The sequence below is a fragment of the Rutilus rutilus genome (assembly GCF_951802725.1).
Source record: "Rutilus rutilus genome assembly, chromosome: 10".
Classification (NCBI taxonomy): domain Eukaryota; kingdom Metazoa; phylum Chordata; class Actinopteri; order Cypriniformes; family Leuciscidae; genus Rutilus; species Rutilus rutilus.
The window spans coordinates 29,843,690-29,980,982 of NC_140215.1; the positions used below are offsets into that span (position 1 = coordinate 29,843,690).

The following is a 137,293-nucleotide window of genomic DNA, read 5'->3' on the forward strand; positions in this document are numbered from 1 at the left end:
TTCCCAGTATAATGCTCTGTTTAGTTCCTGTCTCTTTAAAGCTCCTCTTTCCGAAACCGTTTCCAGCATGTTTCGGAAATGCCATGCCCCTTACCATAACCACAAGTTTCAACACACTATAACGCAACTCAGCCAGGCCTTGTCCCCTTTATTTTGAATATGCCGTGGGCTGGAAATATTTAAGTGAGGAATATTGTGACATTTACGTTCCCGGAAGAAAACTCAAGGCGTTTCAGTGAGTTCAGAAACAGTGCTTGCTGATAGAGAATAACTTCCTCTGGAGTTGACTTTGTACTTTGTTACTTTGCAGTTGCTTTTTCATGCTCAAACAGCAACATTACACACTAAAATGTAAAAAAGCATTATAATGTCTCAATTAGCATCAGTCTGGTATGGAAGTATGTTCCAGCTCACCTGATTCTTCCTGCTCGCTGCTCATAAACATCCGACTCATTTTCTCTCTCACACAGTCATTCACACCCTCCCTCCCTCCCTCCCTCCTGCTCAGTTATGGGAAAAGTTACAAAGCAAAAATTTGATGGTTAAGTGTGAATCACTGAGTGAGTGTCTTGTCAACATACATGTCATTGAAAGCAAAACAAATTTGATGCAATTCAATGCTGCTCAAGTTGCTGCAATTCCATGACCTCCAGTAGAATAAACAAGGTTGTCATCCATGTTTTACGGAAACAGTAAGTCATAAAAGTCATTTTTTTTAAATGAATGGCAATTATTTTATACGCAGTGGTGTTCTTTAGTAAATGTAACCAAATGTTTTACTCTCAAATGCTACACCATAACCACATCTACCATTAGGGAAACTAAATAAAGACGCAAAGGTTGAAGTGAAATAGGATACAAAAAGACTGTAGGTGCCAGTTAAGTGAATGTTGTTTTTTCTGTTCACAAAGTATATGATGAATGATTTTTTGATGAATGGTTATCAACTGCTGACATTATTAATACTAATGGTCAAGTAGAGATAGATATAGTACACCCCAGATAGCAAATGACATTTGGCCCAGTTGTGGCCCACATCTCCCACATTCTTCTGGCCCATTTACCGCATGGAATGACGGCGATGACTCGACCTGATGTGTGGCTGGCAATAGCATACATATCCGGGCCTCATCTGGGCCAACTATGGCACATATGGCTCAGTTCTGGCAGCGGCAAAGGTCATATGGGCCGTATCTGGCCCACACACAGCAAGCCACAACTCACACTAAAACCGTCTTGATGTGTGTGACCTTTGCCGCTGCCAGAACTGAGTCATATGTGCCATAGTTGCCATAGTTGGCCCAGATGAGGCCCGGATATGTATGATATCTGGGACATCGCATGCTGGCATTATACATTAATGCAAACATGCAAATGATAGCTAAATTGTTACTGCCAACACACAGAATGTAAGACACATCTGTCAGTGACAGCAAATAAAGAGTTTTGAAAGGACTCAGAGAATCCAGCAGACTCTCACACCGCACCATGGTGATAATGAGTTTTGTTGGGTGGTGCGAGGAGCCATTTTCAGCTGACACTTGAAGGTATTTTTCCCCTGTGTCTCCTCCACCCCTACACAACAGGCAAGAGTGTGGGGTCACCTGCAGAAGCTCTGCACATGCTCCCAAAGCTATAATTTCGGAAGGTATGAATGAAGCCCGATTGCGCAAAATGACAGCTTAATTAATGACTTGACATGCACGAGTGGCAGAAGAGTTTGGCTTGGGAATGCAAGCGTTGTGTTTGCCATGGTGAGATGAGAAAGGTACTTGTTAATTATAATAATATGGGATTTTCGCTCGATAAACTGTCCCACAGGTGGGAGAGACAATAGCAGATGATCCAGCTGCAGGCCATGATGGGGAAATGATGGCAGCAGTGAAAAAAGGGAAGACAAGCAACTCATCACAGTAAAACACCCAACTGGAAGGTAATTGCACATCAAAGATAAGAACATGGTTTCGCTAGTGTGCTGAGGGAGATGCGTTTTCAGACAGCTGCACGATAGTCAACAGCATTTTCAGCTCTGATCAGACGAGGCGATTTTCGCTTTTTCAAAGTAACCTCAGTGCTGTCATGTTGAATTATTGTTTATTTTGTTTGAATAACAAAATTGTGACTTTCTTACAGATTCCATCCCTCATAGGGTTGGGGAAAAAATATGATTTATTTTTGATTTGGCTCCCTTTTAATTCATGAGTAAGAATTTGAATCGCATTGGCCTCATTTCCTGAACAGCAATTCAGAGAAACAGTCAGACAACAGAGGAATTTCATTAGTCAAACATAGATTTTGCAGCACAACATAATTAGATGATTCAATTTGACTAATTACTGATTAGACATATTCTTCTAAAATAAGTTAAGAATAATTAACAAATCAAAACAGATTTTAATTTTGATATAAAGCAACACAAAAAATACCCACCCCAAAGTTTTCAGATAACTTTAAAAACATTGATATAAAAATCTGTTTTTATCTCAATATAATATATTGGGATAATAGTATTCAACAATATTATTGATCTGACGCTGTTGTATGAGAACTGAGCTGAGAACTGCTTCATAGATTAAATGAACTAATTTAATAATTGATGATCTTACAACGGAACTGAATAAACACTGAACTGACTTCAACAACAGCCGAAATGCATAATTTTCCTGTTATCACTGTGCTATATAAATAAAGGCGACTATATACTTTTGTACTGGCAATAAAAAATGCATTAAATCTCTAATATCAGCTCCAGAATTATTGTCATCTTTCACCATAAAAGGAACATAAACAACACATACACTTTTAGTATTTTTTTATCCCCCACGGTTATTATTTGATTAAGAAATATAATCATAATATTCTTCTGAAGTCTTCTGGTAGCTTTGTGGCAGAAACTGATCAAAATGTCAGCCATTATTCACTGATCATTTTGAACTTGATCAGTGAGTTTAACTTGAAAACCATTTCATTCTGATTAGTGAACTGGATCAACCAATTAATTGAAAATATCAGACTAAACGGAACGATTCGTTTCTGAATCGGACATTGCTCTTTCTCTCATGAAAATTTTCAGTGAATAATGACTTTCAATCTGTTCCTCACATAAAGCTATAGAATGACTTTGGAAGACTTGAAATAAAGTGCACAAGTCACATGGGCTACTTTTATTAATTTTGGAGCTTGTCAGTCCCAGTCTGCATTTAGATCTCTAAAAAGGAAAATGATGCGTTATAGATTTTAGACCTCATAATGAATTGAAAGCTTCATTGATGAATAAGTCAGTACGTCTCCACGTTGCTCACTAGATGGCTTGCAGTTCACCCGTAGTACAGCAAGGGCCAAATTGGGACCAGAAATCCTTTCAACCCCAGTCTGTTTACTGAAATATACCTCCACAGCTTCAGCCCGAGCAAGATCAGAGCAGTGCTTTGATGTGTGCCATGAGCTGTGTACAGTCCCTCATCACAGGCAATCTGATAAGTGAATTATCCTCCCTCAGATCCAGACTCTGATAACTGTGCACATCCACTCCAGGATATCATTTAACATAGCTGAACCACAGCACGCACATGGACAGGCAACATTAACAATCTGACCCAGCCATCTCTTCTGCTAACCTCTAATAAGAGTGTTTCAACAGAACAAAACAGATCACTCAATGAGTGATTATATGGCAGATTGGCCGTTTAAAGGAAGCCACACTCTTTTGGTGGAAGTCAATGTGGCAAAGCCCGGGAGCCGGAGAGAAACACCGGTCTCAGAAGGCCACCGTGTAAAGGAATGATCATGCAGAGATGAAAGTCAACTGGGTTTCTGTGAAGACTCGCAAGGTTTAAGAACACCCTGCTAAAAGCAGACCTGCCTTCCAGAAGAAACCAGCCTGTAACAGCTGGAAACCACATGACTCAACCTCACCTAAAGCTAAAGACAGGGGTCAACACTGGCTTTGTACCATAAAGCCTTGCTGACACTCAGATAATATAAAATTAATTAAATAAAAGGATACTTAAGCGTGCTAAGAGACATAAACACGTATTTTGTTTTAGAACACTTAAGTACACTTTTAAAAAGTACAATTTGTAATAATGTCAAATTGAAAGTACTTTTTAAATAATTGTGTTTCAATAATCTTTGGTCGAGTTTAAAATAAAATACACTTATTTTAATGTCTTGACTAACATACTAAAGTTCATGTAATGCACTTGATTATAAGTTTAACTGTAGTGTGTTATTCCATATCACATTTTAAACAAAAATATTCAAACGTGTAATTACAACAAGTGTGGGTAACGCTTTAGATTACAGCCCGGAAAGTACTGCGTAATTAAAATGAAAGTACAGTGTAACTTTCGGTAATTACAGTGTACCTATAAAGTACTTACGTGTAAGTATAGGGGAACAATATGTAAAGTCTTGGGAATAAAGGGGTAACAACCAGGAAAATACTGCGTTATTAAAACGAAATTACAGTGTAACTTTCGGTAATTACAGTGTACCTATAAAGTACTTACGTGTAAGTATAGGGGAACAATATGTAAAGTTTTGTGAATAAAGGGGTAACAACCAGGAAAATAACAAATTATTTAGGCAAATTATTTAGACTAAGTATTTTAGAATCTTACTTTTGGGAGCAATTTAGCGAGTACATACACTGCACCTTTTTGTAATAATAGTGTACAAAAATACATAAAGGCTTTTTTTAAATCACGGGGTACATATCAGTGCATTTATAAAGTAGGCTAATTTGTTATTATTGCAAAGGTGCACTGATTAAGTTTCAAGGCAAGTAAAACTATTGCAACTTTTTTTTTTTTTTAAATGCTGGGAAAATATACTCTTGTTCCATGTAGTTACAGGGTAAGTATGACATTGCGGGCTGTAAATTAAAGTGGTGTTTCTTACCCTCTTGTTTCATGTAGTTACGGGGTAAGTATGACATTGCGGGCTGTAAATTAAAGTGGTGTTTCTTACCCTCTTGTTCCGTGTAGTTACAGGGTAAGTATGACATTGCGGGCTGTAAATTAAAGTGGTGTTTCTTACCCTCTTGTTCCGTGTAGTTACAGGGTAAGTATGACATTGCGGGCTGTAAATTAAAGTGGTGTTTCTTACCCTCTTGTTCCGTGTAGTTACAGGGTAAGTATGACATTGCGGGCTGTAAATTAAAGTGGTGTTTCTTACCCTCTTGTTTCATGTAGTTACAGGGTAAGTATGACATTGCGGGCTGTAAATTAAAGTGGGGCTTCTTACCCTCTTGTTTCATGTAGTTACAGGGTAAGTACAATAAAAACACATGTACACACACAATCTGATATCACTCGGAAAACTTTATTTGAAAAACAACTTATTTCAAAACGGATTTACAGCACTTTGTTTCTCTTGCTTGGTTTCCTCCTCCTCTTGTTCCTCTTCTTCTGAAGTGAAACGATAAGCGTTTGTAAGAAAAATACCAAATATTTTACATTTTTAAACTGTTGACTATCGCTTCCGACCAACTGTCACCTGCGCGTTCATGAGAGGGTTGAGAGAAAGTATAAATACAAGTTGTCCGCGTCCGAGCTGCGCAGCTGTCGTGTACTGTACGTGTCCAAACTGGAGTATAACAGAGGCTTAAAGCGTGACGTAAGCGCACCGAAAAACCAATGTTGAATTATTATTTTTTTAAATGTTTTTATTATGGCTCACAACAAAATACAAACAATAACAGATAATAATAATGAAAAACAAACCATGCAGAAGAACAGAGACACCAGTTCTCGTGCACGTTTCACATCAAACTCCCGCGAGAATGCAATGAACGCTGAAAGCTTCACCAAACGCGAAGCCATTCAAGCCGCCCCTATGAAGCCGACTCTCATGCACTCGCTGGTGAAAGTTGGTCGGTAGCGAAAAGATGAGTAAATTATGAGAACATTTCTGGGTGTACTGTATTTTCTTTTAATACATAATACACAATAGAAAAAGACTCCTTAAGATTAGGCTAATAATCAGTGGAACGATAGAAAAAGAGGAGGACCAAGAGGAGGAGGAAGCCATGCAAGAGAAACAAAAAAGGACAAAACATGCTACTTTCTGTCAGGACTTTAGAATTTGAAATGAAAAGTTGATTTAAAAAAATGATAATAAATTAAATAAATTAAATAAATAAGAAGTGTAATATGTTGTAAATCTGTTTTGAAATAAGTTGTTTTTCAAATAAAGGTTTTCCAAGTGATGTCAGATTGTGTGTGTACATGTGTTTTTTATTGTACTTACCCTGTAACTACATGAAACAAGAGGGTAAGAAGCACCACTTTAATTTACAGCCCGCAATGTCATACTTACCCTGTAACTACATGAAACAAGAGGGTAAGAAACACCACTTTAATTTACAGCCCGCAATGTCAAACTTACCCTGTAACTACATGAAACAAGAGGGTAAGAAACACCACTTTAATTTACAGCCCGCAATGTCATACTTACCCTGTAACTACACGGAACAAGAAGGTAAGAAGCACCACTTTAATTTACAGCCCGCAATGTCATACCCTGTTACTACATGGAATACTTACAGTCTAAATAATTTGCCTAAATAATTTGTTATTTTCCTGGTTGTTACCCCTTTATTCCCAAAACTTTACATATTATTCCCCTATACTTACACGTACGCACTTTATAGGTACACTGTAATTACCGAAAGTTACACTGTAATTTTGTTTTAATAACGCAGTATTTTCCTGGTTGTTACACCTTTATTCCCAAGACTTTACATATTGTTCCCCTATACTTACACGTAAGTACTTTATAGGTACACTGTAATTACCGAAAGTTACACTGTACTTTCATTTTAATTACGCAGTACTTTCCGGGCTGTAATCTAAAGCGTTACCCAAGTGTGTAATTACAAAATTAGTGCTTTAATAGAAATTACGGTCCTACTTAATATTAAGTGGCTTTAAGTACTATTTACTTACATTGACATTAATAATTTGATACAATGGACTTATTGTGTAGCATATATGTTTTTACATTGTACTTATATTTTGAAAATACCAGCATGTAATTACAGCTGTAATGAATTTATGTAATTACATTTGTAATTACACTGTTGACCCTTCCTTACACCCTTAAACCTCCTCAATAGCAGCAAAAGTGTTTTACAATACATGAACAAAGTATATTGAACTTATTTTTCGATGTAAGTAATACTTAAAGCCACTTAATATAAAGTGGGACCAAAATTACAGTATATTAGTTTACAAATACTTGTCAATACATTCGGCTGTACACTTTATCCATATTTTGAAGACAATAGAAGTAATTATGAAATTACATATAAAGATGTTTTAAGTGAGTTTTAAAAAACATTGTAAAGTTCAGCTATATGAATTTAATCTATAATACATTTTCATTTAATTGCAATTAACATGCAATTAACTGTCTATTACATGCAATTAACTGAAAGTATTATATTCAGTTTGCAATTAAATATAATCTTATAAAGAATAATTTCTGTAATAAGTACTCTTTTATTTATTTATTTATTTATTATTATTTATTTTTTATTATTTAATTTTTTTTTTTCATTGAGCTTTGAACTTTCCTTGATCTCTGAACATGACATGCAGGCTGGCTGCTATGAACATGAACAAATGAATACTGACATACCTGAGACATTATGGGTGGGGACAAAAAACAACACATGGGAATAAACAGAGCAGAGAGTAAAACAGCATGCACACAAGACCACACAATAACAAACAATTTCATCATCAATTTACAGAAGAATCCACCCAAGCACACTGCACATTATGCCATATGAACACTACTGATAATAATAATTGTGAGGAGCCTATATACCTCAAAAATAAAAATGAACAGTTAATGCAAATGCACAATCATTTTTAGTATAAAAACCTGAACATGGTGGTTTACGAGAATAATTAGCCTGAGCTATTCTGATATATGATTAAAAAAATAGTGAACCCAACTGTTACAGATATAACAGTATAACCATCTGTTCAACTGAAGAGATATAAATCTGAACAAATTGAGCATGTGAACAGGCATAATACACCAAAATGTTTGTTACCATTTATGCAACCATTTTTGTAATTCCAAATCACCCTATGGAGACAAAAGGGTATTTTTAGCACAATGCCCAAGCCTGTATTGGATTTAGAATTATTTATATAGTATTGTAATATTTACTAATATTTTAAATTAGATTTTAGTTTTATATTTTCAGTTTTCATTTTAATTTATTTAACATTTTAGTAATTTCATCTGGGTTTTTTTTATAGATAATAATAAAGTTTTGTTATTAGTTTTTAAAATATATATATATTTTTATTTTAAATTTATATTTTATTTCAGTTGTATTAATTTTAGCACTTAAACAACAATTAGAAATAAAATAAGTTAAAGTTATTTTAAGAGCAAGCTTTTCATCTATAGTCTATGGTCTGTAAAGCACTTTGGTCAACTTGTGTTAATTGTTTTTAAACGTGCTTTAAAAATAAAATGATTGATTGATTGATTGATGGATTGATGGATTGATGGATGGATGGATGGATGGATGGATGGATGGATGGATGGATGGATGGATGGATGGATGGATGGATGGATGGATGGATGGATGGATGGATGGATCGATCGATCGATTGATATAATATTTATATTCTGTACACTTAATATTTTATTTCAGATTCATTTCAATTATGTAAAATATATTATTTTTAATATAGTTTTAGGTTTAGATAAAATAATAATAATTAAAAATTAAATTAAAAAAACAACACTGGTCCAAGCTGATTTCTAGTGAAATCCTGTGTCTGTCAGGCTTCAAAAGTCATAATATCAGTCCAAACCGAGCGGCAACCTTCCAGTCTCTCTCGTGAAACTGTCACGGAAGTGACTTAAACTGCAATTCATCGACTGGCCACTAGAGACAGGCTGCAAAAGGGAGCCAATTCCACATATCCCCCATGTTAAAATACCCAACTTTACAGCAGAAAAAAAAATATGTTTACAAGCCTGGTACAAAAATGTCATGACCTTCATGACAACTTCCCTTCATGACAAATGTGATGGGGGTGAATTTTTGTATAACTCATCCATTTAAATTATATTAAGCTAACAATAACTAACAAAAGTCTAAATGATTTCTTGAAAATTACAGGCAGGTGTGTTTGATTCAGGATGGAGCTAAACTCTGCAGAACAGTGGCCCTCTAGGACAGGAGTTGTCCATGCTCTTAACAGTAATTATACTGTGAAATTTTATAAACAAGCAAATAAAAAAATTCTTGTGAGCTTGTGAACAAAAAAAATGTGCAAATCTTAGAGCATGTGACCAAATGCCTATATGGTTTATCCGACCCTGCTTGTAACAATGCATTTTGGGATTGACTTCTCTGCAAAAGACACACTTTGTAGGCAACTCAATAGGTTTCGACAGAGTCTGAGACTTCACCAAGTACCAGGTTACATCCATCTTGATCACTATTGGGGGGGGGGGGGGGAATCAAACAGATATCATGTGAGAATATGGCATGAATAATTATATCTACATAGATGAGCACCTCAACTGAGACCTTGTGGAAAATTATCTTTTTATTTATTCCAGCCAGTTCTTTTTTATAGAACGAAGGCGGAAAAAGCGTGTGAAGGGAGCGTACACCCGGAGGGTGAACTTGAAAGAGATTAGACTAATTTCAAGCAAACAGAGGGATGAGGGAGTGCGGGTGTTATCTGGCTCTGAAGAGAGAACTTAAAACAGTCTGCAATACAGGGCAGAATTAAAGCATTATTAATTGCATAGGCGTATTAAACAGACCCCAGCAAGTGACCTCTCCTAATATGAGGGAAGCATGAGAACAAAATATGTCTTAATCTGCTCAGCAGTGCTTAGATAAATGTCAAGAGTATCTATCACCTCAATTAACCAAGCAGAGGAAGTTGTCAGAGTCTAATTCTCCTTGTGACAAGAGCCTGGCGTTAAGAGGCTCCCACTTCACTGAGCTTCAGCGTTCCTGCTGTAGATTAATGCCCCGTCAGACAGCACAGCCAATAGCGTTTAGCCTTTCTGCCCGAGTGTACAGCTAGCTCCCAAACACACATTCCACATCGACTGTCCAATACCTGTCTCTCTCCTGCGCTCTCTTTCTCTTCATTTACCATTTTTCACTGAAAGAAGGCAATATGCTTGTAATGATTGCTGGTTTTAACCAATATCTATGGCACTCGGAGAAAGCTGTCTGTTATTGTTACATTTCATCAATGGCAGTTGCTCAGATGGTGCATTTGGCCCTAGAAGCATCCGATCTATAAAAAGTTCTTCATGGGTGCAAGGGTAAATTACTGAGTTGAGTTATGATTTGGGTTGAACTGTTTTGCATATTGTTTTGTATTTTTGACTTTATAAGAAATATTTCTTCTTAGTCATCTTGAAATATCATGTTAATCAAATTAGACTAGCATTACAAGTTTTAAAAATAAAAAAGGAGGCATTCCTGTATCAGTCTGTAACACTTTGCTAAGCGTGGTGTGTGATAGAGCACAGTGAAGAAGATTGACGTAAAAAGACAACTACATAACCAAACTCAGTGTTAGCATTAACAAGAACCAACCGCTATGCAGAAACATAACCAGACAATGAGAGTTAGAAACACAGCAACTAAATAGCAAGGCAAACGAGGGTAATTAATGACACACAGCTGAACAGAAAACAAATAATCTGTTACCATGACAACTAAAGAGTGGCAGGAAACTGATAAAAGGAAGACTGATGAAAACAAACTAAAAGTCCATGATAATAAAACTAATCAATGATTGTCTGTGACAGTCAACATACTGCCCCATTAAAAAAAATAAAATAAAAAAAATAAATAAATAATAATTGTCAAATTTGTTTTTGTACTTTTAAAAACTTGTTTGTGAATGAAGAATTTGAAGAATAAATCTGAAGAAATGTATATTTTTATTCAGCAGGCAGTGTTGGGGAAAGTTATTTTTAAAAGTAATGCTTTCCAATATTGCATTTCTCCATAAAAAAAGTAACCAATTGCATTACTTATTTACTTTTTATGGAAAGTAATGTGTTTTGCATACCTTTTTCTCACCTTTAACACTTTATTTTGATGGTCCCTTTTGAACATTCTGTTGACTATAAGTAACTTTTCAACTACATGTCAACAACTCTCAATAGAGGATTAGTAGACTGTCTGCTTAATATCTGCTAACTCTTTATTTTGATGGTCCTCCAACAGACATTCTACTGACTATAAGTAAGTTTGCAACTACAGGTCAACTTATTCTAACCCTAACCCTACCAGTCTACTAATACTCTACTAACACTCTAATGAGAGCTAGTAGACATGTAGGTGCAACGTTACTTATAGTCTACAGAATGTTCAAAAGGGACCATCAAAATAAAGTGAAACCGGAAATGAAAATTCCTTTTTGAAGCCCATGCAGTCGCCAGAAGTAAAAAAGTAGGCTATTAATGAATAACACCAAATGATTTCAACGTCACCATCACTAAGCCTCTGACAACTCTTTCATTTTTTTATCTAAAAACATTTTCCCAGAACGTTTGACTTAGTATAGTTTATAAGAGCACAATTATAAGCATAACAAAGCTGCAAAAGTGGACTGAGCCTACTCCAAGTAGCTTCAGCAAGTAGTGAAGACTCACTTCAGCATAATGACGTATAATCTCCTCGACAGCCTCTGTAGTCCCATTTAGCCACTTATTAGCCACTTATTAGCAACCGCCATTTTCAAAACACATAACTGCTTCAGAAAATCACAAATGTGGGGTAATATTGATGTATTTTATGTAGAACAATAAGATGAGAAATTTGTCTTGAGCTTGTCTTCACCACAGACCTTATCTCAGCCATTTAACCAAAACCCCATTCAAAAAACTCCATTGACTTCGGAATGATGGAACGTTTTGGCCTACAAAGTGATATCATGCCTGCACCACCCTATAGGATGCAGGAGAAGAAAGTGCAGCACTCTTATTGCAGCAATAAAAACAAAACAAAAAATTTAACACAAATGCGATGTTTATATAAATTCATTTTTGCTTATTGGTATGGTTGAATCGGATCATCGAAGGTCAGCAGCAAAGGCATTAGTTAATAACGTGAGATTAAAGTATTATTTAACATTTAATTATTGCAGGTTTGTGTAGTATTCTGAGTTTGCAGTTCACTGTTTTTATTCATTTTGAGGAATACGGAATACAGAATACGGAACTGTTTTTGTGCAAGTGAGATAAGTAAATGCATGTTTACATTTAGTCTAGAACTACAATAAACATCATGTTCTCAAAAAAACAAAAAAAAAACATCAAAAGTAACTCAGATATTTTATTGTAAATTTAAAAGTAATGCATTAATTTACTAGTTACTTGAAAAAGTAATCTGATTATTTAACTCTCAGTACTTTTAATGCGTTACCCCCAACAGTTTCAGCAAGGATATATTAAATTGATTAAAAATGACAGTAAAGACATTTTTAATGTTAAAAAAAGATTTATATTTCAATTCTATTCATCAAAGAATCTTGAAAAACTGTCTCATGATTTCCATCAAAATTAAGCAGCACAACTGTTTTCAACATTGTTGATAAGAAGAAAGTTCTGTCTTGACCATCAAATCAGCATATTAGAATGATTTCAGAAGAATCATGTCACAGTGAAGACTGGAGTAATGATGCTGAAAATTCAGCTTTGATCACAGGAATAAATTATTTTAAACTGTAATAATATTTCACAACATTACTCTTTTAACTGCATTTTTAAACCAAATAAATGCAGCCTTGGTTGAGCATAGGAGGTTTTTTTATATATATATAAAACATTTACTGTAAAAATGTTACCAACCCTACATTTTTGAACAGTAGTGCATTTAATTGGAAAGATGTATTATATTCATGTACATTTATTAAGTCTTCACACATCTTAAAGTATACGTATCTTGTTTTAACAATGTTTAGATATTTTACTAGAAAACAAGATAACTATTGATTAAACAACATATTAACTGAGATATTTACTTTTATGTCATTGTGATTTTATTATATGCAAATGGACATGGATCTGAGCCCCATTTTCTGCTCTATTTTTCATGTAATGTCTTATCCACTGTGTGCAAAATTGCAAAGGAATTCCTTCACCCATGAAGGATTTCTCTCGGCTCTCTGTGGCCAGCATGTGTGCCATATGCATTTCTATTCGCCCATTTAAATACACACAAACAGATGGCAACCTTCTCTTACTGGATCCAGCATCACCATGTGTGGTCGAAAGTCTAGACCGAGTAGAGTTTGATAATGCCACTTGCACGGTTTCTCTCAGCCAGACAAAATGGTGGAGTCAGGTCCAGATTTACTGCACATTCAAACACAACTGCCAATCTCTTGCCAGAGGAGCTGGACACTGTCACCAAACCACCATATTCCAGAATAGTACAGCAAAACCCAAAAGAAGGTCAAAGAAAAAGTCTCACTGCTTGGGAATAGCGGGAGAGGGGGGAGGGGGAAAAGTACTAATTCATTTCCCTGTCAAAAATTGCAATTAAAACATAAATTTGGTCACTTTGTAATGAGTGCAACAGTGGGGGGAAGAAACAGGAAGTCGAGTTAATACAATTTAGCTACGCATAAAGAGGCCATACAAGTGGCCTACTTTTTAAGAGAGAGGATGGATTAATAAATCATGCTTTGTAATGGATTTGACTCCCACAACATTGTCATGACAACACTGTTTTGCATCCGAGAAGCTGCCCTATAAGGAACGCCTGTGTCCTCGACCACTGACCCGACTACATGCAGTTTGTGCCTCGGCTGACCGCAGCAAACTGAAGTGGCTGCAACACGACACTGCAAACATCAAGGCCATCTTGTAACAATACCAGATACAACCTGCCCGATGGCATATGAAGATTTAGAACCAGGGGAGACGAACGTAGAGGAAAAGTGCTGGAAAAAAACAAAGTCAATATGATTCTTTGGGGGATGAATAATGATTTGTACACTGATCTGACTGCAATGGATCAGTGTCTGGATATCATTCACCACCTTCAAGGAAGCATCACCTGAGGCGCGCTTTAAACTGCTCACCTCATTTGTATTCAGATTACGAGCTCTCTACGAGTGGAAACAGAGCGAGGTGCTTACAGAAAATCTCTTGTATCACTTACGTTCTTTAAAAGCACTTATAGGAGACGTCAGGCAGACGCACTTCTTTGGTTTGTTGTCAAATTAAAACGTCTTTTTGCAGTGGCTTCATAAAAGAGTATCTCGTGCCCTGAAGGCTTGATTCAAGAATAAAGCCAATATTGTTTTTACTCTCACTTTATTAATGTCTCTAGATTTATAGTCCTACTAACAGTTGACTTTATATCATGATGATTTAAAGCAGCTATAAATAACTTTGTCAAGCAGGTAGTAAATTTAAGCGCCACATCCGTAAATTTGAAAGGTAGGCTATGTGTTTTAGTGGCATGGTCTGGATGAGTCCCAGATTCATTCGGTGTCCACCTTGAAACTCCTTGAAAGATCGGACCAATGTTTGACAGTTCCCTCTTCGAGTTTGTTAGTATTTCCTGAAATAAAATCAATGTTATTTTTGAACCTCTTCCTAAATGGAGCTGATAGAATTCTGTCTGGAATTGACTAATGGCGTCCAAACAGCCACAGACCTCATACGTGGACGTATGATTGATAGAAAAATTTTCAGACAGTTTTCTAGAACAGTTCACAAAGTTAAACGCTCCAAGCTATTTGAAATGGAATTACAGCAAAGAGAGGGAAATAAAGAGAAGATAAATTACCGTCATCTGAGGAAAACAGTTCCATAACAAAAAAGATTATTTAAATGACAGGTATGATTATAGTGTAATCCACCTTGATGTACAACCCTCACAGATAAATGCAGTGCCTTCAGCTTTCAGATTCACTCATATACAGTAGCTTACATCCAAAGTCAGCGTTCACTGCTATCATCTGATTTGCTGTAAAACATTTTGCTTGTAAATTATCATTCAATTCTAATCATGCAGTCTGGCATTAAAAGAGAGAGGAGCCATAACCATGAAAATCGTTCTTGGGCAAGTCACTGTGTAAACCTTGGAAACATTTTCTTAATTATGATAAAGTAATATCTAATTTCCTTAATCGCTTCGCTCTTTAATCAGTGTGTATTTTTGCGAAGCTTAAATTTACTCATTTCTCCATTAAAAGTGCATTGCCACACATTAAGTCTGGCAACATGTGTTTCTTCATCTGGGTTCCCTCTTAAGCAGTGTAATTCAGGAGTAGAGTAGCTAAGTTGCAATTTCCTGTAATTTAAGAGAAATGGCCTTTTCATTTTATCAGATCATTATTGAACAGGCGGGCCTTTTCTCTTAAACGAAGCAAGACGTTTGGTGGCAGGGGGAGAAAAGAGAGCTAAACTGAAAACAGTTTTAGTATTATTTATATATTATATTAGAATTGATTTAATTTAATTAATACATTATTAGTTAACTGTGATTTGTATATGTACATGTCTGAAATGCATAACTTGGACACAGTCACCACTGATGACAGATCACTCTAGTCATGTAGAAACATGCATTTTCTGTAAAGCTGCTTTGAAACAATATGTATTGTGAAAAGCACTATACAAATAAATGCAAAATGAATTGATTGATATTTTGAATTAGCTTTCATTTTTTCTTTTAATTTTAGTCAATTATATGCTTTGGTCATTTTTATGTTTTAGTTTTTAATATTTCTATTTAGTTTTAACTTATTTTAATTTCAGGTTTAGTTTTAGCAATTTTAGCATTTAAACTTCAAACCCTTGTTTTATTTTATTTAGTTGCCAGTACAATTACATTCTTTTGTTAGGATAAGTTTTTTTTTTTTTTTTTTGTTAAAAGTTTTCATGAAATATTCTCTTTGCATTCCACTTCACTTCACTTCATTTCACTTCACTTCATTTCATTTTTTTATTTCATTTCATTAAATTATTCCATTTCATTTTTATTTTATTTCATACATTTCAGTTCATTTCATTGTGTTGTTTAATTTAATTTAATTTAATTTCAGTTTATTTCGTCATTTTATTTTTTAAAAACAAAAACAGTTTTAGTTTTAATTTTAGTTTACAATAACAATGCTGATTCTGATATCAGACTGCTTCGTTCACTTGACGTCTTGGGGAAAAGCTGTTAAAATGAAGCAATATCACACTCTTAAGACCCTATGGTTTGTGTTTTGTTATATCTCTGTTGTTTTGTGAGTGTATGTGTCTGTATAGGAACGTCATCTGATTGGTTCCTGCATACTGCTGACTGTCCTGATAGGTGCACAAAGTAGGCCTACTTTTAAAAGTACATCTTCACTTCCTCTACAGAGAGAAAGATCTTGCGTTTTGAGCAGAGAGAGTTTGTTTGTGGGTTAGGAAAGTTTGAATGTGTTAAGGTTATTAGAGACTGTGAGTATTGCTTGCTTGTGTGAATCCCTAGATGGGATATAACAACACACACACACACACACACACACACACACACACACACACACACACACACACACACACACATTGTTTTTATACAACAGTTTGATGAACAAAAAGTTCATTTTGAGTAAATTACGTTCAGACGACAACCTGGAGTAGATTATGGAAGATATTTTCAGGAATTTTCACTCATATAGGCTACTACTTTGTTAAAATTTGTATGCAGGTTTGCAACCCTCTTTCTTTTGAAACAATTTCCTGTTGGTCGAGACAATCTATTCAAAATGTTTATGGAAATGCTTGAATAAAAACTGTAATGGCATTGCTTTTATCATGTTGTTGCTTATTGTGCCTTGTTGCTTTGTTTTATACAAGTGGAACAGACTGTTTAATATGTTACCTGTGTTTTGAAATATTATAAAAATATATTGTTTTGATATTATTTTAAATAATTTGGGTTTTAAACTTAAGTTCTAACACAGTTGGTGGCTTTTTCATTTTTGTTCTGCACAAAATAATAATGCTTTTGCAGTTATGTCTGAGGAATGAGTCTTTTGAGGTAGTACACAACTGCTGTGTCAACAAAAACAACAACAGATTACTCAATACCACAAAATAACTATGTGATCTGGGAAAAAATAAAAAAGATTTACCCATGAGTTATTTTCTGTGTGTTTGGTACATGGCATAACAGTATTGAGGGCTGCTGAACCCTAGACTGAATCAGCTAAAAAAAAAAAAAAAAAAAACCTGCTGACACACACTTGCTGATCTCTGCTGTGTGTGCTGCCAACTGGCTCTCATGATGATGTATTGACAGATACAGTTCTCTCCAGTGCTTCTCTGGGCCTGAGAATTTGGTTTACAGCAGCACCATGGGAAATAAAAAGGGGGATGCCCAGGGGCCTGGCTAGATGAGGATGAATGGAGACATTCCTGAATGTCAGCAACGAAACCGGACCAAGCTGAGACACGCACCTTACAGCTGGACCTAAACAAACTGAGCTCGGCGTCCATAACTTTCCATGCATTCCTTTCAAATGATCAAAGGCAGCGGAAAATGTTTTACTAACTCAGGAATGAGAACAATATTAATCTTTTCAGGGAGATTTTATCAAATTACTTCCATCAAAAACACAAAGCAACCTGAAATGCTGCCATTCAGTTCTAAATGAAGTGGAACAAAACAAGCTAAATGGCAGCTTGACTTCAACAAAAGTGACCAGAGTGTCAGTTTCTATGAAGACTTGTTGGGTAAATCAAAGGGCTCAACATTTTGCTAGTTAGCAGTGAGGCAGTTTGCAGATAGGCTATTTTATATTATAGTATTATTTTTTACTTTTTTGTCAATACTTATTTTATGGGACAGGGCTCTTACATTTATATTATTATTATTAGGGTCCAAGCACTGAAGGTGCGTAGGCACCTATTGTATTTGTTGATAACTTTTGAACCGTAAGGTCTAGGAACAAACATATTCCTTGGCTCAATACGATTCGATTGCACCCTATGATGTAATTTTCCATCGTGAAAAGTCAGTGGTCAGGAGATATATAAAAAAATTACATTTTAACTTAAAACTGGTGTCTTTAGATTCGATGCAGCATGTCAAGTCGAACGATGCCCAATTTTTCCAATATCGGCATTTTTAATTTTGTCGCAAAATTCTATATTTTACGAACACATTGGCATATCATTACGAAACTTGGTTTGTGTCTTCGGCACCATGCCCTGACGGTACTCAAAATGTTTGTGGTCAAAAGTTATAATGAAATTTCCAAAAATGATAATAACTTTTGATGAAATTAGCCGATTGTAATGAAAGGCCTAGAACATAGATACCAATTCTGCCAATTTCGAATCATATTATCTTCAGACCATACTGGCAAAAATGCATGGATTTCGTGTCAATAGACAAAACCGTTTTCATATAGCGCAGCAACAAGTTGAGGCATGATGCCAAAATGACTCTTGGGGCTGTATCTCTGCAATGCTTTGGCATATTGACACCAAATTTTGCATGTGTTGTTGTACCCTTCGTCTGACCACACCACATCAATTTGGTCACAGCGCCACCTATTGGTCAAAAGTGATAGACAATTAAATCATTACTAGTGACTGTATTTATGATTTTTCAGCCATTTTGCCTAAAATCATCTTAACCCTTGTGTTATGTTGCGGGTCAATTTGACCCGTTTAGATTTTATAGTTGCTGGAAATACTGGTTAACCTATGTTTTTTTTCTTGATATTTTGTGACTTTTTCTCATTTATCATCATGAACATGCATGCAAAGTTTCAACATGCTGGTGTTTTTTGACATATACAAACAAAATTACTGTTACTTTCGTGATGTTCGCGGGTCAATTTGACCCGCATATTTTGACGCTCTAAGGCAACTGTACGGACCCAAAATAATAACATTTCTTGGTTATACTTTGTTATTTTATTTTTTTACTACCTTATGAAGCTAAAAAATTAGGTTTTCCACACTTATTTCAATACAGAAAAATATTTTGTCAGCCACAGATGGTAAAAATTACCTGTCTGATATGTTAACCTGATGGTATGTTTTCAAGCTACCTGAAATAATATTAAATCTTTTTTATATATATATATATATATATATATATATTGTGACTTTTTCGCATTTATCATCATGAACATGCATGCAAAGTTTCAACATGCTGGTGTGTTGTTGTTTTTTTTTGACATAAACAAAATTACTATTACGTTTGTGATGTTCGCAGGTCAATTTGACCATCATAGGCAGCTATTCAAAAGCAACTGTACAGACACAAAATAAAAACATTTATTTTATGTATGTCAGGGCATCAACTCCAGTTCTAAAGTGTAAGTGTATCTAAAAGTGCTCTAACCCAAACCAAACACACTTGAAAAAGCTAAATCATGGTGTTCAGAATTAATTGCAAATTACAAATGAAAACTTTGACAGACACAGATAGTAAAATAAGCTCTCATTTATATATTCAAGATATCTGAAATATCTTGAGACTTCGACATAGACAGCAGGAAAAATTAGCTCAGATTAATTGATTAATTGTTCCGTTATGATGTTCTAAGCAAAAAAAAAAAAAAAGTTTAAAAAAGTAAAAAAAAATGTATATTCAAATATATATATAAATATAATGTATATTCAAATTTTGTCAAAACAAAACAGTTTTAAAAAATGGTTAAAAAACATTTTCATTAAATCATTTCTTCAGATATATATTTTTTGGAATATTTGTACAGTTTGTACCTGAATCTTTGTTGTTTTTCATAGTGTGATTTTTGAGGAATTGTATTGAATCCAATTAGGGTCAATTTGACCCGAACCATAAGGGGAGTGCACAGAATTCCAACATAACACAAGAGTTAATATGTCTTTAATTGCTCATTGCTGCAGTTGGTCTGATGCTTCCAGCCATTTTTGCATGACTTATCGTGTTCTTTGTGCTTGGTCCCTTAATTGCTGCTTGCAGCTATATTTATTATTACATTTAAATTATAATCTTTACACTATCATTCAAAGGTTAAAAAAAAAAAAAAGAAAGAAAAAAAAGTTTGGGTTCAAAAATACCTTTTTTTTAAAGAAATTAATACTTTTATTCAACAAGGATGAATTAAATTGATCGAAATTGACAGTAGAGACATCCATACAACAAACGCTACAACAAATAAAGGCTGTTGTTTTAAACTTTCTAATCATAAAAAAAAAAATCTCAGTTTCATCGAAATTAGCATGACTGTTTTCAACATGGATAACGATAAGAACTTTCTTGAGCACCAAATCAGCTAATTAAAATTATTTCTGAAGGATCATGTGACACTGAAGACTGGAGTAATAATGCTGAAAATTCAGCTTTGATCACAGAAATAAACTACATTTGAAAGTATATTCAAACAGAAAATAGTTATTTTAAATTGTACTAATATCTCACAATGTGCTGTATTTTGATCAAATAAATGAACATCGGTGAGCATATGAGACTTCTTTAAAAAATATATATATTTTAAAAAATCATACTGTCCCTAAACTTTTGAATAGTGTATACACTTTTTCCATCTCTGCTTGCTGTTTTGGGTCTGTGTACATTGTTGTGGTGCCATCAGCCAATCACCGTTGTCATGATGTCATTTCCTGTGGCTCCAGATTAGTTACATGACATTTATTGTTAAGGAAATTGTCTGAAAAAAAACTCCTGAAATTTGTGAGTAAAGACGCAATAAGCAGGTTGTTTAATTCTGACAGGTCACATGCCAGCTGAGAAACTGCAATGGAGATGAATGGAAATGCTATTGGATAATTCCTCCACCTAGGAATTATACAGACCTCCACGGGTAAATAAACTACTAAAGGATATCATAGCAAAACTTCCTTTTTCTGCGAAAAAAGTGGCACTGCAGTAAAACGGACCTCAGATGGCAAATTAACTTTTGCCATTTTCATTCCACCGTGAAAATACTGTTCTCTAATTGGATTAGGCCCTTGATCGGAAGTGGAGTTTCAGCGGGTGAGAGCGTTTTTCTCTGCCGAGAGCCACAAAAAAAAATCACTGACCCCTGAAGTGTCACCCTCACGAGGCCGGTAACAGTACTGCTGTAAAATGAATCATTCCTTCACACTCACTTTCCCAGAATGGCCATGGACTGACGTGACAAACACAGAGTAGGAGAACTGCACAGCTGGGCTGCTAGAAAAACAACGAGCAAGACATAAAACATGGACTTAAACAATATTTTATGAGCTTTGACTTAATGATGACCACCTCAGAGAGCGTTATATAGCCTGACCTGTACAGCCACACGTATGCAGGATTAAACCACTAAAATCACCACAATTATCACTGGGTGAATATGAGTTCATCCCTAGAGGTGAATATGAGTCAAAATACACTACAGTCAAAAGTTTGGAATAATTCACATTTTTTATGTTTCTGAAAGAAATCTCATGCTCACCAAGGCTGAATTTATTTAATCAGAAATATAGTAAAAACAGCAATTTTGTGAAATATTAATATAATTTAAAATAACTGTTTTTTTTTTTTTTTTTTTTTTTATCTTAATCAATTTTAATATGTATTTTATTCATGTGATGGCAAAGGTGAATTTTCAGCAGCTACAGCAATGTTTCAATTCAGCACCAAATCAGCATAGAAAATGCTGATTTGCCATCACAAGAATAAAATGTATTAAAATAGAAAACAGGTGATTTAAATTGTAATAATATTTCACACCATTACTGCTTTATTGTATTTTGATCAAATAAATGCAGCCTTTGAGCATTAGAGACTTTAAAGAAATCCAAATGTTAGACCTGTAGTGTGTCGGGTTGAAATATATAACACTCTCAGCCCCATTCGTTAACATAATGCATAAGCTAACATTAACTGACAATAAGCAATATTTATTTTTACAACATTTAATAATCTGCTAACACTTTACAATAAGGTTCATTAGTTAACATTAGTATTAACTAACATGAACTAACAATGATCAATACATTTGTTACAGTATTTATTAATCTTTGTTAATGTTAGTTAACAACTGTTCATTGATTATTCATGTTAGTTCACAGTGCATTAACTAATGTTAACATATACAACCTTTGACTTTAATAACGTATTACTAAATGTTGAAATTAATATGGACTAAGATTAATAAATGCTGAAGAAGTATTGTTCATTCTTTGTTTGTGTTAACTAATGAACTTTATTGTAAAGTGTTACCATTAATCTTTGTTAATCTAAGTTATAATATATATATATAATATAATATAAATATAATTTCGATTTAAAAAAAATATATACAAGTACATTTTGAAATTATATTAACAAACGTTGTAGAAGTAATGTTCATTCATGTTTACTACAGTAGCTAACTAATATTAACATATGAAACCTTAAAGAAGTATTGTTCATTCTTAGTTTATGTTAACTAACCAATGTTAACTAATGAACCTTATTGTAAAGTGTTACCATTAATCTTTGTTAATGTTAGTTAATATAAATATAATTTTGATTTAAAAAAATGTAAATTTTGAAAATAGATTAACAAATGTTGAAGTATTGTTCATTCATGTTTACTAACTAATGTTAACATATGAAACCTTAAAGTGTTACCACTAAATCTTTTTTTTTTATATATATATATATAATTAAAACAGGAATTCTACAGACACGTACTGGAAACAACACAGTGAGTGGACGCTGACGATATTAACAGCAGCCTGACTGCATCGGAATGTTTGTGTGCTGATGTCATGGGGAGAGAGAGAGAGAGGGAGGGAGAGAGAGGAGGAGGGAGGGTGGGGAGGGGTCATGGGGAATTGAAATTAATGACAGTAATCAGTGGCAAACAGCGAAGGAGGCAAGGGCAATTAATATACACAGGCTAGCAGCAGGCCTGAGATCAGTGTTTAGATGCAGATGCAGCAGATGTCCTGAAGAGCCAGAGGACAGCAGCCAAAGCCAACCTGACAGTCTGCTGGCACTCCAGATAACATGATCATTTCCCCATCAGCAGACTCGCTCAAGCCTCTTTAACACCCGCTGCTCGCTCCTCGTACACATATTACAGAGTTGGTCCAAATACTTCAAAAAGGACATTCTGACAGACCACCTTCAGCTCTGAGAGGATTGATTTGTTGTTCTGTAAACATTAAAGTGAGATGTAAAGGTCATTAAACATCACTTGAATTATTTTCATTTATTTAGTTTGTCAACAGTTTTACTGGGTTCGGTGAACTGCATTGTGCTTATTCATTGTTAATCGTTTACACCAGAGGAACCCAAATTCTGCATCGCTCTGTGAAAGAGCTCCACAATGAAATAAAGTGTTACTCTACAGCACGCTCTACAAAGATTAGTGCTTTCAAAAAATAAAGCACAAATTCCGTTGTCTTTTTTATTTTAAGTGAGTGATTATGTTAGAAAAACTATTACTGGTATGTAAAATTAAAACACGTTGGTTAATAATATACCAAGAAGTAAAAAATTGTTTCAAACATCAACTTTATAACCTTCTTCCCAACAGTTAATTAAAATATCCTACAAATAAAATTATACAATAACATGACATTGTAGTCTGTATTTGAAGTATATTGTAGTAAAACTTTCTTTTGATTATTATTAACTTTGTTTAGCTTTGTATGCAACATGCTATTGTATAATTTTCATCCGTTACAGAAACAATATTGGAAGCCTTTCTATAGCATGGTGAGAAAATAACTAAATAAATCTAAATCTTTTTTTCTTCTTGTTATAAATATATTTTTACACATGTAGTTTATTTCACAAGCTCAACCATTTAATCCTGTTTTTTTTTTTTTTTTTTAAGATTAGAACAAATGTTCTCTTAAATGTATAGTTTATCAGTAACTACAAAAAAAAAAAAAAAAAAAAAAAACATCTATTTTGGTAACAGATCAATTTCAAATAAATATAATATAACAAAATAAAATAATATAATGCTGACATTTAACGTCTCAGATTTGCTCTTTACTCTTTTTGGGGAAAAAAGTGTTTTAAATGGTCAGTGATGGCAGAAGCAAAATAAACTCATTCTCATTGAAATAAATCAGCCTGCACTTCATACAAGGGAGTTTGTTTTGATCCCTGCTGCTGTACAAGGCAACATTCCACAGACTAATGTACAAGTGAACAGAGGTCAGATGATAAATGTTGATCACGTCTTCAGGTTCTGTCCTTCCCACATGTATAAACACGCCACAGTACACTGATGCACTATAAATGCCGTCTGTTTGCTTTGCAGCTCTAATTCTTATGGATGAGGGTCTCTCGGACTTCAAACAGTAACTCATTGAATTAACCAATTGATTTGTCTGGCCTGTCAAAGGTTTAATAGATGGATTACTTGCTTCAAGGAGTTTTTGTATTTCTTCCCCCACCCCTCTTTTACTAAGGACATTGTCAAATACATCAATAAATAATGTTCACTTTTAATATACTTCATCCGGTTGTTTCCAAAAGTATTAATTTAGGTATTTGCTATACACTTAGGATGAGATTGATTTACAAGCAAGCAATCAACAATAAAGTTCAAAATGTACACTTTGGTACATGAACAGCACTATAAAACATTGGAGTTGCATAAAACAAATTGATTTCCTAAAATAATTGCTTTGCCTCTTGAATTTGACACAAATAATGGGGCAATTGTGCCCCCATGTGGGCATTTCATTGATTTTGTGACAAATAGGCTATAGCAGACCAGCAAAGTCCAAGTACTGAAACAAGTTGATATACTAGAGTTGTATAATTCTGGATCAATTAAAAAACTTTTTTTTTTTTTTTTTTTTTTATAGAAATCACGATTCTCTCAAGATTCTGAATAGACAACAATGAAACAAATGTTAATTGCTGCAGTCTATATATATATATATATATATATATATATAATTTATTATTATTTTGATTATAACATTAAAATATGAATGTCATTAAAAATCATATTAAATAAATTATTCAAAATACACTCTAAAAAAAGATGGTTCTTGAAAGGTTATTTTAACGTAGTAACAGTTCTATTTAGAACCGTATCGTCCTGAAGAACCCTTTATATGCTAAAATTGTTCTTTGTGTTATGAGTTTAGGGGTCTTTATTCCCGCCTTTTGTTTTTCAAAACTGTAACTGTCAAAGCCTTCTCATTACTGATTTTCTGGAGCTCAGCTATACCAGAGGGACTGTCCCTGTAAAAAAAAGATACAAATTTCAGCTAAATGAATACAACGAAACAATATTTGGTAAAACTTTATTTTACAGTGTCCTTGTCACACTTTACATGTATATTTCATTAGTTTCATTAGCCTACTGGATGAATCAGCATTTTTGATTGAATCTCTTGAACTAATGACTCGATGGCAAATACATTTTTAACAGTCACTTGTTGCCACCTACTGGAATAATTGATACAATGATTTGAAGCGTCAAGCTACATTGAAACAGTGATTAACTCTACCTGCATCTGAAATCTGAATTCACAGTACTCATAAAAGAGATTCTGGGATTCTGAAGTGTGCATATAATGGACACTTTACTATCCCATGAGGCCACGGGAGAGAATTTGTGAATGTTAGTGAAGTGTTGCTGGTAGGTCACATGATAAGAACAACATGGCAGATGTAGTACGTTCCAGATTACATTCACACTAAACACATTTACACTATATAGAATGTACTTTTTTAGCAGTCGTGAAGTAATTACTTATTCTAAATAAGATCCGAATGTTCTCAGATCTGAATGTTCGCTGTGAACGTACTGGTCAACGGTTTAATTGACATAGCTTGTCATTCACGAATAAGATTGTAGGTGTTGTGTTGAGTTAATCTTGCAGGGGTTAAACGATTTATTGTGCCGCTCTTTGATAAACTATATTGCGTAAATTGTCCCAGTAATTAAAAAAGCTTAGTTTAAGTTTAAATAGTTGGTTTCTATACAGCATGGCAAAATAGCTTAGCCCAAACTTCTACATTTTCTTTAGTTCCACTATGAAACAGATTCATAAGTGAATGAATGTCTAGAGAAACGTTTTAATCATAGCACAGCCATTCAGTTTGAATACGCCTATAAAGGCTATAAACAAGTGAACACATTAAAGAGCTTATGTGCTATTTTCTAACCTTTCAAGCAATAATTTAAACGTAACAACCAAAAAAATAGACTCGCCAATTAAAAAAAGTTCATTGTTCACCACTCCAAAACATATCTGAGAGATTTACCATCAAGACGTTAACATGGGCTTTATGAGAAACACACTTCTCCATTAAAGACAATCTGAAGTCGCAATGATCCGCAGACGCCAGTGAACTGTATTTTTGAACCTGCACGTCATAACTGTGAGTTCAGCCAAACCACTTATTAAAAAGAAAGAGGCCACAGCTATAAAGACAAAAACGAGGAGCTTGTTATTTTTCTTTCGGGGAGGTGAACAGGAAAAAGATCAATGGTTGTGGTGCCGTCTTTTGCCACAGCTATGGCACTCTGTGGCATTAAAAAACAGCTCAAGAAATGATATTATCGAAGCGTCAGTCTTTGAAGCGAACGCCAACAATAATTTCCCACATATAACATTCCCCACTGAAACCACACATTGCTGTGGTGAACACCCCTCCCAGCCCGGCTCATATTCACTTCTATATTCCTCCAGAGAGAAATGCAGCTTCATCTACTGCCCAATTAGAGACTGATGAGTCGCTTCTAGCCTCTCAAGCCCCACAAAAGGTACTTTATTCCAGTAAGGAGCGAAAAGTGTTATTGCTCCTTCCGCAATAAAGCAACAGAGCTGATGATCATGAGGCCTTTATATGGGAATGAGTGAATGTAACGCCACTGCTGTAAAAAATTATTAATATTATGTGGAAATGATTTGGAGGACCATACAGTAAGAAAAAAGAAAAAAGAAGTTCTTCCCAAGATCCATAAAGATGTCCGTGTGTTTGAGCCACAACTTGATAAATAAAATAAAATAAAATAAAAGCCATGAGGCACAGAGATGTTCTTAACAAATATTTTACTGGGAAGTGATCCAAGTATTGATAAAAGTACTTAAAAATACAGTAATGTTTTTTTTTTTTAAGGTATTTTAAATGGAATCTTAAGACGATTCTAATATTCCAGACAGTTTGAATTCTAGTCAACCATAATTCACAAATGAATAATAATAATAATAATAAAGATAAAATGAAATTAAAATAAATGACATGAAACAATTAAAATTGAAATATTTGATTTTGGCCCTAATTCAACAAAGAAATTCTGAATGTGAATTTAAAAATAAATCAAGATATAAAGTAAGACTGCCATCTTAAAGTGGTATTTTTGCTTATTTCACATTTGATCTAAAATTACTAAAAAGTCAAATTTATTGATTCTTTTATACACATTTTGTTTATAAATTAAAAATTGTGAAAGGCCAATTTCAATCATTTTCATAAAATTACTGAAAGATTACATTTTACAGAAATCTTAGTATAAATAAAGTTGAGGTTTGCTAGGGTTCAAACTGACTGGAAACTGTCCTTCAAGTCAACAAAAAATACAAACTAAGATCCTTTTATAAATGAATATCTATCCCACAATAAAGTGGTTTACAGATGTTTAAAGATGTTTCACAGAACATTACATCCTCCATGTTTAACCCAGTTTATCTCTTCACTGTCGAAAAAAAAAAAAGTCCTCACAAGGATCCCTGACTCTCAATTACAAAACCTCAGCAACTCTTTTGAATCATATGTAACAAGTGGTAATGGTCTCTCTGTGATGGCACTTTGTGCTTCTACTTTTATATATACATACTTTATTTTCCAGCGATTGTTGTCCATTGGTGAGCGAATGAGCCCAAATACTTGCTCAAAAATCCCAAGGCAGGCATTGTCACGGTGGATGGTCCCTGCTACGGCAACTACCACCAGTCCATGAGCTGAAGATATACACTTTAACCCATAACCCTCCAAGTTTGGGCAGAACAACAGACGTTCCTCTCCTGCAAGAGCATGTAGCCGCTGGCTGACCATCTGTGCCCCATTGAACTCATCTAAACGCTGCTCTCCTGTACATAAGAGAAGTCGAAGTCTCACGTCCTCCCAGAAATGCTGAGGACCCCAGTCCTGCACCGGAGGCCCTTGACTGGGGTTCTGAGAGTTCAGAAGGCTGTAGAACCACTGGCAAAACTGTTTTCCCAAAGCTGCAAGGTCTGACAGACCATCTCCAACCTCATCTGTAATGACTGTGTTCCTCTCACGCCTTGAGATCTGTTTGAAATATGGACCAGGTCAAAATACAACCTATAAAACCTTAACTTGACAAGTGATATTCAATGCAGCGTTCATTCAGATTTGAAAGAAGAAATTCAAGCACTTCTCAAGCAGTGGCAGCCGGTGCTTGTCAAGAAATGGGGAGCTTCTTTTCTTTTTTTTAAGTGAAATTACTTAATTACACAAATGTTTGGGGTCAGTAAGATTTTTTCTTTTTTTTTGGAAACTTTTTAATACTTTTATGCGGCAAGGACAAAAAAGATTTATTATAAAAGATTTACTGTCTGGAATATTAAATCATAATGGAGCACATTTTTAGAAGGATCATGTGACACTGAAAACTGGAGTAATGGCTGCTGGAAAGTCAGCTTTGTCATCACAGGAATAAATACATATTACAATATATTAAAATGAAAAGTTATTTTTAATCGTAAGAATATTTCACAATATTACATTTTACTGCTTTTTTGATCATAAAAATGCAGCCTTGGTGAGCACAAGAGACTTCTTTCAAAAACTTACCGACCTCAAACCTTTGAACACAAGTTCACTTCTAAACACTTTAGACTTCTAAACACACAGAGAGAAAGAGATGTTACAACACTCCATGTACAGCAATATTTTTTTAAATGACAAGTGCTGTCAATCATGTATGTCACAGGTTTAATTGTATTGGCCGCTCAAGGCAAAGTTCTGCCTTTTTAAGACCTCATCCAATTAATAGATAAGCTGGGCTTCCAGGCGGGACAAAACACAGTGCTTGAAAGCTTAATGTTTAATGTTTAATCAGATGCCAGCCATATGCACATATCACTCTGACACACAATCACAGCAAAAATGACGTGTTTAAAGCCACATGTTCAATAAACATCGATCTTAGCCCTATTGAAAGCTATGGTTTAGCTTTTGCTCATAAACTTCGATTGAATCCCAGCTTTATTGGTGTTCTATGGGCTGTGTTATTTAACTTTCATTCAAAAAATACTGAGATACACAAAGAATGATTTTTTTAATTATCCTTATTCTTGTAACATAACAGGTGTCAAGCATTTTCAAGGATGATATTCCGAATTCAAGCACAATTCAACTCTTAAAGGATTAGGTCACTTCAGAATTAAAATTTCCTGATAATTGAAAAAATTTGCCTGAAAATTTCCTCCAACTTCAAAATCGTCTGACCGTTTTACCTTTTTTTTTTTTTTTTTTAAATGGCATTTGACTTAGACTTGCACATTCGCTTTGAAAACAATAGGTCTGTACCTCCAGCCTACATGCGTGACCTTTCAACGTGATTACGTAATCACAGTGGAGCATCACAGAGCTAGTGCAAGACGAGCATTTGTGGTTAAAAGAAAATGACCAATCGTTTCGCTAGATAAGACCCTTATTCCTCGGGCTGGGATTGTGTAGAGCCTTTGAAGCTGCATTGAAACTGCAATTTGGACCTTCAAACCATTGGACCCCATTGAAGTCCACTATATGAAGAAAAATCCTGGAATGTTTTCCTCAAAAACCTTTTTTTTTTTTTTTTCACTGAAGAAAGAAAGACATGAACATCTTGGATGACGTGGGGGTGAGTAAATTATCAGGAAATTTTAATTCTGAAGTGAACTAATCCTTTAAGTTGAAAGCATAAACGATAAAAATCAAGCATTTCCAAACTTTGTACAAGCCATGTCAATGGCATTTCCAGTAGGGGGAATCTCAAAAAAACATGTCCAAGTCATATTACACACTAAAATCAATCAATCAATCAATCAATCAAATATTGCATAAATGGCAATGATATCGGTTTAAGGAACATTAGAATTTCTTGCATAACTCTAATTTCATGATGATAAACCCCTTCTGTACTATAGAGCTAATTTTATCTGAGGGTAGTTGACTCAAAATGCATCCATTATTCAACCTTATGATTTAAGGCTAAAAATCATAACCTAAATATATATATATAAAATAAATCTAACTAGTATGTATTTCAATGTTTTATAACTTCTTTGCTTCATCACATATGTGATTTTTTTTTTTTTTTTTATCACCTTCACCTTCTTGCATTCACTGGTTCATTTAAATGGCCCCACAGAGAAACAAATACACTTTCAAAGGTACAAATATTTCACATAGTTTCTTCATCTAAATGCAAAATATTACTAATACTACTACTATTAAAAATAACAGAATTATAAAATGCTGATTACAGTACTTTAAAATAAAGCATATAATGTTAGGATGTCAACCTCCAAAAATTATTTAATGTCAACTACCCATTATAACAAGCAAGCAAATAAATTAATTAATTAATTATTACAACATATTATCATAATTTATTGCACTGTAATTCAATTATACTTTTTTTTTTATTTTAAACTCTATCATGATGTATAAATACTTTTAACTATATTGTAAAGTAAAACCACTTTTTAAATAGTAATTTAAATTAGATTATCAATGATAATTGGGGCAAAATGTACTTAAGCTTCATAAAAAATAATATGAACACAATAGGCTATAACAACCCTCAATGGTCCTAAAAAATAGACTTTTTTCAAGGGGGAACAAATCTGTTGATTGCGATGCATATCACCCAAACATGTTTTTGACAAACTGTGTTTAGAGATTGACCCAGTGTAAAAAAATCTGTCTCGATGCCTACCTCACCAGACGACCAAAACTCAATGGTTCTCCTGACCAGCTGATGTTTCTCACTATTAGGGGGCATGGCAACTCCTTCATTGGCAAGATACTTAAAAATGACATCCCGGTGTACCTTTTTTCTCTTGAGGAGCTCCTCAGCATCTTTTGAGTAAGTTATGGTGGCTTCAATGGCCTCTGTTGATCAGGAAATAGACTGTGACAGACTGACAGATACACAGCTCACAATAAACAAGTCACAATTGCTCAAAATCTAGTGTGCCGCCTACCTAAACACTTTTCTAGCCACCAGACATCGCCGATATTTACAGAACCGTTTGGAAAAAGGTTAGCTTCACAGTAGTCTTACCTTCTGTGCTCTCTACAGCAATCAGTCGATTCGTTACTGTATCTTTAAGGGCGAGCAAGTCGTCCAGGGGTAATAATTTTAACAGTTTTCGACAGCCACTTTGCTCTTTCATTGACAAATGTGACATACTTACACCAGTTATGTCAAACTACTCATATCACGTACTTCTACTAGGATCTGTGCTATGTGAAAGTAGAACAAGCAGTTGTTTCCGTTATTGTGGCGCACTACAGCGCCTTCACAGTCCAGATAAAGGTGGTGCACCAATCATCCCGTCAAAATAAAAGTTCAAGATACCTAAAAGAGACTGAACATACCAACAGCCCATTGGAATATTGGGAAAACTGTTTATATCTGATGGCATTACAGTTTTTGTGTACGCCAGCCTTATCTGTAGGCCTACCCTGTGAGACAGTGGAGGAAGAGGAAGTATTGTTCATGAGGAGGTTTCCCACATTTACACTAGTACATTTAATAACCACATGACCCCTGGGACCTGTACCATGATGGTAGTTGAACAAACTCAGGGTTGCAGGATTAGTTTCGAGTTGACAAAACCACCAAACCAATCCAACCAGGCTTTGTTGGTACTATGATGCTGATCATCATCTTTCTCTGTCAACTCAGGCTTTGATCCTGAGTTTAGGAGTTTAGGTGTGACATTAGTAGCGAACAGCCAATCACATGCTGAGAAAGAGTGAAACTCATTCAAAACTCACTGAAACTCATTTCTCGTGAGAGAAGCAGCACAATTCACTTATTAAATAAAAGTATTAAAATATTAAGAATTTACACATTTACACAGCAAGAGAATAGCTGTCTATGAAAGAGGACAACTAAAAGAAAAAGTCTCGCTACTGTATATCAGTGCAAGCAAAAGTTGTGAAGTTAGTTTATACAGTTGATAAAGGTATATAGAGAATCGAACATTTAAGCTCACATGTAGTCATTTTATAGCTTCATCTATTGATTCTTAACCGTATTTATATTACCTATATATATTTATTCATTTAAACTCTGCGTAATAATATGAACTTGAACTAAAATTGTACATGTGTGATCGATTAAGGGTAAAATAATTACATAAATAATATCTAAATCATACAAATTTATTCTTCTAAATAAGCATTACTAAAAGCCAGACGATTTTGTCTTTAAAAATCGTTTGCTATGTAGTGACCTTTAATTTGGAGTAGAAACAGGTGGAGTGACTTTATCGCATCAGACATGTGTTACTTTGCTCACAGCTGATTGGTCCAAGTTCGTTTTGCAACCTCTTACCTGGAACATAACCTGCCCCGGACCAGGTTAGCCGTGGAGCGTAAGTTGCAATGGCGATGAACACTGCTAAAAGCCAAACCACTTTCATGGTGCCTAAAACCCAGGGTTGGCACAAACTAAACTGAAACATACCTGGCTAGCCACCTAAACCGGCATCATGGTATAGGCCCCAGATCTCACCAAATGTTATCTTCTTATTTTTCTTCCACCTTTGTGAAAAAAGCAAATGGGTGTTTTTTTCCCCCGCAACTTCTTTGACGTTACATTATGCCATACCGGTATACTGCTATTCAAGCTGAATAAATAACATGTTATTACTATACAAATAACTGGATGTCAAATACATGCCATATACAACTCTTTCAGTTATAAAAAGCTATCAATTGCTAACTTACTGGGCCCCCACAACAGAGTTAAGCAGTGCAATTATATTACACTAACTAATATTGACTTTTATTTGCATGAATTAATATTATACATAAAAGATATTATCAGAGGGTAAATGGTTGTTGGAATAAAATTACATCAATGATGAGGTGAAAGCTTCATCCCAAGTACCGGCTCTTGTACATTTTATTAACCACTAGATGGCCCTGTAATCGATACTCCGAGACTTTCTTTTCACAAGCAGGGGAAAGCCTCAGAGATTCACAAGGCTCTATCTCTACAATGAGGACGCTGTCATGCCACCGGAAATAGGGCCATCAGTGTCCCAATGTTTATTGAGTCAAGGTCCTTACTGTCCTTACCAGTGCCCGAATTTGTGTACACCATGGCTAGACGGTATACTGGTTCACTACCAAGGAAGCTAGGGAGTTGATTGCACCCTGTGTCTAACCCGCCTCCACTACTAACCCTACCCTTAAAGAGGCTACCCAGATAGCATACATATCCGGGCCTCATCTGGGCCGACTATGTCACATATGGCTCAGTTCTGGCAGCGGCAAAGGTCACATGGGCCGTATCTGGCCCATACACAGCAAACTATTTATTATGTAATTTGCTATATGGGTATAATCTCCACCCTAACTTCCGGTCTGAGAGAGCTGGCCCTAGCGCGGCTGTCCTGAAACTGCCTCTGGCTCTTCGGCTCTGCAGATGGATACTATTGTCCCAATCAGCAACAGCAACAAGTGTCATCAGCTAGTATGCATTTACTCAGTCAGAACACAGAAACCACATAGCAACGCCTTGGCAACCACCCAGCAATCATATAGCAACGTGCTAAAAAAAAAAAAAAGCAACTTAGCAACTGCATAACAACACCCTGGCAAACATTTAGAACAAAGTAACTGTATGGCAATGATAAACCTCTAAGGAAAATTTAGCAACCGCATAGCAAACCCCTTGCATCCATTCAAAACACCCTAACAACCATATAGCAATGTGCTAAAAACCATCCAGAACACCTTAGTAACCGCATAGCCTTGGTGATTCGTTTTAGTGACTCAAAATCCAGGGTATCCATTGACTTTGACCAGTGTGTGATACCTGCACCTATATGACTCCAATAAGCCTACCCTTTTTGGTGATTAAAAACTTTTATGAATTATTCGGTTACTGAACTGACTCACTTTACTTAAAGTTAACTTTCCAACTCAAATCTCAACTCAATATTATTTGTGCATACAAAATTTATTTACTAAATGCATGTATTTATTTTTATGGTTGAAAATCATCAGCAACAAGTGTCCAGCTAGCATACATTTTGTTTGTTTGTTTTCATTTTATTTTACATTACAGTCACTAGTTAGCAGCATAATTCCATTTGTTCTTCCATTATGTTCTTTTTTATAGATTTAATGGCTTATTATTTACTGTTAAATTAAAATGGAGAAAATATTAGCCTAATAAACAATGAGTTGGTGTTCCCAAACTTTTAACTGACTATTTTAACTGGTAGTGTGTGTTGAATGTGTTAAAAGTTTCTGGTTCAATGTGAGTGGTGCAATTTCATCAAGACGACGCATGATGGCAGTGTTGCAGTTAGTTTTTTTGCTTACCGAAAGTTGTGGCTGTTCATTCAAAGGGGATGGAGGAGATGGGCGTTTTTCTGGGATAAGGTGATTATCACAGTGGGACTCCAGTCACCACTCCCCGTGCTCATGGAGCAGCAGTAGCCTAGTCTCAATCAGTTTCACTGCACGAGAGAGGGACGCGTCCCACACACAGACAAAAGCGCCGGGAAGGCAACACGCGAATCATCTTTCCCAATTTATTTAGAGCGGGATATCGCTTTGCCTTCAAAGGTGGATTAAAAGGGACATTTTAATCAAGAGCTGAGGCAAGTTATGTTTTCATTCATTTAAAAGTTGCTTTTTCATTCTGGATGAATCTTTTGGGTTGCTAATTGAACTTATATTCGCAGCACATTTACTTATTCATTAATTGAGTCAAATTTATAAGAAACAGACGCAAGCGGTGATCATTTTTATTTTTATTTGAACGGTTTCACGGTGAACTTACTTTAGTTATTGTTGCAAAATGCGTGGTCATAAGTTAAACAGAAAACCGCGTGTCCCGAACTCTCAGAGCATCGACGCTCAAGAAAACAGGATTGAAGTTTTATTCAGAGTGTAAACCGGATAAATGAGCTGAAGACTTAAAAAATATCTGAAGGGGTTAAGGGAGGAAGGAACAAGAGCCTCGATTAATAATAATAATAAAAAAAAAAAAGTTTCATGTTTGGGTCAATTGCCAAGCAACTGCGCGTTAACCTGAGACTTTAAATGATAAAGCATAAAGAGCGCAACAGTATTTGCATGGATGGTCGATATGGCAGCACACACACTCACAGACACACACTGTCAATGGTCTTAAAGTTAAGTGCCAGAGACAAAGAAGCCTGAAGCCTGCTGAGTTTGAGCTGGATCTATCAAAACCCAGTGTACTTAGACCACTTTTTTGTCCAATGTCCCCCACTTGTTAGTGGTGTGTGGCAGGACAAACATCACTATTACTATTATTCGTACAATGTTGGATTAAAGGTTTGTTCAACCCCCTAAAAACGTATTAAACTTAAGCGCGTAACTCGTTCCTCTCAGGACTTGCTACGGGCTTGAGTGATACAGGATAGGCTACCTCAAGTAATTACTGGGAAGAGATGTTGTTACTTTTCTATCAGATTTTTTCCCCCACCAAACTATAAAATCCCATAGACCTGCATCAATTTGACCAGAATATCGTAGAGACTTGTTTGGCGGATCACTAAGCAAACACCCAGAACACCTTAGAAAATGTTTATCAACATAACAATTTCTCAGGACACAGAAACCACATAGCAACTCCTTGGCAACCACCAAGAACACCCATAGCAATCATAACAACATGCTAAAAGCACTCAGAACCACATAGCAATGCCCTAGAAACCATCTAGACTAGTAACCAGCAATACTCTAAAATTCAAATCACCTAACAACCACTCAGAACACCCTATCAACTGTATAGCAACATGCTAAAAACACTCAGAACACCATAGCAACCGTATAGCAACACCCTGGCAATCACACTGAACATTTTAACCATATGGTAATGGTCTAAAACCCAATCAGAACACCCAAGCAACAACTACTCAGAGCACTTTAACAACCATATACCAACATGCTAAGGTGTTCTGCATAGCAATATATTGGCATCCATCTAGAGCAAAGTAACCATATAGCAACACAGAACATCTTAGCAACTGCATAGCAACATCCTGGAAACCACGGAACATCTTAGCGTTGTGGCAGTGAGCAACAGGCACTTGACTTTTCTTCAGAAAATGTTTACCCTGTTTTCTTATTTTTTTCTTTCTATTACTTCTATGTTTCTGAGATATTAAAGCCATTAGACTTACATAATTGTGATTTATTTTCCCTTTGATCTAACTTGATTTGCACTTTGACACTAAAAGCTACTTTGATTTTATTGGTTTGATTCATTAATATGTAGCCTAGTACTGCGGAAACTTCCTTATTGGAGTAATTGTTAGTGCTATTTTAAGGATTAATGGGATAGATGATCAAATGGAGAAAGAGACGTTTTTTTTGGGGGGTTTTTTATGTGAAGCACACAAAAAGTAAAAACATATTTGTTATTGTAAAATGAAATGGTCTCCTGTCATGTTAGATCCCCATATTGCTGCCTGCATAACGTACACTCTCGGGGAATTGAGTTTATGGTCTATGGAAACCACTCATGGCCAACAGTTAGTGCCAAGAAACTGCTCATATTGGGTTTGGTGTAATGTATTTAATCAGTGTAACTGGAAACCTTTGGCTTTATGTTCTGGCTGACTGTAGTTTTTTTTATAACTTTCTGTGTAATTCCCTCAATGTTGACTTGTGAATAGTGAAAATGCAGCAGGTATTTCTCTAAATCAGATTTATGTCATAAAACAAGTTTGTAGAAATGACAAGTACTGCATGTAATGCAATTTCTTTGCACCTTACTCTCACCTCACTTGGAGCTTATGCATTATTCCACCCACTGTACGCCTACAAATGCATCGCTCTTCTCTGGAAAGGTGCTTTGCAAACCACAATCAACAGATGTGAGAGACTGAAGAGAGTGTTGACTTTTCAAGAGGGTTAGGTCTCTCAAGCTTCATACAGTAGAGTCACTTTCTCTAATGGAATGGCCCTTTTTATCGAGGTCTCTACATTTAGTTTTTACAGTAAGGGATAGTAAATGTTTGGTTGAGAACTCTTGACAGATGAGTAAACTCAAAATCATTGCCCACTACAACTTAATGTAATTAAAATAACGACATTGCAGAATTCTCGAATCTAATTTTTATTCCGAGTCAGTCTCACTGCTCTCTCAAAATTTTGTAGAATTGATATGCTATTCTTTAATTAAGGACTTTTTATAATAGATTTATAGGATACCATTGTTTCAATGGCATCATTTGCAATGCTTCATGGCATAAGCAGTTATTTCCCTTGTAACTTGAGTACATCGGTTTGGTCCTTTTGTCATTTTTGTCAGTACTTTTTGCTTTGAATGTTGTGTTGTGACTCATGTTGGAGTTGGTTGCTAGCTTAGAACTCTCTGTTGAAGAGTTTTGCCTTTGGAGAAAAAAGATTCTGAAAAAAACTGAGAATCAGTGACAGTACTTTTCACCTAATATTTTATGAATATGAATTCGGACATTTTCACCTACTCGTAGGTAAGTAGGCATGTACAGAGTACAGACATAGGACTTGATTAGCTTTTCCATTAATTGCGGTTGGTGCTAACCTCTTTATGAATATTCCTACTTCCGTACTATATAGCCGAAAAACAGTATGTGAAAAGAGTATTTCCTAAACAGTTGGCGAAAAGTAAATGACCTACTACTTCTGCTGAGATTCTGAAGTGCGCATTAGATGGACTCTTTTCTATCCCGTGAGGCCACAGAAGAGAAGTTTTGAATGGCAGTGGAGTGACTGTTACATGATAAAGCCAGCATGACAAATTAGTTAGTCTCAATTTCATTCATACTATATAGAATGCACTTTTTTTTAATGTTCATGAAGTTCATTCCTAATCAAATGTACTACCTACTCCGATAGCATGCAATTTCGGACACATCCAAACTCTGCAGGATCTCTCCTCAGGGGCCAGATTTGAAGAACCCTGCTTTTCACCGTCTCCTATGACACCTTGGCTTTAACCCAGGTGGGGTTTATTGATTTTTATCAAGGATATTTTAAGGATATTGGTATGAAATTTCACCGTAGCATAGCTCTTCTCCTCTCTGAACAGTTGAAGAACTGTGTGCACAAAATATAAAGTTATTCCATGTGGAGCATACTTCAGTGAAGTTAGGTCTGTTTTTATTTTCTCCATTGGTTGGTGCCACTGGCACTCTGAAAGAGAAATTCAACCAGAACACAATTATATTGCTAAGTGTTCAGCAGCTTCTCATGAATCAGCAGTGAGGATAAGAGCAACAGACTTGAGGTGGCTCTACTGTCTCAGACATGCCTCATGGAAAGTGTTGCCAGGGTCACGGTTTTCCCGCACAGTTGGGCTATTTTGAAAATGCAGTCAGATGTTAGTGAATTTGGAGTATTCTAAATGAGCGGCCTCGTGCACGAAGTTAGTCATTTGCATAAAACACGCCCAAACCATCTTCATATAAGGGCTTTCTGCACACGCTTTCCTTACAGCCTTTCGTCACTCTCATCAAAGTCAAACTTGCCGCTGTTTGCAGACGCGCTCTTGGCCGATCATCGAGCAATGTCAAGTGTGCCATTCTCACCAGTTTTCACAATAAACACCTTTTATACAGACCCACATTTCTAACCTTTTATTATCCAGCTGTAAACTTTGCAGTTGAACATATAACGCAGATTTTCTTACTCTTTAACTGCATGATGGTAGCCTATGTATTTAAGATTAAATTAAATTGTATTTTTAAAAATAAATTTACTATATAATTTTATACATGGATTATAATTGATGCAACATACTTCAATATAATTATAGTCGTGTTCAGATGAAATAGTATAACTTAACACGATTAGCTATAGCCTATAAGGCCGTACAGATTAAGTGCTTTTTGCGTGCGTGTGGTTTGTTGTTCCTATAATTTTGCTTCTATTTAGAATACATTTTATTACGACATTTTTGGTGAATCGTGATTTGTTCTTAAAATTGTTTGCACATTTCACACTCAAATTTGTGCGTACGCATGTTTGGTGAATGAGACCCAATGACCTCTGTCACTTCACTATCTCAGTCTCATGGCTAACAGCACTGGTTTTACTCTGTAGAGAGATTAATTGTCACTGGGAGAAAGTAACTTAGACCTAAGGTTATTTTCCTCACGTGAAAACAGGACAAAGTCATCCCTCTTTGGGCGCAGTCAGTGGAGGATACACGGATGAAAAGCATAATAGTATCAGCAGTTAAAATTATTTGTCGCGAAGATTGATAATGTCATGGTTTCATGTGATGCTCAATTGAAACTACTGTAAAAGTAGCCTTTAAAGCACTCATATTGTACGCATATTTATAGGGTACTGATGCTTTTAAATATAAGCCTATTTATGATACTTTATGATTGAGACTTTCAAACGCATTTCTATCTTCATAGGCTTATTTTGGACTTGAGTGAGCTTTTATGGTGTCTTAGCAGAAATTCATAATATTTTATTTGCTGAAGCAAGACTTGGAGTTATGAGCCAGCAATAAGCTTGTCACACAAAATGTTAGTTTTATTACTACTATTATTATTATTTTAAATGGTAAATGTCCCAAAGATGCAATTCAGAGATTCATTCTAGACTGCCAAGCCTGGCTCCCGTGGGATTGTGGAAAGTCAATCCGAGGGTTTACCCTGGAAACGGTGCAGACTTGCATAGCAGTGTTTCAGGTCACTGAGCATGCTTGCATATACTCACAAATAGCCACAATGGCTTTGCCCCATCGCTTCATTTGGATCCCAGCTGAAGTTGCCATCACCAGCAATGTGTCTGGCCCTTTATTCAGCGGTCTGTACTCGATTAAACCCTATTATGTTGTTAACTTGTTCCACTGGCATCACTAAGTGTCAGGTTAACGTTTTGGTTCTGCATTTCCAGATTTTTTTACCTTTTAGAAAGGGCATGGATTGATTTGAAACTGAGCTGAAATTGCTGAATCCTATTTAGCTATTTAACTTGAATCCTATCCTATTTTACTTAAATGTGTTCTAAAATGTAAATGAAGGGTCTGTTTGATCTCAATGCAGGTCTGGTTGTTTTAGGTGAAAGCTTAAAAAAGAGGGACTTTCTGCTCTGCCTTGTCCATGTACGGAAAATCACACGTGGCTCACTTCCAGGAATTTTAAATTATACATTATTGGTGTTGCACTTAGAAATGTAGGGCAGCTGCAGAGTTTTGGGTGTGGGCCAGTTTAGAAAGGTGACAGCCGGTCAATCCAGTGAAATACTAATGCTGATGCTGCACATGGTGGCTTCATTTTTAGGGCAGTCATGTAACTAAAAATACTATGCGGCTTAATCTGATGGATTTATAAAGAGTTGTGGGAAGCTCTATGCGATGATTCTGAAATCTGGCTTCAACAATGATGCCTTTTTTTGCTAATGCACATCAACTGCATCCAATTATGTGCAGAAAAACATGTCTGACCTGATGCACTGCATGAAAACTGCATGGCCCATTTGTTTAAAGCAGCAGTTCCTTTGCAATAGTGAAAATGGGAAGTAGTTTGTATCAGGGTGGGGCAACATAGCAGAAAATATATATTTTTCACAATATCGTCTTGATATTCAATATATCTTAGGAGAACCAACATTCAACCAAATAGCCATTGTTGCCTAGAATCAATCATTCGTTCATTCAGCCATTCGGTCGTTCATTCAGCCGTTCGTTCGTTCGTTCGTTCGTTCGTTCGTTCGTTCGTTCGTTCATTCATTCAGTCGTTCATTCAGCCATTCGTTCGTTCATTCAGCCATCCGTTCATTACTTTGGCTCAAATGATTAAAATTGTGTTTTTATAAAAAAAATGTAAATAGGTTTTCAAAATCTTTGCAGATTAAATAAAATAAATACCACATGATGTGCTGTCCTTGTCAGAAAAAAATAAAAAAACGTAATCCTGCCTCTCTTGATCTGTAGATTGATTCTGAAGGATTTATTATATGGTCCATGCACTCCAGTGCTGTTTATGTCATTGAGGGGAATCTGGGCTACTAGGCTAACAGCACTAATTCACATGCTTGCTGAGGATCGGACCACACTTTTGGAAATTTTAGTAGAACAACCGTTTCCAAGTTTCCCCTTTTGATGGGACATTCATTCTGATGTTTCTCCCTACTGTAATCTTTCCTTCTAGAAAAGGTGTTATTGAAATAAATGTTATGATCAGAGACATACCCATGCACCCCATCACTGGCAGATTTAATACCACATATTTGGTGGTGCCTGTTTATGTTTATTACCTGGTTTCCTCCTGGCTTGTTTTTCTGCTCTTCCTGTATAAAGTCCACAGGATAAATTGTCCATTTGTGCCATGTGGCATACGGGCAACATAAAATAAACCAAAAGATATTAAAATAAATGCCATTCTTAAACAAGTTTTCTTATAAAGTCTGTCTATGTGAAACCAAATATTTACCATTAAGTATTTGAAGCACTTTCTGGATGGATTAAAGAAATAAAAACACTGGTTTTCTGAGGAGAATGTTTATTGGCCAATAATTTGCCCTTCTAGAGCAGCTGGTATTCAGTTAGACTTGTAGATTTTGCCAGGAGTTGCTATGCAGTGGGGAGAGCGAGCCCTGGAATTATTCTCTTTACTCTGGAACCGCTGGATACATCCAGGGTTTCTCCATGTCTTGTATGACCTTTAGTCTGTGGTCCTTTCCACAGGTAGCTGATTATATCCCCGGCTGCTTGGTTACAGCTGTTGCCAAGACACAAATTGAGCAAGACATAGAGATTAGGTGGTTTCCCCCACTATTATTCGACAGCAAAGATAATGCAAAACAGAAAACAATTCTAAAAAGCTTCATTGTTCTATCCTAAGTAGTTGGCTGAGATAACTGTGATTTTATTAGCAGTCAGGGTCATACAGTATATGTATCATAGGCAAAAAAATATTGAATGATTTTAGCACTTTGATAATCTATGTCAGTGTTTAGAGTGCAGAAATTAACCATATGGGCAAAAATGGCATACATGTGGTAGAAAAGTATGATCTGTAGTATACTCTTGTTATCTAACAAGATATCTCTTGTATTTAGATCTATATATCTCTTATTTAACATGTTGACGATATTAGTAGGGTTGTGCGATATCACGGTTTTAGATTGGAAATGATTAAAATGTCTCCATGATCTGCTTTTGAAGAAATATCGTAGTATCGTGCTATAGTGCACATTATATCAGTTGCAGTTCTGGTGCCTGCGTCCCAACATACTGTTCAAACTGACATACATTCACATCATGAATTCACATAGCAACGCAGCGGTAGGGTTACACGCATGTGACATTGCAGTTCTTCGCAATCACTAAACTTTATTATTTGCATGTGTTTTAAAGCCAGTTAGGCTTTTTATGTGCACGCTATTCTGATATAAGCTTTTCTGAGCACCCGAAGTGCATTAAAAACCTGTCAAACAGCGCATGACTACTAAACTGTTATCGGATGCGTGTCTGTGTATTAGATCTGTGCATTTGGACAGCAGCCTAATAAACCTTGTGTCTTTAATGGTAATAAAACAAGATATAAAGAGAAAATCACTTCCTGATCTTAACTGAATAACTTCAGTAGCTTTAATAAAAATCAATGTGTATTTAATTCATAACATGAACTCAATGTAGCATTTTATTTTTTAAGATATGTCAGATATGTCTTTTTTTACAGTCTCCAAAGCGAGTTTTGTTAATTGTTTAGCTAATGTTTAGGCTAGTGTTATTTAAGGGGGAAAAATAATATATATCTTGTGCTTTAGCCTATGCAGCTGTGCAGTTACTTTTGTATTTAATTGTTTTAGTTAGTTAATAATTTAGAATTTGAAAAATTATACCAACTTTTTTTTTATTATTAATGTGCTCCACACTATTTTATATTGAAAAAAAAAGACCTTAAAGGTTATTGTCCCTTTAAAAAAAAAAAAAAAAAAAAGCTGAAGACCCGATGAAATGATGAGCACCGTTTTCATTTCTGTATAGATGTTCAAACAGGAAGTATAGGTGGCAGTGGCACATATGTGCTCATGACTTACTTTTATGTGTTGTTTATTTCAGCTGTGATCCACGATTTGCTACTATATGTAGTTTCTGGCAAACCGTATTAGGGGAGGGACATTTTCCTTCTAGAGAGATTATTTGATTGGGCAAAACTTTGTATGATGTGCAAGATGAGCAATATTTTTTTCTATTGTACATTATCTGCTAAATGTAATGCCAACGTTTATGAGTGCACTAGTGGATAAAAAGCCAAAGTCTGATTTCAGTTTAATGGGCTCTTTTTAATTTCTGACACCAGGGCAGCAAAGTCTGAAAGTTGATGAATAATTCCACCCTAAATACTGGCAAGCTTAACAGTCCAAGATCTGCTGTTGGCTTTCACCTCTTAATCCTTAATTTACATTAAACTTCAGTCATGCTTATCAGTGCACTCAAATGACACTTGTTTATGTTATCAACAAACCACAATGCATTACACTGTCTGCCCTTTATTTGGGACTTGTTTCATTGCTGATGTTTGACTAGGACTGGCGATGCGGGGTGCTTTGTTGTTTTTTTTCGCTGGGAGTGAAAACGTAGGCTCTTATTGGAGGAGCTTTATGCTGAGCACTACAGTTTGCCATTGCCCATTTGTTTGAACAGTGCATGGGGGTTTAGGGGCTCGGTAAAGCCTGGTATCAAAACCCTGAATGCGATTGGCACCTGGATTAGTGACCAGAGAAGGGAAAAATTAGCGCACCTAGCAGTTTAGCTGTTTAACTGTGAAGTCACAATTTAATGTTGCAAGATGGGTTTGCTTAAAGTAAACATTTAAATAAATTGTTTGTTTTTTGGGGGGGGTTGCCGTTCACTTTGTTTAGTGAGAAAGTGGTCAAATTTGTATGACTCGACCCCTCAAACATCTTGGGAATATCTATGGGTCATCAGCTGGGACAAGGGTTTTTTGTTACATAATTCCCGGTGGAATATCTTGTGTCCATAGTGTCCTGAACAGAACATGCCAGTCCAGTCAAGTGCTGCTTTGCAAATCCAGAATTTCTTAGCATTATTTTAGTTAAGAAGTGCAAGAAGCTGATGGTGACGTTTTATCAATATGAACAGACACCAGCATTAATGCACCGTGGAAGGACCGCGCGTAGAATGCTGGGTTAGATGGGTCAGTGAAAAATAAGTGTCCAAAAAGTGGATAAAATCTTAAACTCAATTGAAAATGCATGTCAGATTTTTTGGAAATGTTGTCTTGGTATTCATGGTGTTTTCACATGGTTTTATCCTTTGCACCATTTAGTGGTGTAACCAAGTAATTTTATACCAGACAGATTTTTTTTTTATTTTTTATGTTTGCTTTTATAAGCTTTTAGTGTGTGTGTGTTTTAGTTCTTTAAACAGAAATTAGATTTATTTTATTTTGTATGTACATTGTTTATTTCATTATAAATGAAATGAATGGTTTTGGTTTGTTAACAACAATACCCACAAAAATATAAAAAAAAAAAATTATCAAAAATGTATAACGTTTATCATTAAAGAGTTGTATTCAAGCCATTTGTCAGTATAAATTGTATTTTTAATGTATTTTGAAATAATCTATATACAGACATGTATCTAGGTCAATGGAGGTAACGTATAAGTCAAGGCCTACATTTTTCTGATATATAATTGTCTAAATTTCTCTCTAGGGGGTGCTGTCCAAAATGGAGGTGAAGACATCACTTCTCGACAATATGATAGGGGTGGGCGATATGGTCCTCCTTGAGCCCCTGTCAGAAGACACCTTCATTGAGAATCTAAAGAAGCGGTTCGATCACAACGAGATCTATGTAAGTAATGAATCTGTGTATCATTCGTTCAGTCGTTTTTTGATTTAATATCGAAAGTAGAAAAGATTTGAAACTAATATATCTTTGCTTCCCATTTATTACTTTAAGTACTTTGATGCCACAGCAAAAATTCCTAACTAATAAAGTTCAAATATTATTAAAGACAAATGAACAGACAGTAAACATAAGAATACATAAATTAAAACATAGATAAATACTATAAAAACAGCTATAAATAGTTATGTCTAAGAGTAGTATTCAGGTAGGGAAATGTAATAATTAATATAAATAAGTAAATAGTTGTCTAATGAATCAGACTTTTGTTTTTTTACATAATTGTGTCCTCAGTGTGTGTACGCAACCACCATATTATGGCAAAAAATCCATCCAATCCATTTGTTATTTTCTCCATAAATCAGAAACAGTGTCTTAAAATGAGTTATTTAGGAATGCACTCCATTGTGCGTGAGTTTGCCGTATTAGCTTAGCTCCTCCCCTGAGTGAGCTGTACTCATTTATCTCCTCTCTTGTTGTTTGTCACATTAACAGCATAGACAGCAACAGGTACTGTACATTAAACTGCTGTCACTTTAATCACCGATCTAATATACACTTGCGATTTCTTTCCCAGCTGTTTACTTTCACAGACATAACTGACTGTGTTTGAGAGTTTTTGACAGTTTAAGTTCAAAAAGATGAAAAAGAGTGCTCAGAAAAACTTATATCAGACGTTTAATCTGATATGACTTTAAAACACTTGAAAATAAAATGCTTTCATGATGACTTAGAACTGCAATGTAACGTGAGCATCACCCCGATTGAGATGATAATGAAAACCAAACAGGTGTCCATGCCCAACGTATCCAAGGTAACATGTCCTTGGAAGATTTTGTTAGATTTATCTTTATGTGGGGCAATGAAATCAATGAAAAATGTTCCAAATGAATTGCTGCATTAGTCACCACACCTCATAAAAAATTGCTTTCAGTACTAGGAAATATCAAGATTAAATGATCCAGCTGAATGTCCTGTTTGCATTTTGTGTGGCACCATTAAAATTGACCCTTATGAAGGGTGAGTAATGAATGACAGAATTTTCTTTTTTGGGCGAACTAACCCTTTAAGCTTATATTGTACGGTTCATAAAGTTTCTAGGAGTGTCTCCACTCTCAGTATCATCTATGTATGCCAAGAAGCTTACATCACTGTCCTTCATATCACTTACATTTCACCAATACAATACTAACTTAACAAAGAGTTATCTCCTTATCTAATCAATGCCCTGTAAAAAGAGACTATGATGGGTCCAGTTTTAGATACAGCAGTCAATAAGAGAGGAATTATGGAACAAAGGTCCTTGTATTTATTGATATCATTAAACTTTGCTCTGTATAATTAACTGCAAGAAATAACAAATGTATTAATGGGAATGTGTATATTTGCACATTTGCACATGCATCTGTTCATTCATTCTTGTCAAAGTTACCCGCCGAATTGACAACACACTGATGTCAGACGCACGTCCGTTTACAAACCAATCAATGTCAAGATGCAGCCCACATAGATGATGAAAACAGGACGCAAGTACGTCATGTAAAAATTTTAGTGCGCTCGCATAATTGCTATGTGAAACCCAAACCAAAACTTACCAAATGTATAAAATGTATCAAAACATGAACTTTGATTCGGACCTTGTTGCGGACGTTCAGGTGTGAAAACGCCCTTAGACTAGCCTACTCCTGTTCTATGCACTGATAGTAGTCTCATCTCTAGTGTCCCCGATGTCACCATTGTTGACAGTGTTTAAATACATCTGGGAATGGGAGGATGTTATCAAATTCCTCATAGAAATGAGAGATGTCAGTCCTCTTTTGTTTGTGTGAAAGAAGAATCGCTCTGAAGTTAATAATACTGAAGAATGTTTGGGGTTTTTTTGTACTAAGTTCCATGTCATCAAACTATGAAATAACATAAATAAATGTATGGGAATTTAGTTATTTCCTCAAAGTTTCCAACTTCTGTCTAGATTCCCTCTCTCGTGGTTGATTTTTTTTTTTTTTTTTATTATTATTATTTTTTTTTTTTTGTAATAATAATAATAATTAGTAAATGACAGTATTGAATGAGTTAAATGTAGGCAGACCATTTGTTAACTGATTTTCCTTCTATGTAGTTAATCTAATTTTTATTTGTTTTAGTTACTTATTAATGTACTTTTTATTTTTTATATTTCAATGTAAACTATTCATTTTGCTTTGCAAAAAAAAAATATATAGGCACAAATTATGTCTACAAATGTCATTTTAGGAATTTAGTTCAAAAAGCTTTTAAAGGAACACACCGACTTTTTGGGACTTCAGCTTATTCACCGTATCCCCCAGAGTTAGATAAGTCCATACCTTTTTCATCTCCGTGCGTGCTGTAACTCTGTCTGACGCACCCACTGCTAGCCTAGCTTAGCACAAAGACTGGAGGTAAACGGCTCCAGCTACTGCTCCCAATAAGTGACAAAATAACTCCAACATTTTCCTATTTACATGTTGTGATTTGTATAGTCACAGCGTGTACCAATAACAAGATTACATGAGACACAACCATCTTCTAACCGTATACATACTGGGAACTATATTCTCAGAAGGCAAAGCACTGCTACTTCTGCGGAGTGATTTACTCCAACTCTGAGTGAACTCTCTGCTCCTCACCACGGGGCTTCTCAGGTGCCCCGCGAGCAAATCACTCCGCCCAAGTAGCAGTGCTTCGCCTTCTGAGAATATAGTTCCCAGTATGTATAGCCTACGGTTAGAAGATGTCTGTGTCTCATGTGACCATGTTATTTGTACACGCTCGACAGCGCCCCCTGGAATGGGGTCCGAAATCTTGGTCCATATATCAAACACGCTTGCATGTAATAATATGAAACTCAGTACACATATAGATCTCATCGGGCCGAACAACTTTCGTGCTCTAAGTTATTAGCTCCGCCCAACAGGAAGTCGGTTATTATACGTTGTTTGGAAAACGCATACAATGGAATGCTTTGAAATCACTTTCTTATTTTTACTCGATTTGCTTAAAACTTTGTGTACAATGTAGACACATGGCAGATGTAGACCTGTGAAAGGATTATTGATATCTTAGATACTGTTGCCGTGGCAACGCATCAAACTTTAATATTCTTTTCAGATGCTTTTGAGACTCTTCACATGCTTGAAAATGCATGAAACTCGACAGACACATCACATTTATTATACAGTAGACATGTGCAAAGTTTCAGAAACGGGCGTGGTGGAATGGCTCAGTAGCGCCACCTTTAGTCAAAAATGGGGGCTTAGTTTTTCCTAGAATCACAAAACTTGGTAGGTGTATTGTTCTCATCAAGCAGGACACCTTTCTAATTTACAGTCATAACCTCATAACCTTTGTCTATTCCATTTAATCTTTGTTTTTCAAGGTTTCAGGGGCTTTTGGGGCCCTTAACGTGCTCAAAAACTCTTGAAACTTTCCACACAGGTCAGAACCCACGGTCATCAGAGCCGGGCTGAAGCTGGTACCTGGAAGTGGCAGGGGGGCTCAACAGCGCCCCCTTGGACACGGTCTGAAAACTTGGTCCATATATCAAACACGCTTGCATGAATTAATATGAAACTCGGTACACATATAGATCTCATCGGGCCGAACAACTTCCGCACTCTAAGTTATTAGCTCTGCCCAACAGGAAGTCGGCTATTATGGGTTGTTTGAAAAACGCATGCTGTGGAATTTAATGTACTCATCCTAGAGAATTCATCCAATCGCCTCCAAACTCGGTCAGCATGAAGTCAAGACATTGAGGATGATAAATTCCGGACGGATTTTTGATATCTCAAACGGTTTGGCCGTGGCGAGGAAACAATGGCGAGAAAAGAGAAACACGAAGTAATATAACTTCTGCATACGTTAACTGATCTTGATGAAACTTCAGCAGTGTGTTTGTGGTAAGAGGCCGATCAGATGGGTGTAACTATTGTAAGTCGAAGTTATAGCGCCACCAACTGGCATATATATATATATATATATATATATATATATATATATATAAAATAAATAAATAAATAAACAAATAAATAAACAAATAAACAAACAAACACTAAAGGCACCAGGGTGGCGGTGCCACCGGCTTGGGCCCGCAATCGCTGCTCGCAGCTATATTATTTTTATTATTATTTAACGTTAGCCAGTTGGGCTGAAAAATTGCAGACGTTTTCGGGCTGGGGCCGGATTAAGGCTTGAACACCACGGGCCAGGTCTCGGTTAGGGCTGGATGTTTTGCCCCGTGCAGGGCTCTAGGCAGTATGCTAGCTGGAGCCGTTTACCTCCAGTCTTTGTGCTAAGCTAGGCTAGCGGTGGGTGCGTCAGACAGAGTTACAGCACGCACGGAGATGAAAATGGTATGTATGGACTTATCTAACTCTGGGGGATACGGTGAATAAGCTAAAGTCCCAAAAAGTCTGCGTGTTCCTTTTAAGATAAATTCAGTTGTTGGAATTGTCCCAATGGCTCCAAACTTTTTTGATGGTTAGTGTATGCCTTGAGGGATGTCTGCTTTTGTTGATTTATTTATTTTTTCTCTTCAACTTTCACTTCATCTGTCCATTTACAATTGTTTTTTTTTATATCTTAAGCATTCATTATGCCTCTTGTGAACACCTTGACAATAGGCTGTGTTGCCATGGGAGAGGTCTGATCCTCCAGCTGCAAGCCTTATGCAACACTCACTGTAATGAAAGGTTGAAGCCGGCATCAAGAAATAGACATTGTTCTGAGGTCCCTCAGACATTTGAGATTTGCTTTTAACGTGATACGTTGAAAATTAGTTGTAGTGTATATGGAAAAAAATACTTAAAGAAAGAGAAGCTGGAATAAATTATTCAATGTTTGTATAAATCTTCTGAAATAGACTACTTCAGACACAGTTGTCCACTTTTGACCACCCTGTGATGTTGATGCTTCCTGGGATTCCGAACATTTTTGTTTGTGTTCTCTTGTTCAGTTGCTTGCGGGCCCCCCGCCTGTCTGAACAATACCCAGGAATTCCCATCTGGATCGTGCAGACGGAGGCATATTGTAGCGTTACTCCCCTACACTGCTGCCGCCACTGTTCCTACAACAGAATGAACCAGCAAATGTGCATGCTGATGTCTGTGTCTCACAGCAGGAGATGAACTAGATTTGACAATGACAAGTATAAATACAGTGAGCTTTTAGGGTTGTCACAATAACAGTACAAATTCACAATTACCATCATTTTCATAATAGGCACCGTTTTTTTTCATTACAACTGGCTTGACCGGTGCATAAACAGTGTGCAGTGACAACACTTGGGTACCAAAATTAGTCTATATACTGTATATTGAATATATGACTGGTTATGTTGTCTCTACTCATATCAGGTATTTTCACAAATTCTTATGCTTGATTCTTCTTGTTTGTTGATCAGTGGTTCACTGCTTCTTTCACTTTCCTCCACAGACATACATTGGCAGTGTGGTGATCTCAATGAACCCCTACAAGTCCCTGCCCATCTACACAGCAGAAAAGGTGGAGGAGTATCGCAACAGGAACTTCTATGAGCTCAGTCCACACATGTGAGTTTAGAATCCCTCTCATCCATTGACCTCTGTGTCGCAAGATTTCACACAATTGGGGTTAGACAGTATGTCAGCACCATTTAGGTTATTTGACTGATGTTTGCAAATTTATCTGATTTAATTTTATTGTTTATATTTCATATTATTTTTCCATCCATTTTCCAAACAGCTTGTCCTATGTAGGGTAGCCTATACCAGCATCTCGGGCCGTAGGCAGGGAATTCAATTGTTTCTTCCTATTTTAACATTTAGTTTTTAGCACTAAAGGTAGGAACAGTTAGCAATAAGTTACAGCAAAGATTCTAATCTTTTGGGAGCACTGTCCAACAGAGTCACTGGGTCCTATTTAAACGATATAAGCGCATGGTCTAAAACGCACGGCGCAAGTGCACTTAGGGCGTGTCTGAATCCACTTTTGCTAGTTTGACGACAGGAGAAATGGTCGGCGCGCATGGTCTAAAAGGGTCGCCCCTATTCTCTTAATGAGTAATGGGTGAGTTTTGGACATAATGTGCAATAAACCAATCAGAGTCTCATCTCACATTCCCTTTAACCCTCTGGGGTCTGAGCTGTTTTCTGGGCCCTGGAGGTGTTCTGACATTTGTGCTTATTTCTGTTACTTGTGACATTTTCATGGCTAAAGTCTAATTACACTGTATTCAGCACAAACTCTGCTACAATAATATATCAGCAGCATGTGTGTAAAAGTTTGTTGTTTTGAGATAATGACATTTATGCGTGGTTTGTGAAAATACAAAAAAAAAATTCTCACTGAAATAAGGTCATGAAACCCATACTGATTATTTCTTCACAAGACTTTTGAAAATTGTATGACGTAGCCTAGAATATTTGCTCTAAAACTATGTGAAAATCACCCTGAGTGCTCATTCAGATAAGACAATATATTGATTTAAAAAATTTACGACGTGTTTTGTGTGAAAAAGCTTCATTAATATGTAAGCTTTTCACACCTGAGAAAGACAAAGACCCTCCCCTAACGGCCCTATTAGGAGCTATCAGGCCCTATCATTCTGAGCAACCTTGCCCAAAGAATGAGGAGATTTAAAAAAGAATGGCTTTTAGATTTTTTGGATTTACAACACAACATAATCCAAAGATACACAACAAATGACAAAAAAGCACTCGTTGAAAACAATGATCCAAAGACAGAGACCTTTGTGCCATTCTTAAAAACATTGTACATACCTTTCATTTCCAAGGTGTTTGATTTTCACTTTACCATGTTCATATACAGAGACTCATGTGAATGTTGAAGTTAGCAGGACTCAGTGGCATCTGGGCCCTGAAAAAAAAAAAAAAAAGTGAACATACTGATATCAAAAGAAAGGCCTGCACGATTTTGGGAATACATTTTTGATTTTTCTGGTTAAAATTGCTTTTTAAAATTCACAGAATACACACACACACACACACACACACACACACACACACACACATAAATGTTTCCAACAATATATAATATAATGAACACCAGGTTTGTTGTGCCTTGTAGGCATAGGCTATGCGCAGTGCTGCATAAAATAATAATAACAATAACCTATAGCAGCCTATAAATCTTCCAAAATATTTCAGTAACAACTAAGTTAGAGAAAAATATATTGATTATCATGTTACTTCAAATGTTTCCATTTGTTATGATGATATGAAATGAGATAATGAAGCCGTTTGGTGCTTTCCAAACGCGATTGCGATCCAAAATATGATACATTCAAACACGATCGCGCTCAAATATAAAACATTATGGTTACCATATACATATCTACATTTGAGCAGATATCCACAAACACAGTAACAGTAAACACGGGTCTAAATATTATAATATTCACCATATATCTAGCAACAGTTCAACTGCAATGTGAAATTTATGCAACAATAACAAACTAATATGTAATAATTTCTTACCTTACATCTTTCTTGTCTTCAAATCGCGTTCTTCTTCTTCTGAGGTAGCCTAAATCCAATGTAAGCTCATCGCGCGTCTTTCAAACTCGACGAAAAGCAGAGACTTGTGAAGTTTTTTGGTGCTTTGTTTTTGAGGTAATGAGCGCGTTCGCGTTCCATGACGGAGTAATTTAAGTTTATAGTGCTACAATGTGAAGAAAATCCAGCAAAACGCGCCTGCGCTCAAAATAGCAACGTGCCAACAATGCGCCTGAACACACCTAGTTTTCAGACCAGCACGCTCATGGGTGCACAAATGGTATTACATGTATTATACATTTGCTATTTAAACAACGTGGTGCAGGACTTGAAAATGATAACTGCGTCAGGCTGAAACTAGCAAAAAACACTGAGCCTGGCGCCGCATTTTGCCGGATGTATGATAGGGCCCACTTTCTCGTTTCTTCTAGGCTTTCTGGTCAGCAGAGCGCAAACTTGAGAAAATCGGTTTAGACATGAATACACAGGGTTGGAAATGCCATGCAGATTTTATAAAGCACTTTTATCAATAATAAGTGAAAGTCCCCCAGCGGTGTCATGTTTGCAAGAAGTGCTTTTGCAGAGTAGTTGTGCATAAACAGAGTGTACTCCATTCAATCGACCCCTGAGACATGTTGTCCAGCCCTGCTGCCGGGGGAGGGGCTACTCCAGCTCACTGTCCTGTCCTGCTCCAGCTAATGACCATCTGTCTCTCTAGTGGGCTGCTAGCCGCCTGACCAGACTGCCAAATCAAAACAAAGCAGTCTGCTTTGTTTGATCGGCAGATGCACACTTGCCCTCTGAAAAACATCATAGTCCAATCTAACTCTCAAAACAAGAGTCATTGAGAATGGAATGGCTGTTCCAATACAAAGCGTTCCTACTCATTCTATACACTCTCCCCTGGAAAAGAAAGTTCAAATAAACAGCTGTGTACAGCTGTATTTTCTTTCCCAATATTATTTTTTTCCTTTATGATCTTTTGATACTTTCGACTATATGTTCATAGTTTGCTCTCCTCGTGTTTCTAAATTGATCTCTCTTCTGTTTCTGGGATCATCATGTTCATCTGATCTGCTTTAAGTAAATATTTTCTGTGGTATGCAAGTTCTCCTTCAGTCTTAATTCCTTCCATATTCATGTTTTAGTCTTAGCACTGTTACAGTGATGTCAGGGTCGATGCTCCTCTGATCTGAAGCCAGACTCTGAGCTCATTCCAGGGCAGCTGCTTTTCCTGTCATGCCTGAGAAGCGGACCTTTTAGATGGCTCTGGGTTTATAGGCCTCCCGGGCTCGTACATTCAGGCGTCCTGGGACAATGGGCCGTAACCGGTTCTGTTAACAGCACAAGTTAGGCTGTATTTATGATCATCACCTCATCACCTCTGTAAACAGAGCAGTCAGACAGTGGAAGTAGCGAAATGGCCCAGAGCCCCTCCGCTCAAACTACTGTCATGTTTTTGGGTGAGTTTTTGTCAAGTCTGTGCTTGTTTTATAATTTTCTGAAATATTATGAAGAGCCTAGGGTTATATAGCCAGACTTTTAACTTGTGGAATAAAGGTGTATAATACTTAAACAAAGTGATGTGCTATCATTCCCATTGATTTCATTGGCAGTTGCTCAGCTGGTGCAGGACCCCCTGCAAGTGGACTATTTGAAATCAGCCCTCTGTGCTCATGGGCACTTTTGCAGTCAATGACCTTGAAAACTGAAGATAGTTTAACAACACGATGAATGCAATGCATGCTGCTTAGTTGCATCATGAACATCATGCAGACATAAACACATTATTACATGTGCAGGGGTGTCCAATCCTGCTCCTGGAGGACCACTGTCCTGCAGAGTTTAGCTTCAATCCTAATTATACACACCTGAACAAACAAATTAAGTGGTGTGTTCCAATTTGTGTTCTTGTGCGCTATTCTATGCCGTTTTGTAGTATAAATAGTAAGTAGTGTGTTCACACTGAAAATTCCCCCCCCGAAAAGTGCACTTTAAATACCCAAATGATGCGCTTAATTAACTGAAAAAATGAAGTGTGGAATGTTGGACACTTCTTGCACTCAACTGTTGCATAGCGGAGTGGGGGGGCCATTCAGACTCTGATGTTGAATGACAAACTAACCTTATAAAGTTTGTATAAAGTGTTGAGTACATAGTGCATATTAAGTACATAGTGTATAAGTGCATAGTAGGGCTGCATCTAACGATTATTTTTGTTGTCGATTAATCTATCGATTATTTCTTTGATTAGTCGACTAATCTAACGATTATTTTTCCGGTTAATCTAATGATTATTTTTGGGATTAGTTGATTTATCCATTGGCAAACTTTCCAATAAATAATAAGTACAACAATATATCAGCTGTATTTTGAAGAGGGTAGTGCATCTTAACATGAAATCTATGAATGATGACAAAAAAAAAAATGTATTTCAGAAAGGGTATTTGTCATTTTATTATGAAATATGCGAACAGGAAGCATTTCAAACTTTATTTTTAACTAATGATACTATTTCACAAAATGTAAGATAGTCACTCATAGCCCTTAACATCTCAGTTCATCGCGATTTCACAAATCTCTGCTATTATAAATGAAACTGGGTGCACAATGAATCTTTCATAATATATACACTTTGTTTGCTATAATCAGATGATTTGCCAGTATGCAGAATTCAGCACTGAACAAAAAGTCCATTTTGAGCGGTGAGGGGATTCTATATTAAATGCATCTGATTGGCGTTCAAGAAACCAACACATTTGTCTGTGATTGGCTACATTGTTCAACGCTGCAAACATGTTATAAATAGATAGAGACTCTGGCCTGTAAATCGTTTCTATTTTGTTTTAGTTGTTCTTGTTGCTTTTGTGCAACAGATGAATGACAATTTATTCGTTTTTAGATGTTCAGTTTATAGATAATTCTATTTTGCGGGAGTCCCGCGAATCGTTTTATTCTCCCGCAACCAGCACACACACGAGTGCATTACCGCCCGCGCCCGCACTCAGCCATCAGATCTATTTCCGTGCCGCACTCGTTGGGTCCCGCGGGAGTAGAGGTCTCACACCTTTCTGTTCGGCCGTAGTTTATAGTATTCCCATACTTTGGATGATCGTGGTCTGTCATTTTCACCATGAGCGGGAGCAGAAGACGCCATTACTCGATATTTAAACGTAAATAATGAATGTGACGCGTCGACGTTTTTTATGTGTGTCGACGTATTTTCATAGTCGACGTAATCGATGACGTCGACGCGTCGTTGCGGCCCTAGTGCATAGTGCATAAGCACATAGTGTACATAGTGTATAGATTGTAATTTGGGACACAACTATATTGGTATCCGAAACCGTGGTGGATATTATCGAATGCTCTCATTCAATCCCATAATGCATCTAAATATCAAGTGTACAACCAATGTACACTTAATGGCTAGCCGCTAAAATACCCATGCACTAGCACTTTCTTCTGGTACACTCAATGTCCGAATTGGCTCACTGGTTTTCATTCGCTAATTCAGTGGACCGTATTAGTGGAACTTCCAGGTAAGTGTGCTGGAGCAAAAATGAAGCTAAACTCTTTAGGACATTGTCCTTCCAGAAGAAAGACTGGAAACACACCCTTATTTAGTGGAGTAGACACCCACTTTAGACACCCTTATTTAGTGGAGTATATAGTCGAGTAGTATATGGAATAGGGTATAGGGAGCGCTTTTATATACAATCTTTGAAACTTCCAGGCAAGTTGGAGCCATGGTCATAGTGTTTAGTATGTTTTAGACCTAAGAATAATTCTTATCCTGGATGAGAGGCTTGGATTAAGGTCTCTTTTAATTAGGTCCTACTCAAAGATTGTGAGGTTTTTCAGGACTTTGTAAAAGACTCCATAATTTGATTTTAATCTCCAAGTCAGGCCATCTGCTTGGGGTTATTGTGGTAGATCTTTTGTAAAATGAGACTATGACAGGGTTTGGAAGTTGTCCTTCCCTAATTATCTTTTCCTATCCATTAAGAGGTCACTCAACTCTTATCGATTTTAACAGCTGTTCATGACCATTGGGGTTTATATTGTCCGTCTTTAGTGTATTTGCTGTATAGTGATACTGTGTGTGATGATTGCTCTTCATCCACTTTTAGGGGTGTAATGATACACTCTTGTCATAATTCGATACGATTCCCGGGACTGTTCTCACGATACGATTCCCGATACAGTGCTCACGATACGATACTATCGCGATACTTTAAGCCAAAATAAAGAAGAGGGTTTTATTATCATTACTTCTAAGACATATTGTAATAAGTTAACACATTTACTGTTGATTAAAACACACAAAAAAAATATGGACATGGGGGGTGAACTTGAATGGGCTTGGACTTGTTCCTGGTCCCCAATGCAGTTGGTAATGGTGACACCAGAAAGAAAAAATACATGATTCTGAAGCTGAAAATACAGAATTATATTTGACGCATATAACCTACTTGCAATCTGTCACGACTACATAAAATAATGTATTCCTTTTTTTACTGGTTAAATCAAGACATTTGGCATTATAATGACCCACAAATATTCCCTCTTTGCTTCATTATATATTATATTCAACATTAAATATAGTGTATATAATACAGAGAAACTCTGTAAACTTTCATTTTGGTTTTTTAATTTAAATGCGGCTTTAAATGCAGTAATTCACTGGATCTCTTTTACACAAGTCGAGCACGCACAGACTCTCCCTGTGCTCACTGTGTCCTGCCTCTGTTTGGATGACTCCGCTGTTTTAAGACCACATTATTATTGCTGATTTTGAATCATGTAAAACTACAGTGTGTTTTTGAAAGAGGACAGAGTGTGCAGATGGGAGGCATTGAGAACTCATATGCCCACCTGTTTTTAACAGGACGTGTCCAGTTGCAATAAATCTATTGTTAACCAATCAATTGCAAAGGTTTTATCTCTAAGGGTTTTCTTAGCATTAGGGGTTTGTTGGAACAGGTAGCTGAGCTTCAGGGGTGATCAGAGCCATGGAGACAATAAAGTGTCTGAGACCACCATGCTCACTAATCACCACAGATGGTAGCGTGTTTAAAGACACTCACTGGAGGTGGCAAACATCTGCTGGTTGCCACTATATCTTAACAAGAGCTATGTGCCTTCACAAGAGGTCTAAATAACAGGCCAATCTGACAGCCCAGAGAGAAGACTGGTGCAGGACTTAGAATGCTAAGAAATTAGTTTGTGAAATCCAACTCTGTAATTTCATGGTGTATTTATAATTTTATATTTGTTCTAGCATTGTAACGGTTCATGGTAAAAAAGCGACCCGTATCGTTCTCCACCCATGGTTCGACACGCACTTGCACCGTGGTTAATCTCAAATGGTTTGTTGGAAATAAATGTGCCTCAGACAGCATGTGAAAACTAAATTTAGTTCTTCTCGTTGTGTTTTGCTTGAACAGACACATTCACACAAAATTATGTTCAAAGCTTACCTGTCTTGGCGAGTATCCTAGCAAACATATAGTCGGTTATATGTGAACGTTAAGACAACACTTGTAGAGGTATCACTTTTGGATTCATACATTGTATGAAGTGACAGCAGCCTAATGTGCCTGCTGTTGTCTTTGTTTTTAATGTTAATCAAACAACAAAAGACAAAGAAATCACTCTCTGCTCTTGACTGAATAACTTTTTGTAACTTTAAGGATTGATCTTTTATTTAATTTATACAGTGAAGATTAAATGCAGTGTTATTTTCATTTGTATCTATAAATTGTATGTATTTTCTTATAGTTTGATTTTGTTCTTATTTTCTTTATTTTCATTTGACTAGTCTGTAGTCAGTAGTTTTTTCTGAACAGTTTAAGGTTTAAGGTTCTAGGGTCAAGATTCAGTATGTGCTGAGTAATTAGAACCTTTACACCCGTAATTTGTTCTATATTTTGTATAAAACTAAATAATAACAAATAAAAAAATAAAATAAAAATTCTGTATTTTTCCTGTGCTAATTGTTTTCTGTAAACATGGCATTGTAAACTAATAATATTTTTGACTCTGTGACCAGAGCTCGTCTATTGTAAGTCGTTTTGGATAAGAGGGCTAAATGCATAAATGTAAAAAAAATATTATTATTATTATTATTATTATTATTATTATAGTTGTTATTATTATTATTTTTTATTATTATTATTATTATTATTATTATTACTATTACAATAAACACTGTTTGGTAGAAGTGATAGTTACCCTCATAAAAACATCTGCTTTGGAAAAAAAAATGCATGCATTTGTAGATAAATAGTGTATGTTATCAGAAGGCAAAAATTGTATTCGATAGTATGTTTGGAAATGCTATGCATTGGATCTTATCTGACCGCTGGAATGTGAGCTTGAACTTTGGTGTTGAGATGGTTTTAGTTAATGACCCAGCGTGAATGTGAAACGCTTCATTCTGGCAACCACACGTGGTTCAAGAGCCCCGGTGTCACCTCTCCCTCCCAAACACTTTTCTGCTGTCTTTGGCTTAGTGGCCATCTGAGTGTGGTAAGAGCAATTCAGTCGAATCAGACTGTGAATGAGGTTGTCTGCATTCAGAATTCCCATCTTTTTGGGGGGTGAACTGTCCCTTCAATGGTCTTTATGACATCTCTGTCTGAGGTTCATGCAGAATGTTGTCCCATGTGTTCAGCACATTTTGCTCTATTGCTTTACTAAACAGAGCTTTTTAGCGCAATTTTCCACCGTACAAAATTGCGATTGTTAACTTCGGGTTTTCGGCATTATGTTAAGGAAGGTCTAATCTCGGGAACGCACAAAAAAAAATCCAGGAAAAGATTTTGGATTTCCTGGAAATTCCAGAAAAAATTCAGTTTTTTGCAAATTTCTCGGCAGCCATAATAGCTATCGAGTTGAAACAAATTGCAATCGATAGCTTCTAAAATTTACAATACTATTAGAAAAAAAGATTTGATCAAAAATCTTTCCTTTATGCTTCAAAAATTGAATTTTGAGTGTTGTGATCCCATGACGTGAGAGATCCCACACTCACTGAGTTATTATTACTTGTTTATAATTCAGGACTGAAAGTGTTCTCAGGAACATCTCAATCACCCACATAATCTTATTCTTAAATGACAATGATTTGATGTCTATTTTCCTGTAGCTCAAACAGTAGAGCGTTGGTGCTTGCAACGCTAAGTTCATGGGTTCGATTCCCAGGGAAAGCAAGAACTGATAAGAATGTAAATTTGTACCTTGAAATGCAATGTAAGTCGCTTTGGATAAAAATGCCTGCCACATGCATAAATGTAAATGAAAAATGTATGAAACCTTTGACAATGATCACAGCGGAACATTGAGATCTGCATTTGACCGCTGCCGTTTACCTGAGCAGTTGTCGTGTAGGTATGGGACAGTCTTCTCAACCATACAGTATCATTATTTCTGTTACAATAATTCACATTATCATAGAAGTACTGGTTCACAGAAGTTTAAAGTTTGGATATATAGTTTGGATATAAATACTGATGTCTACGGCAGAGATCAAAATAGAGTAAATAACATTTTGAAAGTAACTTGACACTTCAAATAAAGATTTTATAAATTACATTGCTACGCCAATAGTTGGCTACAAGTGACGTGAGAAAATTTTTTGTTTATTGAGTCACTGAATCATTCATTCCAACAGATTTATTAACCTCTGGGTTCGGCAAACGTGTTTTGCTCGATTATGTTTTTTATTTATTTTTTCACATAGCAGCAAAATAGACTTAAAATATTCCATCATTTAGACTCCATCATTCAGACATACAGACTGAAAACATATGAAATATGAAAAAATAAACTGTAACTTGTCTACTTTTTTATGTGTCCACTTACAATCAAAACAAAACATTGTGCTTTTGTAAAATAAAGAAAATAAACAGGGTGTGCTTTCTGCCTCTCCATCTCCGTGAACTTTTTTTCTGGAGCACGTCTCTAAACTTAAACAAAACTCGACAAATACTATTCACCCAGGCATGAGCAATATCTTTATGCACATTTAAGTGTCTACTATTAAATTATCTAATTCAAAATGAAAACAAATATTCTCTGTTTATATAATCTGTATTACAAGAGAGAGATGTCAGTCGTTCTCATTTCAGCTCATTATCTGCTAATAGGAACACGCCAACAGAGAGCACGCTATTCAAATGCAAATGATCTGAGGCAATCCATGCAAACCTGTCAACACCCACATCAGCTCGATAAAACACATCAAGGCTACTTTTACACGTGGATGGCTATTTTCATAAACGGACATTTCACCCCTCTTCGTTTTCAAAAATAACATCGTGCATACGAACCCGTGTATATGCTGTCACGAGTATGCCAAACTTGTAGGTGGCAGTGTAACGAGAAGCTCAAGCCCACGTTAGCCAATCAGAATCCCGAAAATAGTCACATTCTGTGACGTCGCTTCCTAAAACTCAGTTTTTCTCAGGGGAGTAATCGAGCTCTCGAATAGCGTACCACCCCCGAGGGCCGCCATTGGCTAACAAGCCATCACCTGCTGTTAGCATTCCATTGACTCCCATTCATTTTGGCGTCACTTTGACGCCATATTCACTTTGACGCCACTTTGACGGGGATATTCTGGGGATATTTAATTTGATTTTATCAATCAATAAATTGCACTAGAAACAAACCTTGTTGTATTATTTTAATTTAATACTGTGAAGCTGCTTTGATACAATCTGTATTGTGAAAAGCGCTATACAAATATACTTGACTTGACTTGACTTTGACAGTGAATAACTTTACATCTGAGGCGTTTAAAGACTCCATATGTCCAATGTTTATTTCTAAAGAAACACGACAATGTATAAAAGGCTCCATTACCTTGTATCTTACGTTATGGCCCCGTAGAAGCAGTTTTTGTAAAAACAGGCTAACGATTGCGTCATAACCACGCGACTCTCTGGAAATTACTGTATAGACAGGAGGAGAAGCTCGCAGTCAATCGAGGGGACGTGGAGGCATAAAGTCCGCTAAAGTCAAGGGAGAAGCCCATAGAGAATCATAAAGTTGCTCCTGCTCCTAGCTCATGGACAGCTCCTACTCGCGCTCTCCGTCTCTGCAAGATTCGGAAGGGAATGATTCAGATTTCTCTTGGCACAGCTACTAGAAGACTTACAACTGTCAGACAGGTTGCTCACGTGACATCTACGTCGTCAAGCTCAGTTTGAGTCTGCGCAGTACGCTCAGCCATCAGGAAGTGAGTGCTTCTAATTTGCTTCACTTTCCTCCGTTGAAACCTATCGGGTCGCTGTGTCCAGTTTATATACTGTCTATGTTTTTTCTCAGTTTACATGCAAACGTGCAAACGAAGTTTTCCAAAATCTCCACTCTGGCCGGAGTTTTTAGAAAGAATCATTTTCAGAGGCGAATTCTCCGTTTGCGTGTAAACGAGGGGCACAACCGAAGGGAAATGTCTCCGTTTTTCAAAATAGCCATGTACGTGTAAACGGGGCCCAAGTTTAATCAGATTCATGTACTTTACGCTGTGAGGAATAAAATAACGTAATAGTAATATAATCCTGGAAAAATTTACCTTTTTCATTTCGAGGAGCAACGGATCCAGCTGAGGATTGTGAATATAGTCTTTATTCTTAAGTGCTTTGTTCTAATTGTGATATGGAATAGTGTCTGTAAACCGCAAAAAGACTGTTTAAATATGAATCGAGTGTCTGTGTGAATGAATGAACGGCACAGATGTGCGCTGTTGTTTACAGTCACTTGCATTAGTAAACATGTTTTTTTTACATGAACACATCTACTAGTTTAGCTTTTACTAAACTATATTGCTATACTGAGACGAGTAAAAATCGACTGAAATATGTTGAAATAAAATGTCTTTGTATAAGCAACGTATTAAACTGCAAATTAACATTTATATGGCCTAATATATCATAAAAACGGTATGTTACAGACGTAATATGAATGTTTAGACAATTTCGTAGACTAGTTTGGGATAGATTTGAAAGTTTTTACTGTAAAATAGACTACTGCCACATCAAATAAGCTTTTGTTCGGCAGTTTCTGCTCGTATGTTAAATATATAGTATGGGATGTTTTGTAAAAAATAAAGTCATTAACTAAGATGTTATTATAGTGTTTGTTTCAATGTATATTCAAACTAATGAATCCTTAACTTTGAAATAAGTATGATATGATTTTTTTTTTTTACAAAGAAAGATCACAATTGAAATATTGTTAAAATTGTAATTGTTGTTGATTTACATTTGAAAACTTTTTAATAAAATAGCAAAAATATATTTTTAAAGGTAGATGTAAACAAAATCTTAATAGGTCAATATAAGCCTCATTAAATTATGTATTATTGTGTTTCATTAGTGACACATTTGGGGAGAGGATATTCCAAAACTTTCTGAAAAAAAAACTGTATGAGAATTAACTGCACAATTACTAGAAATGTTTACCTTGGATATTGTACAATTTGTATGCATACAAAATTTGTGGAAAAAGACCACCTCTGTAGAATGGCCCATATAGCCTATTTGAACAGGATTTGTTTCCGGGTATGACAATGTACTAAAAATGTGCTTTTGACTTTCATTTATATTTGTATTATATTGTTAACTATATTCTAAATAAATTAAAACATTATATATATCTTATTTATTATTATTTATTCAGATATATATTTATTTATTTTTTTATTTATTTTGCCCTCGCATTCTTTCTTGTTGTACCCTCTGTGACATTCCTGACTGAAAGGAATATGCTCATTATGCAGCTCATTGCGGGTCATTGTCTTCTTAGGTGTGAATCACAGCATTATTCATGATCATTCACACACCCACGCATAATGCCTTTCCAAACAAAAAGTGTCTTACAAAATTTAAATCAATGTTTTGTTTTATGTGAATGATTAGGCAGGATGATTTTCAGATAATTTTGAAGCAAAAACTCTAGACGACAACATCCATTAGTCAAAAGTCTTGTGGACACATTTAGTATGTGTTTTGTAGCCTTATTTCAGAAACTTTTAATTTTTTTGTTTTTTCAATAACCATGCATAAATATTCTGCTCTCAAAAATACAAACATGTGCATACATGTTGCTCACATATTATGGTAGCCCTGTTTGTGCTAAATAGAGTGTAATGACACCTTTGCTAATAATATGTTTATAAGAAACTGAAAAAAGCACAAATGTCAGGGCATGTCAAAACATCTCAAGGACCCCAAAAACACGTTTGACCCCAGAGTTTTAAAGTAAATAATTAATAATAATTCACATTTTTTTACATTATTTGTTCTTTAGATATTCCTTTTTAAAAGAAAAAAGTATCAGCTGTATGCAAAGTGACCCGCATTTGGTTTTTGACCATTGCAATTTACAATTTTACTCATGAAGCCACATTAACTCATGGAGCCACATTAACATGTCCTCTGGGACTGAACTGTCGAGGGCCTTTAAAATGAATATACCAAAAGGAAAGTTTGTTAAGAACCAGAATCTAAAAGGATATTAAGATCTCTTTAATAATTCCTGAGTTACAAGCATGCAACCTACACAAGAAGTGCTTTTTGCCAGATTTGAACTGTCACCATTGGCATATAATAAAACAAAGATTGCTAAAGTCAACAGATTTTACTAAAAGACCTACCAATCTCTGTGTAAAAATTAAATAATGATGCTGCCATTTTTCTAAAGTCATTTTTACACCCCTAGTTTGGCTCCAAATCTTAGGTCAAAATTGTCATTTTGTGACTTACAAAATAATGGATTACTCAGTAAAAATAGATCTGTAAGATTTAATCTTTTGGTTTTAATCACTATTTATGTTTGTCTTTCTACAGAAAAAACATTAACAAAATAAAACATTTGGGCCAGGGAGCTCTGGTTGAGTTGACATGGAATGACCCTATAGGCGTGTAGTTTTTCTTTACAAAGTTGCATCGGCAACTACTGGCCTGGCATGAATTACAGTGTTGATGTAGTGTTTACCTACGAGGCTCTTGCTTTTGTAAGCTCTTGCTTTTGTGAGACTGTTCACCGATCCTTATCAACTTACCACTCTGAAACGTCCTGTAATATCCATGCTTGCAAAGGTCCTGCTTGATCCTCTTGTTCGTAAACATTCTCTGGGCCTGAATCAGGCTCGAATTGGTATTGCAAAATTGACATCATTGTTAATATTTACACCTGAGCAGATGAAACTTGCGGTTATGGTAAGGGGCGTGACATTTCTGGAACATGCTCTCATTTACCTATCACAACACGCTGGGCAGCTAACCAATTAGAGCACATTTCATATTTCGGATAGAGGGGCTTAATTGACACAGGAACTGAACAGAGCGTTTGTGACAGACTGGGAGGAGAGGTGCTGCAATAATAAAATGTAAAAAAAAAAGTTTTTTAATAATCAAGCATGAAAACCTATTCTAGTTTTTAGGACAAAGCCACACTGTCGTACTGCACTGGATGCACTAGCCAGCATTCATCACATTAAACATTGACGCTAAACATCCTATAAGCCAATCAGTGTCCACGTATGGCTTTGAATGTTGTTTTAGTAATCTGCATGACAAAGTTGGTGGCAGGTGTTTATCCTCGTCTCATTTCTGGAAGATGGGGGTCTTAGATGGTGTTGCAGATGGGGACTTTGGTCAGTGTGTCATGCCCAGATTTGAGCCGCTGTGTCTCAGGGGATGGGTTGTATTACATTTTGTGTAATGATGTAATGGGACCTCTCAGCACTCTGCTATTGAGCAGCACCGAGGCATTGTTTGCAAAGAGAATGTACCATGGGGGTGAAGCCACTGCAATGGACTGGCCTTACATCAAGGGTGTTTCCCTGCATAGTGCCTACAATCCCAAGATTCTGGGATTGGCTCCAGCATTCAAGCGTAGGACCCCTACCTAGACAAGCAATTTGGAAAGTAGATGAATGGATAGACAATTGAAATTACAACAGGGATTACTTAACCACACCCGCCAAGAATGGGTACCTGATGATTTTGGAATAAATGACTTTAAATGCAGCTTGTGACAGTATCATCATACAAAAAACAAAACAAAGCAAATGTTTGGATAATGAAGCTCACTGCCATATTAAAATTACATTTTCATTGATATTGACATTCTTGTCTAGGAATCATTTAGCTGGGTGCAGAATTTTAAGCGATTCTCAAACCTTTAATATTCTAGTAAAGTGTAGATTTTTGCATTATTGAAGATTTGCAGGTCAGTGCTTGGATTTCCTGTTTTAGTGACCCTTATGAAAATAACAGTAAACAGTCATATCCCATGACCAGTGCATTTATACACAAAGCAGGACCTGAGTGAAAGCATTTGAATCCCTTTGACCTGCTGAAGGATGCGGAGCAGAGACTCGAACAAGATCAGTTCAGCAGTTTTTACGTCTCATGAGTCGTGGACAATTCTTTTGGCTCGTGTTTTGGGTATGTTCTTCAGTCCAACAGAATTAAGCTCCAGACACCTGGGGTTTTTAGATCAGGGGCAGATTTACTCTAAAATTTTCATCCATGCAGGGCACTCAGCCATCAGTCTAATCACAGTAGCTTTTGTATTTAGATATCTGTATATATTTATTGTAGGAATTGTCTGATCATCATTGGTTTAACCCTGTAAATCCAGCTAAAATTGCTTACTAGCCTGGGTTTCCCCATGCTGCCTTGCGCGCAGCGCGATTTTATTCACGCTGCTAGGCAGCCTGGACACCATGGACCAGATTTTCCCCTCAAAAAGGGAACCAATCACAGAACGGGTAGGGAGCAGCAAGACGATGACGACGTCTATGCGACACACCGAAGCAGTTTGTTTATATCTATGGATGCAACATGGCAGCAGACGCGACGTTACCTTTTGATGCAGCCTTAGATGTTCTAAGTAGTTTAGATGCTGAACGCCATCGTGTACACATGCATTTCTGACCCATCGTCTTCTTCCTCGTCGAATTTCTGTCGCTCTACATACGTCATCTGGTATAATTTAAACGATTGGCTATGAGCTACGTACAGGCGCATTTGATAGACATTCATAGCGCCCAATAAACGGCTCTGGGCATTCGTAAACCACGCCTCAAATACGAGAAAATGAACATGTGGGACGTTAGCCAGGCTACTTCACTACATTTACTGGTCTGGAAGTTCTACCAGGTGTCTGAAAAGGACAATAAATTTGCAATGTATTTGCGGAGAGCAGAGACATTGCAATGACAGCAACCCTATAGCAATGACAGCAAGAAACTAGGGCTGTGATATTTTAGTGCATTTCTTTCCTTCACAGATGTGCGCTTTCTTTCCACCCTAAAAGCCAAAACTTAATGTCCAAATCATTTATTGTAAAATACAGTCTACTGACGCTAAACTGCATGACTTCCTTGATAATAAAAAGAGTTATTAAAACTGCATTAAGTTGCGGGAGTTATGCTGTTCCCCAAGCGGCTTTCTGTGCGTGCTCTAAACGGAGTGGAACACGGAGAAGCAAAGTGAACTTTAACTGAGCTTCGGGTTCACGCCTAAATGGTTAAATACACACAGAAATATGTCAAAATGCCTGGCTTGGTGAGCTATTTGGTTATGTCTTAAGTAAACATAAGCAGTTTGGGAAATAAGTTGCATGTGTAACAGTATATTGGATCTGTGAATTCGCTCTTAAAGTGACAGCAGCCTAATATCCATGCTGCCATCCCTGTGTCATTAATGTTAATCAAACAACAAAATACAGAAAATCACTCAGTGCTCTTTAGTAGATTGGATTAACAGAAGGATTAATCTATTTAATTTATACAGACTATGCAGTTTTGTTTTACATTTGAATGCTTTCTGTTGATAAAGAGTTTTATTATATGCTATTTTTGTTAAGCTCTAAGAGAGGGAATGGAATATGTTGTTAGCCAATAAAGTTATCAATTCCATGATACTTTCTCCTCTCTTATACTTAAAATGCATTGTTAAGAATAGTTGGCTTATTATTGATTTTGTCGGAGCACCCGAAAGTAAGATGCAGTTTCTAATATTTATATGGTAAAAAAATTCAGATGAAATTCTGATTGCTGATAGATGTTTATAACAGTATGGCAGACAAAATGCATATAAATATCAATTGTCACTCTATATATCCCAATAATATGTATAAAAGATGATGTAAGATAATGTTTAATTGCTCTGTTTTATGATCAAATGTAATTTTTTGGTGAACTATTCCTCCTTCTAATGCTTTAAAGTCCATTTTAGAAGACTTGTTTCCTTGTGAATGAATCATATTTGGGTTGTGCCATGTTGCACCTTTTGGTTAAGGCAGTCCGGCCCTCCTTGAGGTTGAAAACCGCAATTTAAGCTAATATTATCTCGGCACTTTACTCCTACTTGTAGGCCAGGGCTGGGTGTACGTGTAATTTGTGTATTTTTGATGTTGTTGATTACCTCTTTATTATAACATTACTATATCCTTTACTACTGTAGTGTAGGGTGTGTCTCTGTGCATGACTATATTTACAAGCAGAAAAAGAGATGTAGAAATTACAGGATGGATTCATCATTATTTCAACCCGGAATCAGGGGTCATCATCATCATCATCACCAATAGCAGATCATGATCACCCCATTCCCACAAATTGCAGGAGTGTGAATTTGGGGATTGTTGTGTGTGCAAGAGACTCTTTTATTTGACTTGGTCTCTCACTGCCACATCTCACACACATATGGGAAGCAGGAGGCAGGTTTCATCCAGGGTGTGGGCCAGATGTCTGCTTCTCTCATCACGCCTAAACTCCAGACTGGCACAAACTTGCTGAAACTGCCGCCTAAAGGGGTCGTCTATATAATGAGGAATCGAGAAGAACTAATGAGAGATTCAAGTTTAGAACGTTCCCCAAGCCTTGTGCTTTTTCTGTGTTTATCACCTACTACTCAGCAGATCCCAGTATCCCCGTGGCAGACATGAGCAACTGAAATATATTTTAACAAGATCTCTGATCATTCCAGTCTGATCACATTTCATTGTGGATTGTTTTATGAATTTGCACAGAAGGATGGAGCCCTTAAAACACCAAAAGAGGGCACTCAAAACAGCTTTTTTGTAATTGTAAAAGAGTCAGAGGAAAATTGTTGACTAAGTTGACTTTTTGGTGAAAAATAATTAAGTGGAGAACATTTTTAATAAAATAAAAATAATTTAAAAAGTGGGTATCTGTGTTAAGCCTAATCAAACCCCATTGGTTATTTACACCTTTAAGCTGTGTTTGACGAGCCAAGACCTTGAGATATATTTTCCATTGCCAGACCAGATAGAGAAACTATGGTGTAAAAAGTTAATTACTGTTAAAAAGGTGTGCTATCTGATCAGACCATATAACAGACATTAGTCAAAGTGCATTAGATTCATAGCAGCATTAAAAAATATATATAATGAGGTGTTTTAAGACAATTTTCATAGTGGCTGCATGACAATGCAAATGGAAAACCTACAGTACCACATTTTGTCTCTTCAGCTGTTTGTGTACGGATGTAGGCATTAGGCAATAAGGAAATGTTCAGCTACCTCTGCTGTTTACAGAGCCGCTACAGTTGTTTGCTTTCCCAGAATCCCTTAACGATTCAGGGTTTTACAGAAAATAGCCCATTACTTTCTCCCTACACTGTGAAATGTAAATTGCTTGGGTTTGTACGGTACCATTTCAGTTTATTGCGGCAGTGAGGATATCAGAACGATTATTGATTGCGCAGTCAATCATGAGCAAAGTTCTAAGTTGTATATCTTAGATAAATGATAGGTGATGACACAATATCTGCCTTTACAATTATTGCTTATCAGATTGTAAAATGTTACCTTGGTAAGATCTTAGGTATATGCAAAGGAGAGAAAATGAAAATCGACTTAAGGCTGTTTCTGCGTTTAATTCAAATTTAAAAAAAATTCTCTATCACTTCACCACAGTTTTATAAGCCGCAAGTGACTCTTGTTCATTGTTGCTCATCCCACACATGCTTCCAGGTAATATTGTATAACAAGTGTTGATAAATAGTTTTCAACGTTCACATGGACATTTAAGTGAGTGTGTCATCCCGGTTGTTGTTATCAGTGGGGGCTTTTAGCACAGAGAGAGATGAACTCTGGACTTTGCGTTGGCAGACGTGCTCTTCGGTAGAGTGTGACGCTTCTCTTCTCATGTAATTGTGGCCACCCACCCTCATCCTTTGGCAGTGAGAAACAAAGCTAACCACCTCTGTCCCAGCAGTATTCACTGCCTACAATACAAAGCTGTATAAGTGTAAAAAAAAAAATAATAATAATAAAATAAAAGTCTGGAGTATTATGGGGCCATAGGGATAAAGTGAGGGGAAATGTTCACTTCCCAACTGGAAAGTCCCTTCTATGGGGTTGCATGAGAGTTGTATGAGAGTTTGAATATATCGGCTCCACAATGTTTGTTCTGGCTCAGGTTGTGTAATAACTAAATCCCCTCCCCTCAGTCATCAATAGATATGCATATGAATGCACACAAGTGTTTAAATTTCTTTTGTCAGCCAGTTAAGTCAGTTAATTATAGTAAAATAATTTTAGAATAATTTAGAATAATTTTTAGACCTAATAGATTAGGTCAGCCGGAACCGGGAACACTCCCCATAAATCCTGATGTACTTGTTACATCATAAGAAGGATGGCGTCTATTAGTCTCTCTATTTATCCGAGGTTTACCGCAGTCCGCCGGATCCAGGCCGTATCCAGATCTGATGAAGGACCTGCGCCTGGACACGATGACAACGCAGTCCTGAAATGTCAACCAGTCCCTCCCCTTCCCTTTACCTAAGTACAGATAAAATGTTGTCGGGATAATTCCGTTTCGCGTGGCTACGCAGACGCAACAAAAAATGTCTGTATTATAAATTTTTAAGGCCAGACAAGTCGTTTTTTGAGGGTTGATTTGTAAAGAAGGACTACATGCCTGCGCACATATATATTCAAACGCACTTACCTGTGGACTGAACACGTAATGCGCATGTGCGCAACATTTGAGGGTTTGCGTTTTTGAGGTTTGCGCAGAGATAACGGACGATCGTTTGCACCTTCGAACCTATTTCAGGGAGTGCGTTCTCGAGACACCAGGCACTGTTTTGTGCGGATGGGCGGCTGGAGCGTGTTAAGGGTTTTCCAGTTAGAACGGTGTTGTGTTAGCAAATAACTTAGTTAATAACTAATGATCTTCGCAATGGAAGTGAATCAATCAATCAAAACTAACTTTAGCTGGACAATAACTTTATCTTAGAGCTGTTGTAAAGCCTAAACAATCTGTTACGGTAATTTCCTATTATCACTGTAAAGCTGCTTTGAAATAATCCATATTGTTAAAAGCTCTATATAAATGAAGGTGACTTGACTTGACTTGACTTAAAACGTCAATCCATAAAGGAGTTTGATGGGCTTTTGCATTCATATTCGCTATTGTCCGTTTTTAATATGTAAATACGAAACAGATAAATATTTTAATCATTTACTGCATTGAGGACTTTATCTGTGTGTCGAGTTTACTATTATTAAAGTATCATGCTTTTGCCCTGTGTGGATTTATAATTTGTAATTGTCCCATGTCGAGAACTATGGTATGTCATGAACTTGGCCTCAGCCAGTGTTTGCTTTTCTCATTGTTTACATTCTTGCTTTGACTTTCCTTGGTTTCTCATGGTTGCAGCAATGACTTCACATCTTGACTTTACACTTGACTTACAATTTTATTTGTATTTTTTTCACCCATGGAATCAGGCACTTGTTTGAAATAAGCTTTAAACTGTAGCCATGGGTTAAATTGCTTGCTGTTTTAATTGAGTAATTGACACTTCGCTAAGCCATGTCTTTTAAAATATTACTGTTACTGTTATTACCAATTTTACCTTGCCAACTGTTGCCATCTGTCATATTACTGAGATGGCTTGCTTTACAATCTCAACAGTTTCTGTGTAATGTAACAATTTCTTTAAAGTAAGACCTAGGTTTTGCCTAACCTTGTCTAACCTTATTTCAGTCTTCATGACAATAACAACTTTAAGAACATTTTTATTTTCTCAGATCTGATACACACATTTCTAAAGCTTCTAAATTATTAACAACTAAAACTTTGCTGAAAAACCTGTTGAACACCATACTACATGCCTTCTGTCATCTGATTGATAGTTTGTCATTTTTTTTAACTCATCTTAATATTATTGGGAGTGACAGCTAATATATATGTATGCATTTTATGTAGATATACTGCTATACTATTATGAATATCTTATTGATCTATTATCGGAATTTCATCTTATGTTTTGGTCATATAAATATCATATTTTTGTAATTAAATAGAGGTGTTTTTTTTTTTTTTCTTCCTTGAGGATGTGCTCTATGAACATCTTCCTTAAATGAGCCATAAAAGCCTGATGTATCAAATATGATACTCAAAAAAAAAAAAAAAAAAAAACATACTTTTTTAAATGTATTTTTATAAATATTTTATTTTAAAGGTCCAATAATTAAATCCATTTTTAAACAATTTTTTTTTCCATATGCCTGGTTTTACAGCGTTATATCATGCTGTTCACAGAAATTACTTATTAATTCCTGTGAGACGTTCTGTAAACTTTCTAGAAGCAAGCAGACTTTGAGGTAGTCAGCCACGCTATACTGTGATAAGTTATGACCATTATATAATCACCCTATTGCACCATATAATTTTATTTATTTTGGCTCTCAAAATGTGAAGGTGACCCCTCTCCCAGCATGTTCACAATCCCTCTCCCTCATTTCCTGCCACGGGGTTGGATAAACAAGCTTTGGCTCGTGTGGAACAGCCTCCCCTTGGCCACAGCTAGCTCGTGCCACAATGGCATCGTTTGTCGTCTAGTTGGAGAACGTTTGCCTCCCCAACAGCACTACATCAATTCAGGGTCATGCTTGGGTCACATGCCCCTCCCCTCCCATTGAGACATGTCAAGTGATGTTTTTTTTTTTTTTTTTGTGGCATGTTCAACTATTCTTTCTTTGTGTCACCCACTACATTGGCAAATGCCATTTCTAGTTTGGGTATTAGTTGACTTTGAATATTGGAAAGCCGTATTCTCTCCCTGTGGAGTAAGGGTGAATGAATGAGAAAGGATGTTCTCTCTCTGGGGCATCAGGACATCAGAACACCAAAGGTTTGTCCTGGGCCTTTAAAGCATGCTGTTATTTTGCATGGACTTCATTTTAGTTCATCCGTTTTCCTGTGCATCGAAAAAAGCCGCCTTATTACTGCCTAGACAGCATTTTAAGGCACCATAGATGTGTTCCCAATTTGAAGGATGTTCCAAAATGCATCCAAGATAGTTCGCTTTGGCCAAAATCCATGGCAGAAACGTGTATCCTTTACTGAGAAACCAATCCCAAAATGCATTGTGAGCAAGATTGCAGAGAAGCCAGAGAAATGTCAACTATACTTATTTAGCCTTCATTGCTAAAGTTTTTGTGGAAAAAATAATCCATTATAATTATATTAAAACTGCAACATGCTTTTGATTCCAACAGGGGTATATATTTAATTTATTTAACATTCTAGTAATTCCATACATTCGCATCATAAACTTCCTTCTCTGATATATCTATTCTGCTCTCTGTTTGCTCTGTTGTCAGTGTTTCTTTGTCTCAGGCACTCCGATACACTGCGTGGTATCGGTTGTTGGTATCGGAGCATTTTAATGAGTACGAGTACATGAGCGCAGTATCGGGCCCGGTGCATCCCTACTCTATAGTATTAATGTTTGTAGTATGAATGAAATTTGGGTGTACTACATCTACCAATTTGTCATTGTCATGTTGTGCCACTTCATTGCCATTTACAACTTCTCCCCTATGGCCTCATGAGATGGTAAAGTGTCCATCAGATGCTCTCTTCAGAATCTCAGAAGTGGTATGTAGTCCAGGTACTTCTCGCCTACTGTTTTATGAATTCTTAACGAATAATTCGGACATGCTGCTTTCTTCACATACTTTTCTTGTCATACTATATAGAAGGGAAGTTGGCATATTCGGAATCGGATGCCAAGTTTATTTTCCAATGAGTTCATTGCAATGCATTCTGGATTATTCATCTGCTTGAAGATGAATGTAATGCTGCCTTCTGTTTCCCAAAAGAAGGTATATATGTTCCCTTAAAATACTTCCCACAGACAGCTCTCTTGGTTGACCTAAATGTAAGTCTACATAGGTCTCCTCAAAGGACAGATGTAGGACACATGACAGAACATACAGTGCACAGACGTCAGGAAAGCTGAGTCAGTGCAGATAGAGGGAAGCAGTAAAGTCATCCGGTTTTGGGTGACTAAAAACAGACCGACTTGCTACTTCCTGAGCGTGTGAAGGGGATGATGGAAGGGGGATCCCAAGTGTAGGTCTCTATTGTTTCAACACAACATGTGCAAGTACCTTTTGTGTTAACACTCAGCAAATGGAAGATTAGAGTTTTTGGTGCCCCCCCCCCAAAAAAATATTACATTGGAGGAGTCTGAAATATCAGTTTTATAAAGTAAATTTTACTGTTGGGTTAAAGTCTTCAATGTATAGTAGACCTCCTCCCATCTTACTCCCAATATCTGTCATTGTTTTAAATTCAGACTTTGGCTGGAGAACAAAAATGCTTTTATTTAACTGTTGAAAGTCACATTGTCTTATTTCATATCTCTCATGGAAAAGCATCATGTCCTGAGGCTGTTTACTCTCTCAGGCTGTGCAATAGCTTCTCCATGTGCATGAAGAGTAGGACACACTAAATGTTGTGCATGAAGCAGCTGGGGTGTTCATGGCCACCTGGTTGAATGCACTTGTTTTTTTGTTTTGTTTTTTGGGGCTTTCCTTCTCCGGGCTTCTGTGGTCCATTGTTTGTTTCAGTGTAGTCTGTGATCATTCCACCTCAATTTGGAAAACATTACTTCCGCTGTGGCTCATTCAGAAGCAGATATGGATATCCTATTCCAGTGTAGCGAGGTGTCCAGCATGCTGAGCCACAATTCATTATTTGGCTACAGTGTGTTTTGTCCTGCCCAAAAAACAAAACAAAAAACATGTATTTAATGGCCCTATTGTTGTGTGACATTTCTTGAGTATTTGGTGTTTTATTTAATTTTTTACCTTACCTTATAAGTAAAGGTAAATAAATGTTTAACATCGCATTGTATGCAGTTTTACGGTAAAAAAAAAAAAAAAAAAAACCTTTCTTGTTTACCGTAAGTTTCATAGTTTAGTTTATTTTTACAGAGTAAGTTTATACTAGAACTCAATTATTTTCTTGACACTTTTGAAAGAAGTTTCTTGAATGTCTGCATTCTTCTTGCTGATCTGTAAATGAATGGCTCTTTATAAGTCAGTTATTTTGAAGTGAATTGGTCAAAAAGATCAGACAATCAGACTTGAACTTGATTTAAAGTTATTGGTTTGAATCTAACATCTCACTTACTAACTGAATCGGTCTGTCCACTAGGGAAAAAAAAAATAAACTAAGAACTGTAACATGGTTGAGGCACATTCAGAATAGAGTTTTGGAATAATTAGATTAAACAAAAAAAATTAATAAATAAATTGTTACTAAAATATAGTTTTCTCAAAGAATTAAGTGGTGGTATTCAGAACCAATATGTCATTTAGATGTGACAGTACCATACAGTGTAAATGAATCACTTCTACAGAAAAGCTCTGTAAATTAACTGCATTGATGCTGGCTGTATTTTGGGTGTTCTTGTCCTTATGATAAGTTTTCCCTTTTATGTAGGACTACGGGTTGTAGAAACCTACTATTTTCTGCCATGTGCCTCATGTTGCGGATTTGGGCCTTACCACGGCATTAAGCCAAGCTGAAATTACAGTTCAATCTCCTGTAGGCCATGTGCTAAAGGACATCCCTCCTCCATTCATCATGAAGCTCTCATTCATCTCATGGTCAGATGTGGATACTCCAAGCCCACAGATTTCATCTCACCAAGTCTTATATCAGTCAGAGTGATGCAAGACACTACTTCTCTACATTCTATACTCTAGAAATATCTCTCTCTTGTAGGGTAGACTTAGCAAACTGACCCCTCTATTCTAACCTTGTGATAATCACACAGAGAAATTTAACTGCAGATTTTCTCACTTTGCTCTCAATTTCCTCTCTCTCCGCACATGGTGTGGCTCCAGGCAGGGCGTGAAGACATTTCGAAGAACATCGAATGATTCCTTGGCATTTGAATGCAAACCAAAACTCAATTTTAGCTCACAGTTGGATCAGGACAAGTACCACACACGCGTCTCCTCCCTTTTGTCATTGGAAGAGTGCTTATCTTTTTTGTTGCTCTTAGTAGACTGACTGAGGAAGCCTAAAGGGCCCATTCATATTCAGATTTAAGGCATTCATATTCACGTTGACCCGCCTCCACTTAAAGAGGTTTTGCAGTGCCTAAAGCATCCCGTTGGTCCAGATCTGCCACTTTGGCAAATTTCCTTCAATGGGACCCTGACCCCTCCCATGTTCCTCTGTCAGGGTTTGGGTAATTGTATTATGCTTTCTTTTGTTTGGGCCATGTCGAGCGTTTTGGCCACCTCACAATGCTCAAACATCTGCTCTCTAGGCTGTGCACGTTTCTGGATTGATGTAATGTGCCATTTCTGGCTCTCCTACTCTTCACTTTTCTACTCCCAGACCTCCGCCCAGAGCCCAAACCAGCATCAGATGGACTCCATATTTTTGGGTTTAGTTCTCGGTGCAATTTTTTGGACTTGTCAGTCTGTTTAGTCCATTCAAGATTTTGGGTGTATCTGATGTATAACATTACATTAGATCTGTGCATTAGCTCTTTCCCCACCATTGATGGAATTTTCTGTCATTCATGACACAACGCTGCCATTTGATGGAAAAGCTGTAATGCTGGATTAGAATTAGGAATTAGAGTTAGGGGGTGGGGTTAGGATTAGGCTATCAGGTAGCGGTTTCAAGGAGGAGTGTTTTATTCAACAATTTCTGTATTTCTTATCTTAATGCGCCTGTTGGAATAGATGTAAAATAAAAAAGTAAAGCACTGTTAATTCATTTTGTTACTTATATTATATTTGGTCTACTGTTTGTTATTTGCATCTTTGTTCTTAGTTTTAACAATAAAGATAAAATAACTATGTTGTGATTTATTCATTTAGTAAATATTATCAATAAATGAATTTGAGGAAAAGATTCATTGTGATGCATTTAGAATCATTTTATACTCGAATATAATCGTGAAGCAAGTGAAGATTTGCACCTCTAGTGACTACCAATAGGAGTTTGTATGAAGTAGTTGGTTATTGCAGTCAAGTAAAAAAAAACACTTCTAATTTATACATTACTGATTTGGAACACTCTACATATGCAGTAACTTTGTGTGCCGTACAAATATCATTATTGATGCGAAACCTACAGGAGACTCTCAATTGATTTCAGTAGAGTTTAGCTTTAGCATGCTGCTAATCTAACATTGCAGTTCTCCAAGAATAAAAATACTTGGGTAAAATAATCGATAGAACTATTTTTATCTATACTTTTTGGTAATGAATTGTTTATAATGGAGCCTGCTTATAATCTCCTGCTTTTCCCACCATATTAGAATTTTTTATTTTATTTTTTATTTTTCATTGAGTTTGTTGAAGACTGCAACAAAGTTGACATGCCATGCTGCCTTATGGTGCGGTCACTTTTGCCTTTGTACGACAAAATTATGCAGGTAAAAATCAGTTAATCAATACTGAATTCAGTTAATAGGTGGATCCACACAATTTTACAGGAGAAGAGATGTTTCCCCAATTGTAGTTCGCATGTAGTTAAGCTTTGAATACATGAATTCGCAGCGATGAATACATGAGATTTCAGCGATGAAAGCTGCTTTGTTTGGAAGTGACCTCTGAGTAAGTGGTGCTTCATGCATCGTTACACTATTGATAAAGGAAATTTACCTTCTTTGCCCACAAAATTTGCTAACATGACAGTGCCTTTTGGATTTGACTATAGTAAAGCATCATAGAAGGCAGCATATCATCCTGGACACTTTTGGAACAGCCTACGATGCCTAAAAATGCTGTCTATGTAGGCAACTTGAAAGATTTTGAAGCCAAAGTATTGCAATATGGTTGTTGTTTGCATGGTATCTTAACATTTTATTTACTTGCATTATTTACCCTTTTTTGTGAGATGAATAAGTACTGACATTTTAGGGCAATCCAGTGAAATTCTCAAATGTTTTAATGTATGGCATGCCACATCAGATAAGGCAATTTTGTCATGGTCATTAAGAACATGCATATAAATGAAGTATGCATATAAATTAAGTATTAAATCAATTCCATTTAACCTTGGAACTCCTTATCAATGCTCTGGAGTTTTTGTACACTATGACTATATGTATACCACTATAGCTCCTCGTGAACCTGATGAATCCAGACTTAGAGGAGGGGAAATACATGCAGCATTTCCCTCACAATCAGACCTATTATTAGTGGTGGTTTTGGAAAATTCCTGAGTAATGATTGTTGAGAAGTACAGACTGGGAGGAAACTGGGAGGTAGAATAAAATGGGTTGAAATTAGCACTGTTTTAGGCCAATTTATTTAGAGCTGGTCACTCAGACTGGAGAGTGTCAGTCAGTAATGGACGTGTTTACGCCTAGTGTCTACAGCAGCCAAAAACCCACTCATACAAATGTGAACTGACAAGACTGCTGCTGTTGTCTTTTCCTCTTCAAACAAATCACTTAAAATTACATCACTGTTACAGAGCTTGCTGGGTTATAGGATAATATGACCCACTTTTCTATTGTTTATCATCCTGGAAATGAATTTATGTAGAATTAATCTAATTGCATATATTAATTAAGAAGATATATCCTGTTTGTTTTCTATCAGGAAATCAATGTAATTGGTCTGAGGAATTCTCTCAAGTGCTGTCAACTGTTGATGCATCCATCATTAAAAAGAAAATTTGATGCAAAGAAAAATTATTCAAGAGACTGCTGGAGGGTTGTGACCAAACCTGGATCACAGGTCTGTTGTGGTGTTGTTGTGCACGGCAGAATAAAAATAATGGGAACGGTTCACCCCAAAATTAAAATTCTGTCATCATTTACTCATCCTCATTTTGTTTCAAACCTGTATGAATTTCTTTCTTCTGCTAAACCTAAAATATGATATTTTGAAGAATGTAGGTAACCAGACAGTTGATGCACCCCATTGACTTCCATAGTAGGAGAAAAAAAATTACTATGGAAGTCAATGGGGTCCATCAACTGTTTAGTTACCAACATTCTTCAAAATATATTTTGTGTTCAGCAGAAGAAATAAATTCATACTGGTTTGAAACAACTTGAGGGTGAGTAAATGATGACAGAATTTCCATTTTTAAGTGAACTATCTCTTTAATCATATACAGTTTTTAATATGGCTTGAGAACAATGTGTGTTGTGCAGTGAATTATTGGATGCAGAGATGACTATTTTTGTAACGATTTAATTTATAATGTGTATGCAGTACTATCAAGATGAATACATTTCAAAGTTTAATTGCAAGGATTTTATTTGTGTACTTATGTTTGAATAGCAATTTTGGTACTGTCTTGTGTCGCCACTTGTTGTCCCATGTAAAATCTGGGTCCTAAAATTCACTACCCTAATCCATTTGAAAATAAATGTGACCTAGTGTTGTCCAGGTTTTAAACATGAATCCCTGGCGTGTGGCAATCACTGGCAATTTCCACCTCTAGACCATGCACTGCATGTCCTCTTATTGGAGCATATCACAAAGTGTTCTCGATTTAGGATTGGTATGTTAATAATAGGTCTAGATGGTTGAAGTAAATTGCTGATATGATACAGATTCAGCAGAGCACTGAAGACAGGTGCCTAATTGCAAATGCAAGCTTTGCTTTGCTGTTCAATTAACTCTTAAAGCCTTAATATTCTCTCTCTTTTCAGTTATGCTCTGGCAGATGAGGCCTACCGGTCCCTGCGGGATCAAGATAAAGACCAGTGTATTCTCATCACTGGAGAGAGCGGGGCAGGAAAGACGGGTAAGACCACTGAAAATACTTACACTTGAATCAAGCTAATCAGTAACAAACTAGATTAAAAAAAGTTTGTTGAGACAACATTTTAGGTTTCCTGACCAGAAAGCTTGAAGAAGTTTTAAAAGCTTTGAAAGGTTTTCAGTTTGAAATAATCTGAAGTGGTTTGAAAGCATAACGTTTGATGGGTTTAAAGGCAGTACAGTCTATCGGATGGATGGATGGATGGATGGATGGATGGGTTTGAAAAGATATAGCAAACTAAGTCAGAACAGTCTGAAGGTCTAGTCTGAGTTTGGTAGTTCTAGCTTGAAAAGTCTAGGAGGAGTTGGAGTTAAAAATTTAGTCTCAGAAGAAGAATAGTATCTGTAAGTTTAAATAGCATTTCAGTAAGTTGACTCTCTCAAGACAACTTAATAACAGTAGTGATGCTGCTAACTTTATCAGTATTGTGATTTTTCTTTCTTAATATAGGATTTTGTAACTATGATGTCATTTCCTGTTCCCTCATGCTCATTCTTTTAATCCACTCATTCCTAAATTCTCTCCAATTCATCTTTAACAATGCCGTCAAAGGATGATTCACCCATAATGTACTGTTGCTAACTTGCTCCTATTACATTTTACAGTATTTCTATTGCATTTGCTTTGTGGGATAAGTAGAGAGTAAACTGTATGTCATAGATTCTGGATAGATCAACAGTAAAATTGTTATGCAAGTTGGACTAATCTGCAATCTAAAGTAATATCTTGGATTAAATTAGTTTAGAGGACTAACTCTCCTTGTGTCAAACTGTTCATCTGGTGTTGGGAAACAGATCAAGATCTAAAAAAATGGGTAACAGGTGCTGTGTTCCTTATAATTTATGATCCAATCATAAATGTATTTGACGCTTTCATTTGGCTCCCATTCAGTGTTTACATATGGATACGATCTCATATTCTCCCTTTTGAGATATCACATAATTTTTCTTTGTGTTTAGAAAGGCAAATTGTTTAGAAGTTCTGTGTAATAAAGTTGTGCCTGCCTATCAATCTTTAAAAAAATAAATATTTGCCTTACAGAAAATAAAGATGATCGAGCAGTTAATGACTTGCTCAACATGCATATTATATTGATAAAAATAAATAAATAAATAAATAATGGGAAAATAAAATACACACTTTAATTGTAGTTTTTGTATTGCAAGTGTTCATCTGACAAGCAGGTGTAGTATAGTGCTCTTTTGACTGAACTTTTGCTTGAGTTCTTTTAATGTCAGCTTAACTCTGTCATGTTCATTTGAAAGAAGTTGTCTTGTTATTTTACAAAACCACAGCTGTTTAGCAGTGCATAACTGGACTCTTGTTTTAAAATGACCATCTTACTGTGCCAACCATTAAAATCCAGGATGTCCAACAGTTAAGGCAATGAGATAAATGGGGATTGTGGTAATCCACGCACTACATACTACAGAGCAAGGGCTGATGAAAAACATTGACTGTTAGTCAAGGTGACTGTTAATTTCAAAATGCTCTTCTATACTAATGAAAATCTACCACAGCTCAGAAATAAATTAAATTGGACTCTCCTATTCCATATTCAGGATCCATGCTTAAGCTATATGAAATAGGAGTTATGGCGTTATTTTCAATCTGCTTGATTATCACTCTATCTCTATGTATTAGATTTGATCAAAATGTTTCATAGTTTAAGTCCTGTGAATTGAGCAGAGTCCAAAAATAGCTGTAAATCTCTAAAACATAAGTGGGCGTCCTTCCCTTCAGAAAACATTTCATATCAGCACTTCTGCGTGTATGTCACTGCTCTCATAGGTCCAGACATGGGAAAGTCATTAAGTGTTGAACAAGATAAATCTTAAACAGCCATTTGTGCCAAGTAGATTTAAATCATTTCATGTAAAAACTAAAACAGTTTTAAACATAGTTTAAAATAATTTGCACATTTAAAAATATATATATGTTCTTTTACGAAATGAACTAAAGGAAGTCAAATTTCCTTTCCTGTCATCTCTTTATAATTAATAGCACCAGCTCAATGGAATGTTGAACACTCTTTAAACAGTTGATCTCATGGTTGGCTTTAAAGGAATGGGGGAGTTTGAATGGGAAAGGCGTTTTCTCCCTGTAGGATGAGCAGAGTTGATGTAAAGGGGATTTTTGGAGGTGAGGTCTTGTCTCGAAGATGACCCCTGACCTCATTCTTCTGTGGTCTGTTTTTCAGAGGCCAGTAAGTTTGTGATGTCATATGTGGCGGCAGTGTGTGGGAAGGGCCAGGAGGTGAACAAAGTGAAGGAGCAGCTGCTTCAGTCCAATCCTGTGCTTGAGGGTGAGTTTTCCGTTTCTTTTGATTTTGTACCAATTGTCACACCTTTAGGATGTTCATGTCCCTTGTCCTTTTAAACATACATCGGATGTTCTGGAGGTCAGTTAAAGGCAAGCTGAGTGGCAGATCTTTCAGATTCTTGAAGGCAAGTTTGAAAGCAAGATGATTTGAGACGTATATCATTTGGATTTTCCCATAATCCTACCCCTACTAATGGGCCAAAAGCTCCCTGGTCCCTGTTGGCAATCAGACAGTTGTTTTTTTATGTGGGGCCATGAACAGGAAATGCCCATAAGCAATGAGATGGAGATGGAGCAGGAATGCCCAGTGCTTCTTGGCAGCAGGAACTCTGAGCAGAGTGAAGTCCCACATCTGGGAGAGTTTAGTTGCTGGAAGTAATGAGCCCCACACTGGGGGTCCTGCACATTTCCTGCTGCATGTTTCTCTACCATAGACTTTCTGTGAATGTAGGTTATACTATGAGTAGATGGCGTTCAGAAGGAAAATGCAAAAATTCTTTATATTTAATGAGGGACATGTCACACTTAAAAATAAAGGAACTTTATTAGCATCTATGGTTCTATGAAGAACCTTTAACATCCATGGAACCCTTCCATTGTACAAAAGGTTCTTTACAGTGGTAAAATGTTATTTAGATTTCTAAAATGTTCTTAAATAAAAGAAAAAAATGAAATAAAAGAAACGGTTTACTCAAAAGTTCTTTTGGGAACCAAAAATGGTTCTTCTATGCTATGGCATCTCTGTGAAAACCCCTATTTGGAACCTTTATTTTTAAGAGTGATTAATGTTAGTTTCAGTAAAACCATATTTGCAAAGCACAAAGCAGCGAAACAAAAAAGTGTGTCATTGGAAAACAAAATAGATTTGAAAAAAATGAGGTAGGTCTTGTATGCAGAAGTCCCATGGTCATGGATAACTTAGGAAAACAAAACATTTCAGGGAATTTTAAAGTTTACCAGGCCTGAAAAAGTCACAGAAAATAAACAAAATCTAAAAAGACTCTATACAGTTTATACAGCCACTTTTTCTAGTTATACTTACCTATATTTCATCAACTAGACCAGGGACCAGCAATTTTTACCAAGTCCCACTGTGCCATTTTCAAAGTTATCAACTTTAATATAATTTGAGAATTATTTCGACGTTTATTTTTCACTGAAATGGATTTGCATTGTGGGATACAGTATTCTGTGCAATGTGCTGTTTTGTATACTGCAAAGGTATAATGAACGCAGTATGCGTACTATGTACTGCACTAATATATTAGTATGCTTTTCTAAATGTAGCCATTGTTTGTTTAATCTGAATGCACAATAATACTTTAATTTGTTGTGGTGCCATCTTGAAGCTTAAACAGGCATGCCAAGGTCATGGGTTCAAATCCCAGGGAATGCATGAACTAATAAAATGTAAACAGTAAACGCAATGAAAGTCACTTCAGATTAAAGTGTCTGCCAAATGTAAATTCCATTCAGTGTCCATCACAGTCAACTAAAATTTGCATATACTCGTTACACTGTTTTATAATGGACAAAATTATTGATAGGACATGTGAAATTGTTCCTGTTTTTGGCCTTCTAATTATTTTGTGTTTCATGAATATGATGAAAGATAGCTTAGAGGATTCAGGATATTTTTTCCACCAGATGACATCACTCAATGTAGAAATATAGTGCTGAATGAATATGGCATAACTAACTCGCAGCATGTTTTTCCACTGCAGCTTTTGGTAATGCCAAAACCGTGAGGAATGACAACTCGTCGCGATTTGTAAGTATCTATTTCTTCTACCAGGAAGAATATTTTACGACTGTTTTGATGCTGCTCCTCCCTTTAGCGCATGTTTGCTTTAGATTAGATCAACATGGACTTTTGATCAGTGATGTAAACACAGGCAAATGATTCTATTGCTTTGTCAGCCCACCCCTAAAGTGTTCTCTCTTATCAATCTTTTCTTGGGAGTTTGGTTTTGCTTACGGTCTCCTTTTGCTTTGTGTTCCTCTTCTTACTGACTGACACATCTATTCTGACACAGCAACAGTAGAGTGATTGCTGTTCGTGCTTGTTCATACAGTTGGATTCAAACAGAACCCTGTGGAACCTCTCTGGCAACCACCTACAGATGCCTTTGACTCTTTTCTGTTTATTTTTCTATGATTTTTTCCTGACTCCCACAATACCATTCAACACAACTCGCAAAGATTAGCACAGTTAAATATCTCAATTTATGCAAATATGTTTGATGCTGCGGCTCTTTGACAGTGTGGCCTTTTTTTTCAGCTGTCTATCACGGCCTGACCACACTAAATAAACATACACTGAGCTATAGAGTGTGTACTTACAGAGGTCAGACCACACAGAATTGTCCAGCATTGGCTTTCAGAGGTGCTGTTTAATTTACATAACAGGGTAAACAGAACAGTGTTGAGTCAATGTTGTTGTTGCTGTTGATCTAAATTTTAGTAATTCATGGGTCACAACAAATGCACAAAAATTAGTTTGAGCACTCTTACTGGCTCTTGCATCACCCACATGAAACCATCAGTGTTACATAACCATTTATTTCTGTGGCTTTGCACTGTGAACTAATCCGAACAAACGTTGTTAATACATTGCCTTTATTGTAAAGTGTTAGCGAAATAATATACTTTAAAATAATATACAGTACTTAAGTGCGAACGGAATGTAATGTTTTCAGACACTTAATTGCATGTTAATTGCATTTTAGTTCAAATTTATTTTAGTTTAAATTTATATTAAATGCATTTAGCTGAATATTTTTTGGATCCGCTTAAGTAGAACTTAAGTACATCTTTATGTAATTTCATTATAGTTTTCTGTTGTCTTTAAAATATTGTGTACAAGCATTAATGGTAAACTTAAATATACTTTACAATATACTAACCCTTAAACAGGCAAGAGTGGAAAATGATCAGCAAAAAAATCATTTCATGTCACCTTTTATATCATCTGGATTTAAGTAAAACATATCCAAAGGAATTTTTAAAATATTTGATAATAGTTTGGATTTCCCAGGATACATTGCCCTATTAGGGTATAAAAAAGCCAAAGTCATCAATATTTCTATGATTTATTTGATGCAAAAAAAAAAGATGTAATATTCAAAATATACTACATGTCTAAGTTTCCTAGAATTGAAGCATACACAATTCTTGTATTTTTATACTACTGAACTGTCCTGTCTTCAACCTCGGAGTGGGCAGCTCTAGCCCTGAGGTCCACTGACCTGCAGGGTTTAGCTCCATCCGTAACCAATCATATAATGTAATGTATGATACAACATATAATTTTCTATGAAATCCTGAAGACTTTAGATTTCTTCAGGTGTTCTTGATCAGGGTTGGAGCTAAACTTTGAAGGATATGATCCACTATTATCCACTATAAACTCCACTATGATAATGAAAACAGAATTGGATTAAAAAGTCTTTCTCATGCCTATTAAAAGAGATTCGAGTATGTATTCTGTGGTGTGCATTGCCTGTTTAAGGGTTAATGCAATTTCTATTAAAATGTGTATGTTATGTATTTACATATAATCGTAATTACAAATTTGTAATGATGTTGCAATTTAGTACATTGTGTTATCTAAATAAAAATAATCATAGCACATCAAAATATGTGTACTTTATAGAACAACAAAAGATTATTAAAACAATGATTTGACATTTATTACAATGCACTTTCTAAAAGCGTACTTAGTGTTAACAAACAGTATACCAAGTACACATAAGTGGCATTTTATTTCATTATTATATTAATTGCAAGTACAATTGTAAATATTTCAGTTTTGAAGTAAACTACATGTGCACATACAATACAATCAGGTTCACTTTTTTTAAAAGAGGTTATATATACTTAGCTTAGCAACATACTATCACCGAGCTCTTTTGGAAGTCCATTTATGTGGCACAAACAGTTGTGGACTGGTTAGGATGCTGCCCTATAGATGCCATATTAACACCTTTACATTTAAAATGTCAAAGCTCAATTTTCAAGCACCATTTTATCATATAATTTTTCAACAGCTCTCTGTGTTATAGCAATATCAAAGCAATTTTCAGCTATTACTTCCTGTGTTGGAAGAGGATTTTCGAGTTTATCCATCAGCCTCTAACGCAGTTTCCTTTAGAAGTGCTGTTGGATATAAATAAAGAGGGAACATTTTTATTGGCTCCAGAGACACTGGGCTTACTGTTCCTTTCCCAAACAGTGTACAGGGACAGAAAGACAAAAAAAGTTTATTTTACCATTACAGCAGCGAAAAAAAAAAAAAAGCCTTTTCTCTCACAGTAGTCCATTACTCCATTGCAAATCTATGTCTGATTGGCAGCATGTGTTATGAACAGGCCTGTGCTTGGAGAATTGACTGCGCTTAGAGGGAAAGTCTTTTTTTCTCATCTGCCTCACGGAAGGCTCAAATTTCAGCCCTATTTGCAGTGATCACTGCCCTCGTTGTCATGCGTCTTTTCCTACCATCAGAAACCACTGAAGAGCCACGTGGTTCTCCACAGCAAGCCTTCCATTAGTACTAAAGGCCTTGAAGTGTCACCATAGGGGAGGGACACACTTCTTAGACCTTAACAACTTAATCATATCTTATTTTGACTGCACAAGAAGGCCCTGTTAAACAACAATAAAGAACCATGTCATCAACTGACCCACCATGCACTTTTTATGGGACGTGCTAACAATTTCTTCTCTTTCTACAGGGAAAGTACATGGATATCGAGTTTGACTTTAAAGGAGACCCCATTGGTGGAGTCATCAGTAATTGTGAGTATAATTATAAGGCAGAGACCATGGAGTGTCCCTGTAATAGTTCCCAAGAAATAGTTCACCCCAGATCTGTCATTATTTAGTCACCCTTATGTTTTTCCGTGCCTTTATGCTGTTTTGTTTTTGTTTTAAATACAAAAGGAAGAAAGCTGGTGCGCAGCGACAGTTTGTGACTATAACCGCTTTTCCACCATCCTTGTTGCATCCTTGTTGCATTCCATGCCGATCTGGCCCAGCCGGCACGGATATGGTTTGATTTTCCACTGTGGGACTGATAACGGAGCTCTTTGAAATGTAATACAAATGCATTGCCTTGGTATTGCAAGAGTTTACAGATTGCATGAGATGTAAATAGAGACGGCGTTATGGAGGATGATCAGATATTTATTTTTATTTTTATCATTAAATTGTGTTTACTTTGCTCAAATAGCACACTAGAAACTGTAGCCAACCATGCTGAAAATCCTGAGACTAGAATGGTTTGTAATCGTGCCATGTCGTGCCGTACTAGAACCGATTGTTTTGTTCATGTATTTTTAATCAAGTTAATGCAGACTTGGTGAGCATAAGAGAAAAAATCTTACTGACTCCAAACATTTGAACAGCAGTACATATGGAATGTAGTACACAACTACTTTTATGGTTGCCGTGGTTACCATGAGCTGTCGCTTTATGGAAAAGAACTGCATGAACATTCTTGAGAATTTCTCTGTTTTCTGGAAGTCAGTCTGAGGGAGAATAAATTATGACAGATGTTTCATTTTGGGCACCTATTTCTTTTAGTATTTTATACAAGTGGCCTTGTCTTTACTCTAGCTTTTAGCGGTGTGCATTTCATACACACAAACCATCCAGAGTGTGTCCTTGTTTTTGTTTTGTTTTGACTGTTTTGTAGCAGCATAGCAAGCAAATGGTTACTGTAATATCCCCTTGAGCCTGTCTCTCTGCAAATTCAAATCCAGACCAGCAGTCTAGTTGGTTTGGCACACATACCCTTGACTGTTGAAGCCAGTGGTAGCTCAAGGTTTTCTCATGCACTTGGTTCATTTATAGTCTCCAATTAATGGGTTGATGAAATAAGGAATGGTGAACAGTTGCAGGACCTAAAATATGTACTTTGTCTAATACGTTGATATAGATTTCAACATTAAATCATTACACTTTCTTTTATTTGTCAACTAACCTAATACATAATTGCTGGCATAAGTTAATTGCTAAACCATAGCTACATTTATCTGGTCAAAAATGTGATTTTGCTACTATGAAGTGCCCTTAAAGTCTTTAAATGGAAACAAAAGTGCTACCACTTGGCATTGAGACATAATTAATGAACCTAAGTTTGTTATCCCACCACAACTTCCTGTAACTGTTGACACGGTCCATTGACACAATTAGCTAATTGATTTGAGGAGAGTTTGTAACCTACATTATATAGTACAGCAGTTTGAGTGACTAGTCGATCAGTTAGTGTGTCACCATCCATGTGAGAGAATCAATCAATTCTCTTATTGTTGCTATTGTGATTTCTGTACTTCACTCCGTCACATACAGGGGTGTCACTAGACCTAAATGACAACCTAATGATATTTCTGATATTTGAAACAAAAGTTACTGACTTACTAACAGTCTACTTCAGCCTAGGTTTTGTAGTTGCAGATGAACAATGCTCCACGTCTTGTCTTCTCTCATATCAACCTAATAAATGTGGTTGATGATAAGATAATCAAGGCTTTGGGCTGATGCTGCTGTTTTCTACTGGACACACATCTGGATGGAGCGTGGGTGGTGTGACATGTCCCTCCTCCTACAAATGAATATCTCCTGTGAGACTTCCTGTCTCAATCTAAATACAATGAACAATGGAAGCTTCATCATGGATACCTAAATATTCATTCTAATGTAAACAGGAAAACACGTTTGTTTTCCTCTAAAATGACGGGAGAATTGTCTGTAGCCAATAGCTGTTTTATCATGTATTAAATATGTTTGTATGACAAATCACCTACTTTCAGGAAGCAAAAAGTTTAAGACAAAAGCAAAACTGTATTTCACAACAAAATAAAAGTGAATGACATAAGAATTTGAATCTCATTGCAAAAGATTAAGATATATCCAAATTTAAATATGAAAGATGTTCAGAAGTGTAGGGAGACTTGTTATTTACAATATTTTATTGGAGTGGGCAGTCACAGATTTTTTTAATTCCATAACAGTTGATTCTCTGATTGTTGGATACAGTATAAAACTAATATATAATTTAATAAAGTAATAAAGTAGAAAATTGTATATTGTGAAATTAATTTATGAAGTTGAAAACACATTGACTTCACTGAGGATATCATTGCTTGAGTGCATTGTATCTCATGTTAGGCCTGTCTTTTAGGTTTAAACATTCCCGCTAAAACTTTCTATGGAGAAATTATTTTATGTATTTATTTTACTTTGGGACAACACTTGAGTGCAGAGAAAAGCGCTATATAAATGTAATGAATTATTATTATTATTATTGAGGACAAGTGTTCACTTTATACATGGACATCACCCCCAGCTTTTGTCATCTTTTGTCATGGGTGCACATGAACTGTTTTATGTTTTGATATTTCCCCATCACAGATCTCTTGGAGAAATCCCGTGTGGTAAAGCAGACCAGGGGCGAGAGGAATTTCCACATCTTCTACCAGCTGCTTTCTGGAGCATCAGATGACTTGCTCAGTAAGAGACTACTTACATTTTATTTTGATTATATGTGTATTCTGGATGCACTATCCATTCAGTGGCTTTCAGAACATGGTGAGGAAAAGACTGCACTAAAGCGTACCTGAGAATGTATGGTTCATTTGTGGGGGGGTTTCGCACCACGTTGGACCATGGCCATTGTCTGACATTTTTAATAAAAGAGAACACAATAACAGACTTTGATTTCAGGCATCAAAGGGGTGAGCAGGATGGAAAACCACATAGATGTAACATAATCTGATGGCAACTGGGTCTTATGAAATGACTAATACATAGACAGAAATCTTTGACAAAACCAAAGACAGTAAAAGAGAAAGATTTACCACTCATAGAAAAACAACTGGGAGAAATGACAGTGCTCAGTTATCAAAGATTGTTGTCAAGTGAACTGAATTGCCTTAAAGGGCACTATAATTTCACTTTTCTTTCAGAAAAACTGAAGCTGGACCGAGACTTTAGCAAATACAACTACCTTAGCTTGGATTCGGCAACAGTCAATGGATTGGACGATGCTGCCAGTTTCAGAACAGTCAGAGTAAGTTTGCTTTCAAGCCTACCGTACATACAGTAGCTGGTTCCTAAACACATTATAGCATGTGAGACATTGGTTCAGACTGTTTAGGTATTAGCTCTGATCCATGGCACCCTGTATGATGAGAGGTTAGCAAAGCACCTTATCTCCTCAGCTTAACTGGATAATATCATCCTTTACCCCACTGAGGTGGAGTTTGATCCGAGCAAGACACTTTGCCTTGTGGCATTATGTAATTTGAGCTTCATTCAAGCCTCTACTTAAAGACTGGGAGGTTCATTTAAGGGGGAATTCCACCTGCTCTTAGCTGACTTGTGCAAATAGAAATCATTGCTTCTGTTTTCCTATCCTTCTCTCATGCATATTTATTTTTTTGTGAAAAGGGTCATGCAAGGGCTTGACAATAAGATTATTTTCTGCTGGCCTGGTTGAGACAGTAGTTCAGATTTTTACTTCCCTTTTTCACTGGCCCTGGGACAGAAATGATTACAGTATTATTATTATTTTAAACACATACTTGGTTACTGGTTACTGACAATGGTTTTATTAACATTTAATAATGTATTTCCCAGACAAATGTATAACAAATAACATGCATTTTTTGCTAACAGCTATAAGTTATGTAGTGTGTTGATTTAGCGACGAGAATACATTTAGTGCGCAAAAAAATAAATAAAACGACTTTATTCAACAATTTCTTCTCTTCTTTGTCAGATCTCCCACGCTATTCGCGTTGTAAACACAGTACATCGCTTTCGGGTTCCATGTCAGAACGCAGAAGAGAAGAAATTGTTGAATAAAGTCTTAATTTTTTTTTTTTTTTTTTTTTTTTTGTACAGAAAGTATTCTTGTCGTTTCATAACATTACATTTGAATCACTGTAGTGTTTGTGTCCCAGCAAACAATGCAGCCCACATTAAAGTGTTCAGAATCCAGCACTGTATCAGACAATGCAGTGCAGTTCTGATGAACAATATGTCTAAGCCGAGCTCCATGCTGACATCAGAACACCCTAACTCAGCATGTGCTGGGCCTCTGGCTTTGTCTTTTAACCCCTTGCCTGGGGAGTCAAATCCAATTAATTAGAAACATGCTTTTTTGCAGTGTAAACAGTTGCAGTTTATAAGGTTAAGCATAAATAAGGCTTTGTGTGTAGGAGACAGTAAACACTTCCACAAGGGAGGATGGTTGCTATTTATGCTATGCTGTAAATAATATACAAAATATTATTGAAGAGTTTCTCCACTTTGATTGTCATTCCCTTTGAGCTGTGTCAGGTTTGAGGCCTTTACAGCTCACTCACTGTTAACTCTGGCCTTTAGATCATTGACTTTGCCAATGAACTGCTTGCACGTTCATTATCAGCGATTCCATGACATTTCAAATGTAATTTATGGCTTCACAAGAACAAATATTGACACAATTTATTGAAGCACAATCAACATGAGAAATCATAAGCTGCTGATGATTCTTTTGGTGAAATACTAAATATACTGTAAAATGTCAATAACGTATTAACGTAAATAACAATACTAGGGTAAGTCTCAGGCCATATTTTATCCCAACATCAAATCAATGATGAATGAAACATGAATGAGTGAAACATCCACATGCATTACGTAAAAAAATTCTTTGTGAGAAATGTGGAGTAATTTGCTTATTGTCAAGGAAATAATGCCACAATGATAAAAATTATTGGTTCTAAAATTTTCTTTAAAATATTATTTCTTATTTCTTTCCCTTTAAGGTGTCGAATGTAAACACAATTTATTATTAAGACCACCTCCAATGCTCAATCTTTTCTCTTTGACAGGCCTGTGGTGTGATGGAAATTTCTGTCATTAGTTTTTCCTCTAGATTGTTCAACACCCTCAGGCTGTCCATTAGTGGTCATGGGCCAGTCAATCACTTAACAGAAGCCACCATATGTACTGCCATGTTAAATGTCCATCAGCAGACCACTATTGATTAAAAATATTTTCTCTTCTGTTTTCCCAGAATGCCATGCAAATTGTGGGCTTCATGGAGGATGAGGTTCAGTCAATACTTGAGCTGGTGGCTGCCGTTCTCAAGCTAGGAAATATAGAGTTTAAACCAGAGTCTCGCGTCAACGGGTTTGATGAGAGTCGAGTGAAGGACAAGAACGGTGAGTTCTAGGCTCTGTCAGAAAGCATTGCCTAACCAAAAGCTTTTTAGGAGATCTGGTTAGATATTGTACAACTGAAAGATTATTTCTTCTTTTTTTTTAAACCTCTGATTTGCAAATGGAAACATCACAATCAGTATTAGACATAATGATTTAAACATTTGCTTGCATGGAAAATCTAATTAATATTAATTGTGAAACAGCATATACTGTAGTATTATATATAACAGGCCTTCATCTGCTCAACAGGTTGTTCACTACTGCCATCTATTGATCTGTCCAGAGATATTTACAGTAATAGCTTGCAGTTGGTAGTATAGTTAATCAACACCAACCACATGGGTACTTAAACAAATAACCCTTGCAGCTTTTAGCATGCATGCATAAGCTGATGATAAAAATGTTTTTTGTAAAGCCAGATGAATGCCTCCTTGACTAATGGGTAGATATTATATTTAAATCAGTGACAGATGTGTCCTGTTACATGCCGGAATTAATCTTAAACCATTTTAAAATTCCTCTATAATTATTAAACATTCAGTTTACCTCTGTTAAGTGAACAAATTAAGGAAAAAAATGTAATTCAAAATAATGCTAAAACTTTTACAGGCCTAAAATATTTACTTTCCCGGACACAGTGCAAATAAAAGTGTCACTAAAATTAGTTTTAAGAAAAACCCTAGCAGCATTTTTCATACAATGCAGTGACATTCATGCATTTTTAAGTGTGACTTAAATATTTAAGGCTAAATATAATTTACATGGGAAACTACTTAAATACATGCACTGCATATGAGGGTTTTGTCACTGGTTGTTCTAGTAGTTTCCTATGGCCAGGGCAGTGGCCGTCCCAGACTAAACATCACAGTCTTATGTCAGCACCTCCATTTACATACTACAGCGTCTGGTTCGTCTGCTGTGCTTAAACCCATTAGCAGTAATGTGCTTTCATCTGTCCTTTTGACCGGATAGCAATGTTGCTAAAATGAGGCAGATTGAGCTGGTGTGGGAAGGGTGGGGGGCGGGTGTACCTGATGTTCTTCTCAAAAAAGAAAAGCTTTTAAAATACTCTATAGCTTAAACTGCTTGCAAGGGGCTTGTGTCATGTGTCAGTCTAAACTTTGACCTCTAGACTCTAGGAGAAGCCTTTGATAAGAATGACTGTAGACTGAAGACATTATTGCAGTAAATTGAGTTGTTTTTTTGTTTTTTTTAGTTGTTTTTTTTTTAAGAGGTAGAGGATTTATGGTCATCTTTGGCAATTGCCAAATTTGTTTAAATTACATAATACCTGTCTAGTCTATCCATAAATAATTCTTTAACCTGATCTGCCTGGGTTTCTTTTGCATTTCCTGTCCCAGACCTCAAGGAGATGTGTGAGCTGCTAGGCATTGAACAGTCTGTGCTAGAGAGAGCGTTCAGCTTCCGTACGGTGGAGGCTAAGATGGAGAAGGTGTCCACCACGCTCAACGTGGCTCAGGTCAGCACAAGCGCACTCCTTCTCTGTAGGTTGAGCTTCTTTTAAATGGTTGATTCTATATCTATATACAGTATATTCTCAGTCTCTTGAAATATTTTTTTTATCATCATTCTGTTATTTTGAATGACTTTTTTTTTAAACTAGCATTAAATGATATCACTTATGAATGAAAGGTCATCTTATTGACCTGGCACATAGTAACTCACTATCACAAGCGTTTCAGTTTCAACTTCAAAAATGCCAATGTAGAGAGGAAATCATTGTTGCATTTTCAGTGTAGATGATAGGGAGACTCCAGAAAACAAAGTTCCCCAGAGGTCAAAGACATTCAGCCAGATACAACAAAAACAATGAGGAAAGGAAAGTTAGTCAAGACAAAATTTGAAACTCTTGTCTGAAAGTGTGGGAGGGGCCTTATGATGAAATTAAGCCTTACGTAGTTTAAATACTTGAGCACATAATAATAATAATAATAATAATAACAAATAAATAAAGTATATTTATATTCATATTTATATTCATTTGATTTGAATGATTGATTGTCCACCACAGGAAAAACAAGTAAGATGAAATAAAATAACTAAACCATACTATGTTAGAACAGCCTGTGGGTCTGTGTCAAGTTTGGTGGACAAAGTTTGAAAGTTTTGCATGGACATACAGTCAAAAATTATAAATCTGTGGAATTTGATTGTAAGCTATGTTAGAAAAGATAACAGAGCAGCACAGAGTTGGATGCAGATTTAGCTGTCTTGGAGAGGCAAACATTTTATACATTTAAATATTTGAAGAAGAAAAAAAGCAGTAACAAAACAAAAACTCTTAACCTAACCTTGTACAATACCACTATGTTGTCGAGCCAACAACATAATTAGAGGTCGAAAAGATATTACCGGCCAAACATCAGTAAAGGCTGCTGGAATCCATGTAAACCCAAAAGCTTGATTACTGCAATAATTACATCTGAGTTAGCATCTTGTGATTTGTCCTTGGCGTAGCATCATGCTGTTAAGAGTTTATCCATGAACTTAAAATGCATTTCTGGTCAAAGTTAACTTGATAGATGACAGACCTCAGCACATCTGGATCTGAGCCACAAGATGAGACCAGGAATCTTTTTTGGTCTTTTCAACTGTGATAATAGTGTTATTACAAGATGCAGCAACAAGACATTGAGCGAGTTGGAGCTAAAGATTAAACAATATCTTTCTGAACATTGATTATAATTTGAGACTTCTCCCATTTCAGGCCTATTATGCCCGTGATGCTCTTGCCAAAAACCTCTACAGCCGACTGTTCAGCTGGCTGGTGAACCGAATCAATGAAAGCATTAAGGTATGTTGTTCTGGATTTTCATGGAATCTTTGATGTTCCTTGTAAATGTGCAGTCACGTTAAAAGTCGTCAATTCACATTTATTTATATAGCGCTTTTTACAATACATATTGTTTCAAAGCAGCTTTACCGAGATAACAGGAAAATAATGCAACAAAGTTTGTTTCCAGAAGAAAATAGCATCACAGTCCAGCTGAAGTAAGTTCAGTAATGTTTAATTTTTGTTGTAAAAAAGTTATTTATTTAGTTAATTTATATATAAAGCCGCTCTGGAGAAAACCGTGATGTCATCGTCCAGCTCAGTTCAATTCTCATACAATGGTGTCAATGCAATCAATAATATTAATTTAAATGTCCCCAACTAAGCAAACAAGCCAAGCCAATGGCAACAAAGGTGAAAAAAGGTGAAAAAAGCGACAGTGGCAAGGAACCAAAACTCCATCAAGTGACAGAATGGAGAAAATAACCTTGGGACAAACCAGGCTCAGTCGGCGGCCAGTTCTCCTCTGGCCAACGAGCAAACAGTGTATGATTATGATTCAGGCTAGCCTGGCTAACGTCAGACCAAGTCTCATTTGAGACTTGGTCTGGCAACCACGTGTTCATTTTCTCGTATTTGAGGCTTGGTTTACGAATGCCCAGAGCCGTTTATTGGGCGCTATGAATGTCTATCAAATGCGCCTGTACGTAGCTCATAACCAATCGCTTCAATTATACCAGATGACGTATGTAGAGTGACAGAAATTCAACGAGGAAAAAGACGATGGGTCAAAGATTTATTTGTGCACGATGGTGTTTAGCGAATATTACCGTTTGTGCAAGATAAACATGAGGGTAGAAGGTAACGTCGAGTCTGATGTCATGTTGGATTCATAGACATAAACAAACTGCTTCGGTGTCGTCATCGTCTTGCTGCTCCCTCCCCGTTCTGTGATTGGTTCCCTTTTTCAGGGGGAAATCTGGTCCATGGTGTCCAGACTGCCTAGCAGCGTGAATAAAATCGCGCTGCGAGCAAGGCAGTATGGGGAAACCCAGGCTAGATTCAGGCAGCATTACAGGTCAGATTGGATTGGAACAATCAAAATATTATCCAGTTCCATCTGATTGAAGATCGGAGTCACACAGGTATGGAGACGAGTTTGTTGAGGATCAGTGCCGATGGCTGTCGTGTCGATGAGGCCTTCACAGGGGAGAGTCTAGTTGACACAACCTCTGCTGACTCTTCAGGGATGCATTGTGGTCGTGTTTAGGTGCAGGTCCTCCATCTGATCTGGATCCGGGTGATTACAGTAAACCTCGGAATAAGCAGAAAGACTAACATTAGCGTAGCATAGCATTCTTCTTATGATGTAACGAATACATCAGGTGTTATAGGAAGTGTTCCCGGTTCCGGCTAACCTAATCTACAGTATGCAGCCTAATAATCATTTAACTGATTTGAATAGGAATAGGAATGTATATTTTTCTATGTGTATGCCAGGTTAAAGCGATGTGTTTTTAGTCTAGATTTAAACTGACAGAGTGTGTCTGCTTCCCGGACAATGTTAGGAAGACTGTTCCAGAGTTTTGGTGCTAAATAGGAGGAGGATCTACTGCCAGCAGGCGATTTTGATATTTGAGATTGCAATAGACGTGAAGGACTAGACAGCTACAAACTGATGTCAGACAATACTTGCGTTAAGAGCTCGCTCAAGTACTGCGGAGCTAAACCATTTAGTGCTTTGTAAGTAATCAGCAATATTTTAAGATTTATACAATGTTTAATAGGGAGCCAATTCAGTGTTGACAGAACCGGGCTAATATGGTCATACTTCCTGGTTCTGGTAAGAACTCTAGCTGCTGTGTTTTGGACCAGCTGTAGTTTGTTTATTATGTGTCTTAATTTAGATATATTTTTAAGATGGAAGAATGCAGTTTTACAGTTTCTAGAAATGTGACTTTCAAATGAAAGATTGGTATCAAAGAGCACACCCAGGTTGCTAACCGACGACGAAGACTTGACAGAGCAGCCATCAATCCTTAGACAGTATTCTAGGTTAGTACGTGCAGAGGTTTTTGGTTCAGTCATTAGAAATTACTAGTCATCCAAAATTTTATATCAGCTATGCATTCCGTTAATTTCTTGAATTGGCAAGTTTCGTCGGGGCGCGAAGAGACATGGAGCTGAGTATCATCGGCATAACAGTGAAAACTAATCCCGTCTATTGTCAAAATTGTAGTGAAGTATTAAATACAACTCATACAGAAGTTACTTTTAAACCAAGCAACAAAATAAGCATAGGAAATTTGAATGTCCTATTAGACCTATTTCTATTGGACTTCTGTCATTGTGAGCAACAGTTTGCTGAGCAAATTAGTTAAAGTTAATGGAACTGTTTGATATGATATGTTTATAGCTAGTGACACAAGAGTATTGCTTGTACAACGAGATCCTGCTCCTGCCATGTGGTGCATGGCCAAGTCGGGTTTGCCTTAGCATTATGATTAATAACTCACTGTCTTCTTTTTTTGATCAGGCTCAGTCCAAGAAACCGAAGAAAGTTATGGGAGTACTGGATATTTACGGTTTTGAAATCTTTGAGGTGAGAGATTTGGTCTGGGAAAATGAATTTTTAAGATAGGAGGTTTCCAGGCTGAACACACTCATACACCAAACACAATTTTTGGATGTTGATTAAAATAAAAGTGTCCTGCATTTCTGGGCTGACACACTTATTGTGCACCTCCACCATCCCATGCTGTTGTCCTAATTTATTTTTTATGCTAATAATATGGCTATAATGACTTTATTGTTGTTGCTAGGCATGCACCTATACCACTTTTCCCAGAATGTGTCTGATACCGATACAAAGTACCGATACCTGTATTTTCATTGCATTTTAAATTTTTAACAAATATTGATCAGAGAAATCAAAAGAATATTAATCAAATTAGTTGGCTTACAAATAGATATTTCCTTCAGTTATTTTCATGCCTAATTATACCTGTTCAAATGTATTGTAGGACCTTCTGTTTCTTTCACTGTTCATATTATTGCTCATCGTATTTTATCTTTAATTTAATAGTACAGTGAATATTTAGAGCTGCTCCAGCAGGGCTCAACCAGTCAAGATAAGTCAAGATTTTGTTGTTAGATTAACACTGAGGACAAACACGACAGTAGGTTTGTTTGGCTGATGTCACGTATCCAACATACTGTTTCACACAGTAATTTCTCAATTGTAATTCTCAATTGTTTCTCAATTGTAATTGTAATTTCTCAGTTTCTTTCTCAATTGTTTAGATTCATTTAAGACATATAACCGACTGTTTAATTTTGACATAATTTTGTGTGAATTTGTCTGTGTAAGCTCAAGACGACTTGAAAGAGAACTGTTTAATAGGCTATCCGAGCACTGTCTGAGAGGCAGCTTTCTGGACACGTACTGTACTTTGGATGTTTGCGCACAGAACTTCTTGAAAACGTCATGTGATTACTGTGACGCCTTCCTGTAATTATGTAGGGAACCACTCGTTATAGGCTATGCAAATCACGTAACAGTTCATGTTTTTACTTGCACAAACGATTTAGATTTAATCCAAATGATGCATGTGTGCTGAGTGAGCGATCAGAAATCAAGAGCATGTTGAGAAGTGTGCGCGCTCTCTCTCTTTGCCGTCAGTTAACGTTAGTTATGTGCTCCCCGTTTTACTTTCTTTGCTGTTGCCATATCCGACTGAACCAAAAACGTAGTTTCCAGCTATGTCTGTGAAAAAAGAAATTCGATAAACAAGCTCGCTGCGTGAACACACACTCGCTGATCGACTTTGTCGCTGCGTGCTCAATCCACTCCGGCTTTCTTTTATCAGCTCACGCACACCGACTATAGCGTGTATGTTTAATTTGTTTAATATTCTATTAATTAGATACATTTACTTCATAGACATCCATCTCTGATATATCAATTGTGCTGTTTATTCTGTTGTCTGTGTTTCTTTGTCACAAGCACTGTACTGTACACACTGCGGAGTATCGGTTGTTGGTATCGGAGCATTTTAATGAGTACGAGTGCAGTATCGGTGCATCCCTAGTTGTTGTCATACTAAATCTCACAAGTGTTTAACATAATACAGAGAACTACTTCTCTGGACCACACTGAATCTGAACTCCATATTTTTTTATTAAGTCTGTTTAATACTTTTAGCAGCATACATTGCCATGTTGAAATACACTTAATTTTCCACCAAAAAGAGTGTGAAAAATGTCTGCACATTCGGTCTGGGCCTTCTAATTCATCTTTCAGCCAATGGTATTTATTTGTCCATTGCATGTGTTCTGATGTCTGACTGTATCACTCTCTCCTGAATGTTGTTTATGTTGTTGTGGCCATGGCGACAGGATGGAGTAAGTAGACCTGTGGAGGAAATCCTGTGGCAGTGTGCATGTTGCAATTTTTAGCACTTAATCCTAGTCTTAATTCAGATCTTTTACCTCAGCAGCATAAGCCACTGTTAGAGCAGAACCCAGAAGCATAGTGTTTCCTAGTAGTATTGGTATGCCCTGTACACTTCATATTACAACATTAGCATCATTTATACTGTACTTATAGAAGACCTTATTGGAACAGTTCAGCCCAAAAATTACAATTATGTCATTATTGTCATCAAATTTTTCCAAACCCATATTGTTTTTTTGTTTGTTTTTTTGTATTGTTTTTTGGAGCTTGAGCATGATTTGATAATGACACAATTAAAACATTTTGGTGAAGTATTTCTTTAAGCTTCACTGAAACCAGCCAGAGAACTGCAGTGTTTTTGAGCTTTTTGGGCTACAGAAAATGCAAGAGTTGTTGAGGTTATTCTTTGAACAGATTTACTTCTTCAATTCTCATTACTCTGAGAACACTGCAGCTCCAGGCTGATGTACTAATGCTAGTGCCAAGATTAAACTGGCATTGCCAAGTGAAACAATGACCTGGTGCTTTTCAGTGTGCCATATGCTGCTTTTTGGAAGTGATTTCTTTTTCTTCTTTTTTTGGCTTTTCCTAATGCCAGGCCCATAGTACTGATAATTGCAGTGGCTTTAGTTGCAGAGACTAACATGCCCTAGGATTGCTCTGAAGATTTAAAAAAAAAAAAACACTGACTAAAGAAGAGTATTGTTAATTCCTGAGCCCTAGCATCATGGATAAATAGTACAATCCTAACCTTTTATCATAAGCAAATGTGCATAAAAATGTATTACTGATTATTTTATTTAACAGTGGTGTTGATTCACTGATTGGGGTTTAGCATGAGAAAGGGAAACGGTTAGTTTTTCTAACCCTGTGTTCGTAACCCTAAAAGCATTTATCACATATTTACTGTGGGTGAAAAGGTTAAAGACTTCACCTCTATGAAAAGATGCAGATAAGATTATGCACCCTTGATATGTATTGTACCATGTCACTCCTTGTACTTTGCTTAATCTTAGCTATAAAGACCTGTTTTGTAAGAGCAAACTTTGCTCAGGGTTATTTTTGATGTAGTATACAACTAATTTCCTATGAATTCTTTAAGAACGTTTTTGCCGAAAACGTATCAGAGATCCATCACATGCCAATTAAGAATGATTTAATAATTCCAGTGTACCATTTTGGTAGCAAACCAGTGGTAAGTTTGCTGTAATAATAATAATAGTTATTACGTTATTGCTCAGCTACAATGGGAGGCCAACTTTTTGAGAGATTTTTAGAAATTAAAGATTTTTTTATTTTTTAAGTAGATGTGGTTTTGTTGTTGTTGTTTGATTTTTGTGGCATTCCTCTCCATAAAAAAAAAAAAAAAAAACTACAATCAAACTTTCCAGCTTGTATTCAGCGTATAGAGGTTCCTAGAGGAAGGTGCTTAGTAAATAATGTTGAGTGTATTAGTGTGCTGGTTTGCAGCGTGTTGCAGATTGCAGTGTATTTTAATTATCACAGTTATGATTTGTTGTATTGGTTCTCATTTATCCCTCTGTTCCTGCAGGACAACAGTTTTGAACAGTTCATCATCAACTACTGCAATGAGAAACTCCAGCAAATCTTCATCGAGCTTACTCTCCGCGAAGAGCAGGAGGAGTATGTCCGTGAGGTATGCGACAAACTTTCCATTAAGATTTGTAGGAAATAGGGCTTGTCAATATGTGTGTGTTTCTATGGTTATCATTGTCAATCATCACATTTTCGGATTCAATCCTGCATTTAAATATGGTAGTCAATCCAGAACTTTGCAGTGTGCTGCTAGCAGCATGAAAAATAAATCTAATTTTGAATGGGTTATAAACAAACCGAGCAGAGTGCTATTATTAAAATGGCTGAACTGAAAACATACTGTAGGATTGTGGGATATTGTAGGCAATCAATGGTGCATCCATGCTGCTTTCAAAGACCAACCTGATAATGAAATATTACATTAACATTGAGTTTGAATGTTCCTTGATGATCTCCTACTTCCCTATACTGCTTGCAAAGGCAGCATTCCCGATTTTCGATACATCCGTACTGTTTACTTAATATTTAATCCAATAGGTGGTATATATTTTATATATAGGTGGTATATGGAGTTTATTGCACAGTACTAATTACACAGTCCTTTTGTGCTGTGATTGTGGAGACGGAAACAATCCCTCACTCCAGTCAGGGTAAACACAATTGTCCCTGAAGAGCTTGGAGCTCTGTTTGCTTTCAGAACTCTTGAGTATGTGCCCTGACGCTGCCGTGACCCCTGCACTGTGATATTACACTCTCTGGCTTCACTCCAGTAGAGTGCATGGGAAAATACCACTGCTCTGGAGACTGAGGAGGGATGCAGAGGTCTAGGGACCAGTCTACCCCGATCCACATTCCACATTCCTCATTCGTGAACCCTCCTCCCGCTTGCATCTACCTCCTAGTTTGAGGAGCTTTCACACAGTCCAATTAGCTCACAGCTATTTTCCAGCTTGTTAATACAGTGTGGCCTTGATTGGCTCTGACTTTGTTTAAATCTATGGCCCATTCCATAGTTCTGTTATGGGACATATAAATGTACACTCCAGACCCTAAATATCATAGTTAAGTCACCTTAATTTATACAGAGATTGTTTCAAATCAGCTTTACAGTGATAAACAGGAAAGTAATGGGGGGATAAACCTTGGGATAAACCAGGCCCAGTCAGGGGGACTAGTTCTCTGGCCAGACTAACAAACATTTCTAACAACAGAAAGAAAGAGTCATGAAATATAACAAGATGGACATCAAGCCAATGTATTGGCTTAAACTGCATGGCTGAACTGCAAACCATCATAGAGATCATTGTTGTGTTTATGACAGTTTTGTTGGCAATTAATTGGCATAAATAACTTTTGATGTAGCTTTTTTTTTTTTATCTCTCTTCAGTGTAAGTCATTTATCTACAATTAACTACATTATTTTATTTTCAAGCTTTGTAAACAAACATTCCAAATGTATAATAGAATAGCTGAATAATCCATGGTACTTTTTTATGTTTAATGTCAACTGTATGTAGTATTATTTTTATTATTATTATTATTATTATTAATAATAATATTTTATTCATGTTAATTATTAATGATAATGTTGTTGTAATGTCACTCACTTTAATAACCTATTCATTTAGTTATCTTAAATTAGACATTAATTAATTTGCAAATCATTGCTTTTAGACAGTTGAGAAATAATCGTGACAGGATTACTCCTTTGTGTATTGGATATGTGTTGTTTACCTGTTCAAGTATAGCTTGTCTGTATCTTTCCTAAACCAATCAGGTTTGACTGTTGACAACAGGATTTAGCTTAAGTTGGCGTTCTAGGAATATTTCTCTTTAGAAAGTTAAAACTGATGACTATTTTTGTCTACAGGGCATTGAGTGGACCAACATTGAGTATTTCAACAACGCCATCATATGTGACCTCATCGAGAATGTGAGTGTTTCTGACAGTAGTTTTACAAATATTGCAAACCACCATCTGAGACAATTGTGTCTTTGTTACTGTAATCCTAAGTATCTTTTCATTATAGACCTCATGAAAAATACTTGCAGAAACTGCATATACCTTATTTCGCAATACTGAATTAAGCTATTTTCTGTGAATGTATGAGACTTCCGATGTATAACTTGCCGTGTATTTACAGTTTATAAAAGGTTCATTTTTGTCAGTTTTAAGTAGGAGACTAGCATAAAGATGGTTTCAAAGCTTACAGACATGGTTTAAATCCCACAAATTTACAAAGTACAGTATAGATTTATTTAATGTGATGACCATAATTTGTTTTCAGAACAAGAATGGGATTTTGGCCATGTTGGATGAGGAGTGTTTGAGGCCAGGCACAGTGACAGATGAGACATTCCTGGACAAGCTGAACACCGTGTGTGCTGAACACCAGCATTTTGAGAGCAGACGAAGCAAAAACTCCAAATTCCTCACAGACCACAGCCTGCCACACAACTGCTTCCGCATCCAGCACTATGCTGGAAAGGTGAGGTCATTAACAGCTTCCCTATTTCTCAACTCCCTCAAGCTCTCACTCTCTTTTTTTCTTAGTTTTGCATGCAAGGCCATGGAAAACATGCATCACATGCTCACAATACCTTTTTACATAAAATGTTGTATATTAAGTTTTTGAAACAAAGACATGATTGCCACATGCTGTGTGACCCACCTATGATTTATGACGTGAATATAATGAACTTTGAACCTTTTAATAGCATTCTTCTGCTAAATTGTGGAGAAGATCTCTTATTTGACAATGTTGACATCACTGCTTGCAGGTTAAATGGTTTTCTTAAAGTAACAGCTGTTCGGTATAACCCACATCCAACAGTCTATGGAGTTGCAATGATGATTTTAAATTGTAATATCTAGATCTACAAAAGCAATCATCCATCCCAAAATTGGCCACAGTGTAAAACATGCCCTTTATACATGCAAAGTTTGGTGAGTGTTCACCATAGAGATAAAAAGTTATAGCTGTTCAAAGTGAGGAAAACTAATAATGATGATGGGAGGAGCCAGAGGGTTCCAGCATACACAAATCTGAGTTTACTTGGAGAAATATTTTGTAACCCACATTGTGTGTTTTTAGAAAAAGCACATTGTAAAGATCTGAGAAGAGTATAAAGAAGAGTTATTTAATATAGTATTCTGTATACACAGGTGCTGTATCAGGCGGAGGGATTTGTGGATAAAAACAATGACCTCCTCTACAGAGATTTATCCCAGGCCATGTACAAAGCCAATCACAGCCTGATGAAGCTTCTCTTTCCTGAGGGAAATCCAGCTAAAGTGAACCTTAAGCGGCCCCCCACAGCTGGATTCCAGTTTAAAGCCTCAGTGGGAACGCTCATGAAGAACCTGCTGACCAAGAACCCCAACTATATCAGGTAACAATCACAAACCTTCTGACACTGACGTTATGACGACATAACCATAATGGAACATTAAATTGCATTGTTTTTTATGGATTATCATTTCAATTAAACAGCAATGTAAGCTTAAAACAAATAATAAAAAAAAATATATATATAGTTTATTTAGAAACATTTAATTTAAGGGATTAAACGGATCATAGTTGATCTGTACGGACCAGGCTCCACGGTTCGGCACGCATGTGATTTCCATATTATTGCAAGTTTAACCACCATTTGTGTGTGTTTATAATTTGCACGTTTTGTCTTACCAGTGCTCACATTCAATAGATTTTAAAGCATTCCAGTGCTAAAAGAGAATTTAATTATTTATTTATTTTGCTGAAATAAAGGTAAATAAAGGGTTTCTGAAGATTCACCCAATAATTTGTGCTTTTCTATTCAAAGTTGAGAATATTTATTTATGTCTGTGTTGTTCAGGTGCATCAAACCCAATGACAAGAAAGCAGCCCACATTTTCACAGACTCACTAGTGTGTCACCAGGTGCGCTACTTGGGTCTGATGGAGAATGTACGCGTAAGAAGGGCTGGTTATGCTTTCCGCCAGGCCTATGAGTCTTGCCTGGAGCGCTACAAGATGCTCTGTAAGCAGACCTGGCCCCACTGGAGGGGCCCAGCCAGGTTAGACCCCCACTGATCAAGAATGTCATACAGGTCTTGTGTGTGTTTTTGTTTTTGTTTTAAAGAACTCTTCTGCAGGCTTTAATGTTTTTTCTGAACATGCTGTTCAGCTGATGTCATTATATTGTCATCACATTTGAGATTTAAGAAGATCTTTCAATGGCTGTACCTCCAGCTGCATGACCTTTTTATTCATTTGTAGATATTTAAACATGCTGTCTCTTGTTTTAAATCTCCCTTCATGCTTTGTAAGTTTAACGATTACCTTAACTTCGCCTGGCTACAGAAAATAAGTCCTCTTTCAAATGTACTTGTATCTGATGGCAAACATGCCAGGACAGAATTGGCCCTCATAACTGTCACTTCTAGACACCGAGTCATTTCACTGAATTGTCTGATAGGAGAATCTAGTGTTCATGGAGATTTGGACTTGCACATCTTATCATGTTATCTTTCATTGGAATGTTATCATCATCTCAATGCCGACTGTGGCTAGACTGTGTTTTACTTTTCATTCAGATCACTCAGACACTGTTTGTTATCTCTAACATGGTGCATGTTTCTGTGCTAAATCATACTGTGCACCTTTACTTTGTTTTATTGTCTCCTTGCTTCATTATATAAAACCTTCTTTTTTTTTTAACAGAAACTGTTCAGTGATGTGCCCAATGGGGTCCCAAACTACATTGAAAATCTTTTTTTTAAAACCTGGAAATAAATGTCAAAGTCTTTTGTAAAACGTAAACCTACGTTATGATGAAAATTATGAAAAACAGTTTCTGCACTATTTGTGATCTTGATTGTGTAGATCTGGTAGAGCGTTGCACTAGCAATGTAGTGGGTTCGGTTTGCAAAGAATGAGCATATTGGCAAAATGTAATTCAAAGTTGCTTTGTATAAAAGCATCTTCCAAAAGTATAAAATAAATAATACCAAATTCGAGAAATTCAGGGACATTTTTACTCAAATTGTTAGAATTAAGATGCAATTTAGTTTCAGACATTTGGATCCCACATGTATATGCTTTTTGTGAATATATTGGTTGACTGACAGTTGGTGGCCTATTTATTATCAGGGAGGGTGTCCAGGTTCTCCTGACAGGTCTGCAGGTTCATGCAGAGGAGTTTGCCTATGGTCGTTCGAAGATCTTCATCAGGAACCCCAGAACGGTGAGTGAGTTACTACTCTAAGTTCATTGAGTGTGATTTTGAATCAGTTACTCAGAAGATGGCTCTAGCCAGGAGAATATATCATTTGGCTCTATTCCACTTCCAACATGGCGAAAGGCTTGGATTTGCACAATTGATACGCATGATCTCTCAAGGTTTTTTAAAGCTTCTCAAACAGGAAGTCATGTTCTTTCAGGCTTCTCTCATATAATTTGTAGCAATCGCCCTCATGAAAGAAACGCAAACAGGCATTTCTGTTTGCGAACACATGGTTTCACTTATCCCCACCCCCCCACTGTTTGGCAGTTTGGGAAATGAGACTTCAGCTGAGAAATTCCAGAGGAGCCCATGAAAACCCTGCACTTGAAGCCTTGGGTGTCAGTCACCGACCAGAGCATTTATCTTCTCCTTGTCCATGCCTCCTGCATACCAGATTTTCATTCAATGCCAGTGGAGTTAGAGATCATGTTTGACCTCTAGGGTAGACAATAGTCTAGTCATCATTCACCTCTTTTCCACCAAAATGAATCGGTGCACGGAGAAGTGACCTGCAAACTCAAACTCACCTGTATTTCCAAATCCAGTCTTTTCAATAGGACTTTGCATGATCGGGAGTTCCACATTAGGGTGAAAGGTTCCCCATTCAGATTTAGCTCATGTTCAAGATAGTCAAGTGAATTTACTGTGTTGACCAACATAAAGCTGCTTGGTTTGAAAGTAGCTTCTGCATGAGCTGTGTTTTATATATAGCTACGCTATTGACAGACAAAAGACCTGTTTTTCCCACAAAATCTCATCAAATGGTGCACCTTTACTCCTGGTTTTGAGAAACTTTTTTAACCAAGATTTTTTTATTACAATGGGAGCAATCTAGTTTTGTTTGGCGTTGTTACTGTTAACCTTTGACATTAACAGTTTCTGTTTCAAGAAACCCAGCAACTTTAAATTAAGTCAAGTCACCTTTATTTATATAGGGCTTTATACAATACAAATTTACAGTGTTAACAGGAAAATAATTCAATGATGCATACAGTTAATTTCGGCTGTATGGCATCTTTACAAGAAAATATTGTCATTGTTTAGTTGAAGTCAGTGAAATGATGACAGTGTTGATTCAGTTCTGTTTGTAAAGATCATCAATTATTAAATTAATTTAATCTATAAAGCAGTTCTGCAGAAAGACATTGATGTCATTGTCCAACTCAGTTTAGTTCTCATCCAATAGTGTCAGTACAGTCAGATCAATAATATTGTTGAATATTAAGTTTCCCCAACTAAGCAAGCAAGAGGCGACAGTGGCAAGGATCTCAATCTCCATCAGGTTACAGAATGGTGAAGAAAAAACCTTAGGAGAATCCAGGTTCAGTAGGGGACCAGTTCTCCTCTGGCCAAACAAAGCAACATGGTCTGGTTTAATTCCAGGCTGCATCACTAGTCATGGATCAGAATGTGGATTAGTATCTTTCAAAATATTTCATCCAGTTCCTTCTGCTTGAAGATTGGATTCATCATGCCGTTATGGAGACGAAGCTGGCCATCAGGGTTTGTCCAGAGAACTTTTCTGGTTATCGTGGTCTTTGCTGAGGATCTGTGGCGATGGCTGTCTGTTAGACAAGGTCTTCACTGGGGATTGGCTAGTTGGCATGGCCTCTGCTGACATATAGGGCTGCATTGTCGTCGTGTCTAGGTGCAGGTCCACCATCTGGATCCGGCTGACTATGTAACCTTGGCAGAAGGATGAGACAGGTAGACTAATATTAGCATAGATTGGATGTTGTGAGAAGTGTTCCCGGTTATGTTTGACCTACTTTATGCAGCCTAATAATCCTTTAATGGATTTGAATATATAGAAATGTGATGGTGTGTTATGTGTATGCTAGGTTAATGAGACATGTTTTAATCTAGATTTAGATTGACAGAGAGTGTGTCTGCCTCTCAAACAATGCTAGGAAGACTGTTCCAGAGTTTGAGCACTAAATAGGAAAAGGATCTACCGTCCGCAGACTAAAAACTACAATAGAGCTTGGTGAAGTACTGAGGAGCTAAACCATTTAGATCTTTGTAAGTATTTAGCATGATTGGAGTACGGAGCCAATGCAGTGTGGAAGAACAGAACCGGGCTAATATGGTCATACTTCCTGGTTCTAGCAAGAACTCTAGCTTAGGGGTGTGCGATATCACCATTTTTGATCGTTAACGATTATAATGTCTCCATTATCTGCTTTTAAAGAAATATCGTGTTACAGTGCAAAATCTATCAGTTGCAGTTCTGGCGCCTCTGTCCCATCATACTGTACAACTCTACGTACATTAACATAATGTTAACGCAGAGGTAGGGTTACGCTCATGTGACATTGCAGTTATTCACAATCATGAAAGTTTATTATTTGCATACGTTTTAAAGCCTTGCCGGTTAAACAATTTATTCGGGCACTTGTTCTGACATGCGCTTTTCTGAGCGTGTACACCCAAAGCGCGCGCACACTGAAAGCCTGTCAAACAGTGCTTGAGTAACAATCGAAGTAATCTTTCGAGTCTTATTGCACTTAAACTGTCAAATACACACAAGATTTCCATAAACACTGTCAGTTATGTCTTAAATAAACGTAAAACAGTGTGGAGAAAACCGGATCTGTGTCTCTATATTAGATCCGTGCATGAGGTCTTAAAGTGACTGCAGCCTACCAAGCATTAATGACGGCAAACGGCAGCATGTTTATAATTATAATCAAACAACAAAAGACAAAGAGAAAACCACTAACTGCTCTTCACTGTATAAATTAAATATGCTGAATTTATTTAGTGAAGTCTGTGTAGTTTTATTTTTACATTTGTTTATTCAATTTCTTACTTGTATGCTACTGTTAAATACACCTATGTGAAAAAATAAAGCACTGTTTATTTCTTTTGTATATTATATTATATTGTATTGTATTGTATATGTAATGTGCATCTTTGTCCTTATTTTTAATAATAAAGATAAAATAATAAAATAAAGATTTTCATCTTCGCCCACCCCTACTTTGGCCTAAATGGTCTTTCATTCTTTTTTCTTTTCGATTTTGTTACCTTGTGAGGCTACATTTTTAAAACAGGGAAATTAGTTTTGCTGTGCTGCTCAGTCACATGCAAAATAGTAAAACCAACATGAAAAAAATCATAGAATCGTGATCTCTTTTTTTCTGAAAAACAATTGTGATATGATATCTTTGCCATATCGCCCCACCTACTCTAGCTGCAGCATTTTGGACCAGCTGGAGTCTTTTTTTATTAAGCATGCAGGGAAACCACCCAGTAAAGCTTTACAATAATCTAGCCTTGAGGTCATGACTGCATAAACTAAGTTTTCTGCATCTGACATTGAGAGCATGTGTGTGTGTGTGTGTGTGTGTGTGTGTGTGTGTGTGTGTGTGTGTGTGTGTGTGTGTGTGTGTGTGTGTGTGTGTGTGTGTGTGTGCGCGCGTGCGCGTGCGCGTGCGCGTGCGCGTGCGCGTGCGTGTGTGTGAACCATCAAGTGTTAGAGTATTCTAGGTTATTACATGCGAAAGTTTTTGATCCAATAATTAAAACCTGTATTTTTTATTTTTTATTTTTTTTCTCTAATAATTTAATAGTAGGAAATGACTAGTGCATTCTGTTAGTTTTGTAAATTGGAATGTTTCATCGGGCCACGAAGAAATATGGAGCTGAGTATCATCAGCGTAACAGTGAAAACTGAACAGGGTAGCATGTACAGGGTGAAAGCAACGGTCCTAGTACTGAGCCTTGCAGTACACCATACTGAACTTGTGGTTAATATACCTCTTCATTTACTGCTACAAATGGCCAGATAAGTATGATTTGAACTATGCTAATGCAATTCCACTAATGGCAAAAAAAATTATTTATTTTTTTATTGACTCAAAAAATTAAATTTGGCCTCAGTGAAGAAAAAACAGTAAAGGTGGGAAAGGTTTGGCCGACTCTGTTAATAACTACTTAAGTAGAGGATGCTGGTCCCACAATGGCTGGAATTTATTTTGCTGGTCTTGGTGATCACAAATGTTCTCTCCGTCAACTCTCACGGTCTTGTCTTTGGGAATTTGATCATTTATATCTTAGTTTTGCTCACATTGCGCACAAATCTGATTTGTTTTTTCAAATCCGATCTTGTTCAAATCTGAGGCTGACTGTCTGTGCTGTCATTTTGCATGGGATGAAATCTGATCCGTTCATTCAGACAGTGTTTATCTACATCAGTTGCTATAGTAATGACATCAGCTCAATGCCAACAGCTGAGAGTATGAAAGAGAAGATGATGAATGTTTTTTTTTTCATCACAAGATGTCCATCATGGCATATCTGTGCAGTGCTGATATGCATCAGCAATGAAGGAAGTTTTACACATTCATGCATATGTTGTGTTTGAAACTGCTCATTCAGGACCCCTCTGTCATTCACTGCTGAATACATAAGATGAGCCCAATGTTAGTGTGAACAAATTAAGAAAATGACAGTACTGCACCTGTCTGTGGTGTTAGTCACATTGCACCCCTAATGATAAAAAAAAAGATTTAATTTGCTTTTCCAAAATATTTGTGATTTTTGTCAGGTTTGCAAAAATCTGATTTTATTTTTTATTTTCTTGTATTTTTTGTTTTGTGTATTGCTTTTTGTTTAGTCTTTTATTTTGTTTTCCTGAGTCACATATGCCAAAAATATCTGATTTTTCCTGCCTGCCTAAAATGCCTCTAATCTATTCTTTATTTTGATACTGATATATTTTTTCTTCAGCTTTTCTTCTTGGAAGAAAAGAGAAGGCAGTGCCTAGAGGACTTGGCAGCACTCATCCAGAAGATCTACCGTGGCTGGAAGTGCCGCACTCACTTTCTCCTGATGAAGAAGAGCCAGGTGGTGGTCTCCGCCTGGTACCGAAGATTTGCGGTGCGCTTCATTTACTACACTTTTCATAGAAAACATTGATTGTGTTCAATATGATTAATTGTTTCACAGGGATCAGAGGCAGATTTTTTTTATCTCAAGATTGCTGTTGGTTGTTTTTTGATTGTAGCAACAAAAGAAGTACCAGAACATCAGGTGCTCTGCCTTAGTGGTTCAGTCATTCATCCGTGGATGGAAGGTAGGTTTCTGGTACACTGCATGTCATTTCCTTTAGCAAACAAAGGCCCACATTCACATTGCAGCAGAATACGGTTGTCAGTCTGTATTTGAGTCCTTAATATGGTTACGTTTACACACAGTTAAGTTATTTAGGGGAGTGACAACCGCATTCCAAGCTCACACCTGTAAATTTTCAGGACTCACAACCGCATTCTCTAAAAAACCTGCGCTGTGTGACTGGAACCGGACTGGACAACTAGTTGTTTGTCACGTCATGCAGTGCAAGAGAGATGCTCTGCGATGAACAAACGCATATCTACAATGTGTTGCGGGTTTTGTCTGTGGTTTCGCTTTCGGTAACTTACAGCGATGGAGATATGAGCTGTGTATCATCTGAAGGTTTTAGATCCAGTTACTGGAGCTGCTACAGTCAGTTTTTTGTTCTATGCGCAGCTCAAATGCTCCGCTCTCCACCCAAATATAAAAACTGCTGTCAGTTAATCAAGATTTGATGGATGACCTTTTCAGTTTTATGGACTTCGCCATCTTTAATATTACTTTTTTCACTGTCACTATGTTTACTGGTAAGAGAATACAGTCTTGATTCCTGTTGCACGTTTACTAGCTAACAGTCAGTATTCAAGATGCTACTGTAAGATGCTGTTTGATCGGGACATTTTGAGATTCACACCTATAAATAAATGCGGTTGTCAATCCCAAAAACTGACAGTGTGAATGTAGCCAACGGGTCTGTCCCCACGATGTAACGGTAGCCCTTCTTTCACAGGCCCGGAAGCTTCTGCGTGAACTGAAACACAAGAAGCGGTGCGAACAGGCCGTCACAACTATTTCAGCCTTCTGGCATGGAACTCAGGTACTGAAGTCAGTTTCTCTATGAATAAGGAGGTGAAATGGTAAATTGTGGGGTTAGATTTTCAACACCGGAGCTTCTTGCCTTCTTTTTTCTCTCTAGTCCTAATTCACTTCTGCTTTTGATGCGACTTACTCTTTTCAGTCACTCTTTCCTTGTCATATTTCTGACTTTAACCTTTGCCACCCCATCTCTGCTTCCACGTGGCCCTCCTCGGCCAACATCCGCAGGCTCGCTGGGAACTGCGGCGTCTTAAGGAAGAGGCACGGAATAAACACGCTGTGTCTGTCATTTGGGCAGCTTGGCTTGGAACTAAGGTATTTAACAAGCCTGCCCAATGAAGTCGTGTCCCATCCCGCCTCACCTCACTGTTAATGACATACCTTTTGTTTGCGTGTGACTAACTGTTTTATCATCTTGTTGGTAACGTCTTGTGGGAAACAATGGGGAAATACTAACGTGTTGTTAATTTGCTGACATTGAGTTGAAACATCTGTACCCAGAAAATGAAAACTGATGAATCCAAGTTGCATGTATGAATCTTATGTTCTTAAAACTAACCCTTTTTTTTTTCAACTTCTATATAACCCTTAATAACCCTTTAACAATATTCAAATGTTTTATCACTCCTTTATTTATTTGCATTTTGGAACTTGTGATGTGTTTCTCCTTTGATGTTTTGAAGATTTCAAAACTGTACTGAAAACTCCGAGTTGATTTTGGTTTTAAGAACTTAGGTCTCCTGCAGTTTCTAGTAGCTGTTTTCAAGCAATATGTTTTTCAAAAGTGACTGATGTCTGTCCTGGCTGGCCATGTGGTTATTCTCAGTGTCTCTCACTTGTTGCAATAAAAAAAAAGACGTGGGCCATATATGCTGATACAGATATAACTATTTACAATCATTTGAGCCCCTAAGGGTTCATTTAGACATTCCAATGTTACATTATTAGAACTGATAAACAAGAATCAAGAAGTCCAAATACATTACTTCAGTTCAAATACAATGAAAATTTTACTGATTTACAAATCTGATTTAAAACACACTTGTGTCTTTAGCTTCTGTTCTTAACACTTTTCCACCCTCTTTTCCTTCGTTTTAAAAAAAAAAACAAAAAAAAAACACTCTGGATAGGCTCGAAGAGAACTGCGGCGCTTAAAGCATGAAGCTTGCAGTAAACAGGCCGTGTCTGTCATTTGGGCCTGCTGGCAAGGAACTAAGGTATTCACCACTATGTCTGTGTGGCATCCCGTCATCCACTTAACCCATCTCACACCTTCATGTGTTCATGAGGTGGACCGGATCATGACCCATCTTCCCTGAGCTCATCCCATATGTTGTGCATGCCGATACATTCAGGACCCCACAGCATGAATCATACTTGCACTTTATTGTAGCTCATTGTAAGAAATTAGATGGAATGGCAGAGGATGGGAGCAGAAAGAGTATGGTCAACGGGTATTGCATTGGGGGTAGAACCGAATGCGATATTTTAAGCTTCTTTTCTCTGACTGCCGATGGATTAAAGCTCATGCCGACGGTCACCCTGCAGAGCGGGCCGATTCCCACGCAGCAGGCTTGCATCACAGCCGGTTGACCTCTGTCCTTACCAAATGCACCATTTTATTAACTGATCCCTAAGAGTGAGTCTGGACACCTTATGTTTGGTCATATCTCACAATATCCAGTGAATTTCTGCAGCAGGGATCCGTACATTTTGTCACAAGGTTTTTACTATAGTTATAATAGATTTATGGTTTTCTGAAAATACAAGGTCAGTTTTTTCACCCCATCATTATTTTCTTTTTTACTTTTTAGTTACTTTACTAATATTTTAGGGCTGTCAAAGTTACTCTGCCAAATGATATTATATAAAAAATTCTAAAACGTCCCATGTATCAAAAGCTAAAACTCATTTTTAATTTATTTTAGTTGTGTCCTTTTGCCCAGTTTACATTTTTTATTTAGTTAAAATGTTTCTTTTATCATTTTTAGTGTCCATTAAGAATAATAACCATAGTCAGCTTGTGGGGTCAATAAATTGACGCTTTACTTTTATTTGGTTTAAAACTATACAGTAACCAAAATCCACAAATAGTCTCATCTTTATGCTAGTGTCACAATGGACCAGTCACTAAGGAATTTTGCATATCCTGATTCTTTGATTCATGGTTATTAAAAAAGAAATATGACTTGATGAATTGCAAAACCTTTGATAAACCAGTGATTATCAATTTAATGTAACAACTATAATATGCACGTTTTAGAGCCCATCTGCTCTATGAACGAGTGCTATGATGTGTCATTACTGCAATGCTTTATAATTGATGTACTTGCATGAAGTGTCACCGTCTTCATTTGTTATAAGAGGAACGTTCTGATTGCCTGAATAACCTCATGGCAGGCTTGATGAAGATTAAGATAGGCTTGTCTAATAGATGAGAAAAGTATTCTCATTCCATCCACAATCCCATGTGAACTTCTCTTTGCATGTTGGAATCACAGTCCACTGCTGTTCTCCCACTCAATCTGAGTGCCTTCTTGAGGTTGATGTGGCTTGTTTTATTGTGTGTTTGTGTGGTGTGCGCCTTAAGAGAGCAGTTGCACTCTTGCTTTCTTTTTTATTGCTCTTTTTCCCCTTGTTCTCGCTCATGTTTAGTTAACCCCATGAAAATAAATGTGCTCTCCACAGGAAAACCTCAACAATGTCCATCTGTCTTAACCAACAGCAAACACAGAATGCGTTTACCAGCTGGTAATGGGGTGCAGTTTTGTGTGGCGTGGACATGGTGTTATGCTGCTTCTTTGCGCTTGCTTTTTTCAATTGATTCCCTCCTTTCTGCATTCATGCCCCTCTCCCTCTTTCACAGGCACGTAGAGAGCTGAAGCGCTTGAAGGAGGAAGCCAGGCGTAAGCACGCCATCGCTGTCATTTGGGCCTACTGGTTGGGACTTAAGGTATCTTCCAACCATCGGTACTTGCCAGGCGTTGAAATAAGTGGGAAGCGTGCACATAACCAGCCTCTAAGTGTCCTTAACCAGCTGCTCTGCTATGTACTAACAATATAATCTAACCTCATAGTTCAGTTCCACAGGTCCATTAGCATCTAAGTCCACAAATAGTGGAAACAGTGACACATGTCACTGATGTCATAAGCGAGGATGAAGTGCTAAAAAAAACATGTCACGAGGCTTTAGATACTGCATGTGTCTCCAGAAAGCAGAATCAAATATGTTTTCATAATCCATGGCTTTAGAAAAGCTTCCTCTGGGCAAAATAGCTGTTAGCATGAGTCCTACGGAGGCTGCCTGATGATACTGCGGTCTCTGTCAGGGGCTGTTCCAAGGTCAGTGGGTGTTCGGGGTGTACTGCAAACATCTGCCGATGTGTATGGGCCGTCCTTTGAAATATTGGAATTGATAAAACGGATAGTCCTTGTCCTGGATGCTAATTTGTCAGTATAGCATTTTAGTTGTGCTGAAATAATTTTTTTAGTAGCAGCAATGATGATGTAAAATGCCTGCGCAACTGTGATATCAACTATTATTACACGGCTCTGTGGAATTGATTCTGATTGGTCAATTGCACCATCCTAGCCTGGCTAACGTCAGACCTCGTCTCATTGAGACGTGGTCTGGGAACCACATGTTCATTTTCTCGTATTTGAGGCGTGGTTTACGAATGCCCAGAGCCGTTTATTGGGCGCTACGAATGTCTATCAAATGTGCCTGTACGTAGCTCATAGCCAATCGTTTCAATTATACCAGATGACGTATGTAGAGCGACAGAAATTCGACGAGGAAGAAGACGATGGGTCAGAGATTTATGTGTACACGATGGCGTTCAGTGACTAAACTACTTAGAACACTATCTAAGGCTGCATCGAAAGGTTACTTCGCGTCTGATGCCATGTTGGATCCATAGATATAAACAAACTGCTTCGGTGTGTCGCATAGACGTCATCATCGTCTTGCTGCTCCCTCCCCGTTCTGTGATTGGTTCCCTTTTTGAGGGGAAAATCTGGTCCATGGTGTCCAGGCTGCCTAGCAGCGTGAATAAAATCGCGCTGCGCGCAAGGCAGCATGGGAAAACCCTGGCTAGCGCCATCCAGCGGTATGTTATGTAAGGTATAATGTACATCCAGCTGGTTGTTATATCAGAATAAACCCCCGACAGGGTGTTGAGGACTCCGACGCAAAGCGGAGCCGTGTGATAACCACTGAAAACAGATAACGCAGGCTCATCCGGGTCACTGAAGTCAGCAGCGCTATACGCTTGCTAGGAACGTTTTTTCTTTGTGGAAGTTTTGCATTTGGTGAGCTAATTAAATATGTATAGTTATTTAATTATGCCATCCAGTATCGTGGACTCGCTCTCTCTTGTTTCACACAAACGCAGCTGCTGCCATTTTGTGACTATTGTTTTGTACACTGTTGGATTATAAGATACAAACAGGTACAATTTTAAAACGGTTTAATCTGAAATCAATTTCTCTTATCTCCATAATTATTTATGTGACGAAATGCTGTGTAATAAGTGGTATGACTGTATTCCGTATCTCTTAAATGTTTGAAATTGCCGCTAGCAACTGCTCTCTCCTTCGCTTCGCATCGGGGTCCTCATCACCCTATCGGGGGTTTATTCTGAGAGAATCACCGGCTGTATGTACATTTATCCCTTACTTAAACTTATATTACCTTATTATCTTATAACTATATAGACTATAACTTCTTGCTGAAAGATGATAGGCACTTAATGAATGTGTTTAACAAACATGCTTTCATAATAATCTGTGTCCTTAATACAGTACATGGCCAACCATTCAATCAACCATTAACATTAAATATGTTTGTGTTTTTATACGGTTTTATGTAATTATTTTTTTGTTCTCAAATAGCAATTTCTATCAGATAAAATATTATAGAGTTTGTTACAAAATGTGTGTGTGTATATATTTATTTATTTATTTATTTATTTAGTTAGTTAGTTAGTTAGTTAGTTAGTTAGTTAGTTAGTTAGTTAGTTAGTTAGTTAGTTAGTTAGTTAGTTAGTTAGTTAGTTAGTTAGTTAGTTAGTTAGTTAGTTAGTTAGTTAGTTAGTTAGTTAGTTGTTGGAGGGAAACTGACCAAAGCAGACCAAAACACAGTTTTTGCAGGACAGGCCATTATGACGTATTTAAATGAGCTGTCACTTGTAAAATGATCTACAGGTTACGCCCGGCTTTATCCCAATAGTCGGGCTTGCGAGATGACATCTGAATAACAGAGCAGAATGGCATGAATTTATCATTGACAGAAATGAGTAGACATGAAAACTTTGCCCCAGTAGCTCAACCATAGGACCGCCATGTTTTCTGTCTGTTGCTGTGTGCCTGTCCTGTCTGCTGTCTGCATGCTGCTCCTAATATACTGTTGGCTTTTACAGACGTTACAGGCCTTTCTTGTGTTTTGCCTCCATTTGTTTCGTTTTTTTGTGTGTGTTTTGTTTTTTAACTTGCTGTCATTACTGGTTTTGTTTTGTGTCTGGGTTTTAGGGGTGACATCAAACTTTTCAAGTTCTGTGATATGATTGTTGTGTACAAAAGGATGACTGTGAATCTGTCCTGGTTTCACAGCATCCGTTCTCTCATCTTTGCTTTCCAGTGTGCTGCTCTTTAGGTGTAAAGACCCTGCTTGTCACGCACCACTTGTCTGAACTGAGTGTCCTGTCCCATCCCTGCTGTCATTACAAGACTGTCAATACAAAGAAGTGACTATTTAAACCCACCTTTTCACAGGTCCGTCGGGAATACAGAAAGTTCTTCAGAGCTAATGCTGGCAAGAAGATCTATGACTTCACCATCCAGAGAATTGTAAGTGACTTAATTTAACCAATACTATTTGCTAGTCACCTAGTTATCCAGAAAACTAATCTTACTTGTTGGCGGGCCAATGTTTACCTTATGATTTGCCACAAACTGTGTAGTATCAGGTCTTTATAAAGACTATGTTCTCTATCAAAGAACCATTTGACTTGCCAGAAATAATAAAGCTAGAGTGCTCCTGCTTGATTATTTTCACTTTCATTCCATGTATATATTTGGCCGTAACCAACCATATCAAGCTAATAACAGCAGAAAGAGGAATTCTTCACCTGCTGAGTCCATGTATAGAACGAGTGCAAATTAAGTCTTGTCTTTCACATTTAGTTGACTTCACGTGACCCAACGCAGTGCAAGAAAAACATTTTAAAAGTAGTTGGTGCTACCCCAGGAAATGATTTCCTACATGTTCTCCATTTAATCATTTTTCAGAGAAGAAAGAAAATACTCCCTGGTACACTGATGTAAGTTTTTATCTACAGATGCAGAAGTACTTCCTTGGCTTGAAGAAGACGATGCCTTCCATGTCACCGATTGATAAGAGCTGGCCAGCTCGGCCCTATGGTTTCCTGGACGGGACACACAAGGAGCTCAGGAGGGTTTTCCATCTGTGGAGGGTCTGTGTCATTATACAACTCTGTATATCTAAAATGAACTGATAAGACCTTTGTCATAACTCATGTCTGACTTTAAATTAATAATAATCTAACAGGGATAGGGGAAGACGTTTTATGTTGTGGGTGCTGTGCTTCACATTTGAATAAGAAACAACATCGAGTCTATAAAACGTGTCAAAACTCCACAAAGCACAACAAGAGTATCATTTGAGAACATTCATTTAAACCGCATACACACCAAGACATTGTTGACATTATTGATACTGCTTGCAATCATAATGCATTGGACATAAATTAAGCCTTTAAATAAAAGGGTTATTGAGCTGTTTACATATTGTCATATACACATTGTCATATACAATAAATACACAAAAATTGTTCTATGATTGCCTACCTACCTTACACAACACCAAAGGTGGACTTGCGCTCAGGTGTATAGCAGACTAATTATTTCTACGCACACTGCAACAGTCAAAATATGATGTCAGACTCTGATTGTACGTTTTAAAAACATAATTCAGCATATAAATAACACTTTTTTTTTTTTTTAGCCCACTAATTTATTACAAATAAATTACTAAATGCTAAAAATTAATAAATGTAAATGAACAAAAATGTGCATTGCGTTTACAATCCTGTGAAAACAGGTGCTGAAGCACCCCTACTTCCCCTGTAATCTAACCATGTATCCTCATGGTGTCCTTCTATTAGTGTAAGAAATACCGCAGCCAGTTCACAGAAGAAAAGAAGGCTACCTATGAGGAGAAGCTTGCAGCTAGTGAACTCTTCAAAGATAAGAAGGCCTTGTATCCTAGCAGGTAGGAAAAAAACAGTTCACCTATGTTCCTTTGTGTAATTTACCTACTGAAAATGCGTATCTGCAATGTAGCAGTTTATTGCAATGACAGATGTCCTGTGCTTTACAGTGTGGGGCAGCCTTTCAAAGGAGACTATGTGGAGATAACCAAAAACCCAAAGTACCAGAAGCTAAACAGCTTGGCAGAGGATAAAGTTCTTCTTGCAGATGTGGTCAGTAAAATCAACCGTGCCAATGGCAAGGTGAGTACAAGTAGCCCCGTGCCAATAGAATTAACCTTGTAACAGGACAATCAAATCGCAGAAAGCCTTATCTTTCGTTTTTCAGTCAAACTTAGTTTACTGTCTGTGGCATACAGACCCTTTTTTGCCAAATTCCAGTCATTATGGTAAAAAGGCATTATGGTACATGCAGTTTAGATACTAGGTATCCAGAGAGGTTAATGAATGGAGTGGTTTGTTCTGTTCGCAAAACCAGTAAGTAATCTTGAAAAATTCATGCGTTGGATCACTCTACAACTTTTTTAATGATTGTGCAAATGTAGAGATGTTTTGCTTTTGGACGAAGGAAAGGAATCGTAGAATACTGTATGGTGGATGTTTTTTAGAAAACTTTTTAGATATCACTTGTTCTTTGACATTGACTTTCATTTTACACTTCCGTAGTTTGTTTTCTCCATTTAAAGACTACAAGCCAAAATTAAAAACACACACAAAAAAACTAATTTGTACCTGTTTGCATCTGCAGAAAGTGTATGTTACACTTTTTTTGTGTGTAAATGTCTATATTAAAAACTTGTCAACTGTCTGACTTCAATATTTGGGTAAATTTCCTCTTTTAATTTCACTATGAATTAATTTATTCCTAAAATCATCAGATACATCAGCAAGCCTGCTGACTTGCAACATCATTTAGTTTGACAGACATTAAGTACCAACTATCATGGGGTCATTTTCATCCTTTTTGTCTAAACTTGGCATTTAAAGTCTACTGATTTACTTTTTAGGGAGCTCCAAGAATATTCCTCCTGACCAAGAAGAGTTTGGTTCTTGCGGATCAGAAGACAGGCCAGGTGAAGGCCAGCGTTCCCCTGCTAGACCTCAGCAGTGTGTCTGTGAGCACACAGAACGATGGCTTTTTCGCCCTTAAGCTCAAAGAGGTATGGCATACAATAACTCATCTCACACAAGGCAGTCAGGAACACTACTGACCATGCTCTCTCTTTAGGGTGCTGTGTCTGCAGCCAAAGGTGACTTTCTGCTGAGCAGCGACCGACTGATTGAGATCATCACCAAACTTCATCGCACCGGTGCAGCATCAGCTGACAGGAACCAGATCAAGATCGATATTTCAGATGAGTAAGTGTCCAACATTTCTGTGCATGTTGTTTCCTTAGTATCGTTCTTGTAGCATAAGTTTTCTCTCTCTCTCTTTCAGGTTCTTAGTGCAGTTCAAACAGGACAAAGTGTGTGTAAAATTCATCCAGGGTACACCAAAGAACGGCAACGGTGTCGCCTGCAAGCGTAAAAACAACCGTCTTCTGGAAGTGTCCGTTCCGTCACCATAAGGAGGGATCAGCTCGGTCATCTCTGAGATTCTTCACCCTCCCCCAATCCCGTAATCATTGTGCAATTATGTTGATCCTGTCATTGTCATTTCTGATTCTATAGTCAAATCAGCAGTTCTAAAGATTTTACTGCTTCCCTGTTTATAATGGTTGGGTGGAAGTCCGTTGTTCTCTCGTCCTAATTCTTGGGACTCACAATTTGAGTCTTTAATTAAAATAACAATAAAAACCATTATTATTACAACTAGATGCTTTCTGGACGACATTGGCTGAAGATTTGCTTGGTGAATCTCACCTCGTGCTTTGCTCAACTCATTTTAGTTGTCATACTCTGGGTGAAACTATGTAAATGGAGATGCTGAAAGGTTTTTGCAGAGTTCATAGAAAGAGGCTGAAAGAGGCTGAAAAGCTACAAAATGTATGATTGCACTTTTTCACTGGGGTGGTGGTCAGGAAAGACTGACTGGTTGGTTGAGGTGTTCTATTCTCATTTTGTTTCTCTAGTGCTGAACAGTAATTTATTAGAAAAATACTCATCTGACTTTTGCCAAATGATAAGGCATTTTGCGATCTAAAATCTTGTGCCATTTAGCTGTTCCTCCCTGGAGAAAGGCATTATCTTGTAGACGTTATAGTGCAGACATTTTCTTATTTATAAGCCAAATAATGATTCATTTTCATGACAAATGCCAAACAATATCATTTGAATCCTGCTTTTTAACATGTATTATGTTTATCAGTGCTTACTTCATTCTGTTCCTACATTAAATTAGGGTGTTATCATGAAAACCACTTCCCCATTCTTTTCATACGTTAAATTAGGGTGTTTTCATGAAAACCACTTCCCCACAATTTTAGCGTGTCACTGAAATGCGGCGTATTATTCCTGCGTTGTTCGTATATATACATGCAGTTCATCGTTTGATTTCACAGGGCCTAAAGACCGTCCACAGCCTGCATTTATAATGGAATCTCCAATGCTCGAAAGATCTCCCCTAAAAACTAGACAACAATTATGCATATGTGGAAATGCCTCCATGCAGCAGGAAGACTTGGTTCTCACATCTGGGATTACTTACTTACCGGTTAAGACCTTTTGTGAGCGCTTGTTTCAGAAGGCCTCATAGAAGAACGCTAATAACCGGAACGCTAGAGCCCTGGCCGGTACGATCTTTGCGAAGTCCGCTGTCCGTGTTACTTAAAGGGATAGTTCACTTTGAAATTAAAATTTGGTATGTTTTAGCTTACCTCAAGGGCATCCAAGATGTAGGTGTCTTTGTTTCTGCAGTAGTTGATATTTTTAGGTCAAACCGTTCTTGTCTGTCAGTCATATAATGCAGGTCTATGGTCACCACCTCAAAGAGCATGCACAGAGAAGTCCAAATTAAACAATTCCCCATCGTAAGTACACATTGACACGAAACGAGCGGTTTGAACAGTAACATGAACAGTATTTATATCGTTTTTACCTCTTGTACACAACCACGTCCAAGTGATCTGAGGGCGCGCGCGCTTCCTGGTGTGTGAGGTGTGCGCGCGTTCTGGCTTAGTGCATACGTAACTGTTTTCTTTTACGTCGGTTTAAACATCCCGGATAAGCGCAAATTAGTACCATTTCTATTAGCCGTCTTACCTACAATCTCTGTTCTGTGTAAACAATGAGTGACGTACACGCACGAGAGATCACTTCCGGCGCTTGCGCAGACTAAGTCAGATCACTTGGACGTGGTTGTGTACAAGAGGTAAAAACGATATAAATACTGTTCGTTTTCTCACACAAACCGCTCGTTTCGTGTCTCGCCATCAATGTGTACTTACGATGGGGAATTGTTTAATTTGGACTTCTCTGTGCATGCTCTTTGAGGTGGTGACCATAGACCTGCATTATATGACTGACAGACAAGAACGGACTGACCTAAAAATTTCAAAATTGAAACTACTGTGGAAACAAAGACACCTACATCTTGGATGCCCTTGAGGTAAGCTAAAACATACCAAAATTTAATTTCAAAGTGAACTATCCCTTTAAAGCTGCATTTCCATGAGCAGTAGAACTTGTATGTAAGGAGGCTAATTATAGTAGGTGGTATTGTCTTATAACTGTATTGGCAAAATCTATATGCTTTTTTGCCACTGGAATGTGGGCTGCATCATTTTATTTTTGGCTTGATCACATCTACTAATAATAAGAGTTTTTTTTCTTAAGGTCTGACCCACATGTGTTTTGTTTTTTTAGTGCAAGCAGCAATGCATTCTTTGGATGCAAAGCAAACAGTGCACTCTCCTCAAGTATATGCCATTTACCAAGATTGTGGATGATACTTTTTTTCAGTCGTATTTAATGTGATATTTTCTCGCAGTTTTAGTGGACTTTTTGTACTCCTAAACTTCTGAAGACAAGGCCCACCAATGTAACTAACTCTGCTTCTGCTTCAGTTATACTTTTTGATGTATTTTTGTCATTTTACAGTAAAAGCATTAATAGAGTTTAGGGGAAGGGATTATCTTCCTCTTCACTACAGGACAATTGTGGAAGCTGAATTACTTTATGATGTAAAATTCTGCATTGTGTCTGTCTTTCATGCAGTAAACTCTGGGTTATTTTCCTCCTCTTCCATGTCAGAAGTTTGAACTGAAAGAGGAAAATATTTGTTGTATGCATTTTTGTGTGCCTAAATGTAACCTGTTCTGAAACAAAACATGGAAGTGTTTCATTAACATGTGTAATAAATGACAAGTAATCTTTTTCTTTCTTTTTTCTTTCTTTTTTTTTTTTTTTTTGTAAATTAAAGCAATAAATGACTTTGGATAATCAGTGTGGTTTGTTTTGATAATTGAGTATTGTGAACAAGTATTGTGAACTTATATGATTGAGTCATAATTTTGGATGTGGTAAAATATTTATTTTCTTTATAAATCAGTCCTATCAGCTGTTCATACAATTTAGCTTAATTATTTTATGTAAAATATCTATATTAGAAAACAACTACAAATTCGCGCGAATGGGGCGAATTGACTAACACAGATAATGCATCTGTCTTTTCTATCATTTCACTGTAGCTCAGCATCGCGATGTAAAGTTAACGTTATTACTTTAACTGCAGCCGTACAACTGTTTCTACTGTGATGGTTTAACTTTGCAATCAATCCGTGGTTCAGCAGAGGCTGATATATAGAAGTAGCCTAGCCTATTAAACTAAGTAAAGCGCTGTAATGTGCCATTCATAAATAAGTGTTTTGACATGTCTAGCCGAGTGGCACTATTCGTACTGGGAGGAGTTCATATGTGTGGGGAAAGATTGAATTTATTTTATTTGATCAGGGACAATGCACAAACAACATTAGTCTAAAAAAGAAGAGATGTCATGTGCCAGGTTATAGCAAGAAAATGCTAATTTCCACCTGCAGTCCCTGGACAGGCAGCAATAGATAAGCTATTAGAGTAAAAATATTGCGTTAAAATAATTGCCTAGGCTACTTCATTAATACAGTTAATAAGAAAAAAGATTTTACAATTTCTGCAAATGCAGTGATGAAGTTCATGTTCTCATGATTTATTTTTATGAATAAAAATGTTTTAAAACAAATCCCCCAAATCGCACCCTGGTAGTAACCATATAATACAGAATATATGGGTTGGGCAAGAGTTTGAAAATGTGTTTATTGCATTTCAATAAATGAGTTTAAATGGAAGGTTGGCTCCCAAAAAGATTTACATAATTAATTGTGGGCAATTATGTCCATTTATTCCCTGATTAGACATATTTCTTTGTGTTCAGTACTGTCAGTATTTACATCTATCATACGGTTTAATTTTACCATGAAGCACCACAGTGTTTAGTTTGTTTATGGGAAATTTGTACAACAACAAAAAAATTTATTTCATTAAATGCTATTTAACTTTAATTTTCCTTTTTTATATACCAATTTCCTTTTTTATTTCTCTAATACATTTGCATTATCTTTATCTTACTGTTTTTCTCGATTGCTTAAACATTATAGCCAGGCTTTTGAACTAAAATTTCAAAACCTTGAACACTTTTATAATTTCCCTAAACTATAAACACTATTCCCCTGTTTTGACTCATGAGTCAGATTTGTTGAACTGTCACTGCAAAACTCTACACACAAATCCCTTTATTTCTCATTGGCTACACCATGCTAGAAAGCACTAGCATTCACTATTGTTCACTCAAGTCAGAACAGCTTCAGCTTAGTTACAGTTACAGCTACAATTACCCAAGTGGAAGCACTAAGAGTCAAAACTGATCACACACCAATCAGAACCTTCAATAGATGGATAAAAGGGCAGTTCATTCAGTTTTGGAACAATGGATCCAGAGAGATGTGGTGGAGGATGAGGAAGAAGAACAGTAGGGAGTGAAGGAGGAGGACAGGGAAGGGCAAGAGACAAGCCGGCATGATGTCTCCGATCTTCAACCAGATGAAACTGGATAATATTCTGATTGTTCCAATCCAATCTGACTTCTGACCTATAATGCTGCTTGAATCATAATCATACACTGTTCGTTCATTGGCCGGAGGAGAACTGGCCCCCCGACTGAGCCTGGTTTCTCCCAAGGTTTTTTTCTCCATCCTGCCACCTGATGGAGTTTTAGTTCCTTGCCACTGTCACCTTTTTCGCCTTTGTTATCATTTGCTTTTGGCTTGCTTAGTTGGGGACATTAAATTTAACATTTAATTTAATTTTCAACAATAATATTGATCTGCCTGCATTGACACCATTATATGAGAACTGAACTGAGCTGGACGATGATATCACGGTTTTCTCCAGAGCGGCTATATACAGTAAGAGCTAAACTATGAACTATGAAACAATGAAATTAATTAATTTTTTTACAACAAAAATGAAACATCACAGAACTTACTTGAGCTGGACTGTGATGCTATTTTCTTCTGGAAACAAACTTTGTTGCATTATTTTCCTTTTATCTCGGCAAAGCTGCGTTGAAACAATCTGTATTGTAAAAAGCGCTAAATAAATAAATGTGACTTGACTTGACAAGCAGTCTCGGGTGAAATTCGTGCCAATCTAGTTGCATGTCCTTGTCCATGGTATGACTGTTAGGGAGGCTGGGCTACAAGTACAGCCAAACTTGAGTCACTTCACCGTCGCCTCGATCATAAGAACTTTCAGGGAGGAAAACCGGTAGCTGTACTTCACTGCTCTCTACTGTAACTTTTGAGTGCTGTACTTTGTACTGTTACAACACATACATGTACTGTAGCTGTTGCACTAAACTGCAAAACATGGTTTCTCCTATGTTATGTTATGCTGATGACTCTACCTCTCATTCCAACCAGAGGATCCTACGGTAGCTGATACGAGCGTATCTCAGCCTGCCTGACAGACATTTCTTGCTGGATGAAGGACCACCACCTTCAACTAAACCTTGCGAAGACAGAGCTACTTGTGTTCCCGGCCAACCCAACACTTCATCACAACTCATCATCCATAACTCCATCAAGGTCAGCCAGGAACCTTGAAGTTGTGATTGATGATCAATTGAACTTCACAGACCACATTGCTAGAACTGTCCGGTCCTGCAGATTTGCCTTATACAACATTAGGAGGATCAGAGCATGCTACACAACTCCTTGTCCAAGCACTTGTTCTATCCAGAATGGACTTTTGTAATGCTCTCCTGGCTGGTCTTCCAGCTTGCACTGTCAAATCTCTGCAACTGATCCCGAATGCTGCAGCAAGAGTGGTCTTTAATGAGCCGAAGAGAGCGCACGTCACTCCTCTCCTCACAAAAGTTGCACTGGTTGCCAGTTGCCGCTCGCATCGAATTTAAGGCACTGATGCTTGCCTACAGAACTACCACTGGCCCTGCTCCCTTTTACCTAAACTCATTACTCCAGACTTACGTGCCATCCAGAAACTTGTCTTCTGCATGTGAACGTCACCTTGTGGTGTCATCTCAAAGAGGCAAAAAAATCACTTTCACAGACCTTAGCCTGACTGTTCCCTGGTGGAATGACCTGCCTAACTCAACCCAAGTCTTTAGCCATTTTCAAGAAACGGCTAAAGACGCATCTTTTCCAGCAACACTTGATCCATTACAGTTTTTCTCGATTGCTTAAACACTATAACCAGGCTTTTGAACTAAAATGTCAAAACCATAACGCCATTTATCAAAAAGCACACCCATTTCCCTAAACTTTAAACACTATTCCCCTGTTTTGACACATGAGTCAGATTTGTTGAACTGTCACTGCAAAACTCTACACACAAATCCCTTCATTTCTTATTGCCTAGACCATGTTGTCATTTAGAAAGCACTAGTATTCAATATTGTTCACTCAAGTCAGCACAGCTTCAGCTCAGTTAGCACACCACGTGGAAACACTAAGAGTAAAAATTCAGTAGATATCTTCTACTGTAATCTTCTACTGTATTCAGTAATCAGAACCTTCAATAGATAGATAAAGGGCCCAAATCAGTTTATTGAGTTTTGGAACAATGGATCCAGAAAGACATGAAGGAAGAGATCGAGGAGGGATAAGAAGGAGGACGAGGAAGGGCAAGGGCAAGGACAAGAAAACAAGCAGTCTCAGATGAAATTCAAGCCATGTAGTTGCCCATGTCTTTGACAATGGTATGACTATGAGGGAGGCTGGGCTACGAGTAAGGCCAAATTTGAGTCGCTTCACCGTCGCCTCGAGAACCTTCAGGGAGGTGTGGTGGCAAACAAAATTATATCACTGAGTAAGAGACAAACATTTCGAATAGTCTTTGGTGTATTTTCTTGCAAGAAAAGGCCTGCAGTCGTACAGTCACACAGAGTGGCTGCAGAGTGTGACAGTGAAGGGAGGGTATCCTTCCTCTTTTATAGTCTTGACTCCCAGAATGTTATCTTTCTAGGCCAATGATGGTATTTTCAACCATATGTGGAACATTCTTAGACATGTTCATCATATTGTATCCTTGAGTGGAGGCCCTCCTGTCACAAACCAACATTCCTTACCATTCCAATACAATTCCATATTAGAATAAGGTTTATGTGTGCTCTTTTACTGTCATATGATGGTCACACACATCTTACTGTAAGTAAATATAAATAAAAAAAATTAGAGGAGAGAATTAAAAAAAGTTACAAATAAAAAGTAAAACAGGGACTTTTTTGTGTTTTGTTGTGTGTGTGTTGTACTGTGTAGTACATGAATGAATAAAAATGTGCCAATGTATCCATTGGTTGTGTCTTTTGTGTTCATCATGTGAAAAGGTTTGTGAGGGGGGGAACCACAAGCAACATAACTTACCAGTTTTGGAAATGTTGTTTTGAATTTATTGCGTGTGTTAGACTATGTTGTAGTGTGTGTGATTTTGAGGGCTTGTGTGTCCTGTCTGAGGGCAAAGTTTGGTTTTTCAGCAAGAGTGAATGGGTTTGAGTGTAGAGCTTCATTTTGACCTGAAAATAGGATGTTTGGGGAATTGGGTGAGACGTTATGGATTTGTGTTTACAGTTTTGAGAATACAAGGCATAGTTTCAAGGAACGTGTTTAACCAATCGAGAAAAACTGTAATATGAACACTTTCTTTTCTTTTCTTTTCTCATCTCTTTCTCTACTCTATTTCTAATATTATTTTTATTTTTATTTTTTTTTACATATAGAAAAACGAACATATATGTTATGTTATGACATAACATATGTTATGTTATGTTATAACTAACATATAGTTAGACTAAACTGGGAAGCACTACATATTGTTGTCCTATTGTTAGTTTAACTGTAGGCTATAGTTGAGGTGAAACCCCCTGACATAGACCATCCCATAGACACACCCAGAAGAGTTTGTTAGCTCAGCCCCTAAAAATCCTGCGACTGAATTGTGCTCTATTATGTTCATTCAAAACACTAGACCTGGGCAGTATTGTCTTTTTTTTCTTTCTTTTTTTAGTCAGCAATTTTTTAGTCAGCAATGTTTCAGGTAAGAGTAGCCCCCAAAAGTCCACACTACAGCCAAGACAGTCATCAGGTGGGGACAACCAGGAAGACTGGCACTGTGATCCTCTGTGGTATAACCGCTCTCATAGTCCACCCATAGTACATTCCCTGATTACACCCACAACAACTGATGATAGTCTCTTTCTCTACTTTATTTCTTTTTTTTATTATTTTTTTTTTTATATATACAGATACTGCGTTAGACTAAACTGGGAAGAGTCACAGTACTACATATTGTTGTCCTATTGTTAGTTTAACTGCTTCTTTGGCTCTCCTCTCCTTTGGACAAAAGCGTCTGTTAAATGATTAAATTGATTAAATGTAGAGTTTCTGAATGCTTCCATTTTGTAAAAAAGGATGTGTTACAGTAATCAGTGCTTCCAATTTTTTAGGACACAAAGACGATGGAATGGAAGAAGCCTGCTAGACATTTCAGTTCGATGCGTGTCAGGGGTGGATCAGGCATTCTAGAGGATTTTACACCCAATGCCTGGCTAGGACCAATTAAGCCTGTGATGTTGATGAGATTCTCTGGCCTGTCCCAGACCAAAGACGGGATGCTGGAGCAAAATCATTTTTGTTGTTGTTGTTTGGTGTATCGTACTGTACAGTACATTAAGAATAAATGTGCAAATGTATAAATTTGTTGTGTCTTTTGTTGTGTTCATCATGTGAAAAGGTTTTTGAGGGGGAGAACCACAAGCAACATAACTTATGAAATCAAACTACGAATTGTTTTGAATTTATCTCAACAGTGTGTAAGACTATGTACGGAGTGTGTTTTTGAGGGCTTGTGTGTCATTTCTGAGGGCAAAGTTTGTTTTTTTCAGCAAGATTGCATGGTTTTGAGTGGAAAGCTTCATTTTGATCTGAAAATAGGAAGTTTAGGGAAATGGGTGAGAAATTATGGGTTTGTGTTTAGAGTTTTGAGAAAAGGATGCATCATTTCAAGAAATGTGTTAAAGCAATCGAGAAAAACTAATACAAATCCAATCAATTCAAACTCAGGTATTCAGTTTACAGTTTACAAGGCATTCTCAAAGCAAGGTACCAGAAAGGTACCAGACCCTGCCAAACTGACTAACATCACTGGATCATTTCAATCTGGGACTGGATTTCCAAATTGTGATTCGGTTGTAGTAATAGTGTAAGAGTAGGCTATAGATTTTAGACAATTTAACCCATCAGAACCCTCATTACACCAATATAAGAGGTTAAAACCCCTAGGAAATGTATTTTCTATAGACACCTCTTTTAGTACAAAAGTACATATAACGGAGCGAGAGAAAGATCCATTTTGCCTGTCTGCAGCTCAGCCCAGATGTTTTCCATCACATCTGGAGAGTTGTCCCGGGTTGAATTCCGTGGCTTGAAGAGACTGCTGGTGGCAGGTCTCTGTGGAGCAGGCCTTGATGGATTGTGGATGTAGTGTTTAAAAATAGCAACCAACTGCAGAGCTGCCCTCCCAGGGTTCCCACCATTGTGCAGTCTGGGAACAGTTGAGGCGAAACCCCCTGACATAGACCATCCCATAGACACACCCAGAAGAGTTTGTTAGCTCAGCCCCTAAAAATCCTGCGACTGAATTGTGCTCTATTATGTTCATTCAAAACACATTAGACCTGGGCAGTATTGTCTTTTTTTTTTTTTTTTTTTTTTTGTAGTCAGCAATGAGTAGCCCCCAAAAGTCCACACTACAGCCAAGACAGTCATCAGGTGGGGACAACCAGGAAGACTGGCACTGTGATCCTCTGTGGTATAACCGCTCTCATAGTCCACCATAGTGCATTCCCTGATTACACCTACAACAACTGACGATAGTCATTGCACTATTTATATCACTAATCCCATCTATGTTCTGTAGCTTCAACTGAAATGTTTGTGAATAAAAAAAGCATGCGTCTCTGCTTCGTAATCTTAAACTACCATGTCAATATGAACTGCGCAGGCCTCTGACGCCATCTTGTGGACAAATTAAACAACTGTTGATTCAGACCAGATATACTATTTTATTTTTTAAAGTTTGTTTAGACTTTTTGTAAAAGCATATTTTCTATGAACATGGGTATTCTCAGTGGAATATGTGGCGCTAGAAAAATCAGTCATGACTTTGCGCTGAAAACTTTGTGGAACATCACCACGGTCTTATGGAACAAAAATATATTTCCATATATTTATGATCATTATATGGTATAAATATACAGAAAAATATATGAAATAATACATTGCATATTAATGCAATGTATTATTTCATATATTTTTCAGTATATTTATACCATATAATGATCATATTGTCTTATATTAGAGAAATGCAGGGTATGATCTGATGGGAAATTGCTGATTTCATAATCATTATTGAATATCTCTGATAACAGGTCTCATCCCAAGGTGTACTACAAAAGTTTTGTTGGATCATAAAATTATAACAAGAGATCAAATGCCGTTGTGGAAGTCAGATACTTTTTTTTTTTTTTTTAAACACTTTGTGCACAAAGCATTTAGAATCACTGCCCTGTCTAGTCACACACAGACATCAGGAATCAGCATATTAATCTCAACAACGGTGACATGCTTCATGCTGCAATGCATGCCAGGAACCATGGATGAGTTTTTTAACTATGGTAGCTCCCAGAATGCATAGCATGCAGAATGCAGAATGCAATGAAACATCATGTCACCGTTGTTGAGATTCATATGCTGATTCTTGATGTCTGTGTGTGACTAAATATTATAGGAGTTCAAAACGTTTTGTGCACAATGTGTTTAAATAAAATATTGTGTAACAACAACAACAACAAAGGTTTGTCTTTTGTTATAGTTTCGCAGTGTCTATAATACAATATTTAAATGCATTTTATGACCTAACACATTTTAGATCAGTGGTAAAGCTTAGAATGTGAAATGCGACAATAACATTATTAATAAACATACAGCAGATTATCCACGTTTCAACCATAACGACTGTATCGTATATCGTAACACACAGTTACAGCAGACAGAGAAAAAGTGAAGCTAAAACATCAAGAGCCCAACTAAAGCAAACACTAATCTTCATAATGGTGACTACAAAATGTTATTATTTTCAATAAATCATCAACATCTAAACCTCTATTTATGCTCAAGAACTTCTGTAGATGTATGACAGAAATAAAGTCATTCTGATTAGTAAGTGAAGCTTAATGCTGTTTTTGTTGTTTAACTCTCCTCTAAACACTGTTGTGATCTTGAGAGATCTGTTAATGTTTTGTTGAGATTTAAAGGGTTTCTGTTGTCTGAGTTTTATAGGTCATGATTGTGCTGAAGAGCATGTGGTTCAGTCCAGGAGAAGACCAAGTAACATGATATGCTTTATTTGATGTTACTTATATGTTATTATTTATAATGCAGAAATCATTTCTAATTAACTTTATGTTGATGTTTATATATATATATATATATATATATATATATATATATATATATTTGTTCAGTTGAGTTTCTGTTTAATAAAAACAATTTAATGTAGAAACTTACAACTTTGAGTAAAACATCTAATTTAAGACAATAATTTTTCCATGTTTTCTAAGTAAAACACTCAACTAATTACATTTTACAGTGTAAATATATTGTAAATATATTTTTTCAATATATGAAAAGTGGTGATTCCTTATGTATTATTCAATACTGTATATTGTAATATATAATACATTATATTAAAGCAATATATTATTCAATATATTTTTAACACCATATAATATATTGATCATAAATATATGGAAATATATTTTTGTTCCATAAGGGCGTTTACACAACTGTGCACTGAAACATTTGTAGTTGTTGTCTAACCAGGTGGTTAATAATAAGAGGAATATATATTGTTTGGGATGTCTTATAGGTATAAGACATCCCAAACAAAAAAGAGACATCCATTCAACGTCTAATTTTAGTTGTGAAGGTCAGTCATCCATACATTTTCCATCCATCCATCCATCCATCCATCTTCTACCGCTTATCCGGGACCGGGTCGCGGGAGCAGCAGTCTAAGCAGGGATGCCCAGACTTCCCTCTCCCTAGACACTTCCTCCAGCTCTTCCGGGGGGACACCGAGGCGTTCCCAGGCCAGCCGGGAGACATAGTCTCTCCAGCGTGTCCTAGGTCTTCCCCGGGGTCTCCTCCCGGTGGGACATGCCCGGAACATCTTCCCGGGAAGGCGTCCAGGAGGCATCCGGAAAAGATGCCCGAGCCACCTCAACTGACCCCTCTCGATGTGGAGGAGCAGCGGCTCTACTCTGAGCTCCTCCCGAGTGACCGAGCTTCTCACCCTATCTCTAAGGGATCGCCCAGCCACCCTGCGGAGAAAGCTCATTTCGGCCGCTTGTATCCGGGATCTTGTCCTTTCGGTCATGACCCACAGCTCATGACCATAGGTGAGAGTAGGAACGTAGATCGAGAGCTTCGCCTTGCGGCTCAGCTCCTTCTTCACCACGACAGACCGGTACAGGGACCGCATTACTGCAGAAGCTGCACCGATCCGCCTGTCAATCTCCCGTTCCATCCTTCCCTCACTCGTGAACAAGACCCCAAGATACTTGAACTCCTCCACTTGAGGCAGGAGCTCTCCACCAACCTGAAGCGGGCAAACCACCCTTTTCCGACTGAGAACCATGGCCTCGCATTTGGAGGTGCTGATTCTCATCCCAGCCGCTTCACACTCGGCTGCAAACCGTCCCAGTGCATGCTGGAGGTCCTGGTTTGATGAGGCCAGCACGACAACATCATCCGCAAAGAGCAGAGATGAAATCGTGTGGTCCCCAAACCTGACCCCCTCCAGCCCCTGGCTGCGCCTAGAAATTCTGTCCATAAAAATTATGAACAGAACCGGCGACAAAGGGCAGCCCTGCCGGAGTCCAACATGCACCGGGAACAAGTCTGACTTACTGCCGGCAATGCGAACCAAGCTCCTGCTCCGGTCGTACAGGGACCGGATAGCCCTTAGCAAAGGGCCCCGAACCCCATACTCCCAGAGCACCCTCCACAAGATGCCGTGAGGGACACAGTCGAATGCCTTCTCCAAATCCACAAAGCACATGTGGATTGGTTGGGCAAACTCCCATGAGCCCTCCAGCACCCTGTAGATGGTATAGAGCTGGTCCAGTGTTCCACGACCGGGACGAAAACCACACTGTTCCTCCTGAATCCGAGGTTCTACTATCGGCCGGATTCTCCTCTCCAGTACCCTGGCATAGACTTTCCCAGGGAGGCTGAGAAGTGTGATCCCCCTATAGTTGGAGCACACCCTCCGGTCCCCCTTCTTGAAAAGAGGGACCACCACCCCGGTCTGCCAGTCCAAAGGCACTGTCCCCGACCGCCACGCGATGCTGCAGAGGCGTGTCAGCCAAGACAGCCCCACAACATCCAGAGACTTGAGGTACTCAGGGCGGATCTCATCCACCCCCGGTGCCTTGCCACCGAGGAGTTTCTTGACTACCTCGGTGACTTCAGCTTGGGTGATGGACGAGTCCGCCTCCGAGCCCTCAGCCTCTGCTTCCTCAATAGAAGACGTGACGGCGGGATTGAGGAGATCCTCAAAGTATTCCTTCCACCGTCCGGTGATATCCCCAGTCGAGGTCAACAGCTGCCCACCTCCACTGTAAACAGCGTTGGTAGGGCACTGCTTCTACCTCCTGAGGCGCCGGACGGTTTGCCAGAATCTCTTCGAGGCCGACGGATAGTCCTTCTCCATGGCCTCACCGAACTCCTCCCAGGCTCGAGTTTTTGCCTTCACAACCACCCGGGCTGCAGTCCGCTTGGCCCGTCGGTACCCATCAGCTGCCTCAGGAGTCCCACAAGCCAGCCAGGCCCGATAGGACTCCTTCTTCAGCTTGACGGCATCCCTTACTTCCGGTGTCCACCACCGGGTTCGGGGATTGCCGCCTCGACAGGCACCGGAGACCTTACGGCCACAGCTCAGAGTGGCCGCGTTGACAATGGAGGTGGAGAACATGGTCCACTCGGACTCAATATCTCCAGACTCCCTCGGGATCTGGTCGAAGCTCTGCTGGAGGTGGGAGTTGAAGATCTCTCTGACAGGAGATTCGGCCAAACGTTCCCAACAGACCCTCACAGTACGTTTGGGTCTGCCGAGTCTGTCCAGCTTCCTCCCCTGCCATCGGATCCAACTCACCACCAGGTGGTGATCAGTTGACAGCTCCGCCCCTCTCTTCACCCGAGTGTCCAAGACATACGGCCGGAGGTCGGATGAAACGACCACAAAGTCGATCATCGACCTCCGGCCTAGGGTGTCCTGGTGCCATGTGCACTGATGGACACCCTTATGCTTGAACATGGTGTTCGTTATGGACAAGCTGTAACTAGCACAGAAGTCCAATAACAGAACACCACTCGGGTTCAGATCAGGGGGGCCGTTCCTCCCAATCACGCCCCTCCAGGTGTCACTGCCCACGTGGGCGTTGAAGTCCCCCAGTAGAACGACGGAGTCCCCAGTCGGAGCACTTTCCAGCACCCCTCCCAGAGACTCCAAGAAGGCCGGGTACTCTACACTGCCGTTTGGCCCGTAGGCACAAACGACAGTGAGAGACCTATCCCCGACCCGAAGGCGCAGGGAAGCGACCGTCTCGTTCACCGGGGTGAACTCCAACACATGGCGGCTGAGCTGGGGGGCTATAAGCAAACCCACACCAGCCCGCCGCCTCTTACCATGGGCAACTCCAGAGTGGTGAAGAGTCCATCCTCTCTCGAGGAGTGTAGTTCCAGAGCCCAAGCCGTGCGTAGAGGTGATCCCAACTATCTCTAGTCGGAATCTCTGAACCTCACGCACAACCTCAGGCTCCTTCCCCGCCAGAGAGGTGATGTTCCATGTCCCTAGAGCTAGATTCCACGTCCAGGGATCGGGTTGTCTAGGCCCCCGCCTTCGACTGCCGCCCGATCCACTTAGCACCGGCCCCTTACGGTCCCTCCTGTAGGTGGTGGGTCCACGGGAGGGTGGCCCCACGTCGCTCCTTCGGGCTGAGCCCGGCCGGACCCCATGGGGGGAGGCCCGACCACCAGGCGCTCGCATACGAGCCCCAACCCCGGGCCTGGCTCCAGGGTGGGGCCCCGGCTGCGCCATACCGGGCGACGTCACGGTCCTCGTTTTTTTTTGTATCATAAGGGTTTTTGAACCGCTCTTAGTCTGACCCGTCACCTAGGACCTGTTTGCCTTGGGAGACCCTACCAGGGGCATATAGCCCCAGACAACATAGCTCCTAGGGTCATTCGGGTACTCAAACCCCTCCACCACGGTAAGGTGGCAGTTCAAGGAGAGGCATACATTTTTTCAGTCACTTAATTTTTAAGTTACTCTCAATGTCATTTGGTCGAAAATAAAACATCTAAAACGTACAATCGTCATGACAGCAGGACTTTGTGGTAGGCTAAATGTTGGAAACTCTTTGTCTAGGTTGTACTGAGATTGCTGCTGTTGTTTTCATTTACTTGTCACTATTACCATGACATTATTATTTAATCTTGACGAACTGTGTATCATTAGAACAATCAGAATAACCAATGGAAAGATCTATGGCACACTATTAGAAATTGATAAGTTGCAATTATTTTTATTAATGATAATAATAATATTTGTTACCACAAATAACTTTTTCTTTTTCAGTGTAGATCCATAAAGTAAGATTTCTGTAAAGCCAATGTTATTATTACTTCCTTGGCATTTTCACATAGGCTAGAGTATCTACTGTAACAACAGTCAGTAATATTCATCATCGATCCTAACAGCCACTTTCAGACTTCTGCTGAAATTCAATATAATTCAAACATTCACAAACAATTTTATATATTCAAGTGACATAAAACACTCAAGGTCTTAAAGACCTTTTTAAAGACTGAAGAAATTAAATTAAAACCATATTAGGAATCAGTGTTTATGGTAGCATCCTAAAACACCCTAACTATATAAATAAAAATTAGTTCAAGCACTTTGAAGGGCCTATATTCTGGTCCTTGAATCCATGTTTCTGAAATTAAAGTACTTTCAAGAACCGTAGGTACCCTGTACATGTAAATGAAAAGAGTGAAAATCAAATCATTGTCAATTTTATTTTTTAAAGATATGTTATTTGGGTAAGGAGAAACATGTCTGTTTTATCAAAATTATAACCAAACAGGGGAGCACGGTCAGAAACCTAACATTTTGAAGCAGCCTTTTTGGA

The 137,293-nt window shown here is 37.3% G+C and overlaps 2 protein-coding genes across 4 annotated transcripts; one reads left to right on the forward strand and one right to left on the reverse strand.

Annotated features, from left to right (window-relative positions):
* Nucleotides 1–27,007: 27,007 nt before the first annotated feature.
* On the reverse strand, nucleotides 27,008–31,492 carry cUnh3orf38 (chromosome Un C3orf38 homolog). The gene is made up of 3 exons (XM_084421226.1): nucleotides 31,269–31,492; nucleotides 30,921–31,096; nucleotides 27,008–28,264 (listed from the first exon to the last, which is right to left on the reverse strand). The coding sequence occupies exons 1-3, from the start codon at nucleotides 31,393–31,395 to the stop codon at nucleotides 27,710–27,712; spliced, it is 858 nt and encodes a 285-aa protein (XP_084277352.1). The 5' UTR covers nucleotides 31,396–31,492; the 3' UTR covers nucleotides 27,008–27,709.
* Nucleotides 31,493–34,597: 3,105 nt separating this feature from the next.
* myo1b (myosin IB) lies at nucleotides 34,598–121,354 on the forward strand. 3 transcript variants are annotated; one of them, XM_084420827.1, is made up of 31 exons: nucleotides 34,598–34,833; nucleotides 44,897–45,037; nucleotides 50,546–50,661; nucleotides 79,602–79,696; nucleotides 81,915–82,019; nucleotides 83,761–83,807; nucleotides 86,770–86,833; nucleotides 89,450–89,548; nucleotides 90,004–90,107; nucleotides 92,103–92,250; nucleotides 93,612–93,730; nucleotides 94,979–95,065; nucleotides 97,581–97,646; nucleotides 101,053–101,157; nucleotides 102,928–102,990; nucleotides 103,346–103,546; nucleotides 104,224–104,450; nucleotides 104,916–105,116; nucleotides 106,192–106,285; nucleotides 111,059–111,208; nucleotides 111,336–111,404; nucleotides 112,173–112,259; nucleotides 112,487–112,573; nucleotides 115,125–115,211; nucleotides 118,031–118,105; nucleotides 118,597–118,731; nucleotides 119,443–119,549; nucleotides 119,658–119,790; nucleotides 120,555–120,707; nucleotides 120,776–120,906; nucleotides 120,986–121,354. In XM_084420827.1, the coding sequence occupies exons 2-31, from the start codon at nucleotides 44,912–44,914 to the stop codon at nucleotides 121,113–121,115; spliced, it is 3,411 nt and encodes a 1,136-aa protein (XP_084276953.1). In that variant the 5' UTR covers nucleotides 34,598–34,833; nucleotides 44,897–44,911; the 3' UTR covers nucleotides 121,116–121,354. The 3 variants fall into 3 exon arrangements, with proteins under 3 accessions (XP_084276953.1, XP_084276954.1, XP_084276955.1); XM_084420828.1 differs by lacking the exon at nucleotides 112,487–112,573; XM_084420829.1 differs by lacking the exons at nucleotides 112,487–112,573; nucleotides 115,125–115,211 and having other exon boundaries at nucleotides 120,986–121,251.
* The last annotated feature ends 15,939 nt before the right edge of the window (nucleotides 121,355–137,293 follow it).

Excerpts from the sequence above, each read along its gene's own strand:
- myo1b (XM_084420827.1), top strand. The coding sequence starts at position 44,912 with ATGGAGGTGAAGACATCACTTCTCGACAATATGATAGGGGTGGGCGAT. Across the intron at positions 101,158-102,927 it reads AGGAGGAGTATGTCCGTGAG|GGCATTGAGTGGACCAACAT; the intron begins GTATGCGACAAA and ends TTTTGTCTACAG. Across the intron at positions 112,574-115,124 it reads CAGCTTGGCTTGGAACTAAG|GCACGTAGAGAGCTGAAGCG; the intron begins GTATTTAACAAG and ends CCTCTTTCACAG.
- cUnh3orf38 (XM_084421226.1), bottom strand. The coding sequence starts at position 31,395 with ATGTCACATTTGTCAATGAAAGAGCAAAGTGGCTGTCGAAAACTGTTA. Across the intron at positions 31,097-31,268 it reads TGCTGTAGAGAGCACAGAAG|AGGCCATTGAAGCCACCATA; the intron begins GTAAGACTACTG and ends CCTGATCAACAG. Across the intron at positions 28,265-30,920 it reads AGTTTTGGTCGTCTGGTGAG|ATCTCAAGGCGTGAGAGGAA; the intron begins GTAGGCATCGAG and ends TATTTCAAACAG.